This window comes from Meriones unguiculatus, chromosome 5 (assembly GCF_030254825.1).
Source record: "Meriones unguiculatus strain TT.TT164.6M chromosome 5, Bangor_MerUng_6.1, whole genome shotgun sequence".
NCBI classification, from domain to species: Eukaryota; Metazoa; Chordata; class Mammalia; order Rodentia; family Muridae; genus Meriones; species Meriones unguiculatus.
Window position 1 is genome coordinate 44043067 of NC_083353.1, and position 144179 is coordinate 44187245.

General features: G+C 41.9%; 1 protein-coding gene and 1 pseudogene across 1 annotated transcript; both read left to right on the forward strand.

The window, feature by feature from the left end:
- The first annotated feature begins 11789 nt into the window (after window positions 1–11789).
- LOC110566559 (vomeronasal type-1 receptor A11-like) lies at window positions 11790–57072 on the forward strand. Its single transcript, XM_060383391.1, has 5 exons — window positions 11790–11892; window positions 15576–15814; window positions 45547–45654; window positions 46396–47267; window positions 57024–57072. Exons 1-5 carry the CDS (start codon window positions 11790–11792, stop codon window positions 57070–57072), a joined length of 1371 nt encoding a protein of 456 aa, XP_060239374.1.
- A 17508-nt stretch (window positions 57073–74580) lies between these two features.
- On the forward strand, window positions 74581–108217 carry LOC132654123 (vomeronasal type-1 receptor 45-like; annotated as a pseudogene).
- Window positions 108218–144179: the final 35962 nt, after the last annotated feature.

The following is a 144179-nucleotide window of genomic DNA, read 5'->3' on the forward strand; positions in this document are numbered from 1 at the left end:
GGTATGGTATCCTTTTTAGAAATGAAGTCACAAAATATAACCATAATTTTAAAATTAAAAACCAGATTTTATCAATGCAAACTATTCAGTACTTTTAAAATCAATACCAACTACATTATTTTGATGTTGGCTGCCAGTAAGAAAAGTTCTTGTAATCAAACACACGGAGATGCAGTTTTAATATTTTATATAAATGTAGTTTTAAACATTATTATTTTTATAAACCTGGTTTTTAATACAGGACCAAAATTATGTAAAGTCTTAGTACATTTAATAATCAATAATCAAACATCAAAATATACATAGAATATAGTAAACTTACATATTTAAAACAAACACACAAAGTTATAAAACTAATTTTTTACCCCCTTTAGCTGTAATTTCAAGGGAGGAACGTCTTGCTCCCGGTTGAATACTATTTTATGACCATAGAGGCTTGCAGCTTTCTTCCCTGAGAAGCTGCTGTTGACACTTTAAGAGCTGTCTGCTTGCACAGAAGCCTTAAATATTTCTCAAAACCTGTTTTTTATCATTTTTAAAATTTTATTTTATTAATTACACTTTATTCACTTTGTATCCCCCCATAAGTCCCGCCCACCTCCCCTCCCAGTCCAACCCTCCCTCCCCTTTCTTCACGAATGCTCCTCTCCAAGTCCACTGATAGGGGAGGTCCTCCTCTCCTTCCTTCTGATCTTAGTCTATCAGATCTCAACAGGAGTGGCTGCATTATCATCTTTTGTGGCCTGGAAAGACTACTCCCCCCTCAGGGAGATGTGTTCAAAGAGGAGGCCAATCAGATTATGTCAGAGTCAATGCCTCTTCCCATTACTATGGAACCCTCTGGACACTAAATTGTCATGGGGTACATCTGTGCAGGGGTTCTAGGTTATCTCCTAGAAGAAGAAAACAGTAAACAACCTAGGAACCTGCCACAGAGGGCCTCTGAAAGGCTCTGCCCTGCAGACTATCAAAGGAGACACTGACACTTATGGCCAACTGTTGGGCAGAGTGCATGGAATCTTGTGTAAGAAGTGAGAATTAGTAAGATCTGGAGAGGACAGGAACCCCACAAGGAGAGCAACAGAACCAGAAAATTTGAACACAGGGGTCTTTCCAGAGACTCATATTCCAACCACGTACCAGGCATGGCGATAATCAATATCTGTTTTAATCTACTTCAGAAGTAGCATCATTCTTAAGACTGGGCACTATAGGGGCTGGCATCTTATATATAATCTCAAAGGGAGTTAAACTTAGCTGGTAAGGGGAATTCCCAACCCTATAAAGGGCAAAGGGGAGGAACATCACCCAGTCAGTGCCAGTCTCCAAGGTCATTTTCATCAAGGTCTCTTTAGATGTTTTGTTCATCCTCTCTACCTGTCCTGAACTTTGGTGGCTATATGCACAATGCAATTTCCAATCTGCCCCAATAAACTTAGCTACATTCTGACTTACCTTCAACACAAATGCTGATCCTCCAGAGCCAGGAACTTAGTCTGAGTCCTTGGTCCCTTTTTGTGGCAATATCTGACCCAATGACCTTCCTCCTTGCATTATGTACACTGGTTTTTACCTAGTGATGGTTTGCATTGTCCTTCACGTCCTTTGCCTTGGGCTATCCGCTGAAGTTGGTGCTTTCTTTCTCTGGGGTACAAAACATTTTTGGCCAATAGGACACTTGTAGATGCCAGTTCAAAGTCTTTCCTGACTTCAACTGCTTTTTCTCAGAACTGTCCCTGTTATTGTACACTCTCTCAGCTACCTGGACTAAATCTTGCAATGTCATCTGTCCTATTCTTTCCTGTTTCTGTAGTTTCTTTTTTTATGTCTGGAGTGGACTGGTTAATGAAATCCAAAGCAACTGTGCCTGTATGTTCAGATTTTTCTGGATCTCCATGTGTATATCTGCAAAAGATTTCATTAATTCTTTCCAAGAATGGACTTTCATCCATTCCCTGTCTGACATCATATACCTTGGCCAAATTATCGGGCTGCCTTGTGGCAGCCTTGAGACCTGCCAACAGGGACTGACAATAGACTAGGAGATGTTCCTTATCTGCAGCAGTGTTATAATCCCAATTGCAACTCTTGTAGGAAACTAATCATCAATATGGCCTTCATGTGTGGTTTCAACTCCTGTAGTGTCTGGGACAATTTTTGGATTTCTGAAATAATATGTCCGCACTCCTCTATGGCAGACAAAACTTTTAAAAGCTGCTGAAATCATCCCAGGTTGGCTGGTGGGTGAAAGGAACAGTTTCAAAGAGATCAATCAAATCCTTAGAATTGTCAGAGAACTTGGCATTCTGAGTTCTCCAGTTATCTGGTTCCCCAGAGGGAGAGGCTGCCAAGAGGCTGCCAAGAGGCTCTGGGTTTTTGGTGCTGGGACAGATGGTGGTTCCAACCTAGATAAAGGGCTGGAGCTGTCTGAGGAATGTGAGGAGGAGGGGTTGGAAAAATTATTTCCATGGGAGTCTCATCCTGAAAAATAGAGTAAAGGGGATATGAGGGAGCCAGGGCAGTGGCCTCTGGTTTTGGAGAGGCTGCGGAAGGAGGATTGTTAGTGGGGGTCAGAAAGGGCTTAATCCATGGAGGTGGATGAATCATTAGGTCTTTCCAGACTACAATAAATGGAAATTGGTCTGGGTGCCCACATGTTTTCTGAAAAACCCCATTTACCACTGCAAGGATGGTGGTAAGGTGGAAAGTTCCTTCAGCTGGCCAGCCCACATTAAATGTGGGCCATATTGAGCTACAAAAAGTCATCATTTTTCCTCTCCTCACATCAACTGTAAGACCATGAGCTCTAGTCTTAACTTCTCTAAAAATGTGTCAGAACCAAGTCAAGGGGTTTGGAAATATTCTGTCCCATATCATCAGCCAGTCTTTTCATCAAAAGAATTCAGGATAACACAAAAGAAGTAAGGAGAGCAATTTCAACAAATAGTAAATCACACATACACAAAAAAGAACCAGCCATCCCAGACAAAAACCAAACTAAAGGCAACAACTCACAACCTATACCTGGGCTAATATCTAAAATCACTAAAGCAAGAAGAGCTATGGCTTCAAAGGCAAATGCAAGACCACAAGCAATTAATCACAAAAATACAAAGGTAACTCCTGGCACACCACCAAGAAAAAGACAATTAATCCTACACAGAAACAAAGTAAAACCAAAAACCTGTCATTTCCTGTACTTCTCTGCCACAGAAGTGCCAGAAAGTCTATGAAAACCAATCCTTACTCTCATTTCCCTATCCCAAGACTTCCAGGGAGGCAGAAACTTACAAGGCCCAAAATGTCTTTTTGACCCCTGAGGCCCTGGACCTCAACAGGTCTCTCTTGTCCACTTTTGGGTGCCTCTACAGCACATCGAGGCTTTTCAGATCAATGAACAGAAACAAACACTTTAAGCAGACAGACAACACAAAAGACATTTACCCATGGGATTAAGTTCTCTGGGTCGGGAGTCCTAGAGGTCCTGAGGCACCCTGGACCAGACCCCAAATGTAATGCCAGGTTCAGGGGATCCTCAGAGCCCCCAGGAGACAACTCGGTACAATAGCAAGAGAGCTTTATTATGAGAGCAATCAAACTTGGGACTGAGTCTCACTGATGCAGCAGCAGAGAAGTGGGACCTGGAGCCCTGAGTGAGCAAGGGTTTTTAGGGAAAGTCTTTGATCAGGGAGTTTTCATGACAGCAAACAGGGAAGCACATGTTTCTATGACAGCAAACAGGGCATATGCCTTGATGTTACAGGATTAGGTAAAAGTTAGATGGGTGAGGTGACCTTTTCTGAATCACAATTACCTAAGGTATATGCCTCTCTGAGGAACAATTGCCTAAGACATATGATCACAATGGCTATTCATTTAATCTATATCTGAAACACTGGGGAGAATTTTCCCACCAGATTCTCAACCGATTCCCATTGATTATTGCAAGGGAGATTGTCTCTATTTTCTATGAAGTGTTTGTTCTGTGATATTTCCTAGAGATGGTGCTGGGAGAGTTAACTTTGTTTTCTGCCAGGTGCACATTTTGTGATATTTCCTGGTACCTGAATTCAGCTCCCAGTCAAGATGGCTCTTTATTTTATAATGGAGTTATACTCAGGCTAACAATACCCAGGCTAACTTAAACTCTTCACCAAGACTTTCTAGATGGTGTTTCTTATGAAGTTAAACTGTGAAACTCAGTATAAATCACACATAAAAGTCACCCAGCTGAAGGGAAATTTTAATCTAGCAACATGGCTACTCTGGCAGGAGATCACATGGGAAGACCTAGGTCTGTGCAATCTGGCTGAAATACAGACACACTCTTAGTACACACTCTTTTTTTTAAGTTTTATTAATTACACTTTATTCACTTTGTATCCCCCCATGAACTTCACCCTACTCCCCTCCTAATCCCACCTTCCCTCCCCCTTCTTCATGGATGCACCTCCTCAAATCCACTGATAGGCGAGGTCCCCCTCTCCTTCCTTCTGATCTTAGTCTATCAGATCTCATCAGGAGTGGCTGCATTGTCATCTTCTGTGGCCTGGTAAGGCTGCTCCCTCCTCAGGAGAAGGTGATCAAAGAGCATGTCAATCAGTTCATGTCAGAGACAGTCCTTCTTCTGATTACTATGGAACCCATTTGGACACTGAACTGCCATGGGCTATATCTGTGCAGTTGTTCTAGGTTATCTCCATGCATGGTACTTGGTTGGAGTAGGAGTATCTGGAAAGACACCTCTGTTCAAAGTTTCTGGTTCTGTTGCTCTCCTTGTGGAGCTCCTGTCCTCTCCAGATCTTACTATTTCCCACTTCTTTCATAAGATTCCATGCTCTCTGCCCAACAGTCAGCCATAAGTCTTAGCACCTGCTTTGCTAGTCTGCAGGGCAGAGCCTTTCATAGGCCCTCTGTAGCAGGCTCCTAACTTGTTTCCTGTTTTCTTTTTCTTCTGATGTCCATCCTCTTTGCCTTTTAGGATGGGGATTGAGCATTTTAGTCAGAGTCCTCGCTTTTGATTTGCTTCTTTATATGTACAGATTTTAGTAGGATTGTCCTATATTATATGTCTATATGAGTGAGTATATACCCTGTGTGTCTTTCCGCTTCTGGGACAGATCACTCAGGATGATCCTTTCCAGTTCCCACCATTTACCTGCAAATTTCAGGATTTCCTTATTTTTCATTGCTGAGTAATATTCCATTGTATAGACGTACCACAATTTCTGTATCCATTCTTCAGTTGAGGGACATCTGGATTGTTTCCAGGTTCTGGCTATTACAAATAAAGCTGCTACAAACATGGTTGAGCAAATGTCCTTATTTTGTACTTGAGCCTCTTTTGCAAATATGTCTAGGAGTGCTATGGCTGGATCTGAGGAATGCTATTCCTATTTGTCTGAGAAAGCGCCAGATTGATTTCCAGAGTGGTTGTACAAATTTACATTCCCATGAGCAGTGGAGGAGGGTTCCCCTTGCTCCTCAACCTCTCCAGAATGTGATGTCACTTGAGTTTTTTATCTTGGCCATTCTGATGTGTGTAAGGTGAAATCTCAGCATCGTTTTGATTTGCATTTTCTTTATGGGTAATGAGGTTGAGCATTTCTTTGTTTTTCTGCCATTCAATATTCCTCTACAGAGAATTCTGTTTAGCTCTGTTCCCCAGTTTTTAATTGGATTACTTAGTTTGTTGCTTTTCAGCTTTTTTAGTTCTTTATATATATTGGATATTAGTCCTCTGTCAGAAAAAAAAAAGGTTGGTGAAGATTCTTTCCCAATCTGTAGGAATTAATTTTGTTTTGGTGACAGTGTCCTTTGCTTTACAGAAGCTTTTCAGTTTCATGAGGTCCCATTTATTGATTGTTGCTCTTAGAGCCCGTGTTGTTGTTGTTCTGTTCAGGAAATTGTGTCCTCTATTAATGACTTCTAGGGTCTTCCCCACTTTTTCTTCTAACCGATTTAATGTGTCTGGTTTTATGTTGAGGTTTTTGATCCACTTGGAATTTAATTTTGTGCTTGGTGATGAGTATAGATCTATGTGCATTTTTCTACATGTAAACATCCAGTTAGACCAGCACCATTTGTTGAAGATGCTACCTTTTTTCCATTGTATGGTTTTGGCATTTTTTTCAAAGATGAGTTGTCCATAAGTGTCTGGGTTTTCTTCTGGGTCTTCAGTTTGTATCCATTGATCCACCATTCTGTTTCTATGCCAGTACCATGCAGTTTTTATTACTGTTGCTCTATAGTACAGCTTAATATCAGGGATGGAGATACCTCCAGAAGATCTTTTATTGTAGAGGGTTGCTTTAGCAATTCTGGGTTTCTTGTTATTCCATATGAAGTTGAGAATTTTTCTTTCCAGGTCTGTAAAGAATTGTGTTGGTAATTTGATGGGAATTGCATTGAATCTGTAGATTGCTTTTGGTAAGATGGCCATTTTTACTATGTTATTCCTGCCAAGCCATGAGCATGGGAGATATTTCCATCTTCTGATATCTTCTTCTAATTCTTTCATCAGAGACTTATTTTTTTTTTTCATAGAAGATATGACTTGCTTGTTTAGGGTTACACCAAGGTACTTTATGTAATTTGTGGCTATTATGAAGGGTGTTGTTTCCCTAATTTTTTTTTCTCAGCCCTTTTGTCTTTTGTATACAGAAGGGCTACTCTTTTTTTTTTTTTTTTTTTTTGAGTTAATTTTGTATCTGGCCACATTGATGAAGGTGTTTATCAGCTGTAAGAGTTCCCTGGTAGAATTTTAGGGGCCACTCAAGTATACTATCATATCATCTGCAAATAGTGATAATTCTACTTCTTCCTTTCCAAATTGTTTCCCCTTTATCTCCTTCAACTGTCTTATTGCTCTAGCAAGGACTTCCAGAACTATGTTGAAGAGATATGGAGAGAGTAGGCAGCCTTGCCTTGTCCCTGATTTCAGTGGAATGGCTTTAAGTTTCTCTCCATTTAGCTTGTTGTTGGCTCTAAGCTTGCTGTTTATTGCCTTTACCATGTTTAGATATGTGCCTTTTATCTCTGATCTCTCCAATACTTTAAACATGAATGGATGCTGGATTTTGTCAAATGACTTTTAAACATGTAAGGAGGTTTTATGTGGTTTTTTCTTTCAGTTTGTTATTTTGGTGGACCACATTGAAGGATTTCCATGTATTGGACCACCCCTGCATACCTGTGATGAAGCCCACTTTGTCATAGTGGATGATATCTTTGATATATTCTTGTATTCAGTTTGCAAGTATTTTGTTGAGTATTTTTGCATCAGTGTCCATAAGGGAGATTGGCCTGAAAATTCTCTTTTTTTTGGGGGGGGTCTTTGTAAGGTTTAGGTACCAAGGTGACTGTCGCTTCATAGACAGTAGTGTTGGTAGTGTTTTTCTGTTTCTATTTTGTGGAATAGTTTGAAGAGAATTGGAGTTAACTCTTCTTTGAAGGTCTGGTAGAATTCTGCCCTGAAAGCATCTGGTCCTGGGCTTTTTTTGGATGAGATAATCTTGATGACAACTTCTATTTCCTTGGGAGATATAGGACTATTTAGTTGATTTACCTACTCTTGATTCAGCTTTGTTAAGTGGAATTGATCAAGAAAATTTTCCATTTCATTTTGATTTTCAAATTTTGTGGCATATCCACTTTTGAAGTCTATTAAGTCCTAATGGCTGTTTGGATTTCCACAGTGTCTATAGCTTTTCATTTCTGATTTTGTTGATTTGGATGGTGTCTCTCTGCCTTTTAGTTAGCTTGGCTAAGGGTTTGTCTATCTTGTTGATTTTCTCAAAGAACCAGCTCTTGGTTCCATCGATTTTTTGAATAGTTTTATTTGTTTCTAATTGATTTATTTCTGCCCTGACTTTGATTATTTCCAGCCATCTAGTCCTTCTTGATGTGTCTGCTTCTTTTTCTAGGATTTGTAGGTGAGACATTAAGTTGCTTGAATGAGTTGTCTCAAATTTCTTCTTGAAGGCTCTTAGTTCTATGAACTTTCCTCTTAGCACTGCTTTCATTGTGTCCCATAAGTTTGGATATGTTGTGCTTTCATTTTCATTGAAGTCTAGGAAGACATTAATTTGTTTCTTTATTTCTTCCCTTACCCAGCTATCATTGAGTAGCAAGTTGCTCAGTTTCCATGTGTGTGTAGGATTTTTGCTATTTCTGTTGTTGTTGAGGTCCAGGTTTATTCCATGGTTATCAGATAAGATACAAAAATTATTTCCATCTTCTTGTATCTGTTGAGGCTTGCTTTGTGACCAACCATATGGTCTATTTTAGAGAAGGTTCCATGAAGTGCTGAGAAGAAGGTAAATTCTTTTGTGTTTGGGTGTAAGGTTCTGTAAGTGTCTGTTAGGTCCATTTGATTCATGTCCTCTGTTAGAGACATTGTTTCTTTGTTTAATTTCTGTTTTGTTGATCTGTCCTTTGTTGAGAGTGTGGTGTTGAAGTCTCCCAATATTAATGTGTGGGGATCTTTGTGTGGTTTAAGTTTTATCAATGTATCTTTTGCAAATGTGGATGCCCTTGTATTAGGGGCATAGAAGTTCAGGATTGTGACGTCTTCCTGGTGGAATTTTCCATTGATGAGTATGAAGTGTTCTTCCCCATCTCTTTTTATTAATGTTGGTTGAAAGCCTATTTTATCAGACATTTGAATGGCTACTCCTGCTTGCTTCTTGTGTCCATTTGCTTGGAAAGCATTCTTCCAGCACTTTACCCTCAGGTCTATCATTGTGACTTAGGTTTGTTTCTTGTATGCAACAGCTTCCTGGGTTTTGTTTACGTATCCATTTTGTTAGTCTGTGTCTTTTTATTGGAGAATTGAGTCCATTGATGTTGAGAGAGATTAATGACCAGTGGCTGTTAGATCTTTTTATTTTGATGGTGGCTGTGGTCATAGGTTTGTGTACTTGGTTGCTTTCTGTTTTACTGTAGTGAGGTTAATGATTTCCTGTGTTTTCTTGAAAATAGGTAGGTTTCTTGAGTTGTATTTTTTCTTGTAGTGTCTTCTGTAATGCTGGATTTGTGTGTAGGTATTGTTGAAATTTGTTTTTGTCATTGAATATCTTGTTTTCTCCATCTATGAGGACTGAGAGTTTTGCTGGGTATAGTAGTCTGGGCTGACATCTATGTTCTCTTAGGGTGTGCATGATATCAGTCCAGGCCCTTCTGCCTTCCATAGTTTCTGTTGAGAAGTCAGGTGTGATTCTAATGGGTTTGCCATTATATGTTACTTGGCCTTTTTCCCTTGCAGCTTTTAGTATTTTTTCTTAGTTCTGTATCCTTATTGTTTTGATTATTATGTGGTGGGAATATTTTCTTTTCTGGTCTAATTTATTGGGTGTTCTGTAGGGCTCTTGTATTCTTATTGGCCTCTCCTTTAAGTTGGGAAAACTTTCTTCAATGATTTTGTTGAAAATATTTTCTGGGCCTTGGAGCAGGAAATCTTCTTTTTCCTCTACAGCTATTATTCTTAGGCTTTGTCTTTTTATGCTGTCTTGAATTTCTTGGACTGTGTGTGTAAGGAATTTTTTAGATTTAACATTTTCTTTGACAGATATATTGATTTCTTCCATTGTATCTTCCCCACCTGAGATTCTTTCTTCCATCTCTTGTATTCTATTGTTTATGCTAACCTCTGTGGTTCCTGTTTTCTTCCCTAAGTTCTTTCTTTCCACAATTTCCTCCATTTGTGTTTTCTTTAATTTTTCCAATTCTATCTTCAAATCTTGAGCCATTTTTTTGATTTCCTTCACCTATCTGACTGTGTATTTTCCTGTTTTTCCTTCAATTCCTTCAGTTGTTTGTTTGAACATTCCTCTGTTTCTTTTATTTCTTTCAGTGATTTAATTATTTCCTCTCTAAAGTCCACAAACTGTTTGGCTGCAAATTCCTGTATTTCTTACTCCTGGCCATGATCTGTTTCAGTTTATCTTCCTCCAGGTCTTTACACATTTTATTTATTTTTTCTTCTATTATCCTCTTCATGAGCATAGATGTTAGGTCATCTTCTTGAATTTCAATAAAACTGGGGTGTCCAGGGCTACTTGCTCCTGGATAACTGGGTTCTGGAGATGCTATATTGCTCTGTCTTAAGTTGGTTGAGCTTTTATGCTGGCCTCTACCCATTGGGCTATCTTAGCTGTTGGGTGTGAGAATCTGGTGGTTCCTGTAATCCTGTGGTTTACAGAATCCCCTTGGCAGGAAGATGGATATTCCTGAAGGAAGCCTCCTCAGCATTTTGGGTATGGTCACTGTATGGCTAGTGTTTTTCGGGAGTTGCCATAGCTCACCTCAGATGTAGAGACCTGTGTATTAACTGTGGTTTTGTTAGCTGAGGGGGCTCTCCTCTCACCCTGAGAAGAGACAGCTGCCCTGCTTCTGCATTTCCTGCTGTAAATTTAGTGAGCTGCTGCTGTAACCTGGGTGTCCTGTGGTTTGGTCAGTTATGTGAGGGATAACTGGTTGCCCCTTGGAGCAGTATCTGGGGGTTGATCTCAGAGATCCCAGGCTTCTATAGATCTGAGGTTGAGGCTGTTTGTCCCAGTATGCAAGTGGTAATCTGTGGCAGGTGAGTACAGCTCTCCTGGTAGCAGCAGGCTAACTGGTGCACAGCAGGTCTGGGGGTTGGGCTGGTCTGTGGGACCTTTTCCAGGGATATACTGCGTGGCCCAAGTCTGACCCCATTTGCTTCGTTCCCTGTGAGGATTTTTCCCGACAGGGACTGCCAGTCCCTGTTGCCCTGTGTCACACAGCTCTGTCTGTGACACAGAGCTGGATGGGCAGCCAGTCTCTGTGCTGGTGGCTGTGGCCCAGTTCAGTGCTGGGGGCACACCCGCCATTCTGCAAGAACTTTTCCAGGGAGAGAGTGGGTGGCCCGCGGCCATCCCTGTTTCCTCCTTCCCCATGGGTTTTTCTCTAGACTGGGACTCTCAGTCTCTGATGTTATTGTACACCCATTCAGGCTGGGAAGGTGATCAGGACACGCTGGCATGTGGCTCTGGTCCGGCGACCTAGTGCTTGCGTGACCTGGGATCTCTGTAGGGTTCTGGCTGGGTGACCTGAGAGTGGACCCGAATGATTCACATATTATGGGGGTTTCCTCTTACCTGGGAAACACAATCACTGTTGTTTTAGGGCCCAGAGTTCAGTCTCTTGGTTGCTGTACAGAAAATATTGTCCTACTCCTCAGATGTAGTGTTCTCCTGGCACCGCCATCTTGTTCTTCCCAGTACACACTCTTAATCCGTCTGGCTGGAATACAGACACACTCTTGGTATACACCTTTAATCCTAAGCAATGAAGCCTGTCAGGTCCTTGTGCCGATTCCTACTCATACCACACAGTGACACCAGAGAGCAGCATACAAGTGAGATCACCTGAGCACCTGAAAGGGAAGTGCAGAAGGCAACTTCCAGAAAAGACTTAATCACCTCCTGTGATTTCCCTGACACTGCCCCGTGGGGTAGTGTATCTCTTCTTCACCCATTCATTTACCCAACTCAGGGCTCCCAGCAGCTCTAGGTATTTCAGGAATATCCCCCCCCCAATATGTGTTTTCCTACAATCACACCCACCACCAAATACAAGTGGGAAACGACAGCCTATCAAGGGGACCTGACAACAAGAAGAGCCTTGAACAGGATTTTGTACATAAGGATTGCCCCATGAGGCAGCAGTGGATCTCACAACCTCACTTTGCAGAGGCACAGGCAGCCTTAATGTGGCAGCAGGAGACAGCACCTCAGCCTTCACAGCCAACTAAGGAAGTTAGAGCCATGTCCTTCAGGTTTGAGCAGGAGAATAGAGCGAATAACTTTGCTAAGACCATAGAGATAATCGATGTTGGAGCCCAGATTGAGACCCAGGGGGCGGGGTCCAGTGAGCCCAGGGGAGTTTGGGGGCATGGCTATTGCTGCCCTGGGATTGTGCCCTGGGACTGAGGTGGCCTTCTCTTCTGCTTCCTGCAGGTGGCGACAAAGCACCAAGCCAAGCATAGTCCTGAGGTGTTGATAGCTTGGTTTGCTTGAAGATGTAACACTCACTTGGTCATAGTGGGGGAGCAGGGAGGGAGGTGGGAAATGCCTCCCCCTGGACCCATACAGAAGTTGCAAATGGGAGACTAGCCTGGACTAGCACCAATCTGCCAGCCTTAAGTCTGCAGTCAGTCTGATCTCAGGAGGGTCTGGATCTTAGGGTGGATCAGATTCATTTTCCCTCTCAGAACTCTCAGCCTGGAAGTTAGTAGCTGTACAGGACACCCAGTAAGTTCATACACGCATGCGCACAATGTACACAGACATGTTATAGCTGGTGTCTGCATAGGTTGTTTGACTGAGTTACCTTCTGCTCAGAACATCCAGGCAGAGTCCAGTAAGTACTATGAAGGAATGCTCTCCCCCCTTTCCCAGCCTCCTTCAAGAATTCACAAGACCTGAGAACTGTAAAACTTGTCAAAAGCAGTGATTTTTAATAGCTCAAAGCCCAGTGCCACAGTGAAAGGGGGCCAGGCCTTCACTCTCCCCAGTTCTCTTGATCAGCCCAAGCTGATGAATTTTCTCCTTATTCCAGCATCCCACTGCAGGGAACCTGAGAGCCTGAGCTGAGGTGTGTTTTGGTGTGGGCAGAAGGGAGGAAGGGGGAACTGTGGCTACAGTGACCTTGCACACTCATTTGGGCTCCTGCTATGCTGACTCCAGTGCACAGACCACCTGTGGGATGCACAGAGGAAGTCTTTCCACCCCACCCCAAGGGGTCTAAGGAGAGAATATGTGAGGGCCACATGCCATCTTTGTGGTCATCCCTTGGTCAAGGTTGCCTTGCCTGGTTCATCCTCCATGGTTGCACATTCTACCTCTTCCTCTTTTGTTCTTTGGAAGCCAGTCACAATGCCTGCCCAACACCATAAATGGAAGGCCCAAGCTTTCAAGCTTCATGCCCCTGAGAGGAATCACCTATGCACAATAATTAAATTCTTCCTAGGAAGATTTCCTCTTCTCCCTCACTTACTGTGTGCGGTCATTCTGTCTGTCCCTGTGGAGTGACATGTTCATTCTGTACTGCCAGTTCTGCCTGCTGTTGATGCTCACTCTCCAGCACTGGCTCTTCAGGGGTCTCTCATCCTCCCTCTCCAGTCCTTGGTTGCCCCTGTGTTATCTGGGGCACTTCCTTCCTGGTAAAAGACAGCCAGGTTCCTATATATCTATCTTTTCAGTTCCCTGAATCAGAGAGTTCTGCAAAGAGTTAGGCTCCTTATACTGGCATTTAAATTTTCTTTGAGTGTGGTGAGTGTGGCATACTTACATATTTGTGTGGGTTAGTACATATGTATGTATGTACATGTGCAAGTCTGTGTATGTAGAGGCCAGAAATGAATGTTAACTGTCTTCCTCTGTCATCACCCACCTTATTTATACATTTCATCCTCTGTGTGTGTGTGTGTGAGTGTGTGTAAGAACATATATGTGGAGGTAAGAGGTTAAGCTCAGATCGTACATTTCACTCTCTGTGGGACAGGATCTTTGCAGGGAACCATTTAGTTGGCCTGGCCTGGCTGCCTTGAGCGGCATAGGGGTTCTTAAGTTAGGGTTCGTGGCTCTTGGGACACTAAGCATCTTCAGTTCCTGAGAGACTGACACACTCCTGCAGGCACCTGAAGTGTTGGGCAGTTTTGTGTTTCTCTGATGCAGGATATTTGATCCTATTGTAAGAGTGCAAAATGTTTCTTGTTTGGTGTGGCTCAGCCCTCACACACCTTTAATCTAAGAGCTTTCTGTACACAGGATTAAGTAAAGTTAACCCCAGGTAAAGAGGTGGAGAAAAAAACCAGCTGACAGGAAGTTAACAGGAAAGAGGGGCTTGAGGTGAAGGGAATTTAAGACAGTGTGGAGAAGAAGGTGCTTCCTTCTGGGACGTGAGCTGAGTAGGAAGATCAGCTGAGCAGGAAGGTCTTTCTCTGCCTCTCTGAGCTAGCAAGCTTTCACCCCAGCATCTGGATCCTAATAGGTAATAATTGAACGCTTGGGATTTTGTTTTTAATAACAACAACATTTCTCTGTATGTTTCTTTAGTAGTCAAGGAAACATGGAAACTCGACAGGACAATTACTCTTAGACATAACCTTGTGTACCCTCCAGTGCTTGCAAACATCAATGTATCCTGGCAACGACCACTGTGTTGATCCTGGCAATGGCCATTATATCTGTTTTTGACAAAGGTATAAAAGGTCTGATTGTTCTCCATAAAATTGTCACAGCCTCAACCTTGCTGCGATCCCTCCTACGAGCCTGGTTTAATTCCTTGAAGCCATAGTAAGCAATCTTGATCTAATAAGCAATGAAAGTTTCTTTTGTTGTTCTCTGCTGTGTACTTCAGGTTAGTTGACCTGCAAGCTTCTAGGAATTCTCCTATCTCTGCTTCCATCTCAGCATAGGAGCACTGAGTACAGAAAGGTACCATCATGTCTGGCTGTATGTGGGTTCTCTGCACTCTAGCCAAGGTCCTCATGATTGCATGGCAAATGAACCTAATCAATCTGAATCTTATCAGGCTGGCTTGGGTATCTGGTCAATGAGCTCTAGGGACTTACTTGTCTCTGCCCCCTCAGTGCTGGGGGCTACAAGAACTCACACACAGCATGGCTTTTATATAGCTGTTGAAGATTCAAATTCAGTCTTCATGCTTGTGCAGAAAGCACTGTTACCTCACCTCTACCCAGCCCAGACCCCCTCCACCCCTCCAGCCTTTCATTTGGTTTCAGAAGATTACTGTTTTTTCTTCTTGTTCTGAATGGTCATTCTACACCAATTAAGAATTCTCCACTGTGCCATTCCTCAACCCCTGGCAAACACCATTGCATTTTTCTTTCTTGAAAAATTACAGTACAGTACTCTCAGTTCCACCCCTAGATGTACAGAAGCTTGTCATTCTGTGACTGACATGTCACGGGAAGTATGTATTCCTCTGTGGTGGACCTACACCTGCATGTGGCTTTCCTTCCTGTTCAAGCTGAGTAATAGTCCATGATATATAAAGGCCACATGTGGTTGGTACATTCATCTGCTTATGGACAGAGAGTTATTTCCATCGTGGCTGTGGTTAAGTGTTGTTAATATAAACAAGCAAGCATCTGAGACTTTGAATCAATTACTTTTCCTTAACTATGAAAGAACTGTTGATAAATGATACCCGATTTTGTGATAATGCATCCATATTTAATTAGGTAAAATACAAAATGTTGAGATGATTGGCTTATTAAAAAGTGCTATACAGTTTAGGTTATTGATAGGTGCACAGAGCACCCTAATCTGTGATGTGTAACAGGTCCCCTGCTGAAACCAAGCAGAAATGCGCATGAAGACATTTGGCTCAAATATCTACAGGTGCTGTAACCCACATTTCAATGGAAGCAGTTTAACAAAGCAGGAGTCATTTATTCACTAATCTGGAGGAGCATGAGCACTAGGCTGGGATTCACCATCTGTCAGCGAGCATCTGTCAGTTGGCTCCTTAAGTGAACTTATCTTTTTCTCACTAGTTAAGCATGTGCTGTCCTCCCCACCAAGGATTGGAAGAAGCCAGCAATGTGTTTCTCAGTGCCAATGAACAGCAAGGGGCTGACGGTGGCAAAGCCATTGGAGACCATCATGTGGATAATGTGGTGGACTGGGTCACTATCCTGCATCAGTCTGGAGGCAAATATGATGCAGTCCATACAGTACATCAGCACAAAGAAGTTCATGAGCAGCAGGATCATACCGGTGGCCCTTTGCACTGGGGACGCTTTTGCAGAAAGGCTGGTGCTGTGAAGGCGCTGAGCCTGCTTCTTGTGTCTGCACAAGAGAGCCACCATGTACCCACTGGAGAGGGCCATGAGACTTAGAAAGAACACATCTCGAAATATCCTCAGTATGGAAAATAAGGGTCTGCTGCTATACCCCATAGGTAAAATAATGCAAGATTCTGTGACAAATATGAGACCATGTGAGGTGACATTGTACTCAGCAACATAGGAGAAGGAGAACTGAGCACCACAGGACATGTAGAAGGCCCACAGCACAGGAAGGGAGCACAGGCTCTGCTGTGGGGATTTAGGTTTGAACTTTGCCAGACAGGAAGTTCTGGGGCTGAGGATGATGGCCTGAAGGATGCTCAGCAGGCAGGTGACACAAAGAGAGAGGCCCCTCAAAAGCCTGTGCAAGTGGACAAGGGAGTTACACTTGATGTCATTCCACATATTCTGAGATGCAAGAATGTCAGCAGCTGTGAACCCCATGACTGTTAGCATCCCAAGGTGGATGAGGGCCAAGACACTGATGAGTGGGTCAATGATCCGGAGCCTGCGTTCAAGAAGGAACTCAAAAAGGTGGAAGAGGAAGAGGATAATGTTGAAGGAGATCCCAAAGCCTACCTCAGAGAAAAATGTATAATGTGTCAACAACTCCATAAAGGGTCTTGATTCTTATCATTGTATGAAACAAGGAACTAGAGTAAACATCTGAGAAGAAAGGCAAGAGAAATTATTCACCACAAACAGTAACAGCAACATTGGTACCAAACACTATTGCCTTTAGGAATATTGGTGGACCCAGCCCAATACACCCCACAGTACTCAAGTTTTCCTGAGGTCCAAACCCCCTCATTGTCAGTCATGGCTGGATTATGTACCTATAGGTGGGCTTCAAGTTTCCTGTAAATTAAAATGATCATGTATTATAGAAATGATTCCCTACCACTGCCTCATTTTGAGTTTTTTGGGGGCATTGCCTGGTTTTTGTTTTGTCATCTTGTCAGATATAGGAAAAGCTTCAGAAGTTTTGATTATTTCCTCATTCTGTTTCTGTTGCTGCACTAAAACACCATAATCAAAACTGGCTTAGAGGAGGACAGGGTTTATTTGGATTAACTCCCAGGTCATAGTCCACAATTCATGAGAGGTGAAGTCAGGAGCACAAAGCAGATAGTCAGGTCACAGCCACAGCAAGAGCAGATAGAGGAGGCTGAAGCCAGGTCTTGGAGGTTAAGAGCTCTGGCTGGTCTTGCAGGGCCTTTGAGTTCAGTTCCAGCATCTAAGTCAACTGGCTTACAACCACCTGTCACTCCAGCAACAGGGCATGAATGACCTCATCTAGCCTCTATGGCACCTGTGCTCACTCTCATACAATGCAAACAAATAAGTAAAAATAAAAGTAAATAAATCACGAGTTAATTTATATTAGAAATGTTGATGAAGAGGTTAGATAGAGTATTTCCTGTAAAATACGTGCTTGCCCTGGAGAGACGGCTCAGTGTTAAGCACACATTTAGAATACATGTTTACATGCCGAATTCTGCCCTCTGTGAGCACCGCACATGCAAACAGCACACTGATATACACACAGACATAACACACACACACTTCAAATAAGTAAATACAACACAATTTAAGATTGCTGTTTATGTTTTCATTCACATTTCCTAAACAGGAATAAAATGTTGCTGTAATTTTTTTCCCATCATGTATGGGAAAGGAATTTCATCAGAAAGTTAAGGTGTGTAAGGTGCTTGCTTTCTGTAGCTTATTCTGTGTCCGTGTGCTTAAGGATCCATAATTTCCCAGAGAAGTGAGATGTGTTTGGCACCCATGAACATGTTATGCTATTTAAAGTTTCAGAACTGAGGTAGACAATTGTAAAAATCTCGACAAGTGGACTTCTCTTCCATTTTACTTGGCACAGATTTTTACTTAGATGAGAGGTACAGTATCTTAGTTCAGCACATCTGTGTGTCCTGCTCTGACCAAGTCAGGATAATTTCCACCTTTTCACATACTGTCATTTCTCTGTGTTTGACACCTTCAGTTCTTTGGATTCCTTTGGAACATGCAAGCACTTGGTGTAGACAACAGCTATGCTGCAGTGCTCTAAGGCATGAGCACCATGACCTCACACAGCCTCTGCTCTGTACCTACCTTTCAGTCCTGTTCCAGTGTCTCTTTCTTTCCTTGACTGACCATTCTTCTTGCTATTTTGTGTAATCAGCTTTGTCAGCTTCCATACTGACAGAGAACAGACAGTTTGCTCCCATCAAAAGCTCAGCAAAGATGTCAATCATAGACATTTATCTGTTCCAGTCTTTAATGGGTCACAGTTGATCACTAGGACCCAGCACAACCTTTGTGACATGCATGGATTTTAGTACATTTGTTTAATAAAAGGTAAAATAAATATTGATAATATATTGATTGCAATATTATACACTGGAAATATCATAAGATTAACTTCAGATCTGGCTCCCTGCTCCTTTACTTCATTTTAAACACACGAGATTTACAGACATAGCAATATAATCCTCATACCATCCCAAACTTTACTTACTTGTCAATCAAAGGTGCTGGGTGCTGTCATTTTCAGTGTGCTTTGGCTAACTGCCCTTACAGATATTAAGGGACAGGGTTGCCTGGGTGCTGTGGGCTTAGAATAATGATTATGATTTGTGAGTTTATTTTATAAGTACTCTAAAACCACTGCAAAGTTTTTTCTACATGTAAAATTCACAGATACAACAAAGGGAAAACTAGCCCTTTTCTCTGGAGTACAGTCCAGACACACTCTGTTGGCATCCTAGGCACCAATTCACCTTCCTCAATGCAGCCCCAGGAAATGCTGCAGAAAAATATTCCATTAGTCATCTATTACAGACAACTAAACCAGCAATCACGTTTCTCACCAAACATGGCTCACGTAAACATCATGGCTCATTAAAAGAAAGACATATAATGACTTCTGAGCCAATACACCACTGTTTTCTTAAAAAAAAGACTTTAAAATGTTTCATTTTTACTTCATGTGTAAGTGTAGCGTGCCTCCTGAATTGCTGAAGTGTCCCTTGCCTAGCCACTGTCCCCTGCACCAACAGTGCATTTTGCACATGGAAAAATCACACTCTTTCTGCCTCTGCTGCTCTGAAGAAAGGGAAGGAGATCACGGTCACAGAAAATGAATTTGTGAAATGTCACATCTGACTAACCTGCATCTGGGAATTTTGTGCACTGGGATGGAGGCATGGGGCTATGCAGGCAGATTAGAAAGCATGCCCAATATAGAGAAAGAAGCAGCAAGGAGAGATCTGCACTTTCATTGGTGAGAGCCAGCAGCGAAGTCTGGACCTCAGAGCGAAGTGGTGCTAAAAGTCCCATCACACAGGGATCAAAGAGCAGTCTCTTCAGTTTCACAGAGTGGCATCCCATGAGAAGCCCAGTCCTTCACCATCCTGTGAGACATAGAACCTCACATTGCCCCAAAGAAGGGAAACATTTCATAGACAGTGGACTTAATGCAGTTGTCAGGACAGAAGCAGAGAGCAGAAAGCCCTAACAGACTCTGCTCTAAGTTTGGTCACTTATGACCTTTCTGGTGGGCAGAATCCAGGGTAAAGTTTGAGGGCAGGATATCTGTCTTCTCCTCTGCAGCACGGGTTCAAACATATCTGTTTCTGAATGACAAGATGGTGTGTAGTGTGGTTGCCCCACACATACACCTCATGTCCAGACTCATGCCCACAAATACTTTGGTTTGCCATGATCCTGTTGCCTGACAGCAGCATGTCACACCATCACCACCTAAGGTGAAGCAAAACTAGGCAAAAGGCCTGAGGGGTGTGGCTGCACTGTATGTGGTTGGGGTTGGACTGCAGTTAAATGGAGAACCTGTCCTTCCTATGGTGCTGTTCTGCTTGGAAAATTAGGGACACTGGAGAGACATGGCTGGCAACATAGGGAAGGCAAGACAGCCACCAGCCAGGTGTAGATGCTGCCTGCAGAGATACCGTGGAAGGACTGCAGTCTGGGATGCTATGAGCCAACATGTGGGAGGGTTCAATTAAGGACCAGCAGCTAGCTCTGAAGACAGCTAAGAAATGTCCACTGCATTTGTCCATGGATAGGATTGTGAGGTTCAGCTTAGGGTCACACATGTAGTTACAATAGTCATAATAACCACTATTAAAAATCTCTCTGTAGAAGTCAGTAGAAAGAAAATACTCTTTAAACATAGAGAAATAAGAGGACTTAGGGGACTGCCCTATATACTCCAGCTGTTGACACTGGTTCCTGCACAGGGCCGCAGCCCAACCTGCCTCCCCCACCACCCAGTGACTCCTCCTGTGCAGCTGTGACCTCCCTCCCAGTGTTCTCATTCTCTCAAGGACAAGGGAAGTTGCACAGTTCCTTTCCATCTCTTCACATAGGTTCTTCAAAAGATGAGGTTTGGGAAAACCAAGTAGAGGCAACAGGACAGGGTGGGGCTCAGTTGTCCAAAAGTTTCCTGGAAGTAAGAGATAGTTGGGCATTTGTATTATGAAAAAGGAATGTGTATACAATGGCTGGAACACAGAAAAGATTAACGGACACACGTATCATCTCCATTAGGACCATCTTCACTGTGCAGTTGACAGTCATTGTCCTGGCTACCTCATCATCACAGCCACTCCGTTGACCATTCCAACAAGCAGAGCAAGGTGAAGGAATGACATAAAATTAAACATTGAATGCAAATGCTCCTAAGAAAATTCTAGTAGGTAAAAGTCAATGAGGAGCTGACTGTTAGATAAGGTTTGAACATACAGCCCATTTCCTTTCCTAAGGCTTTTAGTGCCTCTAAGTAGTCAGACTACAGAAGCCAGTGTATCAACAATGATCCTTTTATAGTACATAAACAACAGAAGTGAAATTAAGTGTATTTGTTTACATTCGAAATTAAAACCTCACCTCCTCAGAAGATGCACAGAAATGAGCAATTCTGAAAACCTTTAGAAATTATACCAAACAACTTACAGACGATAATGTGAAATTGGTAATTTACTTTAGAAAAGTAAATAGAAGTTAAAATTAACTGATATCCTATAACAGTGAAGTAAATTTAGGACCTTAAGCAATTGAACATCCTGGGAAGAAAATGTTTCAGAGCTCGGGTCTCCTCCACAGATGTGAAAACCTCCCTGCCTCCCAGTGCTCCTCCTCCCACAGCCTTCCTGTGTCCAGGCCACCTCCTGACTATGCCCTTGGGTGCAGAGCACTTACCAAGACGGACTCTGTGCAGGGGAGATCCTGCGCAGCTTCGGTGAGGGGTTTTTAATGCACCTCTGCAGCCTGTAGTTGTAGCTGCTGTCACTGACAAGTCCCTGCTGGAGAGCATGGAGATCTGGCCTCCCAGGGGACCATCTTCCCTGGGGAGAGCAGAGCACAAACTTTTCTCTGAGCTTCCTTGCCACATTTGTGTGATGGATCAGGTCACAATGTCGTCAAACTATGCTTGCTAATTTCCCCTCAGACCAAATGAGTCCAAACTAGTCTTCTACTCCCAATTCCTGTGTGGATATTGAGACTCATGGTTCCTTCCTTGAACTTTAGTCTTTCTGATTACACCTCTACAGCAAGTGATGGGTTACTTCTTTCTGTGTCCTTCTGCACACACACACCTGTTTCCAGCTTCATGTTTCTAGATTTCTAGCTTTCTGTTTCCTGTTCTTAGCAAATGTTAAAAATAAATTTAAAGAAAGACCAAAAGCAAATGTTAAAAATGAATTCAAAATGAATAAAGTGTAATTAATAAAAAATAAAAAAAATAGAAAAAATGAATTAAAAAAAAGAGAGAGACCACAAGTAAAGAAAGGCTTGGAGTTTGGAGCTGTGCAGTAATAGGCAGCTTGAACACAAACGTGCCTGAGGCTGAGGACATCCCTGAGCTGGATTCTTCTCTCTGAGGCACTTGAATGGCCAGCTTCCTCCTCACTGGTGGAGGCAGGAAGTCTTAGCATCTGCTGTGACAAAATGGCATGCATGTTTGCTTTCGTCCCCTAGGTTCTTTATACACAGTCTATAAAGCTCCTGACAAATGCAGCTCAGGATCCACAGTCAGAAGAGAGGTCTAGCAGCATCCAGTTTGGCCTACTTCTGTTTCTGGTTCTCAGACTTAGAAGATATTACAGACTCTATAATAATTGTTCTCAGTATGTCAAAGAAGGACCAAAAAATGGACAATTAGCTATTTCCAGAGAGTCCTGAACACTTAAGGAAGTAAACAGATATAAAAAAACCAAACCAAACAAAAAAACCCAGAAAAACAAAAAAACGAAGCCTGGGCTGGGGCTGTAGAACAGTGGAAAAATAACTGTGGGCCAAGTGCTAGGCTCTGGGGTATGCCCCAGTACCACATAATAATTAAGTAAGTAAGTAAGTAAGTAAGCACGTAAGCCATATAGGCTTTAAAAAATCCCAAAGACTATAACATCTACTGTTTAAGATTCCACTCAAGTTACCCAGTGGAAGTGGAACTCTCAGAGGAAAGGAACGGCACCCATTATCAGATACCCAACTCATGCCAAGGGGGTAAGTCCAAATGCTGCCACAGTGGCTCCATGAGCATGTTAATGTGCATGCAACAGAGCTCAGCTGGGTGGGAAAAGCCCACACCTCTTCCCCGATGGTGCTGGCTTCTGTCCTACTCTCTGGAACAGGCCATTTGCCATCCAGTTGCCATCTGGGTTCCTGAAAGACTTCTGGGGCTGGTGTGGCAGAAGTGGCTTTGTCTCCTTGCTTTATGAAGCCATTGTTCTCTGGAGGAGAGGGAGAGAGATACCAGCACACATTCCAGGCCAACCGCGAACCTGCTGTGTGACCCTGGGGAGCTGAGTCCACCTTCCTGAATGTTCATTTCTCTGAGATCTTAAAAATAGATGCTTATTTTTGAGTGTTTTGCAGGTGTGTATGTAAGTGCACTGCGTGCTTGATCCTTTTGAACTGGAGATACAGACTTTTTGAGAGCCTCAGGTGGATGCTGGGAACCAAACTGGGGTCTCCCCCAAAGAGCAACCAATGCTCTTAACTGCTGAGATTTACCTCCAACCCTTGTTATAAAAAATCCTTTATTGTTAAATATTCAATGTGCATTGTCTTTTGTGTTCATATAAATCCTAGAATGTATTTCCTACTTCTGTCAGTCCCCTTGTGTTTATTTGCACTGAAAAGTATATAATTAAAATTTTGAGGTCCGTGTGGGACAGGACAGTAAATATGTGATTATTCAGGAATGGGTATGATCCCTTAATACAGTCCAATATGTTGTTATCAGAGCTATGATCATGACATAGTAGGAACATTCCAAGGTTTAAACTGATATGTGAAAACATCCTTTTCCCATTACATCTGTTTACTCTGTTTGTGGATGGCAAGTATGTAAAAGAAGATTAAACTGCATTTCCACTCAGATATCACATGAGGTTTATCTTTCTCAATTGGTTTTCCACAAAGATCTGTGAGATGTCTTTCATCTGACCTTCATTAGCACATTACTTTTTATTATTTATTTATTTATTTATTTAGGAATTTGAGGCAGGGTTTCTCTGTGTGGCCCTGTCTCTTCTGGGCTTTCTTTGAAGATCAGGCTGACCTCAAACTCACAGAGATCCACCTGCCTCTGCCTCCCTGAGTGCTGGGAACAAAGGTGTGTGTCACCATGCATAGTTTATTTTTAATTTTTTGAACAATGATTTAAGTTTTAACTGTGTGTGTGTGTGTGTGTGCGCACTTGAGTGCAGATGCTCTTGGATCCCAAATATGTCAATTACTGTTAGAGCTAGACTTATAGGCAGTTGTGGGCCAGCCAAGTGTGAGTGTTGGTAATTGAACTTGAGTCTTCTAGAAAACAGTTTACTTATGTGCTGAGCCAACTCTCTGGCACAACCATTACTTTAAATATGTGGCAACTATGACATTTTCAATAAATGAATGCCTCGATTGTTTATATTTGGAAAAATACACAAGGAAACATTGTTTTGAGAATAAATTATCACAGAATGCAGAACACACACACACAAATACACAGAGCTAAAATGATATGCAGAGAACCATAATGTCATTTGCATAATGGTGCTTCTATGGCCAAATTTAAAATAGTCAAAGGTAGGAGCAGCCACTGTCTAGTCTAGGGGTATCGGGATGTGGGATCAGGTCATGGCCTCCCTGTGCCAAGAAGTGCTAGTCAGAACATGAAGAACACCTCGAATGTCTGCCATGCCAGTCAGACACACTGCACAAACTTGATGAGTTACTTATGAAAGATGAAGCTTAGGGGTGTGAAAGGAATAGAGACCATAAACAAAGTGCTTTATCTGTGCTCAAAATATCATAGCCAAATGTAAATAGTAAACTAGTCACAGATAGTTACTCATCTGTACTATTGATATACTCCAGGGAACTGAGGGCTTGCAGCATACCTGCTTATTGGAGACTAATCAGATACCTCCTCAGAGTACCCTTCATGTGAGGGAACACAGACTCAGTCACACAAGTCACACAGCTGAGCAGACTCACAAGAAGACTTCACACAACCAAACACAATCAGCAGCATAATTCACAATGATGAACACTCTCAGAGGCACAATGCACACTGCTAAACACAATCAGAGGCAAAATGCACACTGCTGAACACTCAGAAACTCTTCACACAACGGAACATACAGTGAAAAATTTACACAGCTGAACACACCCAGAGGCATACATTACAGAGCAGAACACAGACTTAGAGGCATACTTCACACAGGAAAACTGTTATCTGTCACTCAAAGCAAGGGAATGTCACAAACATGAACCCCACCCTCACCTGGAATCCAGTAATTTCAGTGTTGACACTTATATAAAATCTAAAAAAAAAAAATAAATAACTGGAACCTGGTTGTTGGAAAGAGAAATATCAAAGAAGATCTATTCCATGTTCTGTCTACACTTTGAGTAAGGCCTATAGCCTCAAACAGGCTGTATTGTAATGCAAGGATCATGGGATCCTCAGAGACCTCCAGGAGACAACTTGATGCAAGAGCATGAGAGCTTCATGAGGAGAGCAATCCAAATCAGGACCCAAGTCTCACTGACACAGCAGTAGAGAAGTGGGACTCTGAGCCCTGAGTGAGCAGGATTTTTAAAGGAAAAGACTGAAAGAAGGGGGTTTCCATGACAGCAAGCAGGGGTTCATGGTTCCATGATAGAAAGCAGGAGGGTTCATGCCTTGACGTTACAGAATTTGGTAAAAGCCACAGAGGAGAGGTGACTGTTTACATAATCACAAATGCCAGGGAATTTGTCTTTATTTTTTACTAAACATTTATTCTGTGATATTTCCTGGTTTCCATTGCTTAGAGAGATAACTTTGTTTTCTGCCAGGTGCATATTCTGTGATATTTCTTGGTACCTGAGATCAGCTCCCAGTCAAGATGGATTCTTATTTCAAAATGGAGTCACCCAGGCTAACTTAAACTCTTCAAAAGGGAAGGGAATTTAAGAAGCGAAATGAGAGAACATTTCACACATCAATGACTTGGAGGAGGAGAAAGAAACCACACAACTGTAAGTTGTATAAACCCATGAGCAGAGGTTTGCCTGATGGCTCAAGTCTATAACCCTGAAGTCGAAACAGGATAGTGAGTTCAAGGTCCACCTGAGCTACAGGAGTGAGTCCAGACTAGCACACAACAGTCACAAAGCAAAAAATAAGTATAAGAATAACATATATTTTTTTTAAAATCCAAAATAAGATGAGCGGTGGAGGTGTATGCATTTAATCCTAGCACTCAGATGGCAGAGGCAGGGGAATCTCTGAGTTCAAGGCCAGCCTAGTCTACAGATCAGGTTCCAGGCCAGCCAGGGCTATGCAGAGAAACTCTGACTCAGAAAAAAAATCCCAAAATAAACAGAAGGAAAATATACACAGGAAAGGATTAATCTTACTTCTTGATTCTGGGTTAAGAGCATAAATGTTCCAATGAAATGTGTAACTGCACATCAGAACAGCACCCTCACTGACTGTCTGAAGGAGTGGCAAACACTTTGAGCTTGGGGGAAAGATATGGACATTTCTCACCCATAGCACTGGACAGAGTACCCTCAGCCACAGGCACCTTGTGGGAACACACCCACAGCCCCTCATCTTCATGCCGAGAGATTTGAAAAAGGATGAAACAGGTAGAGACCAATTAAAGCTGACATTAAGAATAAGCAAAGTTGGGTCGCTTCTGTGATGTGACCCTTTCATTCTTCTGTCAGATGAGCCAATTAAACAAAAACTGCAGTTATTACAATGTATCATGTAAAAAAAAACCCTATAAAATATGTTGTTCTTCATTTAAAAAGGTTTTTTTTTTTTTTTTGAGATTCTTCAATACAAAATGTTTGCTTATGCTCTTTTACAGGGCAAAAAGGACTACAGTTCCATGTTAGCCCAGGGTTATATTCAGATCATTGTTAACCATTATATAAAACATATGCCTGGCTGCTAGTACCTAAATAAATTATATAATGCTGTTACTTTCTGGCCTATAGATTTGGTATGGCCAGAATAGTCCATTTTTGCTGAGGGCTACAGGCTAAGTTTAGTTCTCTGTTTAGTGCTAAATAAAACTTTTGTCCTTTAATATTATGCTGTTAAGTTTTAATACAATATGATAGGATTAATAAGATTTGCTAGCCCCTTTATAAATTATGTTTAATTAAAAGTTTTGCTTCCATTTTAGTTTAAAAAGAGCAGATTTAAAGTTATGCTAAAGATTATAGTTGAGTTCAAGATTAAGTTTTATCTATTCTCTTTGTTTAGGTTGCTTTTTCTTAAGGTTGAATTAAAAATGGGTAACTATCACAAAAACACCAGAGAGTGGGAGTCCCAGTCGGGAGAAAAACCTACAAGGAAGGAAGGAAGCTGGATTGGCCTTGGATCGCCCAGTATTTCCCTGGAAAATGTCTTGCAAAATAGCGGGTGCCAGCCAGCATCACTGCACTGGGCTCTAACAGAGAGCACAGAGATTGCTGCACACCAAGCTCTCTGCAACAGACAGAACTGTGTGCTTCAGGGCACCAGAGACTTGGTGTCCCTGTTGGGAGAAATGCCCCACAGGGAAGGAGGCAAATGGGGCAGATTTAGGCCACCCAGTATATCCTAGAAAAGGTTACACAGAACACCCCAACCCAGGGAACTGATGTGCACCCGCTAGCCTGCTGCTCCCAGGAGAGCAGTACTCACCTGCCACAGATTACTGCTTCAGTACTGGAGCACAGAGCCCCAACCTCAGAATTACAGAAGCCTTGGATTCCTGAGATCAACCTGCAGATGCTCCAAGTGGCAACCAGTTATCCCTAACAAAGCTGACCAAACGAAGGGATACCCAGGTTACAGCAGCAGCTCACTAAATTACAGCAAGAAACCCAGAAGCAGGGCATCTGTTTCCAGGACTTCTCTGGGTGAGAGGAGAGACTTCTTGACTAAAAAGGACCCCAGTTACCACTCAGGTCTGTATGCCTGAGGTGAGCTGTGGCAATTCCTGAAAAACACCAGCCATACAGTGACCATACCCAAAAAGCTGAGGAGGCTTGCTTCAGGAAAAACCATCTTCCTGCCAAGAGGATTCTCTCCGCTACTGGATTCCAGGAACCACCAGAAACTAACACCCAACACCTAAGATAGCCCAATCTGTAAAGGCCAGTGTAAAAGCTCAACCAACAAAGGAGAGGGCAATATGACATCTCGAGAACCCAGTTATCCAGAGGCAAGTAGCCCTGGACACCCCGCATAAAGGAAATTCAAGAGGATGACCTAACCTCTATGCTCATGAAGAGGACCACAGAGGAAACAAATGCTTAAAGACCTAGATAAAGATAAACTCAAACAGCTTATAGCCAACTGTAAAGAAATAGAGGAAGATAAAGAAAAACAGATTATGGCCATCCATAAAGAAATACAGGAAGTTGCAGCCAAACAGTTTGTGGCTTTTAGAGAATAAATGCTTAAATCACTAAAAGAAATAAAAGAAACAGTGGATTGTTCAAATAAACAGCTGAAGGATTTGAAGGTAAAACAGGAAAATACAGTCAGACAGGTGAAGGAAATCAACAAAACGACTCAAGATCTGAAGATAGAATTGGAAAAATTAAAGAAAACACAAATGGAGGATATTGTGGAGAGAAATAATTTAGGGAAGAAAACAGGAACTACAAAGGTAAGAATAACCAATAGACTCCAAGAGATGGAAGAAAGAATCTCAGGTGTGGACAATACAATGGAAGAAATCGATGTATCTGTCAAAGAAAAGGTTAAATCTAAAAAATGCCTGACACCGACCATCCAAGAAATTCAAGACAACATAAAAAGACAAAACCTAAGAATAATAGGAATAGAGGAAAAAGAAGATTCCATCCTCCAAAGAGAATATTTTCAACAAAATCATTGAAGAAAATTTACCCAACTTAAAGGAGAGGCCAATAAGAATACAATTGGCCTACAGAACCCCCAATATATTAGAGCAGAAAAGAAAATCCTCCTGCCACATAACAATCAAAATAGTAAGTGTAAGAACAAAGAAAAAAATACTAAAAGCTGCAAGAGAAAAAGGCCAAGTAACATAATGGCAAGCCCATCAGAATCACACCTGACTTCTCAACAGAGACTATAGAAGCCAGAAATGCCTGGTTGAATATCATATAGACCTTAAGAGAACACAGATATCAGCCTAGGCTACTATACCCAGCAAAACTGTCAGTCCTCATAGACGGAGAAAACAAGATATTCAATGGCAAAAACAAATTTCAATAATACCTACACACAAAATCAGTGTTACAGAAGACACTAGAAGGAAAAATACAACCCAAGGAAAGTAGCTACTTTCAAGAAAACACAGGAAATAATTAACCTCACTATAGTAAAAGAAAAAGCAACCAAGTGCAAAAACTTATAACCACAGCCGACATCAAAATCAAAGGATCTAAGAGCCACTGGTCATTAATCTCTCTTAACATCAGTAGACTCAATTCTCCAATAAAAAGACACAGACTAACAGAATGGATGTGTAAACAAGACCCAGCAATTTGTTGCTAACAAGAAAGACACCTAAGTGACAAAGATAGACATTACCTGAGGGAAAAGGGCTGGAAGACTGCTTTCCAAGCAAAAGGACCCAAGAAGCAAGCAGGAGTAGCCATTCTAATGACTGATAAAATAGGCTTTCAAACAAAATCAATCAAAAGCGATGGGAAGGACACTTCATACTCATCAATGGAAAATTCCACCAGGAAGACAGCACTATCCTGAACTTCTATGCCCCTAATACAAGGGCACCCACATTTGTAAAAGATACATTGATAAAACTTAAACCACACAAAGATCCCCACACATTAATAGTGGGAGACTTCAACACCCCACTCTCAACAAAGGACTGATCAACAAAACAGAAATTAAACAAAGAAACAATGTCTCTAACAGAGGTTATGAATCAAATGGACCCAACAGACATTTATAGAACTTTACACCCAAACACAAAAGAATTTACCTTCTTCTCAGCACCTCATGGAACATTCTCTAAAATAGACCATATGGTTAGTCACAAAGCAAGCCTCAACAGATACAAGAAGATTGAAATAATTCCTTGTATCCTATCTGATCACTATGGAATAAAGCTGGACCTCAATAACAACAGTAATAGTAAAAGGCCTCCACAATCATTGAAACTGAATAATTTGCTACTAAATGACAGCTGGGTCAGGGAAGAAATGAAGAAAGAAATTGAAGTCCAGCATACTTTCATTGACAGCCAGGTTGAGCGATTTGCCATAGGGTATCAATTTGCTCCTGCAAGAGGGCAATCCTCTGATTGAACACCATCAAGCTTCCTTTTAGTTGAGCATTAATTCCTTTATGTACAACTAAGGCATGAGCTACATTGGCTAAATGATTATTCAGGGTCTGAGCAGTCTGCCCAGTATGACTCATGGCTAATGCCCTGGTGGTAGCTCCAACAGCCGTCAATGAGATGGTAGTAACAATGGTGGCTGTAGTTCCAAGATCCCTTTTCTGTCTGAAGAGAGTCATAGCGTGAGGGGCATCAATGGGCATAGGCACCCAGTGAGGCATGCGAGTAACCAGGGCATACCTAACTTTACTAGCATTCCAGCATTGGGCAAAAAAGCAAGTATCATTACCACAATTACTTGGCTCTATCTGGCTAATAATGAATAAAAATGGGGGATATAGACAAACAGGTGTGGGCTTATAGGAAATATTATGAGAAGCCTTAACCCCTCGTTGGAACATCCTGCGTCAGTTCTAGAACTAGCAGTGGTGGTGTCCGAGGTCTGAGTAGGTTCAGGAGACCATTGCCCCCAGGGGCAAGACACGCTCCATGCCAATTGACTAACTCCATGTTTTCCTCCAATTTTGAAAGTCATTTAAGGTTCTTAAATTATTTTTTTCCCTTTTTTCTTAAATTTTTCATCAATTACACTTTATTCATTCTGCATCCCCCCATAAGCCCCTCACTCCTCCCATCCCAATTCCACCCTCCCTCCTCCCTCTGCTTGCATGCCACTCCCCAGGTCCACTAATAGGGGAGGTTCTCCTCTCCTTTCTGATCTTAGCCTATCAGTTCACATCAAAAGTGGCTGTATTGTCCTCTACTGTGGCCTGGTAAGGCTGCTCCCCCCCCAGAGGGAGGTGATCAAAGAGCAGGCCAATCAGATTATGTCAGAGGCAGTCCCTCTTCACATTACTATGTAACCCAATTGGACTCTGAACTGCCCTGGGCTACATCTGTGCAGGGGTTCTAGGTTATCTCCATGAATAGTCCTTGGTTGGAATATGAGTCTCTGGGAAGTTCCCTATGTTCAAATTTTCTTGTTCACTTGCTCTCCTTGTGGAGACCCTGTCCTCTCCAGCTCTTACTATTTCCCAGTTCTTACCTAAAATTCTGTTCACTCTGCCCAACAGTTGCCCATCAGGCTCAGCATCTGCTTTGATAGTCCGAAGGGCAGAGGCTTTCAGAGGCCCTCTGTGGTAGGTTCCTAGGTTGTTTCCTGTTTTCTTCTTCTTCTGATATCCATTGCTGGACTTTGTGTCACTAGCATACAACATGAGAATTTTTCCTGTGCTGCAAATCTGTCTAAACAATTATCGAGCTATATTTTAGGTAATTGGACTGGAGAATTCGATACTACGATGGAGCAGCTGAGAGTGGCCATTGTCACAGTAAATTCTACCGGAGTGGACGCAGGACTAGCCACAGGATTATCAACATGGATTGCTGCAGCCATGAATCATCTGAAGGAATGGGCGGGCATGGGAGTGTTAGCAGGCCTTCTGGTGTTGGTCTCCTTGGTTTGCCTGTGGTATATATGCAAGATTAGAGTCTCACAACAGTGTGATGCAGCCACGATCATTCAGGCCTTTACAGCCATTGAAGCAGGACATTCTCCCCAAGCATGGTTGGATACCATAAAAAGCTAAAATGATACACTCAGGATGCGAGGCTAAGCACTGCACTCAGGGTCAGCCGCTTTGGACCCAGAGAAGAGCATGTCTGATTGCATGCGGGTTGATGCCCCAGGTCCCGCCTCTGAGAAAAAGGTATCGGACGGTCTGATGCTCTTTGGGTGGATGACACCTAAATGAACATCTGTACAAAGTCCCAATTTATTTCTAATATCAGAGATCAGACCTCTACTCTTGCCTGATGCGTCTAAAACAAAAAGGGGGAACTGTAGAGAGCTGCGGAATGCTATGCCTTAAAGATGGAGCTGGTTTCCGCCTTCCACCTTCCCGATGGTGAGTGCTCTCTGTCACGAACAACTCCACATTTGGCTAAGGCCGAGGATCTGGCTTGCTTCCATGTATGTGGACCTATCTGCATTGCCCCCGTGGCACGCCTGGGTTGGCTACCCAGAGGCTATTTAAGCTGTGGGCTGGCTTTCCCCGGGGTCCGAGGATTGTACAATGTTCCTGAATAAACTGCATTGAAAAAAAAAAAAAAAAAAGAAATTGAAGTCTTCCTAGAAATCAAAGAAAATGAAGGCACAACATACCCAAACTTGTGGGACACAAGGAAAGCAGTGCTAGGAGGAAAGTTCATAGCACTAAGTACCTTCAAGAAGAAATTTGAGATAGCTCATTCAAGCAACTTAATGGCTCAGCTAAAAACCCTGGAAAAAGAAGAAGCAGACACACAAAAAAATGAGTAGACGGCTGAAAATAAACTCAGGGCTGAAATCAATCAATTAAAAACAAATAAAAAAATTCAAAGAATCAATGAAACCAAGAGCTAGTTCTTTGAGAAAATCAACAAGATAGACCAACTCTTAGCCAAGCTATCTAAAAGGCAGAGAGACACCATCCAAATCAACAAAATCAGAAATGAAAAGGAGGATATAACTACAGACACCGAGGATATCCAAACAATTATTAGGTCTAATTTTAAAAGTCCGCATGGCACAAAATTTGAAAATCAAAATGCAATGGACAATTTTCTTGATCGATTCCACTTAAAAAGCTGAATCAAGACCAGGTAAATCAATTAAATGGTCCTATATCTCCTAAGGAAATAGAAGCAGTCATTGAAAGTGTCCCATCCACAAAAAGACCAGGACCAGATGGTTTCAGCATAGAATTCTACCAGACCTTCAAAGAAGAGTTACTTCCAGTTCTCTTAAAACTATTCCACAAAATAGAAACAGAAGGAACATTACCAAACTCATTCTATGAAGCCACAGTCACTTTGGTACCTAAACCTCACAAAGATGCAACAAAGAAAATTTCAGGCCAATCTCCCTTATGAACATTGATGCAAAAATACTCAACAAGATACTTGCAAACCCAATACAAGAACACATCAAAGATATCATCCAAGTAGGCTTCATCCCAGGTATACAAGTGTGGTTCAATATATGGAAATCCATCAATGTGACCCATCATATTAACAAACTGAAAGAAAAAGACCACATGCTAATCTCCTTAGATGCTGAAAAAGCATTTGACAAAATCCAACATCCATTCATGTTTAAAGTATTGGAGAGATCAGGGATGCAAGGCAAATACCTAAACATAGTAAAGGCAATATACAGGAAGCCTATAGCCAACATCAAACTAAACAGAGAGAAACTTAAAGCAATCCCATTGAATAGGGACAAGGCAAGGCTGCCCACTCTCTCCATATCTCTTCAACATAGTTCTGGAAGTCCTTGCTAGAGCAATAAGACAGTTGAAGGAGATCAAGGGGATACAAATTCGAAAGGACAAAGTCAAATTATCACTATTTGCAGATGATATGATAGTATACCTGATTGACCTCAAAAACTCTACCATGGAACTCCTACAGTTGATAAACACCTTCAGCAAAGTGGCTGGATACAAAATTAACTAAAAAAAAAAAATCAGTAGCCCTCCTGTATACAAAACACAAAGGGCTGAAAAATATATTAGGGAAACACCTTCACAATAGCCACAAATAACATAAGGGAACTTGTACCTAACCAAGCCAGTCAAGGACATGTATGAAAAAAGTTTCCAGTCTCTGAAGAAAAAATTAAAAGTAGATGTCAGAAGATGGAAAGATCTCCCATACTCATGGCTTGGCAGGATTAACATAGTAAAAATGGCCATCTTACCAAAAGCAATCTACAGATTCAATGCAATTCCCGTCAAATTACCAATACAATTCTTTACAGACTATCAAAGCAGATGCTGAGACTTTTGGCTAACTGTTACGCAAAGATCATGGAATCTTATGAAAGAAGTGGGAAATAGTAAGATCAGGAGAGGACAGGAACTCCACAAGGAGAGCAACAGAACCAGAAAATTTGTACACAGGGGAATTTCTAGAGACTCATACTCCAACCAAGTACCATGCATGGAGATAACCTAGAACCCCTGCATAGATGTAGCCCATGGCTGTTCATTATCAAAGTGGGTTCCATAGTAATGGGAAGAGGGACTGTCTCTGACATAAACTGATTGGCCTGCTCTTTAATCACCTTCCTTTGAGGGAGGAGCAGTGTGACCAGGCCACAGAAGATGACAATGCAGCCACTCCTAATGAGATCTGATAGACTAAGATCAGAAGGAAGGAGAGGGGGAACTCCCCTATCAGTGGACTTGGAGTGGTGCATGCGTGAAGTAGGGGGAGAGAAGTTGGGATTAGGAGGGGAGGAGAGAGGGATTTATGAGAGGATACAAAGTGAATAAAGTGTAATTAATAAAAGTTAAAAAATGACATTAAATTAAAAAAAAAAAAAACAGTCATGTACTCGACAATGCTCCTGACAATTTTTCAGCATTCCAACAACCTAAGATCTAGAACACTCTGAACACAGGAACACAACTGTAGCCTGTGCATGAGTGAACTGTTATTTAGCATTCAGAAAGGAGGAGACACCTGCACATGAATCAATGCCCATGAGCCCCAAAGCTACTTAGCAAAGTGAAATTTCAGTCACAGAGGAGCAGACATTGTATGAATACATTTATAGATGACAGGACTCAGAGTAACCAACAGGAACAAAATCAGAATGTTATTCTAGAGTTTCAATAGCATACGCATTGTGGAAGTTTTGCTGGTGGGGTCTTTAGAGGCATTCGCTCTGGCTGGCCAGTAATGTGACTGTTCTCACCAATGTATGTCCACAATATTCAGAGGGGAACTGTGTATCTTCAGTCCATTTTCTCATTATGGAAATGTGTACAGTTAGTTTAAACATGCTGCAAAAGCATTGCCGCTGCAATTAAAAATAAAAGTATTCTAAAAGTATCAAGCTGTCATTTCTCAACAGTTTACAGTCCTTAAGGTAAATTTGCCTCAAGCAATGTATTGTCTGTTATTTCCTAATGCTCTGACTCTTAGTCTCAGGTTTCCCATGAAAGCAGAGAAGTCCTTCAGTTAAGCAGTGCTCTTAGGAAGCTACTCCTCCACCCTGGAAGGGTTTGCCACCTTGTGCTGGCATCCAGTTATTACCTTCTGGATGAGATATTTTAAATTCAGTCAGAGCCATAAAAAATGTAGATTAAACGTGGAAAATTACCTAGCTTGAAAACAAGTGATGGTGTGTAAATTGTGGGCTTTTTCTTTTGTTATGTGGAAAAATCAACCAAACATAAAACATACCCAGCCCTGTATTTTTACATCAGTGATTGAAAAATCATATGTCCCTTAATGTTTCAAAAGAGCAACTCTGTAAGAGATTATGAACTAATAAGACTTATGTCCTATTACGTAGACATGCTCTTTATATGTCAATATGGTCATTTAGCTTTCAGGATTGTCACTTCTTTCTTAAACGAAAACTTTAATTATTTCTGAAGTTTCCATCATGGGCCCCATTCCAATTCATGTCTCTGTTCCTTGGTTTCCACCCTGTACCCTTGCAACCTCTCCTCCAAATGAAATGAAATGAAATGAAATGAAATGAAAAGTTTTGCTGTGGAACCATAGTGTGGCATCTTTTCTTTACGTGCTTATGTTCACTGCAATGAGTCATGGGTCTGGATTGAAGCCTCTGGCTTCTGCTACACCATCAAGACTGCATCCACATGGGGACTTCTCTCAGATGCCCTCTTGTTGCCCTGTGTCTTCGGAGCTCCAGCAGCTTTGGATCTACAGGACCTGCCCTTTCATCCTCTCCAGCAGGTCACAGAAGGGCAGGTGTTGGGGTGGACCAACTCAAAGCTCTGGATCTGCCTGGGTGGTAGCTGAGTTGTTGAGCCACCAGCTCTCCTGCACCCACACCCCAGGGTGAGCCCACCAGCTCTCCTGGACCCACACCCCAGGGTGAGCTCAGCACGGCCCTGGATATCTCACATAGTGCTGCAGCCAGCAAGGAGCAAGGTCATCTTTCCTGCTCTCCTGCTCTTGGGGCCAAATCACCCGTGCCTTCACTACCAGGGCCAGCTGTGCTGTGCTGCCCAGGGGAGGTGCTCTTCTGAGTGCTGCAAATGGGGAGAGGCAGAGACAACTCTCCTGCTCTCATGACCTTGGAGCCATGTCTCCAACCTGCTATAGGTGGTGAGGGACAAAATGTGAGGAGCGGGGAGGGGATCTCTTCCTTGCCCAAGCCATCCCACAGCAGAGCAGGGAGAGGCCCAGCTCTCCCAAGGTCGTGGCCATTGAGGGGTGGAGCCAGCTCAGAACAGTGCTTCAGTTAGCATTCCTAACCAGGGACACCTGCATGGCCTCTGGTGGAAACATGGGCCTGGGTCATTGAACAGACCCTGGCTGCCATAGGACCAGGGACCCAGACTTGGCTCCTGGCAGTAGCATGGTTCCACATGTCCCCATGGCCTAGGTGGCAGTGGAGGCCATTCTGATCATTATATCTTCCTCAGCAGCACATCCTTCAGACAATCACACGGTCTTCAGTGGCATCCCTAACCCTGACATTCACTTGGCCTTTGTTGGTAACTTAGGCTACAGACATAGCCAAAGACCCAAGCTGCAGCAGGACCTCACCTTGGCCTCCTCATGGATGTCTGTTCCTCACTGCCATTAAGTCTCCAATTCCGCCATTTTCTACAGTGAATAAACCCCTCCACTTCACTTTCTCTTTCATCTTTCTGCCATGTAATCCATCTTCCAAATTTTTCCTTCACACATTTTTTCCATTGAAGGGTCACCTGTTGCAGCGCTGGGAGGCCACATATGGATACAAGGCCTGGGTTGTCGTTTCTTAAAGTAACTTTACAATTGGGTGCTGGCCTCTTTATTTTGGATATCATGAATACACACACACACACACAGACACAGACACACAGACACAGACACACACACACACACACACACACACACACACACACACATACACCAGAGAGAGACGGACACAGAGTAGACGGACAGCAAACAGAGATACAGACAGAGACACAGAGACAGAGATAGAGAAAACCTCCTAAGTTTAAATGCAGAATAAGACATGGAACATAACACAGCTTTGACCTCAACTAATGCCATGAAAAGTGGGAGCTTGCTCTATCCTGATTACTTATAAAGGGAAATCAATTGCAAGCCTCTAACTCAGGTGGGCTTTTCTATACTAATTACAGTTTCATTTGTTATTCAGTAACTGAAAAGAGCAATTTGGGGAGATATTACAAATCAAAGCACACTCATATCCATGAGCAGTGATGTCACTGTTCATGTGTAGATCTCATAAGTTAGCCTTTAGGATCACTTAAAGAAATGACTTAAGAACTAGATAATGTAGGCAGGGCAGCTGGAGGAAAAGATCACATGTCCTTTATACATACTGGGTTGGTCAGAAATGCTGATGACAGGCTATATGCTCGCAAAATTGAATGTTGTGAATGACTTAAAGGGAGAGAATAATTACAGATACATAAAGATGGAGAAAATGAGGAGAAATTAATAAACTGTTAAAACAAACATGTGAACTCATGAACAGGTCCAAATGTGTGGGCACATGCTTTTAGTGCCAGCACTTAGTTTGCCGGCAGGGGCAGAAGTTGGCAGAGCTCTGTGAGTTCAATGCAAGCCTGGTGTATAGAGTGAGTTCCAAGCCAGCCAGGGCTACATGGGGAGACCCTGACTAAAAATAAAAGAACATTCAGTATCTCTGAATTTCCAGTTCTCTCTAGAATCATGTTTTCATCTATCCTGTATATTTAATGTTGACATAAGACAGGAGGTTTATATTTTTAAAGGCTTCTCTTCTAATTCTAGTGTCCTTAATATAAATAATCCACCTGAAAACATTATGTTTGTTTAACTTTTGTAAGTGAGAATGTCATTGTAGCCAGGATAGCCTTGAATCATCCTGGCTCCACCTCTGGAGTCATCCCTTTATTCAGACTTTAGAGCTCGGCTTGTCCTCAGCCTCAGCTGGGTCCCATCTGCCTGTGGTCACCCTGGCTCTCCAGCTCTGCCTTGAGCTCTCAGCATTCCATCTGCTTTCTTTCACAATTCACCTTCAGATTTCACTCACAGCTAACATCCTGCAACTAGGAGTTTGGATAGACTGGAAAATACATCAACAAAATGGGTGCTCCATGGGAAGACTGACCTGGGGAGAGGCTGTCTCTCACACACTGTAGAAGGAGGACCCTCAAGTGGGCATGTAAATCATTGGAGGACTAAAAGTTCTGCATCTCAGAAGAGAGGCAGTACAGTGGAGAAACTGCTCAAAATTAAGCCTAAGGTGTAAAGTGAGAAAAGATACTGTTGTCTATTTGGTGCAAACTTTCTGAACACTTCCCCAGGTGTGGCAAGGGAGCTCAGATAAAGTTTGTTCTCAGCCCTCCCCAGATGGCTGTTATCAGGACACAGGGAGTAAGATCAACAGGCAGAGAAGATGCTCCACTGGGAGGCCAGGTCTCCATGACCCCAGCAGGAATGTGTCATCTTCTACAGACACAGAAATAACATGTCACAGAGAGGCCTTAAATTCTCCCTTCACCTAAGCTGTGCAGGATCTCCTCTGGCACACACTCCTTCACTGCCACGTCCATCTGGGTAAGTGCTCTGCACCCAAGAGCAAATTGAGAAGGTGGTAGGAACCCAGGCAGGCTGTGGGAGGAGGAGGCTAAAGAGGGGTTTTCAGCAGCTACAGAGGAGTTGCAGAGCTCTGACAGACCATCAGCACAAGGGACTGAGTTCTGCATGGGCAACAAGAACATTTTCTTCTTAACATACTCATTTCCTTAATTTTTAGACTTTCAAATTGCTTTAGAATTCATGTTCATTCCTGTGAACTAAGTAACTCCCACTGTATACCTGGATAAGCTGTTAAGTTACATTTCTTTTACTAATTTACCTATTCCTAGGACAAATTATCAGGGAAGTGAAAGGTCTGGAGAGCTCACTTTCCTCGGTTGTGCATTTGTAACTTTGGTGTGCATAGAACTGTTTTGATGTAACATCTTCTGTGCTGTGAAGTATAAAAACTTCCAAAGTCTGTGTAAGTAATAGAGGCTGTAGATTCAAAATCTCATTCCAAAGAGGGAGGCCCCACAGGACTGCAAATGTTCCTTCTAGTGTTTGCTCATGGCCTCTATTCTTCTCAGCTCAATTTCAGAGATCACAATTTAGTGGTGTCGACCCTTAGCCACTACTGGCTTGGTAGGAGGTGTCAGTAAATGGCTATGATGGTGAGGTTTCCAGGACACTAACTATTAATGCACAGTGACGGTGGCAGATTCCCTTCCCTGACTCACTGAGATCAGGAATTCTGGGAAGAGCTGGTTGCATGTTTTGTCTTTTCTTTATGTTCTCCACATGCATCTGTGCAATTTTTTATGATAGAAAAACTTGAATCTCATTTTATTTGAGGAAATTTGGAGAAGTGAACCCCCTCACCCTGTCCTGCTGTCTTTATTTCATTTCCAGACTTATCCCAAAGCTCAAATTTTCATGAACCTATGTGAAGAGATGGACAGGAACTGACTCCCCTCTCCTTTCTCTTAGGCAATGAATGCACTGGGAGGGAGGTCAGAGCTCTTAGCAGCAAAGCCAAGCCTCTCCTGAGGTCCCCTGGGTGCTGGGGGAGCAGGTTGTGCTGCAGCACCATGCAGGGTCCAGTGTTTGTGTCTGGAGTCTGTGCCATCCTGCTCCTCAGGGTCATCGAATCTTTCTGTTTCTGGAGGCTGATTTGGAAACCTTGAGGTACAGCCTCACTGACACTCTGAGCTCAGAGATGCTGTACAAACACTTCAAAGTTCAAAAACACAATTCTCAGTCAGGCTTTCAGACAGAGCTGTGATTCCTTAACCAAAAGGCTCTTCATGATTTGCCTATAACGTTACCACAGTTCATTTATTTCTTGCATCTCTGAAACAGCACTGACCTATGCTTGGTGAAGGTTTTGCCTTCCCTGGAGTACTGGCCATTTATCCCTAGAGTCTTCCTATTTTTAAAGTTAGGATTGTGCCAAAGGTAGACATCCTGACTGAGTAACCTCCAGCCATTTTCACTGAGCAGGGACAGTGTCTCCACCAACCCCCTCTATGTGCTGATGCTATGGACTGTGAGTTGTCCATGATTTGGGTAACTGTGGGCTAACACAGGCTAAAGTCGCGGCTTCTTGAATTCCTGCAGTACAGGGAGTTCAATTCCTCCCCCCACCTCCTGAGCAGCTGTAGTCTTCACAACTGGTTTTAACTGAGGAGATCTCAGGTTCCCCATTGGTCATTTCTTGCTCTGTGCAAGTTTTATTTTCCTAATCTTTCCAAATGCTTTCCCTTTCTCTTCTCCAATACAGCCTCTTCTAGTGGGACCTATTTCACAGATTGGTGAGTTTTCCTGGTGCCATGTACAGAGTTTCTTGCCTCTGGGAAGCAGCCTATTTTGTTGTGTTGTGTAAAGTGCAATCATAGTACATGTTACAACAGGTCATCCCAGGCTGGGCACAGCTTTCTTCACTCCAGTCCTCTAGGTTGGATGAGGTGGCCCTTGACCCATTCTGCAGATCTGAAAGTGTGTGTCCTATCTCCTGGTTTCTTACAGCATACACAGGCTGGCAGGTGGGCTGATGAGGCTCAGCTGGGAGGAGCCAGGCTAGAGGATTCTCTGTGGCTTGTTCCTGAGGAGAGGAACACTCACCAGAAGGTTTTCTCTAGAAATTATAATCTGCCTGCCTTACTGGTCCTGATTGTATAAGACTTAGATGTAGCTGTCAGTGCATGCTATGTGTAGATATTTGGATGACTAGAGACATGTCTATCCCTCCTGGCAAGCCTGTATGTTTTCTCTTTTGCTACTATTGAATTCCATTTCCAGGACAGAAGTGGTTTCAAAGCAGGAATCCCTGAAGCCATGATGTTAATATTAAGACTCATAACCTAACCTTTGGCAGAGTGCAGGGAATCATATGAAAGAAGGGGGAGTTAGTAAGACCTGGAGAAGACAGGAGTTCCACAAGGCCCAAATATATCAGGGCACAGGGGTCTTTCATGAGACTGTTTCTCCAACCAAGGACCATGTATGTAAATAACTTAGAATCTCTGCTCCTATATAGTCCATGGTAGCTCAGTTTCCAAGTGGGTTCTCTAGTAAGGGGAACAGGGAGTGTCTCTGACATGAACTCAATGGCTAGCTCTTTGACTCCTCTCACCCCCCGCTGAAGGAGGAGCAGCCTTGCTAGGCCACAGAGGAGGACATTGCAGCCAGTCCTGAAGAGACCTGATAAGTTAGGGTCAGATGGAATGGGAGGAGGTTCTCCCCTATCAGTGGACTTTGAAAGGTTCAGGGAGAAGATGAGGAAGGGATTGTGGGACTGGGAATGAATAAAGGAGGTTGTTACAGCTGAGATACAAAGTAAATAACCTGTGATTGATATAAAAATAAAAATTATAAGAAAAAATGAAATTAAAAAAGAAAAGAAAAGAGTATCAGGGAGGATTCACAGTCTCTGTGGCTGCCTTTCTCTCCTAAGAGCTTTTGGTTTGTAGGGCTGTGGTTTCTGAAGAGATGCTGAAAACAGCACAGCCTGTGCCCTGCTCTGCAGAGCTGACAGCTCACTGCCTGGGCAGTCTGATAGTGTGATGTGCTCATAAAGACCAAGTTCCTTTTTCTTATTTCTTTTCTTGTTAACTCAGTGGAATTAAAGAAAAAATATATGCATTTCCAGAAACGACACGAGAAAAAGCATGTTAGAATTCTTTTGCTTCTTAGTTAGCCAGTGCTAATACACATGCAATGCAAACTATTAGTTAAAATCTACAAGTGTGTTTTCCTTCCATGAAATAAGTATAGAACATGCACCTGACACTCAGTGCAGAAACCATAAAATGACATTCAGAGCGTGTGCTTCCGATGACATTTGTAAATGTAGTTTCTAATTTTAAAAAGTTGTAAATAAAGCTTGGAAACAATGGAGCCCCATCAGTCTCTCCATTGTTTTCCTGGTCTATCACATCACAACTCTAATGTCTGAGTTGCTCAAAGTAGAGACAACTGCCATTTTACCTGATCATTGGAAAACAGAGCTGCCCCCAACCTACTGTGTTCTGCTTCTTGTGACTGGGATTTGGAAAACAAACACATGAGCTTTATAAAGAATAATTGAGCACCACTCATTTAATCAACACTCTACTGCTATCTGGAGTACATGGTCCATAATCTAATAAAGGATTAACCATTTCTATGATGCTACAGAACATTTATTTCAGAAAATCTGCTTTATTCAATGTTTTCACCAACCATCTGCTTCAGGTATAACTCCTGTCATGGTACCCCATACTTGTGAAATTTTAAACCCTTTGCCTATCCTTAGTATCTTCCATGACAATGTCCCATGGTTGTCACACGCGGTAGGATTTGCCAGTTGTGGTGACAATGTGACATAGTTTAAATAAGTGTAAAACAATTTCACTGTACACACTTGACTTTCAGTGATAAGTTTTTACTATGTCACTGGAATTTATTTACAAAATTACATCTCCTGCATGCATGGTGTCTATGCTGGAAAGTTTTATGTTAGCTTGAAACAAGCTAGAATTATTTCAGACAAGAGAACCTCAGTTGGGGAAACATCCCTACCAGACCGGCCTGTGGGCAAGCACCTGTACATAGTAGGGCTGTGGTTTCTGAAGAGATGCTGAAAACAGCACAGCCTGTGCCCTGCTCTGCAGAGCTGACAGCTCACTGCCTGGGCAGTCTGATAGTGTGATGTGCTCATAAAGACCAAGTTCCTTTTTCTTATTTCTTTTCTTGTTAGCTCATTATCTTGATTGATGATTGATTTCATATGGCTGGGCCATGCTCACTGTGAACAGTGCCGTCCCTGTCTGTTGGTCCCAGGTGCTACAAAAAGTAGGTTGAGCAAGTTCTAAGAAGCAAGCTGCTGAGCAACACTACTCCATGGCCTCTCCATCAGTTCCTGCCTCCAGGTCCCTGTCTTGAGTTCTCTCCTAGCTTCCCTGGCTGGAGAACTACAGGCTGTGTGGTGAAATAATCCCTCATCTCCCCACAGTAACAGAAACTCGAGAAGACAGAAAGTGGTACTAGGTCGTGAGATATGACTATGATAGACCTGACCTTGGGAGAAGTGTGGAAAGGTTTTGAAACTTTGGAGTGTAAAGTACATAGAGTGCTGATACTCCAGTGGATTATTTGGTGTGATATTAGAATGTAATGCTGAGAGCAGAGCAGATGATGGAGGCTTCTCTTATGCAGTTCCATGGGGAAGCTTGAGAGTCCCTTAAAGATTCTATGAGGGTCACTCATATTTTGAGTTAAAAACCATTAAAATGATTTGTCCTGTGCAGCTCCTGTCCTCTCCAAGTCATACTAACTCCCCCTTCTTTCATATGATTCCCTGCACTCTGCCCAAGTTTTGGTTATGAGTCTCAGCATCTGCTTTGATACACTGCTAGGCAGAGTCTTTCAAAGACACTCTGTCCTGGGCATAGAGGGCTATTCTGAGACTGTTTCTCCAACCAAGGACCATGCATGGATATAACCTAAAACCCGTGCTTGGATGGAGCCCATGGCAACTCATTATCTGAGTGAGTCTCCTAGTAAGGGGAACAGGGACTGTCTCTAACATGAAGTCAATGGCTGGCTCTTTGACCTTCCCACCACCCCTGAGGGAGGAGCAGCCTTGCTAGGCCACAGCGGAGGACATTTCAGACAATCCTGAAGAAATCTGATAAGCTAGGGTCAGATGGAAGTGGAGGAGGACCTCCCCTGTGAGTGTATTTAGAGAGGAGATGAGGGAGGGAAGGTGAGATTGGGAGGAAATGAGGGAGGGGCTACAGCTGGGATACAAAGTAAATAAACTCTAACTAATATAAAAATAAAAATTTAATTAAAAAAAGGAACCACTAAAATGAAACCTTTGCCTTGCAGGAACAATTAAAATCCTCTGAAGTATTTTCTCAGCTTCAGCCTACAGACATTGTGGCCTAAATACTGCTGAGGCTGCATCTCATGCTGGTAGCCAAACTTGGTAGCTCAGGAGTCTCTCAGGTGTTCAAGACCAGCCTGTTCTAGGGAGGGAGTTCAGCACAGCCAAGGCTACATAGAAAAACCTTGTGTCAAAAAAAAAAAAAAAACAAAAACAAAACAAAACAAAAAAACAAAACAAAATAAAAACAAAACAAAACAAAAAAAACAACAAATAAACAGAGTTTCTCAGGTGGTACTGTTCTGAAACATGGAGGGATCATGGAGTGAAGCTGTGACTTGGCACCATATGACTGTATAGAGTCCCTGAAGAGAGCCAAGAAGCCACTGAAGAAGGCTAGGCCCCTTTGCAGTGCAGAGCCAAGCCATTTGGAGATGTCAGTATCACATGCCAGCAGCAGCTGCTGTGGGACGAGGCCAGTTTAAACCTAGGAGACAAGCTGTGTGGAAGGCTTTGCCAGCAGTGTGGAGGAGCCCAGAAGATCACTGGTGAGTCCCGGAAGCCTGGCACTGAGAGTTACACTGTTGGACTTTGTTGAACTTGATTGTGACTGTGCCCTGGTTCTTCCCTTTTACATAAGAAAATATTTATTTTTATTTTACAGGAGCCCACAAAGTCTCTTGACTCTGAACACTTAAAGGGATTTTGGAGATTTACAGAGAGTTTGGAGTTCTAGAGAGACTGTGGGTATTTTAGAGAGACTTTGAAAATGTTAGTGAAACTAAATGTTTTAGAGGCTTGAATATTTTGTAGAGGCTTTGAATGTTGAAAGAGACTTGAGAGATAGAACTTTTAAAAAAATGGAACTTTTCTATTGCAATGTTGACATTAGTTTAATATCTTGGGAACAACAAAATTGAGAGACAAAGTTATAGTGTAACAGAGATGTGTTTAGTGTCAGGTAGATAGGGGGTCAACTGTGGCAGCTGTTTTTGTCTTTTGTTTGTTGAGTCAACACACTAGACTCATTTGGGAAGGGAACCTTAGTTGAGAAAATGCCCCCACTAGATTGGCCTATGGGCAAGTGTGTGATGCATTTTCTGGATAGATGATCAGTGTGAGAGTGCCCACATCACTGTGGGTGCAGGCTCTGGGCTCAGGGTTCAGGATACTTAAGAACACAGACTGAGAAAACCATGAGACACAAGCTTGTAAGCAGCGTCCTTCAGTTCTTGCCTCAAGACACGTGCCTCAGTTCTTGCCCCAGGTTCCTGCCTCAAGTCCCTCCTCAGCTTCCCTGCACAATGGATTATCAGCTGTAAGATGAAATAAAGGCTTCCCAAGCCAATTTGGTTTTGGTCATGGTGGTTTATTTAGTCTGTGTCTAAATCAAAAAACTACAATAATTCAACAGCATGTACACCACATTTATTAATATAAACCTGGAGCCAGCATATCAGGTACCTGGTCAGTATAAACTATAATAATTCAACAGCATCTACACCACACTTACTAATATAAACTTGGACCAGCAAGTTTATATCAGGTATGTGGAGAAGTATCGCAGCTCCATTATGGAGAGAGGGAATGTTGACTCCTATGGAGTCTGCCTTTCAAGACTGAGTTGGACCATTTTTCTTTAATTAATTCTGTAATATGGACAGCTCCAAGTCTGTTAGAACTGTAGTTCTATTTACTCCCTGACTTCACACGCTGAAGGACACGGTATATGCTCCTGCTGACATTTGCCCACCTTGCCCTTCTCTTGTAGCAGCTCTGGACTGAGATCAGAACCAAGCAAGATGGAGGTACAGAGCAGTGATCAAAGACTGAATCATCCACCAGAGTTTTCTGAAAGGACTCCGTGCCAATGTGCTATTGTTTTCTGATTTGTCTTTTATCTTCTGTTTCAGGCAGTGACAGAGCTGAACAGTCTTTATGAGCTGCCTGAACTCTCCCAGACCACAAACATAAGCCACCAACACATCCACAGAGACCATCATGTGCTGGAATTCTCCCATGTTTGGTGTGTAAACAGTGTGTTCTTGCTCACCCAGTGTCTCTCTGACACAAGCACTCTGTTCTTCACATGTTCAAGAGGAGGTGACTGGGACCCGGCCTCAGAGTATTGAAGGACACAATTGGAGGAAACAGCAGATCATGAATAAAATCAGAAACATCTGGATTCATAGATTACAACCCCCAACATTTGCTATAGAAATTTTCTAAGAAATTAGGATTTTCAATAGAGTACAGATAGCCCTGAATAGAATAAGTGCATACCCAATCCATGGGACCGCTTTAGTTGGCAAGGTCTACTTTTTTTTCTTTTATACAATCCTTCTCATTCAGACTCTACCCAAAATAGGAAAACTGTCTATAATGTGTCTGGCCATCAAGATGTTGTGGGTAAAAACCAAGTAAGATGCTGCTCCTGCTCCAGGAAAACCCAAACCTGCAAACATGAGAACACATAATTGCTGCTGTTTTTAATGTTGAGGGAGCTCACACACTGCAGCCACCATGGGACACAGGGTCCAGCCATGGCTCAGCTTAGGACAAGTGAGAGCAGGAGGATGGTCTGTGGGGTAGGAGTTAGAATGGAGGTCTTCAGCAGAATAAGCATTCAGGAGCATCTGCATGTTTTCCTGAGGCCAGAAGACTGGTCTGGAGTGGTATGTGAGGTCTTGATCATGGTGAATCATTGTTTTACTTTTCTCCTCAGCCACTCTTTGTTTCCACATAAGATGACTTCACACTCTTCTGACATAAGGAACACCTTCTTCTCTGAAATTGGCATTGGGATCTCAGCCAACAGCTTCCTTCTTCTCTTTTACATCCTCAAGTTCATTCCTGGGCACAGGCCTAGACCCACTGACGTGCTCATTGGTCTGCTGGCACTAATCCACCTACTGATGCTAATGTTCATAGCATTCATAGCCACGGACATTTTTATTTCTTTGAGGGGATGGGATGACACCATATGTAAACTCATTGTCTACCTGTACAGAATTTTTAGGGGCCTCTCGCTTTGTACCACCAGCCTGCTGAGTGTCCTCCAGGCCATCATCCTCAGTCCCAGAAGCTCCTGTTTAGCCAAGTTCAAGCACAAATCTGCCCATTACATCTCATGTGCCTTTCTTTTTCTGAGTGTCCTTTATGTGCTCATTAGCAGTCACCTCTTAGTATCAATTATTGCCACTCCCAATTTGACTTCAAATAACTTCATGTATGTTACTAGGTCCTGTTCTCTCCTACCCATGAGTTACCTCATGAAAAGCACATTTTGTACACTGATGGCCGTCAGGGAAGTCTTTCTTATTAGTGTTATGGTCATCTCTACTTGGTACATGGTGGCTCTCTTGTGCAGGCACAGGAAGCAGGCCCAGCATCTTCACAGCACCAGGCTTTCTCCAAAAGCATCCCCAGAGCAAAGAGCTAACAGGGCCTTCCTTCTGCTCATGAGCTTCTTTGTGTTGATGTCCATCTTGGATGGCTTTATCTCCTGCTCAAGAACTATGTTCCTGAATGATCCAACATCTTACTATATCCGACTCTTTGTTGTCCACAGCTATGCCACAGTCAGCCCTTTTGTGTTTATGAACACTGAAAAACATGTCGTTAACTTTTTCAGGTCTATGTGTGGAAGGACATAAATGTTTGAATATTCATTGATCATTGATGGGCCTATTTCTTTATAAGAGGACCCAATACACTGACATCAGAACTGTCAGTCATGGCATGGTGTTCATGTGCTTTGGTGTACATGAAAATCTAAAGCAGTGTTTTTGTTTTTGTTTTTCTGTTAAAATTATTTACTTTAACCTGTGTGGTAACAAACATGTAGCAGAAAATTAAACCTCATCCCTTTTCTGATATGACCAGGGCATTTTTGTTTCATTTTATTTTATTTTATTTTATCTTTTTCCTCAATGCGTCATTATGGGAATCCTATGAGGTGGCTCTCATGCATCATGGCCGTGGACAGCTCACACTGTTTTGAAGGATGTAACCATGTCTAACACATTTCAATATTTTAATTTCCTGTGGTATAGCTATTTTGACAAATTAAATGAGGAGGCATTTCTTGCCATAGTTACACACTCCAGAAAGAAAGGAATCATACACAGAACTTTCAGAAGAGAATTCTTTGCAAGAAGCACATGTGATGTATACAGCAATGCGAACAACAGCTGGATTTAAAATTCTCAGAGTTATCAAAACTTTTGACCCAAACACAGCCTCTGCACAGCATAGGACCATGTTCAGTTTTACGGTGCAAGGCAGTTAGTTCCAGCACTGGTCACCAAGGTATGGTGCCCTGGAAAACAGGAAAGACCCACACCACTGGCCAGCTCCCTTGAGGTTCAACACTCTACACAACATTTCTTCTAAAACCAAATTCCTCCTCCTTTCACCTCTGCTATAAATAGATTGGGATAAAGTCTGTTGCTTGGGGAAACATTTATATCCATGAGGCAGTTTATCAGACTGTAATAAGGAAGTTTAATAAGCCAATCAAACATATGTCATCTAGATTACTATGCAAGGGGACATGGCAACACAGGGGGCATGAAAAGCCTTGTTTAAGTTAATTTGGGATTCAACTTTTGGACTGATGTCCCCTGGGCCTATTGTTCCCATACACTGAACTTCTTCCTGGCTTCAGCCTGGTTTTCCCATCTCTTGGTTGTTTTCTGTGTCAGTTGAGCATAGACAAACCACCCATTGTTACCCATTGTTAAAGGGTAGGAAAACTTTTTTTCCAAGCAAATGGACCCAAGAAGCAAGCTGAGGTTGCCATTCTAATATCTTCAAAACAAAAAGACTTCTAATTAAAATTAATCAAAAGAGATGGGAAAGGACTCTTCATACTCATCAAAAGGAAAATCCAACCGCAAAAAAATGTTAATTCTGAACATCTATGCCTCAAAATGAAGGGCACCCCCATTTGTAAAAGGAACATTAGTAAAGTTTTAACCACACATTGAACCTTATACATTAAAAGCAGGGGACTTCAATACACTACTCTCATCAATAGACAGGTCATCCAGACAAAAACTAAGCAGAGAAATAATGGAACTAACAGCCATTGTGAGTCAAGTGGACCAAACAGAAGTCTAGAGAATATTTCACCCAAACAGAAAAGAATATACACTCTTCTCAGGATCTCACAGATCTTTCTCCAAAATTGGCTACATACTCAGTCACAAAGTGAGTCTCAACAGGTACAAGAAAATTGAAATAACCACCTGTAGCCTATCATACTCTCACAGATTAAAGCTATATTTTAACAATAAAAGAAATAACAAAAAGCCCACAAAATCATGGAAACTGAATAACTATCCTCTAAGTGACCACTGGGTCAAGGCAGGAATAAAGAGGTTAAAGACTTCCTAGAATTCAAGGAAAATGAATGCACAGCATACCTGAACTTATGAAACACAATAAAAATGGTAGTCAGAGGAAAGTTCAGACTCCATACTAGCAACTTAGTAGCACCCCTGTAAGCTCTAGAACAAAAAGGAAGCAAATTCATCCAAGAGGAGTAGAGGAAAGTAAATAATCCAACTAAGGACTGAAATCAATAAAATAGAAACAAAAAGACCAATACAAAAAAAAATCAGTGAAACAAAGAATTTGTTATTAGAGAATATAAACAAGATAGACAATCCCCTGTCCAAACTAACTAAAAGGCAGAGACAAACTATCCAAATTAACCAAACAAAAAATAAAAAGGATGACATAACAGATACCAAGGAAATCCAAAGAATCATTAGGTCATACTTCAAAAACATCTACTGTACAAATATGGAAAATCTAAAAGAAATGGACAGATATCTTGATAGATACCACTTACCAAAGATGAATCAGATAAACAACTTAAATAGAAGTCTAGCTTCTAGGGAAATAGATGTCATTAAACGTCTCCCAACTAAAGGAAGTAAAAAAAGCCCAAGGTTGTTCTGTTGCTCTCCTTGTGGAGACCCTGTCCTCTCCAGCTCTTACTATTTCCCAGTTCTTACCTAAAATTCCATTCACTCTGCCCAACAGTTGCCCATTAGGCTCAGCATCTGCTCTGATAGTCTGAACGGCAGAGGCTTTCAGAGGCCCTCTGTGGTAGGTTCCTAGGTTTTTTCCTGTTTTCTTCTTCTTCTGATGTCCATCCTCTTTGCCTTTTTGGATGGGGATTGGACATTTTGGTTAGGGTCCTCTCTCTTGCTTAGTTTCTTTAGATACACTGGTTTTAGTGGGTTTGTCCTATGTTGTATGTCTATATGAGTGAGTATATACCATGTGTGTCTTTTTGCTTCTGGGACACCTCACTCAGGATGATCCTTTCCAGGTCCCACAATTTACCTGCAAATTTGAACACAGGGAACTTCCCAGAGACTCATACTCCAACCAAAGACTATTCATGGAGATAACCCAGAACCCCTGCACAGATGTAGGCCAGGGCAGTTCAGAGTCCAATTGGGTTACATAGTAATGTGAAGAGGGACTGCCTCTGACATAATCTGATTGACCTGCTCTTTGATCACCTCCCCCTGGGGGGGAGCAGCCTTACCAGGCCATAGTAGAGGACAATGCAGCCACTTTTGATGTGAACTGATGGACTAAGATCAGAAAGGAGAGGAGAACCTCCCCTATCAGTGGACTTGGGGAATGGCATGCAAGCAGGGGGAGGAGGGAGGGTGGGGTTGGGAGGGGAGGAGGGAGGGGCTTATGGGGGGATGCAGAATGAATAAAGTGTAATTGATGAAAAATTTAAAAAAAAAAGGGAAAAATAATTTAAGAACCTTAAATGACTTTCAAAAGTGGAGGAAAACATGGAGTTAGTCAATTGGCATGGAGCGCGTCTCGCCCCTGGGGGCAATGGTCTCCTGAACCTACTCAGACCTTGGACACCACCACTGCTAGTTCTAGAACTGATGCAGGATGTTCCAATGAGGGGGTTAAGGCTTCTTGTAATATTTCCTATAAGTACACACCTGTTTGTTTATATCCCCCATTTTTATTTATTGTTACCCAGATAGAGCCAAGTAATTGTGGTAATGATACTTGCTTTTTTGCCCAATGCTGGAATGCTAGTTAATTTAGGTGTGCCCTGGTTACTCGCATGCCTCACTGCGTGCCTGTGCCCATTGATGCCCCTCACGCTATGACTCTCTTCAGACAGAAAAGGGATCTTGGAACTATAGCCACCATTGTTACTACCATCTCATTGGCGGCTGTTGGAGCTACCACCGGGGCATTAGCCATGAGTCATCCTGGGCAGACTGCTCAGACCCTGAATAATCATGTAGCCAATGTAGCTCATGCCTTAGTTGTACAAAAAGGAATTAATGCTCAACTAAAAGGAAGCTTGATGGTGTTCAATCAGAGGATTGACCTCATGCAGGAGCAAATTGATACCCTATGGCAAATCGCTCAACTTGGCTGTCAATGAAAATATGCTGGACTTTGTGTCACTAGCATATAACATGAGAATTTTTCCTGTGCTGCAAATCTGTCTAAACAATTGTCGAACTATATTTTAGGTAATTGGACTGGAGAATTCGATACTACGATGGAGCAGCTGAGAGTGGCCATTGTCACGGTAAATTCTACCAGAGTGGACGCAGGACTAGCCACAGGATTATCATCATGGATTGCTGCAGCCATGAATCATCTGAAGGAATGGGCGGGCATGGGAGTGTTAGCAGGCCTTCTGGTGTTTGTCTCCTTGGTTTGACTGTGGTGTATATGCAAGATTAGAGTCTCACAACAGCGTAATGCAGCCATGATCATTCAGGCCTTTACAGCCATTGAAGCAGGAGAGTCTCCCCAGCATGTTTGGCTACCATCAAAAGCTAAAATGTTATGCTCAGGATGCGAGGCTAAGCACTGCACTCAGGGTCAGCCGCTTTGGAACCAGAGAAGAGCATGACTGATTGAATGCGGGTTGATGCCCCAGGTCCCGCCTCTGAGAAAAAGGTATCGGTCCGGTCTGATGCTCTTTGGGTGGATGACACCTAAATGAACATCAGTACAAAGTCCCAATTTATTTCTAATATCAGAGATCAGACATCTACTCTTGCCTGATGCGTCTAAAACAAAAAGGGGGAACTGTAGAGAGCTGTGGAATGCTATGCCTTAAAGATGGAGCTGGTTTCCGCCTTCCACCTTCCTGATGGTGAGTGCTCTCTGTCACGAACAATTCCACATTTGGCTAAGGCTGAGGATCTGGCTTGCTTCCATGTATGTGGACCTATCTGCATTGCCCACGTGGCACGCTGGGGTTGGCTACCCAGAGGCTATTTAAGCTGTGGGCTGGCTTTCCCCAGGGTCAGATGATTGTTCAAGGTTCCTGAATAAACTGCATTGAAAAAAAAAAAAAAAAGCCCACGGTTCTATGATTTTAGCACAGAATTTTCTGGATTTTCAAAGAAGAGATAATAACAATACTCCTCAAATTATTCCACAAATTAGAAACGGGAGAAACATTGTCAGATTTATTTTGTGAGGCCATAATCACCCTGACATCCAAACCAGGCCAACTCAACAACAGAAAAAGAAAATTACAGACCAATTTTTCTTATGATCATTGATTCAAAAATACTCAATAAAATATTTGAAAACCAAATCCAATAACACGTTAAAAATATCATCTATCATGACTATCGTCCCGGGATCATCCCAGGGATGCATAAATGGTTTAAAATACAAAAATCAGTCAATGTAACCCAACACATAAATGAACGGAAAGAAGAAAAAACATACGATCATTTTATTGGATGCTGAAAAAGCCTTTGAGGAAACTCAACACCCCCTCATGATAAAAATCTTGACGAGATCAGGAATACAGTTACATACTTCAACATAAAAACAGCAATATATAGCAAGGTGATAGCCAACATCAAATTAAATAAAAATTCACAGCAGTTCCACGAAAATCTGGAACAACAGAAGGCTGTCCACTTTCTTCATATCCATTCAATATAGTACTTGAAGTTCTAGCTAGAGCAATAAGACAACTAAAAGAGATCAAGGGGATACAACCAGGAATGGAAGAAGTCAAAATATCATTATTTGCAGATGATATGATACTATACATAAGCTACCCCAAAAATTCTACAGGGGAACTCCTACAGCTGATAAACACCTTCGGTAAAGTGGCTGGATACAAAAGTAACTCAAGAAAAAAAAATCAGTAGCCCTTCTTTATACAAATGACATGTAAGCTGAGAAAGAAATCAGGGAAACATCATCCTTCACAATAGCCACAAATAATATGCAATATCTTGGGGTAACTCTAACTAAGCAAGTGAAGAGCTGAATGACAATAACTTAATGTCTTTAAAAAAATTGAAGAAGATATCAGAAGTTGGAAAGATCTTCCATGTTAATTGGTCAGTAGGATCAACATAGTAAAACTGGCCATCTTACCAAAGCAATCTACAGATTCAATTCAATTCCTCACCAAAATTCCAACACAATATTTTACATACCTGGAAAGAAAAAATACTCAACTTAAAATTGAAAAAGAAAAAGCCAGGATACCTAAAACAATCCTGTACAAAACAAAAACAAAAAACAAAGAACAACAACAACAAAAAAAAACTACTGGCAGTATCACCATTCCTGATTTCAAACTCTACTACAGAGCTATAGTAATAAAACAAACAAACAAACAAAAAAAAACCAACAAAAAAACATAGTATTGGCATTAAAAAACAAAACAAAACAGGTGGGTCTAAGGAATTAAATCAAAGACCCAGATGTAAAGCCACAAACCTATGGACACCGGATTTGTTACAAAGAAGTCGAAGATGTACAATGAGGGAAAAGGCATGTTCAATCAATTGTGCTGGCCTTACTGGCAAATATACCCATTCAATCAACCTGCATAAAATTCACATCCAAGTGGATCAAGACCTCAACATAAAACCAGATACTCTGAACCTGACAGAGAGAAAGTGGTCAGTAGTTTTGAGTACACTGGTATTGTTTTCTAGTACCTGGCTATATGAGAGTCTCCATAAAATGACTGCCCTTCTTGACAAGGGCTCTGTGAGTTGCCCAGGCTGCTCTTGGACTAAGTATGTTCCTTCCTCCTCTCCTCAGTCCTGGGTGCAGGTGTGTGCACCATGTCTGTTGGGGAGACTGAGACACAGAGCATAAAGTTCCACTAAAGCAAAGCACAGCCTCTTCCTGAAGTCTTCAATGAAAATGAGGTCTCCATTCCTGCTCCTCAGAGACTGGGGTCCATTCAGACATGGCCTCAGCCTCAGCTATATTCCACCTGCCTGTGACCACCTCAGCTCTGAGCTTTGCCTCTACTTCTCTGTTTTTCAATCTGTTTTGTTTCTGACATCTGCTGAAATTGACATTGGGTAACCAAACGGATCTATTATATAAAGAGCATGGTAATGCAATGGGAATCACTCAGTAAAATGTATTTACAGCTCTGCTGGTACATAGAACTCAGCATATTAATCTTGTAGAAGTTTTACCTTTCCTAATGATGCTTTACCATTCTATTTTAGAAAATCTCAATTTAAATTTTTTAGGTTATTTTGTTATGTGTGTTACACTTTTTGGGTGTTTTATTTTGTTTGCTTTTGCTGTGTCTATATATTTGTATTGCATGCATGCCTGTTGCCCGAGGACCTCAGCAGTTTTGGGAACCCCTGGACCTAGAGTTACAGATGGTTTTGAGCTGCCATGTGAGAGGTGAGAACTGTACCCGGGGCCTCTGTCAAAGCAGCAGGTTCTCACCACACCAAGCACCCCATGTTTACAGTCTTTAACTGGCCATCAACCTTAGCTCTGATTTTTTAAAGTTACTTTTCATCTTATGTATTTTGTGGGATGGGGTAGGGTGTGTATGTCACAGCACACATCTCGGGGTCAGAGGACCACTCTTTGCAATTGGTTCTTCCCTTCTAGAATGTAACTCATCATGACTGGAGGCCAGCACTTCTGAACACTGAGGCTCCCTCATTTCTTCTGCTCTGAGCACTTACTTAGCTGGTGCATCAGGTTTGGTAACTCAGGCCCTTTTGCTTTCCCTCATATCTCACATTAAAGATAAAATAAAACCATCTTACACCCATGATATTAAAATGATAATTATTTCATTACTATATGACTTCATTTTTTATTATTGCATAATTTAGGATTATGATACTTGAATTAAAGTAAATACTTGCATTGCATGAGAAATAATTTTCGAGAAGACCCGTCATCAAATCTTCTGCTGTACCTCTGAGGCTTTGGCCACCTGAGTCTGAGTAGCATCACTGCTTCCTCAAGGAGGTATGAAATCCTACACACCTGTGCAGCCCCTCATTCAGGATGAGTTAGATAATTCTTCTTTCATTAAAACCTTACAATGGGAATGGCCCTCAATCTATTGAAACTATAATTCTTATTAATTGTTTTGCTTTCAAATGTGGAAAGAGACAAAACGTAGACCACATTCCTGGCAGCCTCTGATAACTGAACACTTCTCATGGAGGCTTTTGTTTGTTGTGACATCAGCACATACCTCAGATGAAGTTACAATGTGAGATTCACAGAGAAGGACTAAAATGCTACCAGGATGCTCTGGAAAGGATTGCTTGGGAAGTCTATTGTGTTCATGCTTACCCTTCTCTGATTTGGGCTGGGAGAAACCAAACAGTTTTTTTTTTTTTAAAACTATATTAACTATTCCAAGTCACAAACATAAGGAACCTTCATGAGAATAAAGCCAGCAGCCTACACTTCCAAGAGTTCGCCCTGTAAAGGGAACACCGCTATTCTTGGTATGTAGACTTCATCTTCTTACACATCTCCCTGACACAGTCACACAGATGTCATATGTTCTAACGCTGTAGCTTAGTCCCAGACTGCTCAGGGTCACACACAGGATATGGCAGGAGTGAGTATGATGTGAAGGAGTCTGGATTCAGAATTTCCACTCCTAATGCTCCCTACACATCCACATGAAGAGCAAAAGGTCTGAAGTAAATGAGCAGAAGAAAGAGATTGGAATAAAATGACTCTGGGCCTGTTTAAGACAAGGGCACAGCTTCATCTGAGGATCTTATTTCTACTTTCTTGCAATCCTCATTGAACTTCACCAAAACCTGCAGAGTTGCTCTGTGTCTGGCAATCAACATGATGCAGATGAAAGAAAAGTAAGACATTGCTTTTGCCTAAGGAAACCTCAAAAAGGAAACAGTAGGAAAAGAAATATTTTCTTGACACATGACAATTGTAATGTGGGAGAAAGCTTCTATCTGGATGGGGCAATAAGTGTCAGAACAATGGAGAGAGTGGGCATCCCTTCTGGGCACTTTGAGATGAAGGCAATCTTAAGCGGAATAAGGCAGAGCTGTGAAATAAACATCTTTCTAAGGAGAGTGGAGCTGCCATTGTCTGCAGCTGATGAGCAAGGCTAGATTGGTGATAGAAATCTTCTTGCTGTTCTCCCCTCACAGTTGCTACCTGCTTCTTTCAGCCTTAAAATGAACAAAATCAACAAACTGTCAGGTAACTCCAAGGTAAGAAACACCATTTATGCTGGAGCTGGGATTGGGCTCTTAGGCAACAGCTTCCTTCTTCTCTTCCACATCCTCATGTTTATTCGTGGGCAGAGGCCTAGACTCACTGATCTGCCCATCAGTCTCTTGGCCCTAATCCACTGATGCTGCTAGTCGTGAGTTTAGTAGCTTCAGACATTTTTATGCCAGGGAAGAGATGGAGTGACTCCACATGCAAATTTGTCATGTTCTTGTACAGGTCTTTTAGGAGCCTCTCTCTTTGTGCCACTAGCCTGCTCAGCATCCTCCAGGCCATCACCCTCAGTCCCAGAAGTTCCCATCTAGCAAAATTCAAATGTAAATCTCCACACCACATGCTAGGTTGCCTTCTTTTCCTGAGTATCTTTTATTCATCCATTAGCAGTCCCCTTATAACATACATAACTGCAACGCTAATCTGACCTCACCTGGCTTTATATACGTCAGTCAATCTTGGTGTGTTGTGCCCATGAGCTACTCTGTCCATCACACATTTTTTATATTGTTGATCTCCAGGGATGTCATCTTTGTAGGTCTTATGACCCTCTCCAGTGGGTACATGGTGACTTTCCTATAAGACATAAGAACCAGTCCCAGCTTCTCCACAGTGCCAGCCTTTTCCTCAGACTATCTGCCGAACAAAGAGCCACACGGACCATCCTTTGCATCATGAGTTTCTTTATGGTGATGTACACCTTGGACAGCGTCATCTCCTACCTAAGAAGTATAGATGATGATCTGAATTTGTTTTGTGTCCATATTCTCACAGTCCATGGCTATGCCACAGTCAGCCCTGTTTTGGTTCTCAGTACTGAAAAGCACATAATTAACATTTTTAGATCCATGTATGGAAGGATGGTAAACATCATATTACTTGGGTGTAGGTAAGATTCCTTAAGATAAGCCGGTACACTGGCATTAGAGCTATGAATTGTAATGTAGTTTACATGAGCTTCAGGTTAAATGAAATTACAGAGTTGTCTTTTTGCTGTTGTTAAACCTATTTCTTATGAGATGTGTGGATGCTACACATAAAAGACAAACCACATGCCAGATACATGAGTCTTTTGTACTTCCCAGTGTGTCTTTTGGGGAGACATAAAGTGACTATCTTGTTAGAGTCTGGATTATCCACAGCAAATTATAATACGTGACAGCTTATGATAGTCTTCGTTTATTCAAATCCCTCAGCTATCTCTGTTTTGCCAAATGAGGTTTGTAAATAGTTATTATTATAATTATCAAGTATCCAGAAATGTTCAAATCATTTAGCATACACACACACACACACACACACACACACACACACACACACACACACTCAGAGTGAGAGACAGAGACACAGAGAGACAGAGACAAAGACAGACATAGAATCTATGTATAAAATGCAGTCCTGATGACGGATAAACAGAGTTCAGCTTCTCTGCACTGGAGTGTTACTCCAGCTTTAAAAGAGAAGGAGATTGTGCACATGGTCCCACACAGATTGGCATGAAGCCACTGTACTGACTGCAATGAGAGTCTAGGCAGAACAAATTCTGTGTGGACTACTGGGAGCAGGAAGAGCTTGGAAACTTTCAGGAGTGGAAACAAAAGCAGACTCTCATCCTCAGCTCAGGAGGGAAGGCCATGGGCGACTTGCTGGGTGGAGGCAGACTGTAAAAATGTAATCAACGCCAAGCAGTATGCTGAAGATGGGAAATTCTTGTTTTGTTTGTGCTTTACCAAAATAACAATGTGTTCAGTTACCTTAACCAAGCAGTGAAGTATATTTTCCCTGAAATAATAAAGTGAACAATGGGGATGGAGAGATGGTTCAGGAGTTAAGAACACTGGCTGTCCTTGCAGAGGACCAAAGTTCAATTCCCAGCCTCCATATGAAGGCTCACAACTCTTAGTAACTCCAGTTCAAGAGGATCTCATGGTTTCTGGTCCTGCAGGCACCAGGCATGCATTCATGCACACAAAATAAAAAATAAATAAAACTACTAAAGTAAAATACAATTTTAAAAATCAGAATAAAATTGTCAAAATATGATTTTTCAAGTTTTAACACATGACAGATTTTCTTGAACAATGAGGGTTTTCTCATAGTCCTCATCTTTTTAAAAATTCTTTCTTCATTATACTTTATTTAATTTGTATCCCCCCATGTGGGTCCCTCCCTCCTCCTTTCTCAATCCCCATAGTCCTCATCTTAATCTCAGGTCCTCAGAGCAAGCAGAGAAGTCCACTTGTAAGACCTGGAGTCTCACTGCTCAGGAGTTCAGGATCACACACTTCCCAGGAATTCTCACAGAGCACAGCTTGACGCCAAAGCAAGAGGTTTTATTGCTATTGAGGTAGGGTCACCCCTCCAAAGACAGGAGACGACTCTGAACATGCAAAGCACAGGGTTTTTATACCTGAAAATCAGATCAGTCTGCTCTATAGTTTACAGCTGGTTGTAGATAGTTTATAGCTGGTTGTTTCTCAGGACAGTTCACCCCACCCTTCAAGAGCTTGCTGCACCTGGCTTCAATTCAAATAATCACAGTTGTTTCTCATTCCCAGGTGGTCCCTCACACCTTTGAGATCCTGGTTGCATCACAGCCTGTGTTCAGCCTTTGAGCAATCTTCAGGCCTGCCAGCTTTGGCTACAGTGAAGTAAGGCCAGCCTGGGCTATATTAGAACCTTCCTCAAAAGCAACAGAATTTAATTTTAAAAAGCTCTCAGCCTCCTCTCAGCTCCAGTGCTATTGTTATGCCAAGTTTATGAGAACCTCAGAGATCCCCAATAACAAGACAGAGAGCTTTATTAAGAGAACATTCAAACTCTGGACTCAAGTCTCACTGATGCAGCAGCAGAGAAATGGGACCGTGAGCCCTGAGTGAGCAGCATTTTTAAAGGGAAAGTCTGTGATCAGGGGGTTTCCATGACAACAAACAGGGGTCACATGTTTCTATGACAGCAATGGGGGGGCATATGCCTTTACATTACAGGATTAGGTAAAAGAGGGTTGAGGTGATCTTCTCTGAATCATAATTGCCTAAGGTATATGCTTCTCTTAGGCACAATTGCCTAACACATATGATCACAATGGCTATTCTTTTAATCTATTAATTCTTTTATTCTGAAACATTGGGGAGAATTTTCCCACCAGATTCTCAACTGATTCACAGTGATTATTACCAGGAAGTTTGACTCTTTTCTATATTTTCTATACTCTTTTCTATATTTTCTATGAAATATTTATTCTGTGATATTCCTGGAGGCTATTGCTAGGAGAGTTAACTTTGTTTTCTTCCAGGTGGACATATTGTGATGTTTCCTGGTTCCTGAATTCAGCTCCCAGTCAAGATGGCTCTTTATTGCAAAAAATGGAGTTAACCTCAGGCTAACTATACCCAGGCTAACTTAAACAATTTATTTTTCCTTTTCCATGAACTTGAATAGGCCACTCTTGGGCACTTATAGTTCAAGGGCATGTCCAAGCTGGCATTACTGGGTTCTCATTATCATCAACTGTATAGTCCTAGTCTTTGCCTAATATATCCTAACAACTTATTAAGTAAGCATAATCCAAAAATGACCAAAAGCAAAAGATTCTGCTTTTGAGATGTTATAATTCTGGCTTTCTACATCTAGTATGGCAACACTAATTTCTGCTCCAGCTAAACTGGTCCCCAAGATAATAGGTAATGTCAAGGAGCTCCCTTTGACCTAGCATTTCAGCCTTTTGTTGGGATTTTGGGCTGATGGTCTCTTCTTCTGAAACTGCTTTAATTATGATAATAGCACCGTTGGCATCAGGGGCTAGGAAGACTGAAATGCCAGCGAAAGGCTGCACAGTGGGGCAGTCCTCAGAAACGTCTGGTTAGGTGATCCATCCAAGGAGGCTGTGAGCAATCATGTCAGCTTCCAGCAAGTTCAGATCTCAGCTTGCAGTCTCAACCAGGTGAAAATCTGCTGAGACAAATTCAAACTAGAAACAGAAGTTAAAATTGTGTAATAAATGGGAAAAATGAGGAATCCCAAGACCAGGGAAAAGCTCACCTGGGGTCTGTTTGAGCTATGTCAGATTCAGGTCTCATGACCTTTTGATTTCCTGAAACATTTTGTGAGTAACAGGTAAAACTACATCCAATGGAATGAGTATCAATTTTTCTTAGCTGTTTGTTTTGTGACCTTTATAAACAAGTTAAGTTGTCCATGGCCTGAAACTCTTAACATTTTAATTAATGTGGGCCCTGTTGTTGGTACTCAGCCATCAAAGAGCTTGGCTATTTTTTGTCATATTTTCTTAGCATTTACTTTTAGTCCCCATCTCCATGTTACATTGGAAAGTTAGGCAGAAATACATTAATGGCTTTAGTATTAAACTCTGAATGGTTGGACTTTCCTTAACAAAGCAACTAGAAGAAACATATTTAAAATATTCTTAAATCCTATATCAAAGTCTACCTCAGAAATGGCAGATATTAAAAATATCATTGTAAAAGCTCAGATATACACATTGTATAGACGTGTTTAGCATGATGAAATACACTTCTAAATCTACCTCCAAAAGACAACCAAAAGGTAATTAAAATCTCAAGCTTGAGACTGGGTAATAAGCAATCAGTGTTTCATCAACATATCAGAACTCTATTGGTCAATGTCAAAACTCTAGACTTCTGAAACCTTATAACATCATAGGCACAACAATAGCAGAGAGAGGCGAGAAATCTGACATATCTCCCGTTTTTAATATGCCTCAAATCATTACACTCCACATTCATATACCTTAAAACACCTCCTTACACCCTCCAATGTTTCTTGCATTTATCAACCCTGAAACATTTTTCCACACCAAACAACATTCTCTAGATTCTCAAAACCTAAACTCCTATATCCTCAAACCCTACATAAACTCTATTATCTTTCTATCCAGCCATTCATCATAAGACATAAATAATGAAGATGGAGCCTGTAGACATGGCAACCCTTTTTTAAATAGAAAACCTAGTACCTGGTAATTTTAACTAAGTAATAAATTAACCAATAAACTAACACTGGATCTAACTATCTGGTCTTTAGCTGCAAAGACTACCATTAGCTTAGCTTAGCCATCAATGTAATCAGAGACCTGAGAAGGATAAATATGTATCAATCCAAATGACAGTGACAGCTAGTCAGTGAATCACTCCAGTCAGCTGTCCCTGGGTCCTGTGGTCTTATGGCATCATGAGCAGGGAAGTCCAGCAACCAGGCCCAGATAATGAGAGGGAAGAGAATGGCCTCACCTCGCCCTTAGCAATGTGAAACATTGACTCTTCAGGTGTCCACAGTTTTGTCCATAGTTTAGGCTGGGCCCTAGCATTGGGCCAGTTGGGGCAGTCTGGCCCAGTGGTTAGCACACCATAATACAGAGTTGCAGTGTGTCCAAATCTTCTTGGAGACCTTGGGGGAGCTACTGTCAGGATTTTAGAAATCTGTGTCAAAATAATCTTACAAATGTTAAAATGCCATATTCATCAGATCTCTGACAAGCTTGTGGGCCAGGATATCTGAATTATTCTTCATCTCTCTTTTAATTATCAATTTTAAATTGCATCCTATGAAATAGAATGTCATAATCTCTAATTATGGCATATTCTTTAAATAAATGTTTTAGAGCCATATTCATCTCAAGTAAATCTCTATAGGCAAACTTTATAATTACCCATCCTAAGCTTAACTTCAAAAACATAAACAGAAGACTAGATAAAACTGATTCTTATAGCATAACTTCAAATACCTTTCTGAACTAGAATCAAAGCAAAACTTTTGATCAGATACAATATATAGAAGGGGCAGCAAATCTTGCTCATCCCAACATACTGCATTAAGACTGAGCAGCAAAAAAGCACAAAGGACACAAGTTTCATTTAGCCCTAAATCGAGAACTAAACACAACTGGCAATCTTAGCAGAGATGGACAGTTCTGGCCATATCAAACCTATCAGCCAGGAAGAAACAGCATTAAATCATTTATACAGGAACTGGTAACCAGGCATACATTTTTATACTAATTAACAATGACTTGAACATTACATTGTATAAACCTGGGTGAAAGAGCATAAGAAAACAATTTCATTGAAGAATCACCAGCCTTTGAAATGAAGAGCAACATATCTTACAGTTCTTTCTCAAATCATGCTTGCAGGTGTAAAAACAAAAACAAAACAACAACAAAAAAATACACAAAGCAAATACAGTTTATATCTTCTCTAACATTCTGTGTATCTTCAAGTTAGACTTTTCTCAGCTTTGTTTTTTGATTCAACCGACATATTTCTTGATTTTCATATAAAATTTTCATCAGAACTTTTTTATTATTTTATCATTTTGACATAATACATTATTAAAACTGCAATTTTCTTAATTGGCTCAAATCATATGGCTTGGTTTCATTTGGTAAAACTAACAAAATAAATACCAAAGTCTTTTGTCTTCCCCCAAAGGACTGAGTAATTGTTTCAAGTTCTCTGTTAGAATGCCCACAGCCATTGTCTAAAATACCTGATAAACTTTAAAATATTTCATAACCTTGAACATATTTTTTAACATCAGTTTTTGCAATATCAAAATAAGGTATCCTTTTTAGAAATGAAGTCACAAAATATAACCATAATTTTAAAATTAAAAACCAGATTTTATCAATGCAAACTATTCAGTACTTTTAAAATCAATACCAACTACATTATTTTGATGTTGGCTGCCAGTAAGAAAAGTTCTTGTAATCAAACACACGGAGATGCAGTTTTAATATTTTATATAAATGTAGTTTTAAACATTATTATTTTTATAAACCTGGTTTTTAATACAGGACCAAAATTATGTAAAGTCTTAGTACATTTAATAATCAATAATCAAACATCAAAATATACATAGAATATAGTAAACTTACATATTTAAAACAAACACACAAAGTTATAAAACTAATTTTTTACCCCCTTTAGCTGTAATTTCAAGGGAGGAACGTCTTGCTCCCGGTTGAATACTATTTTATGACCATAGAGGCTTGCAGCTTTCTTCCGTGAGAAGCTGCTGTTGACACTTTAAGAGCTGTCTGCTTGCACAGAAGCCTTAAATATTTCTCAAAACCTGTTTTTTATCATTTTTAAAATTTTATTTTATTAATTACACTTTATTCACTTTGTATCCCCCCATAAGTCCCGCCCACCTCACCTCCCAGTCCAACCCTCCCTCCCCTTTCTTCACGAATGCTCCTCTCCAAGCCCACTGATAGGGGAGGTCCTCCTCTCCTTCCTTCTGATCTTAGTCTATCAGATCTCAACAGGAGTGGCTGCATTATCATCTTTTGTGGCCTGGAAAGACTACTCCCCCCTCAGGGAGATGTGTTCAAAGAGGAGGCCAATCAGATTATGTCAGAGTCAATGCCTCTTCCCATTACTATGGAACCCTCTGGACACTAAATGTCATGGGGTACATCTGTGCAGGGGTTCTAGGTTATCTCCTAGAAGAAGAAAACAGTAAACAACCTAGGAACCTGCCACAGAGGGCCTCTGAAAGGCTCTGCCCTGCAGACTATCAAAGGAGACACTGACACTTATGGCCAACTGTTGGGCAGAGTGCATGGAATCTTGTGTAAGAAGTGAGAATTAGTAAGATCTGGAGAGGACAGGAACCCCACAAGGAGAGCAACAGAACCAGAAAATTTGAACACAGGGGTCTTTCCAGAGACTCATATTCCAACCACATACCAGGCATGGCGATAATCAATATCTGTTTTAATCTACTTCAGAAGTAGCATCATTCTTAAGACTGGGCACTATAGGGGCTGGCATCTTATATATAATCTCAAAGGGAGTTAAACTTAGCAGGTAAGGGGAATTCCCAACCCTATAAAGGGCAAAGGGGAGGAACATCACCCAGTCAGTGCCAGTCTCCAAGGTCAATTTCATCAAGGTCTCTTTAGATGTTTTGTTCATCCTCTCTACCTGTCCTGAACTTTGGTGGCTATATGCACAATGCAATGTCCAATCTGCCTCAATAAACTTAGCTACATTCTGACTTACCTTCAACACAAATGCTGATCCTCCAGAGCCAGGAACTTAGTCTGAGTCCTTGGTCCCTTTTTGTGGCAATATCTGACCCAATGACCTTCCTCCTTGCATTATGTGCACTGGTTTTTACCTAGTGATGGTTTGCATTGTCCTTCACGTCCTTTGCCTTGGGCTATCCGCTGAAGTTGGTGCTTTCTTTCTCTGGGGTACAAAACATTTTTGGCCAATAGGACACTTGCAGATCCCAGTTCAAAGTCTTTCCTGACTTCAACTGCTTTTTCTCAGAACTGTCCCTGTTATTGTACACTCTCTCAGCTACCTGGACTAAATCTTGCAATGTCATCTGTCCTATTCTTTCCTGTTTCTGTAGTTTCTTTTTTATGTCTGGAGCGGACTGGTTAATGAAATCCAAAGCAACTGTGCCTGTATGTTCAGATTTTTCTGGATCTCCATGTGTATATCTGCAAAAGATTTCATTAATTCTTTCCAAGAATGGACTTTCATCCATTCCCTGTCTGACATCATATACCTTGGCCAAATTATCGGGCTGCCTTGTGGCAGCCTTGAGACCTGCCAACAGGGCCTGACAATAGACTAGGAGATGTTCCTTATCTGCAGCAGTGTTATAATCCCAATTGCACCTCATGTAGGAAACTAATCATCAATATAGCCTTCATGTGTGGTTTCAACTCCTGTAGTTGAAACTCCTGGGACATTTTTTGGATTTCTGAAATAATATGTCCGCACTCCTCTATGGCAGACAAAACTTTTAAAAGCTGCTGAAATCATCCCAGGTTGGCTGGTGGGTGAAAAGAACAGTTTCAAAGAGATCAATCAAATCCTTAGAATTGTCAGAGAACTTGGCATTCTGAGTTCTCCAGTTATCTGGTTCCCCAGAGGGAGAGGCTGCCAAGAGGCTGCCAAGAGCCTCTGGGTTTTTGGTGCTGGGACAGATGGTGGTTCCAACCTAGATAAAGGGCTGGAGCTGTCTGAGGAATGTGAGGAGGAGGGGGTGAAAAAATTATTTCCATGGGAGTCTCATCCTGAAAAATAGAGTAAAGGGGATATGAGGGAGCCAGGGCAGTGGCCTCTGGTTTTGGAGAGGCTGCGGAAGGAGGATTGTTAGTGGGGGTCAGAAAGGGCTTAATCCATGGAGGTGGATGAATCATTAGGTCTTTCCAGACTACAATAAATGGAAATTGGTCTGGGTGCCCACATGTTTTCTGAAAAACCCCATTTACCACTGCAAGGATGGTGGTAAGGTGGAAAGTTCCTTCAGCTGGCCAGCCCACATTAAATGTGGGCCATATTGAGCTACAAAAAGTCATCATTTTTCCTCTCCTCACATCAACTGTAAGACCATGAGCTCTAGTCTTAACTTCTCTAAAAATGTGTCAGAACCAAGTCAAGGGGTTTGGAAATATTCTGTCCCATATCATCAGCCAGTCTTTTCATCAAAAGAATTCAGGATAACACAAAAGAAGTAAGGAGAGCAATTTCAACAAATAGTAAATCACACATACACAAAAAAGAACCAGCCATCCCAGACAAAAACCAAACTAAAGGCAACAACTCACAACCTATACCTGGGCTAATATCTAAGATCACTAAAGCAAGAAGAGCTATGGCTTCAAAGGCAAATGCAAGACCACAAGCAATTAATCACAAAAATACAAAAGTAACTCCTGGCACACCACCAAGAAAAAGACAATTAATCCTACACAGAAACAAAGTAAAACCAAAAACCTGTCATTTCCTGTACTTCTCTGCCACAGAAGTGCCAGAAAGTCTATGAAAACCAGTCCTTACTCTCATTTCCCTATCCCAAGACTTCCAGGGAGGCAGAAACTTACAAGGCCCAAAATGTCTTTTTGACCCCTGAGGCCCTGGACCTCAACAGGTCTCTCTTGTCCACTTTTGGCTGCCTCTACAGCACATCGAGGCTTTTCAGATCAATGAACAGAAACAAACACTTTAAGCAGACAGACAACACAAAAGACATTTACCCATGGGATTAAGTTCTCTGGGTCGGGAGTCCTAGAGGTCCTGAGGCACCCTGGACCAGACCCCAAATGTAATGCCAGGTTCAGGGGATCCTCAGAGCCCCCAGGAGACAACTCGGTACAATAGCAAGAGAGCTTTATTATGAGAGCAATCAAACTTGGGGCTGAGTCTCACTGATGCAGCAGCAGAGAAGTGTGACCTGGAACCCTGAGTGAGCAAGGGTTTTTAGGGAAAGTCTGTGATCAGGGAGTTTTCATGACAGTAAACAGGGAAGCACATGTTTCTATGACAGCAAACAGGGCATATGCCTTGATGTTACAGGATTAGGTAAAAGTTAGATGGGTGAGGTGACCTTTTCTGAATCACAATTACCTAAGGTATATGCCTCTCTGAGGAACAATTGCCTAAGACATATGATCACAATGGCTATTCATTTAATCTATATCTGAAACATTGGGGAGAATTTCCCACCAGATTCTCAACCGATTCCCATTGATTATTGCAAGGGAGATTGTCTCTATTTTCTATGAAGTGTTTGTTCTGTGATATTTCCTAGAGATGGTGCTGGGAGAGTTAACTTTGTTTTCTGCCAGGCTCACATTTTGTGATATTTCCTGGTACCTGAATTCAGCTCCCAGTCAAGATGGCTCTTTATTTTATAATGGAGTTATACTCAGGCTAACAATACCCAGGCTAACTTAAACTCTTCACCAAGACTTTCTAGATGGTGTTTCTTATGAAGTTAGACTGTGAAACTCAGTATAAATCACACATAAAAGTCACCCAGCTGAAGGGGAATTTTAATCTAGCAAAATAGCTACTCTGGGAAGAGATCACATCCGAAGACCTAGGTCTGTGTGATCTGGCTGAAATTCAGACACACTCTTAGTACACACTCTTTTTTTTTAAGTTTTATTAATTACACTTTATTCACTTTGTATCCCCCCATGAACTCCACCCTCCTCCCCTCCTAATCCCACCTTCCCTCCCCCTTCTTCATGGATGCACCTCCTCAAATCCACTGATAGGCGAGGTCCCCCTCTCCTTCCTTCTGATCTTAGTCTATCAGATCTCATCAGGAGTGGCTGCATTGTCATCTTCTGTGGCCTGGTAAGGCTGCTCCCTCCTCAGGAGAAGGTGATCAAAGAGCAGGTCAATCAGTTCATGTCAGAGACAGTCCTTCTTCTGATTACTATGGAACCCACTTGGACACTGAACTGCCATGGGCTATATCTGTGCAGTTGTTCTAGGTTATCTCCATGCATGGTACTTGGTTGGAGTAGGAGTATATGGAAAGACACCTCTGTTCAAATTTTCTGGTTCAGTTGCTCTCCTTGTGGAGCTCCTGTCCTCTCCAGATCTTACTATTTCCCACTTCTTTCATAAGATTCCATGCTCTCTGCCCAACAGTTAGCCATAAGTCTTAGCACCTGCTTTGCTAGTCTGCAGGGCAGAGCCTTTCATAGGCCCTCTGTGGCAGGCTCCTAACTTGTTTCCTGTTTTCTTTTTCTTCTGATGTCCATCCTCTTTGCCTTTTAGGATGGGGATTGAGCATTTTAGTCAGAGTCCTCGCTTTTGATTTGCTTCTTTATATGTACAGATTTTAGTAGGATTGTCCTATATTATATGTCTATATGAGTGAGTATATACCCTGTGTGTCTTTCCGCTTCTGGGACAGATCACTCAGGATAATCCTTTCCAGTTCCCACCATTTACCTGCAAATTTCAGGATTTCCTTATTTTTCATTGCTGAGTAATATTCCATTGTATAGACGTACCACAATTTCTGTATCCATTCTTCAGTTGAGGGACATCTGGATTGTTTCCAGGTTCTGGCTATTACAAATAAAGCTGCTACAAACATGGTTGAGCAAATGTCCTTATTGTGTACTTGAGCCTCTTTTGCAAATATGTCTAGGAGTGCTATGGCTGGATCTGAGGAATGCTATTCCTATTTGTCTGAGAAAGCACCAGATTGATTTCCAGAGTGGTTGTACAAATTTACATTCCCATGAGCAGTGGAGGAGGGTTCCCCTTGCTCCTCAACCTCTCCAGAATGTGATGTCACTTGAGTTTTTGATCTTGGCCATTCTGATGTGTGTAAGGTGAAATCTCAGCATCGTTTTGATTTGCATTTCCTTTATGGGTAATGAGGTTGAGCATTTCTTTGTTTTTCTGCCATTCAATATTCCTCTACAGAGAATTCTGTTTAGCTCTGTTCCCCAGTTTTTAATTGGATTACTTAGTTTGTTGCTTTTCAGCTTTTTTAGTTCTTTATATATATTGGATATTAGTCCTCTGTCAGAAAAAAAAAAAAAAGGTTGGTGAAGATTCTTTCCCAATCTGTAGGAATTAATTTTGTTTTGGTGACAGTGTCCTTTGCTTTACAGAAGCTTTTCAGTTTCATGAGGTCCCATTTATTGATTGTTGCTCTTAGAGCCCGTGTTGTTGTTGTTCTGTTCAGGAAATTGTGTCCTCTATTAATGACTTCTAGGGTCTTCCCCACTTTTTCTTCTAACCGATTTAATGTGTCTGGTTTTATGTTGAGGTTTTTGATCCACTTGGAATTTAATTTTGTGCTTGGTGATGAGTATAGATCTATGTGCATTTTTCTACATGTAAACATCCAGTTAGACCAGCACCATTTGTTGAAGATGCTATCTTTTTTCCATTGTATGGTTTTGGCATTTTTTTCAAAGATGAGTTGTTCATAAGTGTCTGGGTTTTCTTCTGGGTCTTCAGTTTGTATCCATTGATCCACCATTCTGTTTCTATGCCAGTACCATGCAGTTTTTCTTACTGTTGCTCTATAGTACAGCTTAATATCAGGGATGGAGATACCTCCAGAAGATCTTTTATTGTAGAGGGTTGCTTTAGCAATTCTGGGTTTCTTATTATTCCATATGAAGTTGAGAATTTTTCTTTCCAGGTCTGTAAAGAATTGTGTTGGTAATTTGATGGGAATTGCATTGAATCTGTAGATTGCTTTTGGTAAGATGGCCATTTTTACTATGTTATTCCTGCCAAGCCATGAGCATGGGAGATATTTCCATCTTCTGATATCTTCTTCTAATTCTTTCATCAGAGACTTATTTTTTTTTTTTCATACAAGATATGACTTGCTTGTTTAGGGTTACACCAAGGTACTTTATGTAATTTGTGGCTATTGTGAAGGGTGTTGTTTCCCTAATTTTTTTTTCTCAGCCCTTTTGTCTTTTGTATACAGAAGGGCTACTCTTTTTTTTTTTTTTTTTTTTTTGAGTTAATTTTGTATCTGGCCACATTGATGAAGGTGTTTATCAGCTGTAAGAGTTCCCTGGTAGAATTTTAGGGGTCACTCAAGTATACTATCATATCATCTGCAAATAGTGATAATTCTCCTTCTTCCTTTCCAAATTGTTTCCCCTTTATCTCCTTCAACTGTCTTATTGCTCTAGCAAGGACATCCAGAACTATGTTGAAGAGATATGGAGAGAGTAGGCAGCCTTGCCTTGTCCCTGATTTCAGTGGAATGGCCTTAAGTTTCTCTCCATTTAGCTTGTTGTTCGCTCTAAGCTTGCTGTTTATTGCCTTTACCATGTTTAGGTATGTGTGCCTTTTATCTCTGATCTCTCCAATACTTTAAACATGAATGGATGCTGGATTTTGTCGAATGACTTTTAAACATGTAAGGAGGTTTTATGTGTTTTTTTTTTTCTTTCAGTTTGTTATTTTGGTGGACCACATTGAAGGATTTCCATGTATTGGACCACCCCTGCATACCTGTGATGAAGCCCACTTTGTCATAGTGGATGATATCTTTGATATGTTCTTGTATTCAGTTTGCAAGTATTTTGTTGAGTATTTTTGCATCAGTGTCCATAAGGGAGATTGGCCTGAAAATTCTCTTTTTTTTGGGGGGGGGGGGTCTTTGTAAGGTTTAGGTACCAAGGTGACTGTCGCTTCATAGACAGTAGTGTTGGTAGTGTTTTTCTGTTTCTATTTTGTGGAATAGTTTGAAGAGAATTGGAGTTAACTCTTCTTTGAAGGTCTGGTAGAATTCTGCCCTGAAACCATCTGGTCCTGCGCTTTTTTTGGATGAGATAATCTTGATGACAACTTCTATTTCCTTGGGAGATATAGGACTATTTAGTTGATTTACCTACTCTTGATTCAGCTTTGTTAAGTGGAATCGATCAAGAAAATTTTCCATTTCATTTTGATTTTCAAATTTTGTGGCATATCCACTTTTGAAGTCTATTAAGTCCTAATGGCTGTTTGGATTTCCACTGTGTCTATAGCTTTTCATTTCTGATTTTGTTGATTTGGATGGTGTCTCTCTGCCTTTTAGTTAGCTTGGCTAAGGGTTTGTCTATCTTGTTGATTTTCTCAAAGAACCAGCTCTTGGTTCCATCGATTTTTTGAATTGTTTTATTTGTTTCTAATTGATTTATTTCTGCCCTGACTTTGATTATTTCCAGCCATCTAGTCCTTCTTGATGTGTCTGCTTCTTTTTCTAGGATTTGTAGGTGAGACATTAAGTTGCTTGAATGAGTTGTCTCAAATTTCATCTTGAAGGCTCTTAGTTCTATGAACTTTCCTCTTAGCACTGCTTTCATTGTGTCCCATAAGTTTGGATATGTTGTGCCTTCATTTTCATTGAAGTCTAGGAAGACATTAATTTCTTTCTTTATTTCTTCCCTTACCCAGCTCTCATTGAGTAGCAAGTTGCTCAGTTTCCATGTGTGTGTAGGATTTTTGCTATTTCTGTTGTTGTTGAGGTCCAGGTTTATTCCATGGTGATCAGATAAGATACAAAAATTATTTCCATCTTCTTGTATCTGTTGAGGCTTGCTTTGTGACCAACCATATGGTCTATTTTAGAGAAGGTTCTATGAAGTGCTGAGAAGAAGATAAATTCTTTTGTGTTTGGGTGTAAGGTTCTGTAAGTGTCTGTTTGGTCCATTTGATTCATGTCCTCTGTTAGAGACATTGTTTCTTTGTTTAATTTCTGTTTTGTTGATCTGTCCTTTGTTGAGAGTGTGGTGTTGAAGTCTCCCAATATTAATGTGTGGGGATCTTTGTGTGGTTTAAGTTTTATCAATGTATCTTTTGCAAATGTGGGTGCCCTTGTGTTAGGGGCATAGACGTTCAGGATTGTGATGTCTTCCTGGTGGAATTTTCCATTGATGAGTATGAAGTGTTCTTCCCCATCTCTTTTTATTAATGTTGGTTGAAAGCCTATTTTATCAGACATTTGAATGGCTACTCCTGCTTGCTTCTTGTGTCCATTTGCTTGGAAAGCATTCTTCCAGCACTTTACCCTCAGGTCTATCATTGTGACTTAGGTTTGTTTCTTGTATGCATCAGCTTCCTGGGTTTTGTTTACGTATCCATTTTGTTAGTCTGTGTCTTTTTATTGGAGAATTGAGTCCATTGATGTTGAGAGAGATTAATGACCAGTGGCTGTTAGATCTTTTTATTTTGATGGTGGCTGTGGTCATAGGTTTGTGTACTTGGTTGCTTTCTGTTTTACTGTAGTGAGGTTAATTATTTCCTGTGTTTTCTTGAAAATAGGTAGGTTTCTTGAGTTGTATTTTTTCTTGTAGTGTCTTCTGTAATGCTGGATTTGTGTGTAGGTATTGTTGAAATTTGTTTTTGTCATTGAATATCTTGTTTTCTCCATCTATGAGGACTGAGAGTTTTGCTGGGTATAGTAGCCTGGGCTGACATCTATGTTCTCTTAGGGTGTGCATGATATCTGTCCAGGCCCTTCTGCCTTCCATAGTTTCTGTTGAGAAGTCAGGTGTGATTCTAATGGGTTTGCCATTATATGTTACTTGGCCTTTTTCCCTTGCAGCTTTTAGTATTTTTTCTTAGTTCTGTATCCTTATTGTTTTGACTATTATGTGGTGGGAATATTTTCTTTTCTGGTCTAATTTATTGGGTGTTCTGTAGGGCTCTTGTATTCTTATTGGCCTCTCTTTTAAGTTGGGAAAACTTTCTTCAATGATTTTGTTGAAAATATTTTCTGGGCCTTGGAGCAGGAAATCTTCTTTTTCCTCTACAGCTATTATTCTTAGGCTTTGTCTTTTTATGCTGTCTTAAATTTCTTGGACTGTGTGTGTAAGGAATTTTTTAGATTTAACATTTTCTTTGACAGATATATTGATTTCTTCCATTGTATCTTCCCCACCTGAGATTCTTTCTTCCATCTCTTGTATTCTATTGTTTATGCTAACCTCTGTGGTTCCTGTTTTCTTCCCTAAGTTCTTTCTTTCCACAATTTCCTCCATTTGTGTTTTCTTTAATTTTTCCAATTCTATCTTCAAATCTTGAGCCATTTTGTTGATTTCCTTCACCTATCTGACTGTGTATTTTCCTGTTTTTCCTTCAATTCCTTCAGTTGTTTGTTTGAACGTTCCTCTGTTTCTTTTATTTCTTTCAGTGATTTAATTATTTCCTCTCTAAAGTCCACAAACTGTTTGGCTGCAAATTCCTGTATTTCTTACTCCTGGCCATAATCTGTTTCAGTTTATCTTCCTCCAGGTCTTTACACATTTTATTTATTTTTTCTTCTATTATCCTCTTCATGAGCATAGATGTTAGGTCATCTTCTTGAATTTCAATAAAACTGGGGTGTCCAGGGCTACTTGCTCCTGGATAACTGGGTTCTGGAGATGCTATATTGCTCTGTCTTAAGTTGGTTGAGCTTTTATGCTGGCCTCTACCCATTGGGCTATCTTAGCTGTTGGGTGTGAGAATCTGGTGGTTCCTGTAATCCTGTGGTTTACAGAATCCCCTTGGCAGGAAGATGGATTTTCCTGAAGGAAGCCTCCTCAGCATTTTGGGTATGGTCACTGTATGGCTAGTGTTTTTCGGGAGTTGCCATAGCTCACCTCAGATGTAGAGACCTGTGTATTAACTGTGGTTTTGTTAGCCGAGGGGGCTCTCCTCTCACCCTGAGAGGAGACAGCTGCCCTGCTTCTGCGTTTCCTGCTGTAAATTTAGTGAGCTGCTGCTGTAACCTGGGTGTCCTGTGGTTTGGTCAGTTATGTGAGGGATAACTGGTTGCCCCTTGGAGCAGTATCTGGGGGTTGATCTCGGAGATCCCAGGCTTCTATAGATCTGAGGTTGAGGCTGTTTGTCCCAGTATGCAAGTGGTAATCTGTGGCAGGTGAGTACAGCTCTCCTGGTAGCAGCAGGCTAGCTGGTGCACAGCAGGTCTGGGGGTTGGGCTGGTCTGTGGGACCTTTTCCAGGGATATACTGCGTGGCCTAAGTCTGACCCCATTTGCTTCGTTCCCTGTGAGGATTTTTCCCGACAGGGACTGCCAGTCCCTGTTGCCCTGTGTCACACAGCTCTGTCTGTGACACAGAGCTGGGTGGGCAGCCAGTCTCTGTGCTGGTGGCTGGGGCCCAGTTCAGTACTGGGGGCACACCCGCCATTCTGCAAGAACTTTTCCAGGGAGAGAGTGGGTGGCCCGCGGCCATCCCTGTTTCCTCCTTCCCCATGGGTTTTTCTCTAGACTGGGACTCTCAGTCTCTGATGTTATTGTACACCCATTCAGGCTGGGAAGGTGATCAGGACACGCTGGCATGTGGCTCTGGTCCGGCGACCTAGTGCTTGCGTGACCTGGGATCTCTGTAGGGTTCTGGCTGGGTGACCTGAGAGTGGACCCGAATGATTCACATATTATGGGGGTTTCCTCTTACCTGGGAAACACAATCACTGTTGTTTTAGGGCCCAGAGTTCAGTCTCTTGGTTGCTGTACAGAAAATATTGTCCTACTCCTCAGATGTAGTGTTCTTCTGGCACCGCCATCTTGTTCTTCCCAGTACACACTCTTAATCCATCTGGCTGGAATACAGACACACTCTTGGTATATACCTTTAATCCTAAGCAATGAAGCCTGTCAGGTCCTTGTGCTGATTCCTACTCATACCACACAGTGACACTAGAGAGCAGCATACAAGTGAGATCACCTGAGCACCTGAAAGGGAAGTGCAGATGGCAACTTCCAGAAAAGACTTAATCACCTCCTGTGATTTCCCTGACACTGCACTGTGGGGTAGTGTATCTCTTCTTCACCCATTCATTTACCCAACTCAGGGCTCCCAGCAGCTCTAGGTATTTCAGGAATATCCCCCCCAATATGTGTTTTCCTACAATCACACCCACCACCAAATACAAGTGGGAAACGACAGCCTATCAAGGGGATCTGACAACAAGAAGAGCCTTGAACAGGATTTTGTACATAAGGATTGCCCCATGAGGCAGCAGTGGATCTCACAACCTCACTTTGCAGAGGCACAGGCAGCCTTAATGTGGCAGCAGGAGACAGCACCTCAGCCTTCACAGCCAACTAAGGAAGTTAGAGCCATGTCCTTCAGGTTTGAGCAGGAGAATAGAGCGAATAACTTTGCTAAGACCATAGAGATAATCGATGTTGGAGCCCAGATTGAGACCCAGGGGGCGGGGTCCAGTGAGCCCAGGGGAGTTTGGGGGCATGGCTATTGCTGCCCTGGGATTGTGCCCTGGGACTGAGGTGGCCTTCTCTTCTGCTTCCTGCAGGTGGCGACAAAGCACCAAGCCAAGCATAGTCCTGAGGTGTTGATAGCTTGGTTTGCTTGAAGATGTAACACTCACTTGGTCATAGTGGGGGAGCAGGGAGGGAGGTGGGAAATGCCTCCCCCTGGACCCATACAGAAGTTGCAAATGGGAGACTAGCCTGGACTAGCACCAATCTACCAGCCTTAAGTCTGCAGTCAGTCTGATCTCAGGAGGGTCTGGATCTTAGGGTGGATCAGATTCTGTTTCCCTCTCAGAACTCTCAGCCTGGAAGTTAGTAGCTGTACAGGACACCCAGTAAGTTCATACACGCATGCGCACAATGTACACAGACATGTTATAGCTGGTGTCTGCTTAGGTTGTTTGACTGAGTTACCTTCTGCTCAGAACATCCAGGCAGAGTCCAGTAAGTACTATGAAGGAATGCTCTCCCCCATTTCCCAGCCTCCTTCAAGAATTCACAAGACCTGAGAACTGTAAAACTTGTCAAAAGCAGTGATTTTTAATAGCTCAAAGCCCAGTGCCACAGTGAAAGGGGGCCAGGCCTCCACTCTCCCCAGTTCTCTTGATCAGCCTAAGCTGATGAATTTTCTCCTTATTCCAGCATCCCACTGCAGGGAACCTGAGAGCCTGAGCTGAGGTGTGTTTTGGTGTGGGCAGAAGGGAGGAAGGGGGAACTGTGGCTACAGTGACCTTGCACACTCATTTGGGCTCCTGCTATGCTGACTCCAGTGCACAGACCACCTGTGGGATGCACAGAGGAAGTCTTTCCACCCCACCTCAAGGGGTCTAAGGAGAGAATATGTGAGGGCCACATGCCATCTTTGTGGTCATCCCTTGGTCAAGGTTGCCTTGCCTGGTTCATCCTCCATGGTTGCACATTCTACCTCTTCCTGCTTTGTTCTTTGGAAGCCAGTCACAATGCCTGCCCAACACCATAAATGGAAGGCCCAAGCTTTCAAGCTTCATGCCCCTGAGAGGAATCACCTATGCACAATAATTAAATTCTTCCTCAGGAAGATTTCCTCTTCTCCCTCACTTACTGTGTGCGGTCATTCTGTCTGTCCCTGTGGAGTGACATGTTCATTCTGTACTGCCAGTTCAGCCTGCTGTTGATGCTCACTCTCCAGCACTGGCTCTTCAGGGGTCTCTCATCCTCACTCTCCAGTCCTTGGTTGCCCCTGTGTTATCTGGGGCACTTCCTTCCTGGTAAAAGACAGCCAGGTTCCTATATATCTATCTTTTCAGTTCCCTGAATCAGAGAGTTCTGCAAAGAGTTAGGCTCCTTATACTGGCATTTAAATTTTCTTTGAGTGTGGTTAGTGTGGCATACTTACATATTTGTGTGGGTTAGTACATATGTATGTATGTACATGTGCAAGTCTGTGTATGTAGAGGCCAGAAATGAATGTTAACTGTCTTCCTCTGTCATCACCCACCTTATTTTTACATTTCATCCTCTGTGTGTGTGTGTGAGTGTGTGTAAGGACATATATGTGGAGGTAAGAGGTTAAGCTCAGATCTTACATTTCACTCTCTGTGGGACAGGATCTTTGCAGGGAACCATTTAGTTGGCCTGGCCTGGCTGCCTTGAGCGGCATAGGGGTTCTTAAGTTAGGGTTCGTGGCTCCTGGGACACTAAGCATCTTCAGTTCCTGAGAGACTGACACACTCCTGCAGGCACCTGAAGTGTTGGGCAGTTTTGTGTTTCTCTGATGCAGGATATTTGATCCTATTGTAAGAGTGCAAAATGTTTCTTGTTTGGTGTGGCTCAGCCCTCACACACCTTTAATCTAAGAGCTTTCTGTACACAGGATTAAGTAAAGTTAACCCCAGGTAAAGAGGTGGAGAAAAAAACCAGCTGACAGGAAGTTAACAGGAAAGAGGGGCTTGAGGTGAAGGGAATTTAAGACAGTGTGGAGAAGAAGGTGCTTCCTTCTGGGACGTGAGCTGAGTAGGAAGATCAGCTGAGCAGGAAGGTCTTTCTCTGCCTCTCTGAGCTAGCAAGCTTTCACCCCAGCATCTGGATCCTAATAGGTAATAATTGAACGCTTGGGATTTTGTTTTTAATAACAACATTTCTCTGTATGTTTCTTTAGTAGTCAAGGAAACATGGAAACTCGACAGGACAATTACTCTTAGACATAACCTTGTGTACCCTCCAGTGCTTGCAAACATCAATGTATCCTGGCAACGACCACTGTGTTGATCCTGGCAATGGCCATTATATCTGTTTTTGACAAAGGTATAAAAGGTCTGATTGTTCTCCATAAAATTGTCACAGCCTCAACCTTGCTGCGATCCCTCCTACGAGCCTGGTTTAATTCCTTGAAGCCATAGTAAGCAATCTTGATCTAATAAGCAATGAAAGTTTCTTTTGTTGTTCTCTGCTGTGTACTTCAGGTTAGTTGACCTGCAAGCTTCTAGGAATTCTCCTATCTCTGCTTCCATCTCAGCATAGGAGCACTGAGTACAGAAAGGTACCATCATGTCTGGCTGTATGTGGGTTCTCTGCACTCTAGCCAAGGTCCTCATGATTGCATGGCAAATGAACCTAATCAATCTGAATCTTATCAGTCTGGCTTGGGTATCTGGTCAATGAGCTCTAGGGTCTTACTTGTCTCTGCCCCCTCAGTGCTGGGGGCTACAAGAACTCACACACAGCATGGCTTTTATATAGCTGTTGAAGATTCAAATTCAGTCTTCATGCTTGTGCAGAAAGCACTGTTACCTCACCTCTACCCAGCCCAGACCCCCTCCACCCCTCCAGCCTTTCATTTGGTTTCAGAAGATTACTGTTTTTTCTTCTTGTTCTGAATGGTCATTCTACACCAATTAAGAATTATCCACTGTGCCATTCCTCAACCCCTGGCAAACACCATTGCATTTTTCTTTCTTGAAAAATTACAGTACAGTACTCTCAGTTCCACCCCTAGATGTACAGAAGCTTGTCATTCTGTGACTGACATGTCACGGGAAGTATGTATTCCTCTGTGGTGGACCTACACCTGCATGTGGCTTTCCTTCCTGTTCAAGCTGAATAATAGTCCATGATATATAAAGGCCACATGTGGTTGGTACATTCATCTGCTTATGGACAGAGAGTTATTTCCATCGTGGCTGTGGTTAAGTGCTGTTAATATAAACAAGCAAGCATCTGAGACTTTGAATCAATTACTTTTCCTTAACTATGAAAGAACTGTTGATAAATGATATCCGATTTTGTGATAATGCATCCATATTTAATTAGGTAAAATACAAAGTGTTGAGATGATTGGCTTATTAAAAAGTGCTATACAGTTTAGGTTATTGATAGGTGCACAGAGCACCCTAATCTGTGATGTGTAACAGGTCCCCTGCTGACACCAAGCAGAAATGCGCATGAAGACATTTGGCTCAAATATCTACAGGTGCTGTAACCCACATTTCAATGGAAGCAGTTTAACAAAGCAGGAGTCATTTACTCACTTATCTGGAGAAGCATGAGCACTAGGCTGGGATTCACCATCTGTCAGTGAGCATCTGTCAGTTGGCTCCTTAAGTGAACTTATCTTTTTCTCACTAGTTAAGCATGTGCTGTCCTCCCCACCAAGGATTGGAAGAAGCCAGCAATGCGTTTCTCAGTGCCAATGAACAGCAAGGGGCTGACGGTGGCAAAGCCATTGGAGACCATCATGTGGATAATGTGGTGGACTGGGTCACTATCCTGCATCAGTCTGGAGGCAAATATGATGCAGTCCATACAGTACATCAGCACAAAGAAGTTCATGAGCAGCAGGATCATACCGGTGGCCCTTTGCACTGGGGACGCTTTTGCAGAAAGGCTGGTGCTGTGAAGGCGCTGAGCCTGCTTCTTGTGTCTGCACAAGAGAGCCACCATGTACCCACTGGAGAGGGCCATGAGACCTAGAAAGAACACATCTCGAAATATCCTCAGTATGGAAAATAAGGGTCTGCTGCTATACCCAATAGGTAAAATAATGCAAGATTCTGTGACAAATATGAGACCATGTGAGGTGACATTGTACTCAGCAACATAGGAGAAGGAGAACTGAGCACCACAGGACATGTAGAAGGCCCACAGCACAGGAAGGGGGCACAGGCTCTGCTGTGGGGATTTAGGTTTGAACTTTGCCAGACAGGAGCTTCTGGGGCTGAGGATGATGGCCTGAAGGATGCTCAGCAGGCAGGTGACACAAAGAGAGAGGCCCCTCAAAAGCCTGTGCAAGTGGACAAGGGAGTTACACTTGATGTCATTCCACATATTCTGAGATGCAAGAATGTCAGCAGCTGTGAACCCCATGACTGTTAGCATCCCAAGGTGGATGAGGGCCAAGACACTGATGAGTGGGTCAATGATCCGGAGCCTGCGTTCAAGAAGGAACTCAAAAAGGTGGAAGAGGAAGAGGATAATGTTGAAGGAGATCCCAATGCCTAGCTCAGAGAAAAATGTATAATGTGTCAACAACTCCATAAAGGGTCTTGATTCTTATCATTGTATGAAACAAGGAACTAGAGTAAACATCTGAGAAGAAAGGCAAGAGAAATTATTCACCACAAACAGTAACAGCAACATTGGTACCAAACACTATTGCCTTTAGGAATATTGGTGGACCCAGCCCAATACACCCCACAGTACTCAAGTTTTCCTGAGGTCCAAACCCCCTCATCGTCAGTCATGGCTAAATTATGTACCTATAGGTGGGCTTCAAGTTTCCTGTAAATTAAAATGATCATGTATTATAGAAATGATTCCCTACCACTGCCTCATTTTGAGTTTTTTGGGGGCATTGCCTGGTTTTTGTTTTGTCATCTTGTCAGATATAGGAAAAGCTTCAGAAGTTTTGATTATTTCCTTATTCTGTTTCTGTTGCTGCACTAAAACACCATAATCAAAACTGGCTTAGAGGAGGACAGGGTTTATTTGGATTAACTCCCAGGTCATAGTCCACAACTCATGAGAGGTGAAGTCAGGAGCACAAAGCAGATAGTCAGGTCACAGCCACAGCAAGAGCAGAGAGAGGAGGCTGAAGCCAGGGCTTGGAGGTTAAGAGCTCTGGCTGGTCTTGCAGGGCCTTTGACTTCAGTTCCAGCATCTAAGTCAACTGGCTTACAACCACCTGTCACTCCAGCAACAGGGCATGGATGACCTCATCTGGCCTCTATGGCACCTGTGCTCACTCTCATACAATGCAAACAAATAAGTAAAAATAAAAGTAAATAAATCACGAGTTAATTTATATTAGAAATGTTGATGAAGAGGTTAGATAGAGTATTTCCTGTAAAATACGTGCTTGGCCTGGAGAGACGGCTCAGTGTTAAGCACACATTTAGAATACATGTTTACATGCCGAATTCTGCCCTCTGTGAGCACTGCACATGCAAACAGCACACTGATATACACACAGACATAACACACACACACTTCAAATAAGTAAATACAACACAATTTAAGATTCCTGTTTATGTTTTCATTCACATTTCCTAAACAGGAATAAAATGTTACTATAAATTTTTCCCATCATGTATGGGAAAGGAATTTCATCAGAAAGTTAAGGTGTGTAAGGTGCTTGCTTTCTGTAGCTTATTCTGTGTCCGTGTGCTTAAGGATCCATAATTTCCCAGAGAAATGAGATGTGTTTGGCACCCATGAACAAGTTATGCTATTTAAAGTTTCAGAACTGAGGTAGACAATTGTAAAAATCTCGACAAGTGGACTCCTCTTCCATTTTACTTGGCATAGATTTGTACTTAGATGAGGGGTACAGTATCTTAGTTCAGCACATCTGTGTGTCCTGCTCTGACCAAGTCAGGATAATTTCCACCTTTTCACATACTGTCATTTCTCTATGTTTGACACCTTCAGTTCTTTGGATTCCTTTGGATCATGCAAGCACTTGGTGTAGACAACAGCTATGCTGCAGTGCTCTAAGGCATGAGCACCATGACCTCACACAGCCTCTGCTCTGTACCTACCTTTCAGTCCTGTTCCACCGTCTCTTTCTGGCCTTGACTGACCATTCTTCTTGCTATTTTGTGTAATCAGCTTTGTCAGCTTCCATACTGACTGAGAACAGACAGTTTGCTCCCATCAAAAGCTCAGCAAAGATGTCAATCATAGACATTTATCTGTTCCAGTCTTTAATGGGTCACAGTTGATCACTAGGACCCAGCACAACCTTTGTGACATGCATGGATTTTAGTACATTTGTTTAATAAAAGGTAAAATAAATATTGATAATATATTGATTGCAATATTATACACTGGAAATATCATAAGATTAACTTCAGATCTGGCTCCCTGCTCCTTTACCTCATTTTAAACACACAAGATTTACAGACATAGCAATATAATCCTCATACCATCCCAAACTTTACTTACTTGTCAATCAAAGGTGCTGGGTGCTGTCATTTTCAGTGTGCTTTGGCTAACTGCCCTTACAGATATTAAGGGACAGGGTTGCCTGGGTGCTGTGGGCTTAGAATAATGATTATGATTTGTGAGTTTATTTTATAATTACTCTAAAACCACTGCAAAGTTTTTTCTACATGTAAAATTCACAGATACAACAAAGGGAAAACTAGCCCTTTTCTCTGGAGTACAGTCCAGACACACTCTGTTGGCATCCTAGGCACCAATTCACCTTCCTCAATGCAGCCCCAGGAAATGCTGCAGAAAAATATTCCATTAGTCATCTATTACAGACAACTAAACCAGCAATCACGTTTCTCAGGCAAACATGGCTCATGTAAACATCATGGCTCATTAAAAGAAAGACATATAATGACTTCTGAGCCAATACACCACTGTTTTCTTAAAAAAAAAAAGACTTTAAAATGTTTCATTTTTACTTCATGTGTAAGTGTAGCGTGCCTCCTGAATTGCTGAAGTGTCCCTTGCCTAGCCACTGTCCCCTGCACCAACAGTGCATTTTGCACATGGAAAAATCACACTCTTTCTGCCTCTGCTGCTCTGAAGAAAGGGAAGGAGATCACGGTCACAGAAAATGAATTTGTGAAATGTCACATCTGACTAACCTGCATCTGGGAATTTTGTGCACTGGGATGGAGGCATGGGGCTATGCAGGCAGATTAGAAAGCATGCCCAATATAGAGAAAGAAGCAGCAAGGAGAGATCTGCACTTTCATTGGTGAGAGCCAGCAGCGAAGTCTGGACCTCAGAGCGAAGTGGTGCTAAAAGTCCCATCACACAGGGATCAAAGAGCAGTCTCTTCAGTTTCACAGAGTGGCATCCCATGAGAAGCCCAGTCCTTCACCATCCTGTGAGACATAGAACCTCACATTGCCCCAAAGAAGGGAAACATTTCATAGACAGTGGACTTAATGCAGTTGTCAGGACAGAAGCAGAGAGCAGAAAGCCCTAACAGACTCTGCTCTAAGTTTGGTCACTTATGACCTTTCTGGTGGGCAGAATCCAGGGTAAAGTTTGAGGGCAGGATATCTGTCTTCTCCTCTGCAGCACGGGTTCAAACATATCTGTTTCTGAATGACAAGATGGTGCGTAGTGTGGTTGCCCCACACATACACCTCATGTCCAGACTCATGCCCACAAATACTTTGGTTTGCCATGATCCTGTTGCCTGACAGCAGCATGTCACACCATCACCACCTAACGTGAAGCAAAACTAGGCAAAAGGCCTGAGGGGTGTGGCTGCACTGTATGTGGTTGGGGTTGGACTGCAGTTAAATGGAGAACCTGTCCTTCCTATGGTGCTGTTCTGCTTGGAAAATTAGGGACACTGGGGAGACATGGCTGGCAACATAGGGAAGGCAAGACAGCCACCAGCCAGGTGTAGATGCTGCCTGCAGAGATACCGTGGAAGGACTGCAGTCTGGGATGCTATGAGCCAACATGTGGGAGGGTTCAATTAAGGACCGGCAGCTAGCTCCGAAGACAGCTAAGAAATGTCCACTGCATTTGTCCATGGATAGGATTGTGAGGTTCAGCTTAGGGTCACACATGTAGTTACAATAGTCATAATAACCACTATTAAAAATCTCTTTGTAGAAGTCAGTAGAAAGAAAATACTCTTTAAACATAGAGAAATAAGAGGACTTAGGGGACTGCCCTATATACTCCAGCTGTTGACACTGGTTCCTGCACAGGGCCGCAGCCCAACCTGCCTCCCCCACCACCCAGTGACTCCTCCTGAGCAGCTGTGACCTCCCTCCCAGTGTTCTCATTCTCTCAAGGACAAGGGAAGTTGCACAGTTCCTTTCCATCTCTTCACATAGGTTCTTCAAAAGATGAGGTTTGGGAAAACCAAGTAGAGGCAACAGGACAGGGTGGGGCTCAGTTGTCCAAAAGTTTCCTGGAAGTAAGAGATAGTTGGGCATTTCTATTATGAAAAAGGAATGTGTATACAATGGCTGGAACACAGAAAAGATTAACGGACACAGGTATCATCTCCATTAGGACCATCTTCACTGTGCAGTTGACAGTCATTGTCCTGGCTATCTCATCATCACAGCCACTCCATTGACCATTCCAACAAGCAGAGCAAGGTGAAGGAATGACATAAAATTAAACATTGAATGCAAATGCTCCTAAGAAAATTCTAGTAGGTAAAAGTCAATGAGGAGCTGACTGTTAGATAAGGTTTGAACATACAGCCCATTTCCTTTCCTAAGGCTTTTAGTGCCTCTAAGTAGTCAGACTACAGAAGCCAGTGTATCAACAATGATCCTTTTATAGTACATAAACAACAGAAGTATAATTAAGTGTATTTGTTTACATTCGAAATTAAAACCTCACCTCCTCAGAAGATGCACAGAAATGAGCAATTCTGAAAACCTTTAGAATTATACCAAACAACTTACAGACGATAATGTGAAATTGGTAATTTACTTTAGAAAAGTAAATAGAAGTTAAAATTAACTGATATCCTATAACAGTGAAATAATTTTAGGACCTTAAGCAATTGAACATCCTGGGAAGAAAATGTTTCAGAGCTCAGGTCTCCTCCACAGATGTGAAAACCTCCCTGCCTCCCAGTACTCCTCCTCCCACAGCCTTCCTGGGTCCAGGCCACCTCCTGACTATGCCCTTGGGTGCAGAGCACTTACCCAGACGGACTCTATGCAGGGGAGATCCTGCGCAGCTTCGGTGAGGGGTTTTTAATGCACCTCTGCAGCCTGTAGTTGTAGCTGCTGTCACTGACAAGTTCCTGCTGGAGAGCATGGAGATCTGGCCTCCCAGGGGACCATCTTCTCTGGGGAGAGCAGAGCACAAACTTTTCTCTGAGCTTCCTTGCCACATCTGTGTGATGGATCAGGTCACAATGTCGTCAAACTACGCTTGCTAATTTCCCCTCAGACCAAATGAGTCCAAACTAGTCTTCTACTCGCAATTCCTGTGTGGATATTGAGACTCATGGTTCCTTCCTTGAACTTTAGTCTTTCTGATTACACCTCTACAGCAAGTGATGGGTTACTTCTTCCTGTGTCCTTCTGCACACACACACCTATTTCCAGCTTCATGTTTCTAGATTTCTAGCTTTCTGTTTCCTGTTCTTAGCAAATGTTAAAAATAAATTTAAAGAAAGACCAAAAGCAAATGTTAAAAATGAATTCAAAATGAATAAAGTATAATTAATAAAAAATAAAAAAATAGAAAAAAATGAATTAAAGAAAAGAGAGAGAGACCACAAGTAAAGAAAGGCTTGGAGTTTGGAGCTGTGCAGTAATAGGCAGCTTGAACACAAACGTGCCTGAGGCTGAGGCCATCCCTGAGCTGGATTCTTCTCTCTGAGGCGCTTGAATGGCCAGCTTCCTCCTCACTGGTGGAGGCAGGAAGTCTTAGCATCTGCTGTGACAAAATGGCATGCAAGTTTGCTTTCATCCCCTAGGTTCTTTATACACAGTCTATAAAGCTCCTGAAAAATGCCACTCAGGATCCACAGTCAGAAGAGAGGTCTAGCAGCATCCAGTTTGGCCTACTTCTGTTTCTGGGTCTCAGACTTAGAAGATATTATAGACTCTATAATAATAGTTCTCAGTATGTCAAAGAAGTACCAAAAAATGGACAATTAGCTATTTCCAGAGAGTCCTGAACACTTAAGGAAGTAAGCAGATATAAAAAAAACCAAACCAAACAAAAAAAAAAAAACCAGAAAAACAGGAAAATGAAGCCTGGGCTGAGGCTGTAGAACAGTGGAAAAATAACTGTGGGCCAAGTGCTAGGCTCTGGGCTATGCCCCAGTACCACATAATAAGTAAGTAAGTAAGTAAGTAAATAAGCACGTAAGCCATATAGGCTCTAAAAAATCCCAAAGACTATAACATCTATTGTCTAAGATTCCACACAAGGCACCCAGTGGGAGTGGAACCCTCAGAGGAAAGGAACGGCACCCATTATCAGATACCCAGCTCATGCCAAGGGGGAAGTCCAAATGCTGCCACAGTGGCTCCATGAACATGTTAATGTGCATACAACAGAGCTCAGCTGGGTGGGAAAAGCCCACACCTCTTCCCCGAGTGTGCTGGCTTATGTCCTACTCTCTGGAACAGGCCATTTGCCATCCAGTTGCAAGTGGTTCCTGAAAGACTTTTGGGGCTGGTGTGGCAGAGGAGGTGGCCTTATCTTCCTTCTTTATGAAGACATAGTTCTCTGGAGGAGAGGGAGAGAGATACCAGCACACATTCCAGGCCAACCTCGAACCTGCTGTGTGACCCTGGGGAGCTGAGTCCACCTTCCTGAATGTTCATTTCTCTGAGATCTTAAAAATAGATGCTTATTTTTGAGTGTTTTGCAGGTGTGTATGTAAGTGCACTGCGTGCTTGATCCTTTTGAACTGGAGATACAGACTTTTTGAGAGCCTCAGGTGGGTGCTGGGAACCAAACTGGGGTCTCCCCCAAAGAACAACCAATACTCTTAACTGCTGAGATTCACCTCCAACCCTTGTTATAAAAAATCTTTTATTGTTAAATATTCAATGTGCATTGTCTTTTGTGTTCATATAAATCCTAGAATGTATTTCCTACTTCTGTGAAGAGTGACTTTGTAATTTTGATGGAAATTGCATTCAACTGTGGACTGCTTTTGATGGTACAGTCATTTACACAATATTAACCCTATCTGTTCAGGAGCATGAAGGAGGGTACTTGCTTTATTCTAGCCTTTTCTTTATTCAGTGTTTAAACATTTTTTCATTGAGTAAGTTTCAACTCCTTGTTAGGGTTTACTCTGAAGATGGTTACTATTTAATTTTTTTCATTTACTTGAGGTTCCTTTGAATGGGACTGTTTCTTTCTCAACAGGTTTGTTATCACTACACAGAAAATGTACACACACACACACACACACACACACACACACACACACTTGTGTATCCTGCTACTTTGTGGAGCTTTGTGTCACCAAAAAGGTCCTTTAGGGTCTTATGGACATTGGACATGTTAGCTGCAAATAGCTTGACTTCCCCATTTGTATTTCCGTTATCTCATTGTTATGTCTTATGCCTATAGCAGAGACTTGAAAAAATTGTATTAGGTAAGAGTGGAGAAGGTGGCACCCTTTTCTTGCTCTTGATTTTTAGTGGAAATGCTTGAGTTTCCCCAGTTTGAGATAACATTGATTATAAAGTTGTCAAATAGTGACATTATTAAATGGAAGTATGCTCATCTTTCTCTGTCTCTAACAAAAAGTTGTTAGACTTTCACCAAGGCCTTTTCTGCACCTATTGACATGATCCCATGGCTTCTCTTTTCGAGATCTCTTTCTTTTGGGGGCCTCTATCTCTGTCCATTAACTAAAATGTCCTGGAAAGTAGGTCTCAGACATTGTCATCTCATAGAACTAGGATATAGCCACTAGTCCAGGGCGCTTGTTAATGGCCAGAGTTCCAGAGTAAGTCAGGATGGATGTTAAGCCTCGAACTGATCCCCACTGATGGAACTGAGAAGATTGCTGGCCTCACAGAGCCTTTGTTACTGGTTTGTCAAACTGGGAGGGAAGTGCTTACTTCTCAGGGTGTTGGGGAATTGAGCAAGTAGTAGACGGTAGGTGTTTAATACTTCCTAAGTGCTTCCTAAGAAAGCCAGAGTAGACTTCTTGTATTCTCACCAGAGGACAGCCTGCAGGAAAGCTCTTTTGCCTGGCCCATGGTGGACACCTCAGACAGATGTCTGTCAGTGAGTGTGGATGTTGTCACCGTAGACAAAGGTGGAAGGAGCCAACACCAGCTGTTCCTGCTCTCTGCTTTTGACTCAGGATAAAACTTACACGTTCCATCATTCTCTACAAGAAAAAGATAGCTCTTGTCCTTGAGAGCTCTGTGGAAGCCAACATTTGGTTTACACAACTCCCCTTGCCCTTCTCTTGCAGAGCTGAATCAAGTAAGATTTTGAAATGGGGACAGGATTCTGGCCCATGGTGACCTGGTGAGTACCATAGCAGACCACACTGCCCAACTGAGGGATTATTCCTCCAGGGCCAAGAAAATCTCTCAGTTTTAGTTCCTCCCCCTAACCTTCTTCCAGACCCCAACTAAAGATCACCAGGATTTGACTTTCCTCACTGCCCTCTTTTCTTGTTTTTTTTTGTGCTTAAGCTGTGGAAAAGAATCTAAACCCAGAAGACCAGCTACTTGTTTCACTAATTCCTTCCTTAGAGCTCGAAGCCTTGTTGGATAAAGGCAACACAGACTGCTGAGCCCTCTTCTGAGCCCAGTCTAGGCTCTGGCCTCCTCAGAAGGCTCCTTGGCAGAAAGTTTGTTCCACAATTATCAGTGTTGAAGTTCAAGATCCCTGGACATCCCTGCCTCTCCTGTGCTTTGTCTCTAGATCCACAAATGCTGTTCAAAATGACAACAGTAAGAGAAGGGACAAGACAGAGCTTGGCATTGTTGACACAGCCTAGGAGCCCTGAATTTGTCATGGTGCAGAAATCAGCATTTGAATTACACAATGAACTTATACATACAGGACGTCAGTCCAGAAACCCAGGGCAGAAATCTTGAGGCAAGGACTGAAGCATAGGCTATAAAAGAACACTATCTGCTCACTTCCCTTGCTCCTGCTTGCTTGCTCTCCATACCACCTGCCCAAGGATGGCACCATCCACACTGAGTGGAACCTACCACATCAATCATGAATTAAGAAAATATCCTGCAGATTTGCCCACAAGACAGTCTGATGGAGGATTGAGGAGGTTCTTTCTTCCCAGATGACCCTAGCTTGTGTCACCTTGATAAAAATTCAGTAGCAGAACAGTGCAGCCCACTTCCATATACTATGTGAGAGGACCTTGCAGCATGCTTTGAAGGGACCAAAGAATATCTCCTAGTTAGCTTCAGTAGTCAACTTGATACAGTGACCTGAGGGAGTCTAAATAAGAGAAGTTGTTGTTTTAAAAACAAAACAAAATCCCGATTGTTTGAGTTTGCCAATAAAGACTCAGTAGCCAGATGCTGGGGTTAAAACCTGCTAGCTCAGAGAAGCAGCTCACATTACTTCAACAATGTCCCAGAAGGATAAAGCCCTTTGTTCTCAGTTCACATTCCAGAGGAAAAAGCTCTTCCTATTCAGCCTATGTCCTAGATGGAAAAAGCCCTTCTTACTCAAATCATGTCCTAAAAGAAAAAACATCCTCCTTCTCCATATTGTCTTAAATACCTTCCTTCTCAATGTCCCTCCTATCAGTTTAATCCCTGTCAGCTGGTTGCTAACTTTGCTACTTGACTTAGGGTTAACTTGATTTAATCCTGTTTACAGAAAGCTCTTGGATTAAAGCTGTGTTCTAGTGTTGAGCCACACCACAAGAACTTGTTTATAATACACGGAAAGCTCTAGGCTCAAAGACTGAGCCACAGCACAATTAGAAACAGGTGTTTACAGTTCACAGCCTCCGGACTCACAATGGAATAAAATACCCTCCAACAAAAGGTAGCTAAGAAAGCCAGGGGTAGAAAGCTGGTAGGCAGCTTTCCTCTGTGGATTCTGCTTCAGTTCCTGCTTGAGCTCCTGCCTTGGCTTCCCTCACTAATGGCCTATAGCTTGTAAATTGAAGCAAACTCTTATCTCTCCAAGTTGGTTTTGCTCACAGTATTTCATCAACAGAAAAGCAAACCAGTGCATGGAGCAACTTGAATGATGATGGTGGGTTTAGTTTGCTCTCCACAGACAATAATGCAGTCAGAAAAGACTTTTGAAACATTGACCATTTAAAGAAGTATTTCCATAAAAAATGCTTTGTAGTAAAAAACACTGTAAATATAAAGATGCAGCTCCTTTAAGTGCACAGTGTCAAAACTGAAAGCCAGGTGGAACTCTGCATGTGGTCTTGGGAGAACATCATTGTTTAGTTTTGCTCCCTTTTCTCAGGGTCCAGTGATAGGATATTGTGGAGCGAGGGTCTCAAGGTGCTTTTCTTAGTGCTTCCCTGAACTTGATGATTTTATTTGAATGACTTCCCACAGAGCATAGTAGAGAAGACATCAAGAATTTATTAAAGAATAACATGAGGCATTCTCAGTGGCAAAACTGAGCAATGGCTGTAGTTTACCATGGAGGAAATCACTGTCCAGGAATGAGCACCAAAGAGCCCATTGTTTGCCTGTATATGTGGAGGTAGGCTTCATACTTTCCCAAAGCCCGTGAACAGAAGGCTCCTTTTGGTTCATGGTGCTGACATGCCCATCTACATTTATCCTTAAGAAAGGGGATCATAGTATGTCCCTGTGGATAACTCCCTTCTGGGTATATTATAATCTATTGAGATGACAGGTTACTAGCAGGTTAAGAAATGCAAGTCCCTTGGTAGAGTCAGATGCACCTCTCATCTCCCACTATTTTGACTCAAACTCATGTAATAGCAACTTTAACAGAATCACAGAAAGAAAACAATAATACACATATAAAAAGAGACATCTTTTTATCAATAAGGACATTTGCTCAACCATGTTTGTAGCAGCCTTATTTGTAATAGCCAAAAGCTAGAAACAGCCCAGATACCCCTCAGTGGAGGAATGGATGCACAAATTCTAGTACATCTACACAATGGAATATTACTCAGGAACAAAAATCAAGGAAATCATGAAATTTGCAAATAAAATGGTGGGATCTGGAAAAGAACATCCTGAGTGAGCTCTCCCAGAAGCAGAAAGATACACATGGTATATACTTATTCATATAGACAGAGAATACAGGATAAATCTACTAAAAATAGACATCTTTAGCATCTGGAAATACCCCCCCCTTTATTGAGCCTGAAACCCTGCTACCGCTGTTGTCCTCCATTTTGTCTAGTCTGCATTTATCCTTTCAAGAGGTTTTTTCATATTCTATGGAGAAGGAGTTGTGGTACTTACTCTCCCCATCCTTAGAGTCAGTGTGCTAACAAGGACACATGATGGGAGATTCAAAGCTGATTTTGAAGGAAAGGATGAGACCAGGCATGATGGCATGTGCTGAAATAGTCTGTCTATTACTCCATAAACCTGCTGAAACCTTCTCCTTAGGGAAAGTTTTTTGAGACAGACATTCTTTATCCTGTTTCCTAAAGCTTGGGTATGAACTAAACTCTTCCTGCTATGATCTCTGTCTCCTGGTTGGGGGTTGGTGGTAGAAATTACATGGGTTGGTAACTTAGCATCAGGTTCAGTTCTGTATTTTACAAACAGTTGATTAGGTTGGCGGCTCTATCCTTACTGACCTTTGGACCTGTGATCTCTGACTACTGCTTATTAGTAGTAGTCAGCCTCCACATTTCTAACCTGCCAGAGAGTGATCAGATTCTTCCTTCACTCCTGTCCTTGCTTTCATCCCTCAACTTGCTGGTATATGCTTTAATGTTGTCATATAGTGAAGCCTCATCTGATAATGTTGAGCCTTGGCTTCAGCCACATCCTTGCACAGCTTGGTTCCCAGCACACTAAGGATGGTGAGGAAATGAAGGACAGGCGTATACACACACACACACATACAAGCTGGCTTGTGATCTCTGTGCTGTGGATACAGCACCCCAGAAGCTCAGTGTGTATAAGGTATTCACTTGTAATGGGAAGTGGTCTGCAATAGCAAACAGATACACAGGCTATTGCAGAAGCTGGGAAATAAGGCAGGTTTAGTTAATCTCAGGCAGATTGCCTCTGTAGGGAAGCAGTCTTCAGGTTGTAAGCTTCAGGGAAGGGGGAAGCTGTGGTGGATATTTTCTACACACACTGAGAACATTCCTGTTTGGACCAGAGGAAGGCTTTGCCATCCTACTGAGCCTCCTCCAGGGAAGGTTTTGCCCTTGATATTGGGTTTGAGCCATTGGTCATTGACACAGCCCCGCCAGTGTGAAATAACACACATTCATTCAGGACTTCACTGGCTTCCTACGAAACCATTCATTAGGCAGGTCTTTCTTGACCTCTTGGAAATGTTCCAGTTCATTTGGCTAACGGTACCATTGTGGTGGGAAAACATGGCAGCAAGCAGCAGGCATGGCAGCTGGAATAAGACACAGGGTTCACATCGTAAAACCAAACATAAATCAGAGAGTGGACGGGAAGATACAGTAGGATTTTAGGATAAATCCACCCTCGGCCACTTTCATCTGCCCATGGCTGCTTCACCAAAGGCCAAGCTGTGTGTCTGTCCCTCGACATTTCCATATTATTTCTCTTTACATTTGCTTGTAAATGCCAGACAGTTCAAATCCTGAGGCTGAGCATCTGAAAATTGAGGCACACAGAACCAATATTACACGGAAACCGTATTCTCTGTGTGAGTACTGACCCAGGGAAAGGCTGCCTGTTAACACTTTAGGGAGAACCTCAGAGCCATGGGAAGTCATGGGAGGACCAGAAGTTTCTCATCTCAGAGCAGACACAGTGAAAATTATATAATGGTCTGGGACTGATTAGATCAGAGGTTCAAAGTGAGCAAAGCTAGAGTTGCCTGTCTGGTGCAAACTTTCTGATCCCTCCCACAGGTATTGCAAGATAACTCAGCTAAAGTCCATGTTCAGCCCTCCCCAGATGGCTGTTATCAGGACACAGGGAGTAAGATCAACAGGCAGACAGGACACCGCCCTGGGATGCCACTTCTTCATGCTCCCCAGTGCAAAATTGTCACCTTCTATAGACACAGCAATAACAAACTTCTGACATGCATTAAAGACCCCTTCACCTTAGCTGTGCAGGATCTCCTCAGGAGCAGAGTCTGCCCCTGCCATGTCCATCTGTGTAAGTGCTCTACACCCAAGGGCAGAATCCGAAGGTGTTCAGGTCCCAGGCAGACTGTGGAAGAAGAAGAACTGGGCTACAGGAGGTTTTCAGCATCTGCAGATAAGATGCTGAACTCTGACAGCCTCAGCACTGGGGACTGTTTTTGCACTGGTAATGAGCATGATTTTTCCTTAGGATATTCATTTTCTGTAATTCCTAAAATTCTGTAAATCCTAAAATTTTTCTTGCTTCCAGAATAGTAATACATTTTGGTTTGCATGCATGTTGTTCTAAAGTAAATGACTTTCTGTGTTAGCACTTCCATCACACAATCAATTTCCTGATTTATTCTTTCCTGTAGCTCTCCTCATGTTATCCAGGAAAGCTTAAACCCACAGCTTAATGTAATGTCCTCAACACTGTATCTGACTTCTGTGGTCTGAATAATTAAGAGGTTTGAATCTTTACAAGGAATTGAAGGTGTAAGTTCAAAGCCCCACAGAAGACAGCCCCACACTGTGCTGTGGTTCACTCCCAGTTCATCTATAGATCCTAGAACTCAGAGGCTGCCTTTAGCCTGGGCTCTGCCCACTGGGATGTCTCAGGTAAGGGACAAGGTTGCCAGTTATCAGATGTCAAGGCCATGTTAAGCCTGGTGGTGGTTTCCCCTTTCTGGATTCTAAGAACAGGAATTTATGACTCCTAGAGCCTGAGAGAGACAATTGCAAAGTGCTCAGATAATGGAAATACCGAGGTTTTGTTTCTCTCTCTAGGCCTTGTCTCTGCTCTTAGCTCTCACAGTTTCACAAGCTGAGTTTTTGCATGGGGTTAGGAACAGATGAACAGAAACCTATCTCCCTTTTTGTTATAAAGAGAGCATCAAAGCTGCTAGGTAAGAAGGATGTTATCCCTTGTTCCATCATGGACACCACCATATCAAGGTTATGTCAGGAAAAGTTTCTCTTGTACAACAATTGGTTCCCTGTAGTAACAGCAGTCATCTGTGACAAAACTGTCAGGTCTGTGAGGAGGCTTCTCTGGGATCTCATTCCTTTGTTGTGCAATACTGCAACAGTCTCACTGCAAGGGTGAGATCTGAGGACAATAAAAAGAGTTTTAGCCATTCCTTAGGCCAAGTGTTTTTCACAGTTTTCTGCATCACATCCCCACAGCTCCTTTACTTCATGGTCTCTCTGGACACATCTCTTATACCTTCTTGTGATGGTTTGCCTCTTCTGAGGCTCTGGTGGCTTCTCCCCCACTGTTTCCTGAGCTTTCCAAGTAGAATTGTTAGAGAGTACTGCCCAGTGTAACTCCATGCTAAACACAACCTACTTTGATGAAGCAGGGCCAGTTCTACCTTCCAAACCCCTCTGTGCACTATGCACGGGGAGGCCGGGGGGGGGGCAGTGATGTGACACTGTACAGGTGAGCCATTTGAGGGTGAGGAACACGAGGACAGCTTTGTAAGTATGATGGAGGACAGGTTCTGCTCAGCCCAGACATAAACATGCTCTTTATACAGCCTCTCAGCTTCCGGGAATGGGCAGGTGTACCCAAGTTGTAGAGAAGGACAGAGACATCACTCCCTGCCTTTCTCCTCCCTGGCTGCAGTGCACCCACAGGGCCACAAGCACCCAGCATGCAGTGGCCTCTGCAGAGGGGGTTCCTGTCCCCTTTCCACTCTCTATTTCCCTCCAGGTCACAAGCTCAGGCCACTGCTGTGCTGAACACTGGTCACTTGTTTGAGGCCTCTTTGTGATGTCATGGATCTTAGGCTGTCCATGATTCAGGTAACTGAGGGATGACACAGTGTCTACAGTCCTGGCTTCCTGACTCCATGCAGAACAGGGGGCTTTAACCTTGTTGCCCTGAGCAGATGAAGCCTTCATAGTTGCTTTAACAGAGAATGTTCAAGAATCTTATGGATATTTCTTGCTCCAGGTGTATTTTGTTCTCCTGTTCTACCTTCTAAGCCTTTCCTTCCTTGTCCCCAATGTGGCCTCTTCACAGGGAACCTATTACACAAATCCAGGTCCTTTTTCTGTGTACAGAACACCAACTTTTTCTGCAGGAAACCTGATAGACCAGGCTATAAAAACTAATTTTAGGGCACAGTGCAATTGAATCCCAAGGACACACGTGGCTGTGGCAGCCTGAACTGTTGTGCAAAAGGCTTTTCTTACGTAATTTTTCTGATGGTAGGAAGTCTCTGTCATGTTCTCTGATCTCCTTTGCTGGGCTAGTAGGCATTCATGTGAGCACTACCATCTGGGAAGAGGGACAAGGTAACCCCTTTCAGCGGTTTTTCTACGAAGGGTTTTTAGTCACCGCAATGCTTTGTATACGAATGATGCATTAGCCCAGAATTTTCTATAGACCTTCACATAGGCACAGTTGAGGTAGCTGCAAAGCCTGGAGCTGGCAGGTGGCTCAAGGCTGTTGTTTGTCTCACTCCAGACAAGCTGGTGCTCACAGTTCATGACATGGTGTCACTCTCCTCAGCTTTTTCTGCAGAGAGAAAGCAATTGTGAACTTTCTCCTCCACACTAACAAGGTTCTGCAGTGCCTTCAAAGCAATGATCTCCTGAAGCCATGATGCCATGAATATGGCTGAGGATTCCAGGCTCCTGAGATGTCCTGGCTACCCTAAGTGATCTACATTTTACAGGGCTGTATTTACTGAAATCACCCTAAAAATAGCACAACCTGCACCCAACTCTACAGATGTTGACAACCCTCTCCCTGGGTTGACAATGTCATGTCTTTGTAAAAATCAGTTCCTCAACCTCTCCTTCTCCCTCTCCTTTTCCCTCTTCCTGTTTCTCTTCTCCCCTAGCTCTCATGTTTGTGTGTGTATGTATTTATGTGTGTGTTTGTATTCGCTTGAACAAAAAAACCTGCATCATAAAAATGATAGGAGAGAAATATGTATTAGGATTGTTTTGTTAGTATTTGCTAATGAATGCATATATTTTGAGGTTTTTAAACTTTTAAAACTTTGCCAGTGTGTACTTTATCCTCCATGAAAGGTGTGTCTATCAAACCCACGGCTACGATTATGGGTGCACACAGGTCACAAGCTGATGTTCAGGTTGAGTGCTAGTGTGCACTGCTACTCTTTGTCCTGAAGGCTTGATTACTGTTTATTTTTCTGGGGTTATCATGGCACAGACTCAACCATATTGGCTGTGTGCCTTAAACTGTTATTCTATGTCACCTGAAGATGGAACTGAATTTCCCCCTCTTCTTCCTTTTCTTTCCTGGTCCTTCCTTCTCCATCACCCCTGACTTCTCTTCATTGAGACTGAGGTCAGGGAGGAGCAAGGGCATTATGAGGAACTCCACAGATTCACAGAAAGAAAAATCTGAAGAGCTTAATCATGACTCTCTGTGCCTGGTGGCCACCAATCTTTTGAAGAACTAGCTTTTTTGTGTTGCTATTATAGAGCTTTTAGGTGAGGAAGCCCAAATTATCAACTGTTATTATCACATATTTATTTTCAGCTCTGAATTATTCATTCTTTTCAAGTGTTTATGAATTTTAACATCTTCCCTCTTCCCTCATTTTATAAATACTTCTTTGAATTTTAAGCTTATAATATAATGATGTAATATGTCCTTTCCCATTCCTCCCTCAAAACCCATCCAAATATCCTTCCCATGCTGTCCTCCAGCCTCATGGGCCATTTTTCCTCTAATTTTCATTACAAACATATATAGTCTCAGATGCATAACTGTGACCTGCTCAGTCTGTATAATGTGACATGTTTGCCTGTTTTCAGGGCTGATAATTTGGTTTTGGACTACCAGTTGGTGTACTCTTCCCTGGACTGTTGATCCTGCTCTTAGCATTCCTTAGTCTCCTGTAGTTCTTTGAGAAGGGCTGAGCAGTGGTTTTCCTGTACCTTGGCATGTCTAAGTGTTGTTGTCCTTGTTTAGCTCCTGTTCAGGCAGTCATGTGGGTAAGGTTATTGCTGTAGCTCCTTAACTCTACCGGGAGACACTATCTCACGGGGAATTCCCTAATCCCCTGCTTTCAATCTCTCCATGCCATCTTCAGAAGCAATGTTCTCTGAGCCTTGCTTGCCAGAGTTCTTTGGTAGATGGGTCCACCGAGACTGGGATCCACAACTCTCCATATTGATCAGTTGTGGTTTTCTGTACTGATCTCTGTCCCCTGAAAAAGAGAAGTTTTCTTGTTGAGAGGTGAGGGTTACACTCATCTGTGGATATAAGAACAAATACTTAGATCATTTAAAACATTTTTGCTTCTTGTCAGTATACTGTATTACAGTGCAATATGGTCAGAAAAATTATGAAGTTATTTCATCTCACACCCTTGATTTTCAGTTGATAATTCTTTACTGTGTATCTGGAAAACTTTTTACAATATTATATATTTTGTGTGTATTTAATCGTCATTAAAAGAAATGATGAGCTCTACATAAAATGCCCACTGAATTTCCTACATCCATGAAGTCTGGCAAAGTCCCCTACAACTTGAAGGTGATGGAGACCTAAGACTCTTGTGGAGCCCATCCCTCAACACTGGGTGGACACTTTTCATTTAATTGTGACCTTAGAATGAGATGGCCCTAAGTCTATTGTAATTGTAGTTTTGTTTACTACCCTGATTTTACCTGTCAAAAGAGGGAAAAAAAAAGGAGAATGCTCACCCTGAACTCACACCATACTGGATCTCTTGGCTGGAGATTAAATTCATAGGTTGGAGGCAGAGTCACTTAGAAGAGTTCAGAGAAAGGCCAGAATTTCAAACTCTCTGGAAAGAAAACTTGGCTCCATCATTCTAGCCTTTTGGTCATCTTTGTCTTTTCTGTTTCATGCAGGGAAGGAGCTGATCAGTCATTAACAGAGCTGCATTCTGTCTCCCAGGCCACTGCATGAGAAAACCAGCAGGTGACCTGTACAGAGATCACTCTGTGCCAGAAACAGTTCCATGCTTGGTGTGTATGTAGCATCCTCACATCTAGGGGCTCCTTGACTGTGCATATGCTCCAGAGTTGCTGAATGGAGCTCATCTTCTGAGTGCTTATGGTCACACCTCGAAGAAATGGCAGAGAATCAGTAGGATTCAATTCAGAGTCCAAATTGGTAATTATTTGTTCTGGAGGTTTATTAAGAACATTTGCCTGAGCAGTGGTGGTGCATGCTTTGAATCCCAGCACTCAGGAGGCAAAAGCAGGTGGATCTCCAAGTACTAGGACATCTTTGTTTACAGAGTGAGTTCCAGGACAGCCAGGACTACATAGAGAAACCCTGACTTGAAAAACTGAGAGAGAGAGAGAGAGAGAGAGGGAATAGGAGGAGGAGGCAGAGGTAAGGGGGACAAAGGGGAGAGAGAAGAAGAGAAAGAGACAAAGAGAATGAATGAATAATGAATGAATGAAAAAGAAGGTGAATGAATACTTGGCCAGCAGTGAAGAGGGCAGTGAGAGAAATGACCCTGTGCACGTGTGTCTGACAATCAAGTGAGATGCCGCTATTACCCCTGAATAAACCAAACATGTGCGCCAGGAGTGGAAAATTTTTTATATCTTGTGGAAATGTTTAATGTACAAGAAAGTTTGTATTCTGAGAAGCCCCACAATGATCTGCACAGTTCAGTTTTGCTTGAGAAGCATCAGGACAGTGGGGACAGTGGGGACTGTGGGGATGGCCTCAAGGGGGTGTGAGCTGGAGCTGAGTTCCAATTAGACAAGTTATAATTGGGATGAATTGACATCTTGTTGCCAGCTCAGTGTTGGTGGGTAATGCTTCATTCCCTGTATTTGTAATGAAGAGTTTTCTCTTTTCTCCTCAGACTTTTTTTTTTTTTTTTTTTTTTCAATGCAGTTTATTCAGGAACATTGAACAATCCTCGGACCCCGGGGAAAGCCAGCCCACAGCTTAAATAGCCTCTGGGTAGCCAACACAGGCATGCCACGGGGGCAATGCAGATAGGTCCACATACATGGAAGCAAGCCAGATCCTCGGCCTTAGCCAAATGTGGAGTTGTTCCTGACAGAGAGCACTCACCATCGGGAAGGTGGAAGGCAGAAACCAGCTCCATCTTTAAGGCATAGCATTCTGCAGCTCTCTACAGTTCCCCCTTTTTGTTTTAGACGCATCAGGCAAGAGTAGAGGTCTGATCTCTGATATTAGAAATAAATTGGGACTTTGTACAGATGTTCATTTAGGTGTCATCCACCCAAAGAGCATCGGACCCGTCCGATACCTTTTTCTCAGAGGCGGGACCTGGGGCATCAACCCGCATGCAATCAGACATGCTCTCCTCTGGGTCCAAAGCGGCTGACCCTGAGTGCAGTGCTTAGCCTCGCATCCTGAGCGTATCATTTTAGCTTTTTATGGTATCCAACCATGCTTGGGGAGAATGTCTTGCTTCAATGGCTGTAAAGGCCTGAATGATCATGGCTGCATCACACTGTTGTGAGACTCTAATCTTGCATATATACCACAGGCAAACCAAGGAGACCAACACCAGAAGGCCTGCTAACACTCCCATGCCCGCCCATTCCTTCAGATGATTCATGGCTGCAGCAATCCATGTTGATAATCCTGTGGCTAGTCCTGCGTCCACTCCGGTAGAATTTACTGTGACAATGGCCACTCTCAGCTGCTCCATCGTAGTATCGAATTCTCCAGTCCAATTACCTAAAATATAGCTCGACAATTGTTTAGACAGATTTGCAGCGCAGGAAAAATTCTCATGTTGTATGCTAGTGACACAAAGTCCAGCATACTTTCATTGACAGCCAGGTTGAGCGATTTGCCATAGGGTATCAATTTGCTCCTGCAAGAGGTCAATCCTCTGATTGAACACCATCAAGCTTCCTTTTAGTTGAGCATTAATTCCTTTATGTACAACTAAGGCATGAGCTACATTGGCTAAATGATTATTCAGGGTCTGAGCAGTCTGCCCAGTATGACTCATGGCTAATGCCCTGGTGGTAGCTCCAACAGCCGTCAATGAGATGGTAGTAACAATGGTGGCTGTAGTTCCAAGATCCCTTTTCTGTCTGAAGAGAGTCATAGCGTGAGGGGCATCAATGGGCATAGGCATCCAGTGAGGCATGCGAGTAACCAGGGCATACCTAACTTTACTAGCATTGGGGTTTAAAAAAAATGGAGCACGTCTCCTCAGACTTTTGATACTTGCAAATGCACACACAATGAATAAAGCCAGCATACTCCACACTAACACAAACATTAAAATTACCTTGTTCTCTGAAATGAGTATTGGGATCTCAGCCAACAGCATCCTTTTTTCTCTTCCACCTCTGCAGGCTCATTGGTGCACACAGGCCTAAGCCCATTGATCTCGCCATTGGTTTCTTGGCCCTGACCCAACTACTGATGCTGCTAACTATGGGACTCATAGCTGCAGACATGTTTCTGTCTCGGGGGAGGTGGGACCCCACCACATGCAAATCCCTTTGCTATCTACAGAGGTTCTTGAGGGGCCTCTACCTTTGTGCTGCCTGTCTGCTGAATGTCCTCTGGACCATCATCCTCAGCCCTAGAAGCTGCTGTTTAAACAAGTTTAAACATAAATCTCCCCATCACATCTCCTGGATCCTTTTTCTTTGTGTTCTCTACATGTCTTTTAGCAGTTACCTCCTGGTATCAAATAGTGCCATCCCCAATTCGACCTCAGATAATTTTATGTTTGTTACTCAGTCTTGCTCACTTCTACTTCCGAGTCACTCTAGACAAAGCACATTTTCCACATTGTTTTTCTTCAGGGAAGCCTTTTTTATTAGTCTCATGGTCCTCTCCAGTGGGTACATGGTGGCTCTCTTGTACAGACACATGAAGCAGGCCTGGCATCTTCACAACACCAGCCTTTCTCCAAAGGCATCTCCAGAGCAAAGGGCCACCCGGACCATCCTGCTGCTCATGAGCTTCTTTGTGTTTCTCTGCATTTTGGAGACTGTTATCTTGCAAACAAGAATGAAGTTCAAAGATGGCTTACTATTCTACTTTATTCATATTCTTGTGTCCCATAGCTATGCCACAGTCAGTCCCCTTGTGTTTATTTGCACTGAAAAGCATATAATTAAATTTTTGAGGTCAGTGTGGGACAGGAAAGTAAATATGTGATTATTCAGGAATGGGTATCATCCCTTAGTACAATCCAATATGTTGTCATCAGAGCTATGGATCTACTATGACATAGTAGGAGCGTTTCAAGGTTTAAACTGATATGTGAAAACATCCTTTTCCCATTACGTCTTTTTACTCTGTTTGTGGATGGCAAGTGTGTAAAAGAAGATTAAACTGCATTCCCACTCAGATATCACATGAGGTTTATCTTTCTCAATGGGTTTTCCACAGAGATCTGTGAGATGTCTTTCATCTGACCTGCATTAGCACCTTATTTTTTATTATTTATTTATTTATTTATTTAGGAATTTGAGGCATGGTTTCTCTGTGTGGCCCTGGCTCTTCTGGGCTTGCTTTGTAGATCAGGCTGACCTCAAACTCACAGAGATCCACCTGCCTCTGCCTCCCTGAGTACTGGGAACAAAGGTGTTTGTCACCATGCATAGTTTGTTTTTAATTTTTTGAACAATGATTTAAGTTTTAACTGTGTGTGTGTGCGTGTGTGTGTGTGTGTATGTGTGTGTGTGTACTTGAGCACAGATGCTCTTGGAGCCCAGATGTGTCAATTACTGTTAGAGCTAGACTTATAGGCAGTTGTGGGCCAGCCAAGTGTGAGTGTTGGTAATTGAACTTGAGTCTTCTAGAAAACAGTTTACTTATGTGCTGAGCCAACTCTCTGGCACAACCATTACTTTAAATATGTGGCAACTATGACATTTTCAATAAATGAATGCCTCAATTGTTTATATTTGAAAAAATACACAAGGAAACATTGTTTTGAGAATAAATTATCACAGGATGCAGAACACACACACAAATATACAGAGCTAAAATGATATGCAGAGAACCATAATGTCATTTGCATAATGGTGTTCCTATGGCCAAATTTAAAATAGTCAAAGGTAGGAGCAGCCACTGTCTAGTCTAGAGGTATCAGGATATGGGATCAGGTCATGGCCTCCCTGTGCCAAGGAGTGCTAGTCAGAACATGAAGAATACCTTGAATGTCTGCCATGCCAGTCAGACACACTGCACAAACTTGATGAGTTACTTATGAAAGATGAAGCTTAGGGGTGTCAAAGGAATAGAGACCATAAACAAAGTGCTTTATCTGTGCTCAAAATATCATAGCCAAATGCAAATAGTAAACTAGTCACAGATAGTTACTCAGCTGTACTATTGATATACTCCAGGGAACTGAGGGCTTGCAGCGTGCCTGCTTATTGGAGACTAATCAGATACCTCCTCAGAGCACCCTTCATGTGAGGGAACACAGACTCAGTCACACAAGTCACACAGCTGAGCAGACTCACAAGAAGACTTCACACAACCAAACACAATCAGTGGCATAATTCACAATGATGAACACTCTCAGAGGCACAATGCACACTGCTGAACACAATCAGAGGCAAAATGCACACTGCTGAACACTCTCAGAAAGAAACGATTCCCACAACGGAACATATAGTGAAAAATTTACACAGCTGAACACACCCAGAGGCATACATTACAGAGCAGAACACACACTTAGAGGCGTACTTCACACAGGAAAACTGTTATCTGTCACTCAAAGCAAGGGAATGTCACAAACATGAACCCCACCCACACCTGGAATACAGTAATTTCAGTGTTGACACTTATATAAAATCTAAAAAAAAAAAAAATAACTGGAACCTGGTTGTTGGAAAGAGAAATATCAAAGAAGATCTATTCCATGTTCTGTCTACACTTTGAGTAAGGCCTAGAACCTCAAACAGGCTGTAGTGTAATGCAAGGATCACGGGATCCTCAGAGACCTCCAGGAGACAACTTGATGCAAGAGCATGAGAGCTTCATGACGAGAGCAATCCAACTCAGGACCCAAGTCTCATTGACACAGCAGTAGAGAAGTGGGACCCTGAGCCCTGAGTGAGCAGGGTTTTTAAAGGAAAAGACTGAAAGAAGGGGGTTTCCATGACAGCAAGCAGGGGGTTCATGTTTCCATGATAGAAAGCAGGAGGATTCATGCCTTGACTTTACAGAATTTGGTAAAAGCCACAGAGGAGAGGTGACTGTTTACATAATCACAAATGCCAGGAAATTTGTCTTTATTTTTTACTAACCATTTATTCTGTGATATTTCCTGGTTGCCATTGCTTAGAGAGATAACCTTGTTTCTGCCAGGTGCATATTCTGTGATATTTCTTGGTACCTGAGATCAGGTCCCAGTCAAGATGGATCCTTATTTCAAAATGGAGTCACCCAGGCTAACTTAAACTCTTCAGTATGTTAACAAAAAGGAAGGGCATTTAACAAGTGAAATGAGAGAACATTTCACACATCAATGACTTGGAGGAGGAGAAATAAACCACACAACTGTAAGTTGTATAAACCCACGAGCAGAGGTTTGCCTGGTGGCTCAAGTCTGTAACCCTGAAGTCGAAACAGGATAGTGAGTTCAAGGTCCACCTGAGCTACAGGAGTGAGTCCAGACTAGCACACAACAGTCACAAAGCAAAAAATAATTATAAGAATAAAATATTATTTTAAAATCCAACATAAGATGGGTGCTGGAGGCACATGCATTTAATCCTAGCACTCAGATGGCAGAGGCAGGGGAATCTCTGAGTTCAAGGCCAGCCTAGTCTACAGATCAGGTTCCAGGCCAGCCAGTGCTATGCAGAGAAACCCTGACTCAGAAAAAAAATCCCAAAATAAACAGAAGGAAAATATACACAGGAAAGAATTAATCTTACTTCTTGATTCTGGGTTAAGAGCATAAATGTTCCAATGAAATGTGTAACTTCTCATCAGAACAGCACCCTCACTGACTGTCTGAGGGAGTGGCAAACACTTTGAGCTTGGGGGAAAGATATGGACATTTCTCACCCACAGCACTGGACAGAGTACCCTCAGCCACAGGCACCTTGTGGGACCACACCCACAGCCCCTCATGTTCATGCCGAGAGATTTGAAAAAGGATGAAACAGGTAGAGACCAATTAAAGCTGACATTAAGAATAAGTAAAGATGGGTTGCTTCTGTGATGTGACCCTTTCATTCTTCTGGCAGATGAGCCAATTAAACAAAAACTGCAGTTATTACAATGTATCATGTCAAAAAAAACCTATAAAATATGTTGTTCTTCATTTAAAAAGGTTTTTTTTTTTTTTTTTTTGGAGATTCTTCAATACAAAATGTTTGCTTATGCTCTTTTACAGGACAAAAAGGACTATAGTTCCATGTTAGCCCAGGGTTATATTCAGATCATTGTTAACCATTATATAAAACATATGCCTGGCTGCTAATACCTAAATAAAGTATTTAATGCTGTTACTTTCTGGCCTATAGATTTGGTATGTCCAGAATAGTCCATTTTTGCTGAGGGCTACAGGCTAAGTTTAGTTCTCTGTTTAGTGCTAAATAAAACTTTTGTCCTTTAATATTATACTGTTAAGCTCTTTTTTGTGTATTTAATTAAGTTTTTATTTTTTTTTGTTTTTTTAACATATAAAACATTATTTTTTTTTACAATTTGCCACTTTTATTAAAACAAAAACAAAAAAACAAATAAAAACAACAACTACAACAAAACAATCAGATGTGAGAATGCTCCTCTTGTATCTTCTTTTTTAAGCAACTGTTCCAGCATTCTTGGTTCAAAACTATATTTGTAGATAATGGCATGTTCTATTATAACACATTTTATGATCATTTAGCAGCTAACCATTATTAAAATGCAAACACATATTGTCCCCTGTAACCAAAGCATAATACAATGTCTAAGAAATGCTCTAACCAGGTATAAATCTGTTTTTAGCTCCCAAATCACATCTCTATATCCATAATCTATGGATTAAATAAAATTTCACCATAACTCACCATACATGAAATAGAACATGGAAAAACAAAATCATAAAATATAAAAAGACAAACTCTCTTGTATCAATAGAACAGCCAAAATGGTTTTTTGGAATACAGGCTAATTTCCATTTATATAACTGAACATGGGGCCATACGTAGGTTATGTATCTTCACTAACCATTCATTGTTCCTTCTGCCCATACTCTTTTATTTTTTTCAATGCAGTTTATTCAGGAACCTTGAACAATCCTCGGACCCTGGGGAAAGCCAGCCCACAGCTTAAATAGCCTCTGGGTAGCCAACCCAGGCATGCCATGTGGGCAATGCAGATAGGTCCACATACATGGAAGCAAGCCAGATCCTCAGCCTTAGCCAAATGTGGAATTGTTCGTGACAGAGAGCACTCACCATCGGAAAGGTGGAAGGCAGAAACCAGCTCCATCTTTAAGGCATAGCATTCCGCAGCTCTCTACAGTTCCCCCTTTTTGTTTTAGACGCATCAGGCAAGAGTAGAGGTCTGATCTCTAATATTAGAAATAAATTGGGACTTTGTACTGATGTTCATTTAGGTGTCATCCACCCAAAGAGCATCAGACTCGTCCGATAACTTTTTCTCAGGCCATAGTAGAGGACAATGCAGCTACATTTGATGTGAACTGAAAGACTAAAAATAAAAATTTAATTAAAAAATAACCACTAAAATGAAACCTTTGCCTTGCAGGAACAATTAAAATCCTCTGAAGTATTTTCTCAGCTTCAGCACACTGACACTGTGGTCTAAATACTGTTGTGGCTGCATCTCATGCTGGTAGCCAAACTTGATAGCTCAGGAGTCTCTCAGGTGTTGAAGACCAGCCTGGTCTATAGAGGGAGTTCAGGACAGCCAAGGCTACATAGACAAAACCTTGTCTCAAAAAACAAACAAACAAATAAACAAAGGGTTTTTCAGGTGGTACTGGTTCTGAAACATGGAGGGATCATGGAGTGAAGCTGTGACTTGGCACCATACGACTGTATAGAGTCCCTGAAGAGAGCCAAGAGGCCACGTTGCAGTGCAGATCCAGCCATTTGGAGATGTCAGTATCACATGCCAGCAGCAGCTGCTGTGGGCGAGGCCAGTTTGAACCTAGGAGACAGCTGTGTGGAAGGCTTTGCCAGCACTGTGGAGGAGCCCAGAAGATCACTGGTGAGTCCCAGAAGCCTGGCACTGAGAGTTATGCTGTTGGACTTTGTTGAACTTGATTGTGACTGTGCCCTGGTTCTTACCTTTCACATAAGAAAATATTTATTTTTATTTTACAGGAGCCCACAAAGTCTCTTGACTCTGAACACTTAAAGGGATTTTGGAGATTTATCTTGAGTTTGGAGTTCTAGAGAGACTGGGTATTTTAGAGAGACTTTGAAAATGTTAGAGAAACTAGATGTTTTAGAGAGTTGAATATTTTGTAGAGGTTTTGAATGTGGAAAGAGACTTGAGAGATTGAACTTTTAAAAAATGGAACTTTTCTATTGCAATGTTGACATTAGTTTAATATCTTGGGAACAACAAAATTGAGAGACAAAGTTATAGTGTAACAGAGATGTGTTTAGTGTCAGGTAGACAGGGGGTCAGCTGTGGCAGCTGTTTTTGTCTCTTGTTTGTTAAATGAACCACTAGACTCAATTGGAAAGGGAACCTCAGCTGAGAAAATGCCCCACTAGGTTGGCCTATGGGCAAGTGTGTGATGAATTTTCTTGATTGGTGATCTATGTGAGAGGGCCCACATCACTGTGGGTGCAGGCTCTGGGCTCAGGGTTCTGGATACTAGAGAACACAGACTGAGAAATCCATGAGACCCAAGCTAGTAAGCAGTGTCCTTCAGTGACAGGTGCCTTAGTTCTTGCCCCAGGTTCCTGCCTCAAGTCCTTACCCTGCTTCCCTGCACAATGGATTATAAGCTGTAAAATGAAATGAAGGCTTCCCAACCCAATTTGGTTTTGGTCATGGTGGTTTATTTAGTCTGTGTCTAAATCAAAGAAACTACAATAATTCAACAGCATGTACACCACATTTATTAATATAAACCTGGAGCCAGCATATCAGGTACCTGGTAAGTATAAACTGTAATAATTCAACAGCATCTACACCACACTTACTAATATAAACTTGGACCAGCATATCAGGTATGTGGAGAAGTATCGCAGCTCCATTATGGAGAGAGAGAATGTTGACTCCTATGGAGTCTGCCTTTCAAGACTGAGTTGGACCATTTTTCTTTAATTAATTCTGTAATATGGGACAGCTCCAAGTCTGTTATAACTGTAGTTCTATTTACTCCCTGACTTCACACGCTGAAGGAGAAAGACACGGTATATGCTCCTGCTGACATTTGCCCACCCTGTCCTTCTCTTGGAACAGTTTTGGACTGGGATCAGAACCATGCAAGATGAAGATACAGAGCAACGATCAAAGACTGAATCGTCCACCAGAGTTCTCTGAAAGGACTCCGTGCCAATGTGCTACTGTTTTCTGATTTGTCTTTTATCTTTTGTTTCAGGCAGTGACAGAGCTGAACAGTCTTTATGAGCTGCCTGAACTCTCCCAGAGCACAAACATAAGCCGCCAACACATCCACAGAGACCATCATGTGCTGGAATTTTCCCATGTTTGGTGTGTAAACAGTGTGTTCTTGCTCACCCAGTGTCTCTCTGACACAAGCACTCTGTTCTTCACATGTTCAAGAGGAGGTGGCTGGGACCCGGCCTCAGAGTATTCAAGGACATACTTGGAGGAAACAGCAGATCATGAATAAAATCAGAAACATCTGGATTCATAGATTACAACCCCCAACATTTGCTATAGAAATTTTCTAAGAAATTAGGATTTTCAATAGAGTACAGATAGCCCTGAATAGAACAAGTGCATACCCAATCCATGGGACCGTTTTTATTGGCAAGTTCTGCTTCTTCTTTTTTTTTTTTTTTTCTTTTACACAATCCTTCTCATTCAGACTCTACCCAAAATAGTAAAACTGTCTATAATGTGCCTGGCCATCAAGATGTTGTGGGTAAAAACCAAGTAAGATGCTGCTCCTGCTTTAGGAAAACCCAAACCTACAAAACATGATAGCACATAATTGCTGCAGCTCTTAATGTTGAGGGAGATCAGCCACCATGGGACACAGGGTCCAGCCATGGCTCAGCTTAGGACAAGTGAGAGCAGGAGGATGGTCTGTGGGGTGTGAGGTAGAATGGAGGTCTTCAGTGGAATAAGCATTCAGGAGCATCTGCATGTTTTCTTGAGGCCAGAAGACTGGTCTGGAGTGGTGTGTGAGGTCTTGCTCATGATGAGTCATTGTTTTATTTTCTCCTCATCCACTCTTTGTTTCCACACAAGATGACTTCACACTCTTCTGACATAAGGAACACCTTCTTCTCTGAAATTGGCATTGGGATCTCAGCCAACAGCTTCCTTCTTCTCTTCTACATCTTCAAGTTCATTCGTGGGCACAGGCCCAGGCCCACTGAGGTGCACATTGTTCTGCTGTCCCTAATCCACCTACTGATGCTAATGTTCATAGCATTCATAGCCATGGACATTTTTATTTCTTTGAGGGGATGGGATGACACCATATGTAAACTCATTGTCTACTTGTACAGAATTTTTAGGGGCCTCTCCCTTTGTACCACCAGCCTGCTGAGTGTCCTCCAGGCCATCATCCTCAGTCCCAGAAGCTCCTGTCTAGCCAAGTTCAAGCACAAATCTGCTCATTACATCTCATGTGCCCTTCTTTTTCTGAGTGTCCTCTATATGCTCATTAGCAGTCATCTCTTAGTATCAATTTTTGCCACTCCCAATTTGACTTCAAATAACTTCATGTATGTTACTAGGTCCTGTTCTGTCCTACCCATGAGTTACCTCATGAAAAGCACATTTTGTACACTGATGGCCATCAGGGAAGCCTTTCTTATTAGTGTTATGGTCATCTCGACTTGGTACATGGTGGCTCTCTTGTGCAGGCACAGGAAGCAGGCCCAGCATCTTCACAGCACCAGGCTTTCTCCAAAAGCATGCCCAGAGCAAAGAGCTAACAGGGCCTTCCTTCTGCTCATGAGCTTCTTCGTGTTGATGTCCATCTTGGATGGCTTTATCTCCTGCTCAAGAACTATGTTCCTGAATGATCCAACATCTTACTATATCCGACTCTTTGTGGTCCACAGCTATGCCACAGTCAGCCCTTTTGTGTTTATAAGAACTGAAAAACATGTCGTTAACTTTTTCAGGTCTATGTGTGGAAGGACATAAATGTTTGAATATTCATTGATCATTGATGGGCCTATTTCTTTATAAGAGGACCCAATACACTGGCATCAGAACTGTCAGTCATGGCATGGTGTTCACGTGCTTTGACGTACATGAAAATCTGAAGCAGTGTTTTTGTTTTTGTTTTTGTTTTTCTGTTAAAATTATTTACTTTAACCTGTGTGGTAACAAACATGTAGCAGAAAATTAAACCTCATCCCTTTTGTGATATGACCAGGGCATTTTTGTTTCATTTTATTTTATTTTATTTTATTTTATTTTATTTTATTTTATTTTATTTTATTTTATTTTATCTTTTTCCTCAATGCATCATTATGGGAATCCTATGAGGTGGCTCTTATGCATCATGGCCGTGGACAGCTCACACTGTTTTGAAGGATGTAACCATGTCTAACACATTTCAATATTTTAATTTCCTGTGGTATAGCTATTTTGACAAATTAAATGAGGAGGCATTTCTTGCCATAAATAGTTCTATACTCCAGAAAGAAAGGAATTGTACACAGAACTTTCAGAACAGAATTCTGTGCAAGAAGCACATGTGATGTATACAGCAATGCGAACAACAACTAGATTTAAAATTCTCAGAGTTATCAGAACTTTTGACCCAAACACAGCCTCTGTACAGCACAGGACCTCGTTCAGTCTTACGGTGCAAGGCAGTTAATTCCAGCACTGGTCACTGAGGTATGGTGCCCTGGAAAACAGGAAAGACCAGCACCACTGGCCAGCTCCCTGAAGGTTCAACACTCTACACTACATTTCTTCTAAAACCAAATTTTTCCTCCTTTCACCTCTGCTATAAATAGATTGGGATAAAGTCTGTTGCTTGGGGAAACATTTATACTCATTATACTCATTACTTATACTTATTACAATCAGTTTATCAGACTGTAATAAGGAAGTTTAATAAGCCAATCAAACATATGTCATCTAGATTACTATGCAAGGGGACATGGCAACACAGGGGGGCATGAAAAGCCTTGTTTAAGTTAATTTGGGATTCAACTTTTGGACTGATGTCCCCTGGGCCTATAGTTCCCATACAATGAACTGCTTCTTGGCTTCAGCCTGGTTGTCCCATCTCTGGTTGTTTTCTGTGTCAGTTGAGCATAGACAAACCACCCATTGTTACCCATTGTTAAAGGGTAGGAAAACTTTTTTTTCAAGCAAATGGACCCAAGAAGCACTCTGAGGTTGCCATTCTAATATCTTAAAAACAAAAAGACTTCTAATTAAAATTAATCAAAAGAGATGGGAAAGGACTGTTCATATTCATCAAAAGGAAAATCCAACCCCCCAAAATGTTAATTCTGAACATCTATGCCTCAAAATGAAGGGCACCCCCATTTGTAAAAGGAACATTACTAAAGTTTTAACCACACATTGAACCTCATACAGTAAAAGCAGGGGACTTCAATACACTACTCTCATCAATAGACAGGTCATCCGGACAAAAACTAAGCAGAGAAATAATGGAGCTAACAGCCATTGTGAGTCAAGTCGACCAAACAGAAGTCTAGAGAATGTTTCACCCAACCAGAAAAGAATATACCCTCTTCTCAGGATCTCACAGATCTTTCTCCAAAATACTCAGTCACAAAGTGAGTCTCAACAGGTACAAGAAAATTAAAATAACCACCTGTAGCCTATCATACTCTCACAGATTAAAGCTATATTTTAACAACAAAAGCCCACAAAATCATGGAAACTGAATAACTATCCTCTAAGTGACCACTGGGTCAAGGCAGAAATAAAGAGGTTAAAGACTTCCTAGAATTCAAGGAAAATGAATGCACAGCATACCTGAACTTATGAAACACAATAAAAATGGTAGTAAGAGGAATGTTCAGTCTCCATACTAGCAACTTAGTAGCATCCCTGTAAGCTCTAGAACAAAAAGGAAGTAAATTCATCCAAGAGGAGTAGAGCAAAGAAAATAATGCAACTCAGGACTGAAATCAATAAAATAGAAACAAAAAGACCAATACAAAAAAAAAAAAATCAGTGAAACAAAGAATTTGTTATTAGAGAATATAAACAAGATAGACAACCCCTTGTCCAAACTAACTAAAAGGCAGAGACAAACTATCCAAATTAACCAAACAAAAAATAAAAAGGATGATATAACAACTGATACCAAGGAAATCCAAAGAATCATTAGGTCATACTTCAAAAACCGCTACTCTACAAATATGGAAAATCTGAAAGAAATGGACAGATATCTTAATAGATACCACTTACCAAAGATGAATCAGATAAAAAACTTAAATAGAATTCTAGCTTCTAGGGAAATAGAAGATGTCATTAAACGTCTCCCAACCAAAGGGGGGGGAAAAAAGCCCAGGGTCCGATGGTTTTTAGCACAGAATTTTCTGGATTTTCAAAGAAGAGCTAATAGCAATAGTCCTCAAATTATTCCATAAAATAGAAATGGAAGGAACATGTCAGATTTATTTTGTGAGGCCATAATCACCCTGACATCCGAACCAGGCCAACTCAACAACAACAAAAAAGAAAATTACAGACCAATTTCCCTTATGATCATTGATTCAAAAATACTCAGTAAAATATTTGCAAACCAAATCCAGTAACACATTAAAAAGGTCATCTACCATGACCATCATACCAGGGATCATCCAAGGGATGCATAAATGGTTTAAAATACAAAAATCAGTCAATGTAACCCAACACATAAACGAACTAAAAGAAGAAAAACAATATGATCATTTTATTGGATGCTGAAAAAGCCTTTGAGGAAATTCAACACCCCCTCATGATAAAAATCTTGACGAGATCAGGAATACAGTTACATACTTCAACATAAAAACAGCAATATATAGCAAGCTGATAGCCAACATCAAATTAAATAAAAACTCACAGCAGTTCCTCAAAAATCTGGAACAATACAAGGCTGTCCACTTTCTTCATATCCATTCAATATAGTACTTGATGTTCTAGCTAGAGCAGTAAGACAACTAAAAGAGATCAAGGGGATACAAATAGGAAAGGAAGCAGTCAAAATATCATTATTTGCAGATGATATGATACTATACATAAGCTACCCCAAATATTCTACAAGGGAACTTCTACAGCTGATAAACACCTTCAGTAAGGTGGCTGGATACAAAATTAACTCAAGAAAAAAAAATCAGTAGCCCTTCTTTATACAAATGACAAGTGAGCTGAGAAAGAAATCAGGGAAACATCATTCTTCACAATAGCCACAAATAATATGCAATATTTTAGAGTAAATCTAACTAAGCAAGTAAGAGCTGAATGACAATAACTTAAAGTCTTTGAAAAAAATTAAAGAAGATATCAGAAGATGGAAAGATCTTCCATATTAATTGGTCAGTAGAATCAACATAGTAAAATTGGCCATCTTACCAAAGGCAATCTACAGATTCAATGCAATTCTCCACCAAAATTCCAACACAATACTTTACAGACCTGGAAAGAAAATATACTCAACTTAAAATTGAAAAACAAAAAAAGCTTACATTCCCACCAGCAGTAGGTTCCCCTTTCTCCACAACCTCTCCAGCATGTGTTGTCATTTGAGTTTTTGATCATTTTGGCCATTCAGGGTTGTTTTGATTTTCTTTTCCCTAATGGCTAATGAGGTTGAACATTTCTTTAAGTGCTTCTCTGCCATTCGGTATTCCTCTACAGAGAATTCTCTGTTTAGCTCTGTTCCCCATTTCTTAAGTGGATTACTTGGTTTGCTGCTTTTCAGCTTCTTTAGTTCTTTATGTATACTGGATATGAGTCCTCTGTCAGATAAAGGGTTGGTGATGATTCTTTCCCAATCTGTAAGCAGTCGCTTTGTTTTGATGACTTTGTCCTTTGCTTTACAGAAGCTTTTCAGTTTCATGAGGTCCCATTTATTGATTGTTGCTCTTAGAGCCTGTGCTATTGGTGTTCTGTTCAGGAAGTTTTCTCCTGTACCAATGAGTTCTAGAATCTTCCCCACTTTTTTCTAGCCGATTTAATGTGTCTGGTTTTATGTTGAGGTCTTTGATCCACTTGGACTTCAGTTTTGTGCAGGGTGATAAGTATGGATGTATTTGCATTTTTCTACATGTAGACATCCAGTTGGACCAGCACCAATTGTTGAAGATGCTATCTTTTTTCCATTGTATGGTTTTGGAATCCTTGTTAAAAATCAGGTGTTCATAAGTGTGTGGGTTTATTTCTGGGTCTTCTATTCAGTTCCATTGATCCACCATTCTGTTTCTATGCAAGTACCATGCAGTTTTTATAACTGTTGCTCTATAGTACAGCTTGAGATCAGGGATGGAGATACCTCCAGAAGATACTAGGAACAGCGCTTCGAAAGATCCAGCCATACCACTCCTAGGTATATACCCAAAAGAGGCTCAAGTACACAAAAAGGACTTTTGCTCAACCATGTTTGTAGCAGCTTTATTTGTAATAGCCAGAAGCTGGAAACAGCCCAGATGCCCCTCAACTGAAGAATGGATGCAGAAACTGTGGTACATCTATGCAATGGACTATTACTCAGCAAAAAAAAAAAAAAAAAAAAAAAAAAAGGAAATCATGAAATTTGCAGGTAAATGGTGGGACCTGGAAAGGATCATCCTGAGTGAGTTGTCCCAGAACCAAAAAGACACACACGGTATATACTTACTCATATACACATACAACATAGAATAAACCCACTAAAATCAGTACATCTAAACATACTAAGCAAAAGAGAGGACCCTAACTAAAATGTTCAATCCCCATCCTGAAAGGCAAAGAGGATGGACATCAGAAGAAAAAGAAAAGAGGGAACAACTTAGGAACCTGTGACAGAGGACCTCTGAAAACCAGAAGAAGAAAACAGGAAACAACCTCGGAACCTGCCACAGAGGGCCTCTGAAAGCCTCTGCCATCCAGAGTGTGAAAGCAGATGCTGAGCCTGATGGCCAACTGACAGGCAGAGTGAATGGAATTTTATGTAAGAAGTGGGAAATAGCAAGAGCTTGAGAGGACAGGAACTCCACAAGGAGAGCAACAGAACAAGAAAATTTGAAAACAGGGAACTTCCCAGAGACTCATACTCCAACCAAGGACTACTCATGGAGATAACCTAGAACACTGACAATGCTGCCACTTCTGATGAGAAATGATATACTAAGATCAGAAAGAAGGAGAGGAGGACCTCCCCTATCAGTGGACTTGGGGAGGGGCATGCATGCAGAAAGGGGAGTGAGGATGGGACTGGGAGGGGAGGAGGGAGGGGCTTATGGGGGGATTCGAAATGAATAAAGTATAATTAATAAAAGTCAAATAAAAAATTTAAAAAAAGCAAGGATACCTAAAACAATATTTTAGAAAACAAATAAACAAAAACCTTCTGGCATCATCACTATCCCTGATTTCCTGATTTCAAGCTCTATTACAGAGCTATAGTAATAAAAACCACATAGTATTGACATTAAAAAAAATAAAGACAGGATGATCAAAGGAATTGAATCAAAGACCCAGATGTAAATCCACACACCTATGGACATCTGATTTTTACAAAGAAGCCGAACATGTACAATGAGGGAAAAGGCTTCTTCAACAAATTGTGCTGCTCTTACTGGCAAATAGACCCATTTAATCAGCCTACATAAAATTCATATCCAAGTGGATCAAGACCTCAACATAAAACTAGATACATTGAACCTGACAGGGAAAGTGGGGAGTTGTTTTGGGTGCATTGGTTTTTTTTTCTAGTACCTGGCTATATGAGAGTCTCCATAAAATGTCTGCCCTTCTTGACAAGGGCTCTGAGTTACCCAGGCTGCTCTTGAACTCAGTATGCTCCTTCCTCCTCTTCTCAGTCCTGGGTGCAGGTGTGTGCACCATGTCTGCTGGGGAGACTGAAACACAGAGCATATAGTTGCACTCCGGGAAAGCACAGCCTCTTCCTGAAGTCTTCAATGAAAATGAGGTCTCCATTCCTCAGAGACTGGGGTCCAGTCAGACATGGCCTCAGCCTCAGCTATGTTCCACCTGTCTGTGACCACCTCAGCTTTGAGTTTTGCCTCTACTTCTCTGGTTTTCATTTAATTTCTTTTTTATTTACTTTTAAAATTTACTAACATCTTGAATTCAGATTTTGGAAATCAGGAAACAGAATCAACACTAAATGGAAATAACATGCTCCACGGGAGAGGGGTGTCTCAGGAAAATGGCTGGTTGCATGTCACAGCGTGTAGGGAAAGCACACTCAGAACCATGGGAAGTCATGGGAGGCCCAGGAGTCCTCAACCCAGAATAGAAGCATCACAGTGAATAAAAACTGTTTGAAATATTGAAATAAGTCTAAGAAGCAATGTGAGAAAAGTTAGTGTTGGGGGTTGGTCTGGAGCTGTGTACTGTGATGCTAATTGTTGACTCTCAAGATCTGGTTACTGCACAGATGAGAGCACATTCTCATCTACAACAGTCCTTGTGTAAAATTGCCTAAGGAATTATTCTTGTTTAAACAATAAAAAGCTGACACACATGGGCAGGGTGTATGGCTAAGGTTCTAGGGTTGTGAGGACAGGAAGACCATGGGAAGGAGAGGAGAGAGAGGAAGAGTAAGAGAAGTAAGGAAGCAGAGAGTGACCATGGGTGAGTGTGGAAAGAAGCACATGGTGGGCATGGATGGAGGAAGCTGCCTGATGAAGAATGAGCAAGTCATTATGGATTGTGGATGGGAGGCAGCCTGGGCTGGGGCTGGGAGGTAAAGGTAGTTTAGAGGGTTAATATCTGCCCTGTCCCGAGTAAAATAGGACTGTTATGAAATCTATCAGGTGTCTGTGTCTTTTATTGATTGTAATAGCAGGTTAGGTGTACTGCCGTGATAATTATAGGGCCAATAATAAACATTGTTAGACGGTACAATTAAAATAACAGCAACAACTTAGGGTTGTCATAAACTTTCTGATTCCTTTCTCAGGTCTGGCAAGGGGACTCAAAGTGTGTGCTCAGCCCTCCCCAGATGGCTGTTATCCAGGACAGAGTGAGTGAGATCAACAGGCAGGGAAGATCCCTCCCTGGGAAGCCACATTTCCATGCTCCCCAGCAGGAACCTGTCACCTTCCACAAGCAGCAAAATTGCAGGCTGTAGAGATGCATTAAATTCTCCCTCAGCCTAAGCTGTGCAGGATCTCCTCAGGCGCACAGTCCTCCCCTGCTATGTCCATCTGGGTAAGTGCTCTGCACCCAAGGGCAGAATCAGAAGGTGGTAGGGACCCAGGCAGTCTGTGGGAGGAGGAGCACTGGGCTACTGGGCTGTGGGAAGTTTTCAGCATGTGCAGAGGAGACACTGAGCTCTGACAGCCCTCAGCACAGGGGACTGTGCTCTGCACGGACAACAAGAATACTTTTCCTCTTAGGATATTTCCTGCAACTCCTAAAATTAGTTAATTTTTTCTTTGGAAACATCATTGTTTCATATTTACATTTTGTTTTAATTAAGCAACTCACAGTTAAGAACTACATGAATTATCCTTATATGTAGAATATTTGAGTGATTTAATTTGTGTACCTATTATAAAAATTGATGGAAGGAAATCTCCTTGAATATCACTATCTAGTAGAGAACTTCGCCTGACTCAGTTTCAGGAATTTCACGCAAATGCTCTTGGCTCGTGGTGCACTATACAGTAAAACACGTGCTCTGAGAGGACATCCTTGAGGAGGCACTGGAATGCTAGATATTTTATACACAGTGGATACATGGCAGTTTCTCCTGCTGTTGCCTAAAGAGCCAGGATCCAAATCCCAAGAGCTTGAGAGGTAGAAAAGTGAAAAGCCTGAGAGCACAGGGGACTGTGTTCTGCATGGGCAACAAGAAGAGTTTTCCTCTTAGGATGTTTCCTAAAACTCCTGAAAGTTGGCTTCTCCTTTTTCTCCTCCTCTTCCTGCCTATTCTGTTTTGTTTCTGACATCTGCTGAAATTGACATTAGGTAATCAAACGGATCTATTATATAAAGAGCATGGTAATGCAATGGAAATCACTCAGTAAAATGTATTTACAGCTCTGCTGGTACATAGAACTCAGCATATTAATCTTGTAGAAGTTTCACCTTTCCTAATGGCTCTTTGCCATTCTATTTTAGAAAATCTCAATTTAAATTTTTTAGGTTATTTTGTTTTGTGTGTTACACTTTTTGGGTGTTTGTTTTGTTTGATTTTGCTGTGTCTATATATTTATATTGCATGCATGCCTGCTGCCTGAGGACCTCAGGAGTTTTTGGAACCCCTGGACCTAGAGTTGCAGATGGTTTTGAGCTGCCATGGGAGAGGTGAGAACTGTACCTGGGTCCTCTGTCAAAGCAGCAGGTTCTCTCCACACCAAGCACCCTGTGTTTACAGTCTTTAACTGGCCATTCACCTTAGCTCTGATTTTTTAAATTTACTTTTCATCTTATGTATTTTGTGGGATGGGGTAGGGTGTGTATGTCACAGCACACATCTCGGGGTCAGAGGACCACTCTTTGGAATTGGTTCTTCCCTTCTAGAATGTAACTCATCATGACTGGAGGCCAGCACTTCTCAACACTGAGGCTCCCTCATTTCTCCTGCTCTGAGCACTTACTTACCTGGTGCATCAGGTTTGGTAACTCAGGCACTTTTGCTTTCCCCTCATATCTCACATTACATATAAAATTAAACCATCTTACACCCTGGATATTCAAATGATAATTATTTCTTTACTATTTGACTTCATTTTTATACTATTGCATAACTTAGGATTATGATCCTTGCATTAAATTAAATACTTGCATTGCATGAGAAAGAACTTTCAAGAAGAACCTTCATCAAATCTTCTGACGTATATCTGAGGCTTTGGTCACCTGAGTCTGAGAAGCATCACTGCTTCCTCAAGGAGGTATGAAATCCTACACACCTGTGCAGCCCATCATTTAGGATGAGTTGGATAATTCTTCCTTCATTAAAACCTTATAATGGGAAGGACCCTCAATCTATTGTAATTATAATTCTTAAAAATTGTTTGCTTTCAAATGTGGAAAGAGACAAAACTTAGACCACATTCCTGGCAGCTTCTGGTAACTGAACACTTCTCACGGAGGCTTTTGTTCTGCTGTGACATCAGCACATATTTCAGATACAGTTACAATGTGAGATTCACAGAGAAGGTCTAAAATGCTACCAGGATGCTCTGGAAAGGATTGCTTGAGTAGTCTATTGTGTTCATACTTACTCTTCTCTGTTTGGGGCTGGGAGAAACCAAACAGTTGTTTTTAAAACTGTATTAACTATCCCAAGGCACAAACATAAGGAACCTTCATGAAAATAAATCCAGCAGCCTACACTTCCAAAGAGTTCGCCCTATGCAGGGAACACCATGCTTGGTATGTAGACTTCATCTCCTTACACATCTCCCTGACACAGTCACACAGATGTTATATGTTCTAACCCTGTAACTCAGCCCCAGACTGCTCAGGGTCACACACAGAATATGGCAGGAGTGAGTATGATGTAAAGAAGTCTGGATTCAGAGTTTCCACTCCTAATGCTCCCTGCAGATCCACATGAAGAGCACAAGGTCTGAAGTAATTGAGCATACAAAGAGACTGGAATAAAATGACTCTGGGCCTGTTTAAGACAAGGACACAGCTTCATCTGAGGATCTTATTTCTACTTTCTTACAATCCTCATGGAACTTCACCAAAACCTGCAGAGCTGCTCTGTGTCTGGCAATCAACATGATGCAGAAGAAAGACAAGTAAGACATCACTTTTGCCTCAGGAAACCTCAAATAGGAAACAGTTGGAAAAGAAATATTTTCTTGACACATGACAATTGTAATGTGGGAGAAAGCTTCTATCTGGATGGGGCACATAAGTGTCGGAACAATGGAGAGAGTGGGCATCGCTTCTGGGCACTTTGAGATGAGGGCAATTTTAAGCGGTGTAAGGCAGAGCTGTGAAATAAACATCTTTCTAAGGAGAGTGGAGCTGCCATTGTCTGCAGCTGATGAGCAAGGCTATATTGGTGTTAAGGAATCTTCTTGCTGTTCTCTCCTCACAGTTGTTACCTGCTTCTTTCAGCCTTAAAATGAACAAAATCAACAAACAGTCAGGTAACACCAAGGTAAGAAACACCATTTATGGTAGAGCTGGGATTGGGCTCTCAGGCAACAGCTTCCTTCTTCTCTTCCACATCCTCATGTTTATTCCTGGGCAGAGGCCCAGACTCACTGATCTGCCCATCAGTCTCTTGGCCCTAATCCACATACTGATGCTGGTAGTCGTCGTGAGTTTAGTAGCTTCAGACATTTTTATGCCAGGGAAGAGATGGAGTGACTCCACATGCAAATTTGTTATGTTCTTGTACAGGTCTTTTAGGAGCCTCTCTCTTTGTGCCACTAGCCTGCTCAGCATCCTACAGGCCATCACCCTCAGTTCCACAAGTTCCCGTCTAGCAAAATTCAAATGTAAATCTCCACACCACATGCTAGGTTGCCTTCTTTTCCTGAGTATCTTTTATTCATCCATTAGCAGTCTCCTTATAACATATATAACTTCGACGCCTAATCTGACCTCACCTGGCTTTATGTACCTCAGTCAGTCTTGCTGTATTGTGCCCATGAGCTACTCTGTCCATCACACATTTTTTATATTGTTGACCTCCAGGGATGTCATCTTTGTAGGTTTTATGAGCCTCTCCAGTGGGTACATGGTAACTTTCCTATAAGACATAAGAACCAGTCCCAGCTTCTCCACAGTGCCAGCCTTTCCCTCAGACCATCTGCAGAACAAAGAGCCACACAGACCATCCTTTGCCTCATGAGTTTCTTTATGGTGATGTACACCTTGGACAGCGTCATCTCCTACCTAAGAAGTATAGATGATGATCTGATTTTATTTTGTGTCCATATTCTCACAGTCCATGACTATGCCACATTCAGCCATTTTTTGGTTCTCAGTACTGAAAAACACATAATTAACATTTTTAGATCCATGTATGGAAGGATGGTAAACATCATATCACTTGGGTATAGGTAAGATTCCTTAAGATGAGCCGGTACAGTGGCATTAGAGCAATGAATTGTAATGTAGTTTACATGAGCTTCAGGTTAAATGAAATTATAGAGTTGTCTTTTTGTTGTTGTTAAACCTATTTCTTATGAGATGTGTGGATGCTACACATAAAAGACAAACCACATGCCAGATACATAAGTCTTTTGTACTTCCAAGTGTGTCTTTTGGGGAGACATAAAGTGACTGTCTTGTTAGGGTCTGGATTATCCACATCAATTTATAATACGTGACAGCTTATGATAGTCTTCATTTATTCAAATCCCTCAGCTATCTCTGTTTTGCCAAGTGAGGTTTGTAAATAGTTATTATTATAATTATCAAGTATCCAGAAATATTCAAATCACTTAGCATACACACACACACACACACACACACACACACACACACACACACACTCCGAGTGAGAGACAGAGACACAGAGAGACAGAGACAAAGACAGACATAAAATCTATGTATAAAACACAGCCCTGATGATGGATAAACAGAGTTCAGCTTCTCTGCACTGGAGTGTTACTCCAGCTTTAAAAGAGAAGGAGATTCTGCACATGGTCCCACACAGATTGGCATGAAGCCACTGTACTGGCTGCAATGAGAGTCTAGGCAGAACGAATTCTGTGTGGACTACTGGGAGCAGGAAGAGCTTGGAAACTTTCTAGGAGTGGAAACAAAAGCAGAGTCCCATCCTCAGCTCAGGAGGGAAGGCCATGGGCATCTTGCTGGGTGGAGGCAAATTGCAAAAATGTAATCAACGCCAAGCAGTATGCTGAGGATGGGAAATTCTTGTGTTGTGTGTGCTTTACCAAAATAACAATGTGTTCAGTTACCTTAACCAAGCAGTGAAGTATATTTTCCCTGAAATAATAAAGTGAACAATGGGGATGGAGAGATGGTTCAGGAGTTAAGACCACTGGCTGCCCTTGCAGAGGACCAAAGTTCAATTCCCAGCCTCTATATGAAAGCTCACAACTGTTAGTAACTCCAGTTCAAGAGGATCTCATGGTTTCTGGTCCTGCAGGCACCAGGCTTGCATTCATGCACACAAAATAAAAATAAATAAAACTACTAAAGTAAAATACAATTTTAAAAATGAAAACAAAATTGTCAAAATATGATTTTTCAAGTTTTAATAAATGACAGATTTTCTTGAACAATGAGGGTTTTCTCAGAGTCCTCATCTTTTTAAAAATTCTTTATTCATTATACTTTATTTAATTTGTATCCTCCATGTGGGTCCCTCCCTCCACCTTTCCCAATCCCCATAGTCCTCATCTTAATCTCAGGTCCTCAGAGAAAGCAGAGGAGTTCATCTGTAAGACCTGGAGTCTCACTGTTAAGGAGCTCAGTATTTCGCCCTTCCCAGGAACTCTCACAGACCACAGCTCAATGCCAAAGCAAGAGGTTTTATTGCTGTCGAGATAGGGTTGCCTTTCCAAAGACAGGAGATGACCCTGAACATGCAAAGCACTGGGTTTTTATACCTGAAAATCAGATCACTCTGCTCTATAGTTTACAGATGGTTGTAGATAGTTTACAGCTGGTTGCTTCTCAGAACAGTTCACCCCGCCCTTCAAGAGCTCTCTGCACCTGGCTTCAATTCAAATAATCACAGTTGTTTCTCATTCCCAGGTGGCCCCTCACACCTTTGAGATCCAGGTTGCATCCCAGCCTGTGTTCAGCCTTTGAGCAATCTTCAGGCCTGCCAGCCTTGGCTACAGTGAAGTAAGGCCAGCCTGGGCTATATTATAACCTTCCCCAAAAGCAACAGAATTTAATTTTAAAAAGCTCTCAGCCTCCTCTCAGCTCCAGTGCTATTGTAATTCCAAGTTCATGGGAACCTCAGAGACAAAACAATGCAATAGCAAGAGAGCTTTATTAAGAGAATACTCAAACTCGGGAAGCAAGTCTCACTGATGCAGCAGTAGAGAAGTGGAACCTTGAGCCCTGAGTGAGCAGGGTTTTTAAAGGGAAAGTCTGTGATCAGGGTGTTTCCATGACAACAAACAGGGGGGCACATGTTTCTATGACAGCAAATGGGGTCCTATGCCTTGACATTACAGGATTAGGTAAAAGTTAGAGGGCTGAGGAGACCTCTGAATCACAATTGCCTAAGGCATATGCTTGGCTTAGGCACAATTGCCTAAGACTTATGATCACAATGGCTATTCTTTTAATCTATATCTGAAACATGGGGAGAATTTTCCCACATGATTCTCAACCAATTTTCATTGATTATTGCCAGGGAGATTGTCTCTATTTTCTATGAAGTATTTATTCTGTGATATTTCCTGAAAGCTGTTGCTAGGAGAGTTAACTTTGTTTTCTGCCAGGTGCACATTTTGTGATATTACCTGGTACCTGAATTCAGCTCCCAGTCAAGATGGCTCTTTATTTTAAAAATGGAGTTATACTCAGGCTACCTATGCCCAGGCTAACTTAAACTCTTTATTTTTCCTTTTCCATGTACCTGAAGAGGCCAATAAGGGCTCTTAGAGTTCAAGGTCATCTCCAAGCTGGCAGTACTGGGTTCCAATTATCATCAACTGTATAGTCTCCAGTCTTTGCCTAATATATCCTAACAACTTATTAAGTAAGCATAATCCAAAAATGACCAATAGCAAAAGATTCTGCTTTTGAGCTGTTATAATTCTCGCTTTGTACATCAAGTATTGGAACACTAATTTATGCTCCAGCAAAACCTGTCCCCAAGATAATAGCTAATGTCAAGGAGTCCCCTTTGACCTAGCATTTCAGCCTGTTGGTGGGATTTGGGGCCGGTGGTCTCTTCTTCTGAAACTGCTTTAATGATGACAATAGCACTGTTGGCATCAGGGGCTAGGAAGACTCAAATGCCAGCCAAAGGCTGCGCAGTGGGGCAGTCCTCAGAAACGTCTGGGTAGGTGATCCATCCAAGAAGGCAGTGAGCAATCATGTCAGCTTCCAGCAAGTGCAGATCTCAGCTTGCAGTCTCAACCAGGTGAAAATCTGCTGAGACAAATTCAAACTAGAAACAGAAGTTAAAATTTGTGTAAAAAATGGGAAAAATGAGGAATCCCAAGACCAGGGAAAAGCTCACCTGGGGTCTGTTTGAGCTATGTCAGATTCAGGTCTCATGACCTTTTGATTTCCTGAAACATTTTGTGAGTAACAGGTAAAACTGCATCCAATGGAATGAGTGTCAATTTTTCTTAGCTGTTTGTTTTGTGACCTTTATAAACAAGTTAAGTGTGTCCATGGTCTGAAACTCTAACATTTTAACTGTGGGCCCTGTTGTTGGTAATCAGCCATCAGAGAGCTTGGCTATTTTTTGTCAGAGTTTCTTAGCATTTACTTTTAGTCCCCATCTCCATGTTACATTGGAAAGTTAGGCAGAAATACATTAATGGCTTTAGTATTAAACTCTGAATGCTTGGACTTTCCTTAACAAAGCAACTAGAAGAACCATATTTAAAGTATTCTTAAATCCTATATTAAAGTCTACCTCAGAAATGGCAGATATTAAAAATATCATTGTAAAAGCTCAGATATACACATTGTATAGACGTGTTCAGCATGATGAAATACACTTCTAAATCTACCTCCAGAAGACAACCAAAAGGTAATTAAAATCTCAAGCTTGTGACTGGTTAATAAGCAATCAGTGTTTCATCAACTTATCAGAACTCTATTGGTCAATGCCAAAACTCTGGACTTCTGAAACCTTATAACAACATAGGCACAGCAATAGCAGAGAGAGGCGAGAAATCTGAAATACCTCCCATTTTTAATATGCCACATATCATTACACTCCACATTCATATACATTAAAACACTTACTTACACCTTCCAATCTTTCTTGAATTTATGAACACTGAAACATTTTTCCAGAACAAACAACATTCTCTAGATTCTCAAAATCTAAACTCCTATATCCTCAAACCCTACATAAACTCCATTATCTTTCTATCCAGCCATTCATCAGAAGACATAAATAATGAAGATGGAGCCTGTAGGCAAGGCAACCCTGCTTGCCTTTTTTAAATAGAAAGCCTAGTACCTGGTAATTTTAACTAAGTAATAAATTAACCAAGAAATTAATACTGGATGTAACTATCTGGTCTTTAGCTGCAAAGACTACCATTAGCTTAGCTTAGCCATCAATGTAATCAGAGACATGAGAAGGATAAATATGTACCAATCCATGTACTAATCCAAATGACAGTGACAGCTAGTCAGTCCATCACTCTAGGCAGTTGTCCCTGGGTCCTGTGGTCTCATGGCATTGTGAGCAGGGCAGTCCAGGAACCAGGCCCAGAAAATGAGAGATGATAGAATGGCCTCACCTCACTCTTAGCAATATGAAACATTGATTTTTCAGGTGTCCACAATTTTGTCCACAGTTTAGGCTGGGCTCTAGCAGTGGGCCAGTTGGGGCAGTCTGGTCCTTTGGTTAGCATACCATAATACAGAGTCGCATTGTGCCCAAATCTTTTTGGAGACCTTGGGGGAGGTCAGGATACTGCCAGGATTTTAGAACTCTTTGTCATAATAAGCTTACAAATGTTAAAATGCCATATTCATCAGATCCTTGTCAAGCTTGCGGGCTGGGATATCTGAATTCTTCTTCTCTTCTCTTTTAATTATCAATTTTAAATTGCATGCTATGAAATAGAATGTCATAATCTCTAATTCTGGCATATTCTTCAAATAAATGTTTTAGAACCATATTCATCTCAAGTAATTCTATATAGGCAAACTTTATAATTACCCATCCTAAGCTTAACTTCAAAAACATAAACAGAAGACTAGATAAAACTGATTCTTATAGCATAACTTCAAAAATCTTTCTGAACTAGAATCAAAGCAAAACTTTTGATCAGATACAATATATAGAAGGGGCAGCAAATCTTGCTCATGCCATCATACTGCATTAAGACTGAGCAGCAAAAAAGCAAAAAGGACACAAGTTTCATTTAGCACTAAGTCGAGAACTAAACACAACTGGCAACCTTAGCAGGGATGGACAATCTCTCCATATCAAACCTATCAGCCAGGAAGAAACAGCATTAAATCATTTATACAGGAACTGGCAACCAGGCATACATTTTTATACTAATTAACAATGATTTGAATATTACATTGTATAAACCTGGGTGAAAGAGCATAAGAAAACAATTTCATTGAAGAATCACCAGCCTTTGAAATGAAGAGCAACATATCTTACAGTTCTTTCTCAAATCATGCTTGCAGGTGTAAAAACAAAAACAAACACCAACAAAAAAACACAAAGCAAATACAGTTTATATCTTCTCTAACATTCTGTGTATCTTCAAGTTAGACTTTTCTCAGCTTTGTTTTTTGATTCAACCGACATATTTCTTGATTTTCAGACCATATAAAATTTTCATCAGAACTTTTTTATTATTTTATCATTTTGACATAATACATTATTAAAACTGCAATTTTCTTAATTGGCTCAAATAATATGGCTTGGTTTCATTTGGTAAAACTAACAAAATAAATACCAAAGTCTTTTGTCTTCCCCCAAATGACTGAGTAATTGTTTCAAGTTCTCTGTTAGAATGCCCACGACCATTGTCTAAAATACCTGATAAACTTTAAAATATTTCATAACCTTGAACATATTTTTTTAACATCCTTTTTTGCAATATCAAAATAAGGTATCCTTTTTAGAAATGAAGTCACAAAATACAACCATAATTTTAAAAGTCAAAACCAGATTTTATCAATGCAAACTATTCAGTACTTTTAAAATCAATACCAAGTATATTATTTTGATGTTGGCTGCCAGTAAGAAAAGTTCTTGTATACAAACACACGGAGATGCAGTTTTAATATTTTATATAAATGTAGTTTTAAACACTATTATTTGTATAAACCTGGTTTTTAATACAGGACCAAAATTATGTAAAGTCTTAGTACATTTAATAATCAATAATCAGACATCAAAATATACATAGAATATAGTAAACTTACATATTTAAAACAAACACACAAAGTTATAAAACTAATTTTTTACCCCCTTTAGCTGTAATTTCAAGGGAGGAACATCTTGCTCCCGGTTGAATACTATTTTATGACCATAGAGGCTTGCAGGTTTCTTCCCTGAGAAGCTGCTGTTGACACTTTAAGAGCTGTCTGCTTGCACAGAAGCCTTAAATATTTCTCAAAACCTGGTTTTTAGTATTTTTAAAATTTTATTTTATTAATTACACTTTATTCACTTTGTATCCCCCATAAGTCCCTCCCACCTCCCCTCCCAGTCCAACCCTCCCTCCCCTTTCTTCACGAATGCTCCTCTCCAAGTCCACTGATAGGGGAGGTCCTCCTCTCCTTCCTTCTGATCTTATTCTATCAGATCTCAACAGGAGTGGCTGCATTATCATCTTTTGTGGCCTGGAAAGACTACTCCCCCCTCAGGGAGATGTGTTCAAAGAGGAGGCCAAACAGATTATGTCAGAGTCAATGCCTCTTCCCATTACTATGGAACCCTCTTGGACACTAAACTGTCATGGGGTACATCTGTGCAGGGGTTCTAGGTTATCTCCTAGAAGAAGAAAACAGTAAACAACCTAGGAACCTGCCACAGAGGGCCTCTGAAAGGCTCTGCCCTGCAGACTATCAAAAGAAACACTGACACTTATGGCCAACTGTTGGACAGAGTGCATGGAATCTTATGTAAGAAGTGAGAATTAGTAAGATCTGGAGAGGACAGAAACCCCACAAGGAGAGCAACAGAACCAGAAAATTTGAACACAGGGGTCTTTCCAGAGACTCATACTCCAACCAGGTACCAGGCATGGAGATAATCAATATCTGTTTTAATCTACTTTAGCAGTATCATCAGTCTTAAGGCTGGGCACTATAGGGGCTGGCATCCATATATAATCTCAAAGGGAGTTAAACTTAGCTGGTAAGGGGAATTCCTAACCCTGTAAAGGGCAAAGGGGAGGAACATCACCCAGTCAGTGCCAGTCTCCAAGGTCAATTTCATTAAGGTCTCTTTTAATGTTCTGTTCATCCTCTCTACCTGTCCTGAACTTTGGGGCCTATATGCACAATGCAATTTCCAATCTGCCCCAATAAACTTAGCTACATTCTGACTTACCTTCAACACAAATGCTGATCCTCCAGAGCCAGGAACTTATTCTGATTCCTGGGTCCCTTTTTGTGGCAATATCTGACCCAATGACCTTCCTCCTTGCATTATGTGCACTGGTTTTTACAGTGGTGGTTTGCATTGTCCTTCAGGTCCTTTGCCTTGGGCTAGCCACTGAAGTTGGTGCTTTCTTTCTCTGCGGTATGAAACATTGTAGGCCAATAGGACACTTGCCAGATCCCAGTTCAAAGTCTTTCCTGACTTCAACTGCTTTTTCTCAGAACTGTCCCTGTTATTGTACACTCTCTCAGCTACCTGGACTAAATCTTGCAATGTCGTCTGTCCTATTCTTTCCTGTTTCTGCAATTTCTTTTTATGTCTGGAGCAGACTGGTTAATGAAAGCCAAAGCAACCGTGCCTGTATGTTCAGATTTTTCTGGATCTCCATGTGTATATCTGCGAAAGATGTCATTACTTCTTTCCAGGAAGGAAGCTGGATTTTCATCCATTCCCTGTCTGACATCATATACCTTGGCCAAATTATCGGGCTGCCTTGTGGCAGCCTTGAGACCTGCCAACAGGGCCTGACAATAGACTAGGAGATGTTCCTTATCTGCAGCAGTGTTGTAATCCCAATTGAGCCTCTTGTAGGAAACTAATCATCAATATGGCCTTCATGTGTGGTTTCAACTCCTGTAGTATCTGGGACATTTTTTGGATTTCTGAAATAATATGTCCGCACTCCTCTATGGCAGACAAAACTTTTAAAAGCTGCTGAAATCATCCCAGGTTGGCTGGTGGGTGAAAAGAACAGTTTCAAAGAGATCAATCAAATCCTTAGAATTGTCAGAGAACTTGGCATTCTGAGTTCTCCAGTTATCTGGTTCCCCAGAGGGAGAGGCTGCCAAGAGGCTCTGGGTTTTTGGTGCTGGGACAGATGGTGGTTCCAACCTGGATAAAGGGCTGGAGCTGTCTGAGGAATGTGAGGAGGAGGGGTTGGAAAATCATTTCCATGGGAGTCTCATCCTGAAAAATAGAGTAAAGGGGATATGAGGGAGCCAGGGCAGTGGCCTCTGGTTTTGGAGAGGCTGTGGAAGGAGGATTGTTAGTGGGGGTCAGAAAGGGCTTAATTCATGGAGGTGGATGAATCATTAGGTCTTTCCAGACTACAATGTATGGCAATTGGTCTGGGTACCCTCATGTTTTCTGAAAAACCCCATTTTCCACTGCAAGGATGGTGGTAAGGGTGGAAAGTTCATTCTGCTGGCCAGCCCACATTAAAGGTGGGCCATATTGAGCTACAAAAAGTCATCATTTTTTCTCTCCTCACATCAACTGTAAGACCATGAGCTCTAGTCTTAACTTCTCTAAAAATGTGTCAGAACCAAGTCAAGGGGTTTGGAAATATTCTGTCCCATATCATCAGCCAGTCTTTACATAAAAAGAATTCAGGATAACACAAAAGAAGTAAGGAGAGCAATTTCAACAAATAGTAAATCACACATACACAAAAAAGAACCAGCCATCCCAGACAAAAACCAAACTAAAGGCAACAACTCACAATCTATACCTGGGCTAATATCTAAAATCACTAAAGCAAGAAGAGCTATGGCTTCAAAGGCAAATGCAAGACCACAAGCAATCAATCACAAAAATACAAAAGTAACTCCTGGCACAACAACAAGAAAAAGAAAATTAATCCTACACAGAAACAAATAAAACCGAAAACCTGTCATTTCCTGTACTTCTCTGCCACAGAAGTGCCAGAAAGTCTATGAAAACCAATCCTCACTCTCATTTCCCTATCCCAAGACTTCCAGGGAGGCAGAAACTTACAAGGCCCAAAATGTCTTTTTGACCCCTGCCGCCCTGGACCTCAACAGGTCTCTCTTCTCCACTTTTGGCTGCCTCTACAACACATTGAGGCTTTTCAGATCAATGAACAGAAACAAACACTTTAAGCAGACAGACAACACAAAAGACATTTACCCATGGGATTAAGTTCTCTGGGTCGGGAGTCCTAGAGGTCCTGAGGCACCCTGGACCAGACCCCAAATGTAATGCCAGGTTCGGGGGATCCCCAGAGCCCCCAGGAGACAACTCGGTACAATAGCAAGAGAGCTTTATTATGAGAGCAATCAAACTTGGAACTGAGCCTCACTGATGCAGCAGCAGAGAAGTGTGACCTGGAACCCTGAGTGAGCAAGGGTTTTTAGGGAAAGTCTTTGATCAGGGAGTTTTCATGACAGCAAACAGGGAAGCACATGTTTCTATGACAGCAAACAGGGCATATGCCTTGATGTTACAGGATTAGGTAAAAGTTAGATGGGTGAAGTGACCTTTTCTGAATCACAATTACCTAAGGTATATGCCTCTCTGAGGAACAATTGCCTAAGACATATGATCACAATGGCTATTCATTTAATCTATATCTGAAACATTGGGGAGAATTTTCCCACCAGATTCTCAACCGATTCCCATTGATTATTGCAAGGGAGATTGTCTCTATTTTCTGTGAAGTGTTTATTCTGTGATATTTCCTAGAGATGGTGCTGGGAGAGTTAACTTTGTTTTCTGCCAGGTGCACATTTTGTGATATTTCCTGGTACCTGAATTCAGCTCCCAGTCAAGATGGCTCTTTATTTTATAATGGAGTTATACTTAGGCTAACAATACCCAGGCTAATTTAAACTCTTCACCAAGACTTTCTAGATGGTGTTTCTTATGAAGTTAAACTGTGAAACTAAGTATAAATCACACATAAAAGTCACCCAGTTGAAGGTTAATTTTAATCTAGCAAAATGGCTACTCTGGCAAGAGATCACATCCGAAGACCTAGGTCTGTGTGATCTGGCTGAAATTCAGACACACTCTTAGTACACACTCTTTTTTTTTTTAAGTTTTATTAATTACACTTTATTCACTTTGTATCCCCCCATGAACTCCACCCTCCTCCCCTCCTAATCCCACCTTCCCTCCCCCTTCTTCATGGATGCACCTCCTCAAATCCACTGATAGGCGAGGTCCCCCTCTCCTTCCTTCTGATCTTAGTCTATCAGATCTCATCAGGAGTGGCTGCATTGTCATCTTCTGTGGCCTGGTAAGGCTGCTCCCTCCTCAGGAGAAGGTGATCAAAGAGCAGGTCAATCAGTTCATGTCAGAGACAGTCCTTCTTCTGATTACTATGGAACCCACTTGGACACTGAACTGCCATGGGCTATATCTGTGCAGTTGTTCTAGGTTATCTCCATGCATGGTACTTGGTTGGAGTAGGAGTATCTGGAAAGACACCTCTGTTCAAAGTTTCTGGTTTTGTTGCTCTCCTTGTGGAGCTCCTGTCCTCTCCAGATCTTACTATTTCCCACTTCTTTCATAAGATTCCATGCTCTCTGCCCAACAGTTAGCCATAAGTCTTAGCACCTGCTTTGCTAGTCTGCAGGGCAGAGCCTTTCATAGGCCCTCTGTGGCAGGCTCCTAACTTGTTTCCTGTTTTCTTTTTCTTCTGATGTCCATCCTCTTTGCCTTTTAGGATGGGGATTGAGCATTTTAGTCAGAGTCCACGCTTTTGTACGGACTTCTTTATATGTACAGATTTTAGTAGGATTGTCCTATATTATATGTCTATACGAGTGAGTATATACCCTGTGTGTCTTTCCGCTTCTGGGACAGATCACTCAGGATGATCTTTTCCAGTTCCCACCATTTACCTGCAAATTTCAGGATTTCCTTATTTTTCATTGCTGAGTAATATTCCATTGTATAGACGTACCACAATTTCTGTATCCATTCTTCAGTTGAGGGACATCTGGATTGTTTCCAGGTTCTGGCTATTACAAATAAAGCTGCTACAAACATGGTTGAGCAAATGTCCTTATTGTGTACTTGAGCCTCTTTTGCAAATATGTCTAGGAGTGCTATGGCTAGATCTGAGGAATGCTATTCCTATTTGTCTGAGAAAGCGCCAGATTGATTTCCAGAGTTGTTGTACAAATTTACATTCCCATGAGCAGTGGAGGAGGGTTCCCCTTGCTCCTCAAACTCTCCAGAATGTGATGTCACTTGAGTTTTTGATCTTGGCCATTCTGATGTGTGTAAGGTGAAATCTCAGCATCGTTTTGATTTGCATTTCCTTTATGGGTAATGAGGTTGAGCATTTCTTTGTTTTTCTGGCATTCAATATTCCTCTACAGAGAATTCTGTTTAGCTCTGTTCCCCAGTTTTTAATTGGATTACTTAGTTTGTTGCTTTTCAGCTTTTTTAGTTCTTTATATACTAATATTGGATATTAGTCCTCTGTCAGAAAAAAAAAAAAAAAAAAAAAAAAAAAAAAGGTTAGTGAAGATTCTCTCCCAATCTGTAGGAATTAATTTTGTTTTGGTGATGGTGTCCTTTGCTTTACAGAAGCTTTTCAGTTTCATGAGGTCCCATTTATTGATTGTTGCTCTTAGAGCCCGTGTTGTTGTTGTTCTGTTCAGGAAATTGTGTCCTCTATTAATGACTTCTAGGGTCTTCCCCACTTTTTCTTCTAACCGATTTAATGTGTCTGGTTTTATGTTGAGGTCTTTGATCCACTTGGAATTTAATTTTGTGCTTGGTGATGAGTATAGATCTATGTGCATTTTTCTACATGTAAACATCCAGTTAGACCAGCACCATTTGTTGAAGATGCTACCTTTTTTCCATTGTATGGTTTTGGCATCTTTTTCAAAGATGAGTTGTTCATAAGTGTTTGGGTTTTTTTCTGGGTCTTCAGTTTGTATCCATTGATCCACCATTCTGTTTCTATGCCAGTACCATGCAGTTTTTATTACTGTTGCTCTATAGTACAGCTTAATATCAGGGATGGAGATACCTCCAGAAGATCTTTTATTGTAGAGGATTGCTTTAGCAATTCTGGGTTTCTTGTTATTCCATATGAAGTTGAGAATTTTTCTTTCCAGGTCTGTAAAGAATTGTGTTGGTAATTTGATGGGAATTGCATTGAATCTGTAGATTGCTTTTGGTAAGATGGCCATTTTTACTATGTTATTCCTGCCAAGCCATGAGCATGGGAGATATTTCCATCTTCTGATATCTTCTTCTAATTCTTTCATCAGAGACTTTTTTTTTTTTTTCATACAAGATATGACTTGCTTGTTTAGGGTTACACCAAGGTACTTTATGTAATTTGTGGCTATTGTGAAGGGTGTTGTTTCCCTAATTTTTTTTTCTCAGCCCTTTTGTCTTTTGTATACAGAAGGGCTACTCTTTTTTTTTTTTTTTTTTTTTGAGTTAATTTTGTATCTGGCCACGTTGATGAAGGTGTTTATCAGCTGTAAGAGTTCCCTGGTAGAATTTTAGGGGTCACTCAAGTATACTATCATATCATCTGCAAATAGTGATAATTCTCCTTCTTCCTTTCCAAATTGTTTCCCCTTTATCTCCTTTAACTGTCTTATTGCTCTAGCAAGGACATCCAGAACTATGTTGAAGAGATATGGGGAGAGTGGGCAGCCTTGCCTTGTCCCTGATTTCAGTGGAATGGCTTTAAGTTTCTCTCCATTTAGCTTGTTGTTGGCTCTAAGCTTGCTGTATATTGCCTTTACCATGTTTAGGTATGTGCCTTTTATCTCTGATCTCTCCAATACTTTAAACATGAATGGATGCTGGATTTTGTCAAATGACTTTTAAACATGTAAGGAGGTTATATGTGGTTTTTTTCTTTCAGTTTGTTATTTTGGTGGATCACATTGAAGGATTTCCATGTATTGGACCACCCCTGCATACCTGTGATGAAGCCCACTTTGTCATAGTAGATGATATCTTTGATATTTTCTTGTATTCAGTTTGCAAGTATCTTGTTGAGTATTTTTGCATCAGTGTTCATAAGGGAGATTGGCCTGAAAATTCTCTTTTTTTTTGGGGGGGGTGTCTTTGTAAGGTTTAGGTACCAAGGTGACTGTGGCTTCATAGAATGAGTTTGGTAGTGTTTTTCTGTTTCTATTTTGTGGAATAGTTTGAAGAGAATTGGAGTTAACTCTTCTTTGAAGGTCTGGTAGAATTCTGCCCTGAAACCATCTGGTCCTGGGCTTTTTTTGGATGAGATACTCTTGATGACAACTTCTATTTCCTTGGGAGATATAGGACTATTTAGTTGATTTACCTACTCTTGATTCAGCTTTGTTAAGTGGAATTGATCAAGAAAATTTTCCATTTCATTTTGATTTTCAAATTTTGTGGCATATCCACTTTTGAAGTTTATTAAGTCCTAATGGCTGTTTGGATTTCCACAGTGTCTATAGCTTTTCATTTCTGATTTTGTTGATTTGGATGGTGTCTCTCTGCCTTTTAGTTAGGTTGGCTAAGGGTTTGTCTATCTTGTTGATTTTCTCAAAGAACCAGCTCTTGGTTCCATCGATTTTTTGAATAGTTTTATTTGTTTCTAATTGATTTATTTCTGCCCTGACTTTGATTATTTCCAGCCATCTAGTCCTTTTTGATGTGTCTGCTTTTTTTTCTAGGATTTGTAGGTGAGACATTAAGTTGCTTGAATGAGTTGTCTCAAATTTCTTCTTGAAGGCTCTTAGTTCTATGAACTTTCCTCTTAGCACTGCTTTCATTGTGTCCCATAAGTTTGGATATGTTGTGGCTTCATTTTCATTGAAGTCTAGGAAGACATTAATTTCTTTCTTTATTTCTTCCCTTACCCAGCTCTCATTGAGTAGCAAGTTGCTCAGTTTCCATGTGTGTGTAGGATTTTTGCTATTTCTGTTGTTGTTGAGGTCCAGGTTTATTCCATGGTGATCAGATAAGATACAAAGAATTATTTCCATCTTCTTGTATCTGTTGAGGCTTGCTTTGTGACCAACCATATGGTCTATTTTTGAGAAGGTTCCATGAGGTGCTGAGAAGGAGGTAAATTCTTTTGTGTTTGGGTGTAAGGCTCTGTAAGTGTCTGTTAGGTCCATTTGATTCATGTCCTCTGTTAGAGACATTGTTTCTTTGTTTAATTTCTGTTTTGTTGATCTGTCCTTTGTTGAGAGTGTGATGTTGAAGTCTCCCAATAATAACGTGTGGGGATCTTTATGTCGTTTAAGTTTTATCAATGTATCTTTTGCAAATGTGGGTGCCCTTGTATTAGGGGCATAGAAGTTCAGGATTGTGATGTCTTCCTGGTGGAATTTTCCCTTGATGAGTATGAAGTGTCCTTCCCCATCTCTTTTTATTGATGTTGGTTGAAAGCCTAGTTTATCAGACATTTGAATGGCTACTCCAGCTTGCTTCTTGTGTCCATTTGCTTGGAAAGCATTCTTCCAGCACTTTACCCTCAGGTCTATCATTGTGACTTAGGTTTGTTTCTTGTATGCATCAGCTTCCTGGGTTTTGTTTACGTATCCATTTTGTTAGTCTGTGTCTTTTTATTGGAGAATTGAGTCCATTGATGTTGAGAGAGATTAATGACCAGTGGCTGTTAGATCTTTTTATTTTGATGGTGGCTGTGGTCATAGGTTTGTGTACTTGGTTGCTTTCTGTTTTACTGTAGTGAGGTTAATTATTTCCTGTGTTTTCTTGAAAATAGGTAGGTTTCTTGAGTTGTATTTTTTCTTGTAGTGTCTTCTTTAATGCTGCATTTGTGTGTAGGTATTGTTGAAATTTGTTTTTGTCATTGAATATCTTGTTTTCTTCATCTATGAGGACTGAGAGTTTTGCTGGGTATAGTAGCCTGGGCTGACATCTATGTTCTCTTAGGGTGTGCATGATATCAGTCCAGGCCCTTCTGCCTTCCATAGTTTCTGTTGAGAAGTCAGGTGTGATTCTAATGGGTTTGCCATTATATGTTACTTGGCCTTTTTCCCTTGCAGCTTTTAGTATTTTTTCTTAGTTCTGTATCCTTATTGTTTTGATTATTATGTGGTGGGAATATTTTCTTTTCTGGTCTAATTTATTGGGTGTTCTGTAGGGCTCTTGTATTCTTATTGGCCTCTCCTTTAAGTTGGGAAAACTTTCTTCAATGATTTTTTTGAAAATATTTTCTGGGCCTTGGAGCAGAAAATCTTCTTTTTCCTCTACAGCTATTATTCTTAGGCTTTGTCTTTTTATGCTGTCTTGAATTTCTTGGACTGTGTATGTAAGGAATTTTTTAGATTTAACATTTTCTTTGACAGATATATTGATTTCTTCCATTGTATCATCCCCACCTGAGATTCTTTCTTCCATCTCTTGTATTCTATTGTTTATGCTAACCTCTCTGGTTCCTGTTTTCTTCCCTAAGTTCTTTCTTTCCACAATTTCCTCCATTTGTGTTTTCTTTAATTTTTCCAATTCTATCTTCAAATTTTGAGCCATTTTGTTGATTTCCTTCACCTATCTGACTGTGTATTTTCCTGTTTTTCCTTCAATTCCTTCAGTTGTTTGAACATTCCTCTGTTTCTTTTATTTCTTTCAGTGATTTAAGTCTTTCCTCTATAAAGTCCACAAACTGTTTGGCTGCAAATTCCTGTATTTCTTACTCCTGGCCATAATCTGTTTCAGTTTATCTTCCTCCAGGTCTTTACACATTTTATTTATTTTTTCTTCTATTATCCTCTTCATGAGCATAGATGTTAGGTCATCTTCTTGAATTTCAATAAAACTGGGGTGTCCAGGGCTACTTGCTCCTGGATAACTGGGTTCTGGAGATGCCATATGGCTCTGTCTTAAGTTGGTTGAGCTTTAATGCTGGCCTCTACCCATTGGGCTATCTTAGCTGTTGGGTGTGAGAATCTGGTGGTTCCTGTAATCCTGTGGTTTACAGAATCCCCTTGGCAGGAAGATGGATTTTCCTGAAGGAAGCCTCCTCAGCACTTTGGGTATGGTCACTGTATGGCTAGTGTTTTTCGGGAGTTGCCATAGCTCACCTCAGATGTAGAGACCTGAGTATTAACTGTGGTTTTTGTTAGTCGAGGGGGCTCTCCTCTCACCCTGAGAGGAGATAGCTGCCCTGCTTCTGCGTTTCCTGCTGTAAATTTAGTGAGCTGCTGCTGTAACCTGGGTGTCCTGTGGTTTGGTCAGTTATGTGAGGGATAACTGGTTGCCCCTTGGAGCAGTATCTGGGGGTTGATCTCGGAGATCCCAGGCTTCTATAGATCTGAGGTTGAGGCTGTTTGTCCCAGTATGCAAGTGGTAATCTGTGGCAGGTGAGTACAGCTCTCCTGGTAGCAGCAGGCTAGCTGGTGCACAGCAGGTCTGGGGGTTGGGCTGGTCTGTGGGACCTTTTCCAGGGATATACTGCGTGGCCTAAGTCTGACCCCATTTGCTTCGTTCCCTGTGAGGATTTTTCCTGACAGGGACTGCCAGTCCCTGTTGCCCTGTGTCACACAGCTCTGTCTGTGACACAGAGCTGGGTGGGCAGCCAGTCTCTGTGCTGGTGGCTTGGGCCCAGTTCAGTGCTGGGGGCACACCCGCCATTCTGCAAGAACTTTTCCAGGGAGAGAGTGGGTGGCCCGCGGCCATCCCTGTTTCCTCCTTCCCCATGGGTTTTTCTCTAGACTGGGACTCTCAGTCTCTGATGTTATTGTACACCCATTCAGCCTGGGAAGGTGATCAGGACAGGCTGGCATGTGGCTCTGGTCCGGCGACCTAGTGCTTGCATGACCTGGGATCTCTGTAGGGTTCTGGCTGGGTGACCTGAGAGTGGACCCGAATGATTCACATATTTTGGGGGTTTCCTCTTACCTGGGAAACACAATCACTGTTGTTTTAGGGCCCAGAGTTCAGTCTCTTGGTTGCTGTACAGAAAATATTGTCCTACTCCTCAGATGTAGTGTTCTCCTGGCACCGCCATCTTGTTCTTCCCAGTACACACTCTTAATCCATCTGGCTGGAATACAGACACACTCTTGGTATACACCTTTAATCCTAAGCAATGAAGCCTGTCAGGTCCTTGTGCCGATTCCTACTCATACCACACAGTGACACCAGAGAGCAGCATACAAGTGAGATCACCTGAGCACCTGAAAGGGAAGTGCAGAAGGCAACTTCCAGAAAAGACTTAATCACCTCCTGTGATTTCCCTGACACTGCACTGTGGGGTAGTGTATCTCTTCTTCACCCATTCATTTATCCAACTCAGGGCTCCCAGCAGCTCTAGGTATTTCAGGAAAATCCCCCCCAATATGTGTTTTCCTACAATCACACCCACCACCAAATACAAGTGGGAAACGACAGCCTATCCAGGGGACCTGACAACAAGAAGAGCCTTGAACAGGATTTTGTACATAAGGATTGCCCCATGAGGCAGCAGTGGATCTCACAACCTCACTTTGCAGAGGCACAGGCGGCCTTAATGTGGCAGCACAAGACAGCACCTCAGCCTTCACAGCCACCTAAGGAAGTTAGAGCCATGTCCTTCAGGTTTGAGCAGGAGAATAGAGCGAATAACTTTGCTAAGACCACAGAGATAATCGATGTTGGAGCCCAGATTGAGACCCAGGGGGCGGGGTCCAGTGAGCCCAGGGGAGTTTGGGGGCGTGGCTATTGCTGCCCTGGGACTGTTAATGCTGCCCTGGGACTGAGGTGGCCTTCTCTTCTGCTTCCTGCAGGTGGCGACAAAGCACCAAGCCAAGCATAGTCCTGAGGTGTTGATAGCTTGGTTTGCTTGAAGATGTAACACTCACTTGGTCATAGTGGGGGAGCAGGGAGGGAGGTGGGAAATGCCTCCCCCTGGACCCATACAGAAGTTGCAAATGGGAGACTAGCCTGGCCTAGCACCAATCTGCCAGCCTTAAGTCTGCAGTCAGTGTGATCTCAGGAGGGTCTGGATCTTAGGGTGGATCAGATTCTGTTTCCCTCTCAGAACTCTCAGCCTGGAAGTTAGTAGCTGTACAGGACACCCAGTAAGTTCATACACGCACGTGCACAATGTACACAGACATGTTATAGCTGGTGTCTGCACAGGTTGTTTGACTGAGTTACCTTCTGCTCAGAACATCCAGGCAGAGTCCAGTAAGTACTATGAAGGAATGCTCTCCCCCATTTCCCAGCCTCCTTCAAGAATTCACAAGAGCTGAGAACTGTAAAACTTGTCAAAAGCAGTGATTTTTAATAGCTCAAAGCCCAGTGCCACAGTGAAAGGGGGCCAGGCCTTCACTCTCCCCAGTTCTCTTGATCAGCCCAAGCTGATGAATTTTCTCCCTATTCCAGCATCCCACTGCAGGGAACCTGAGAGCCTGAGCTGAGGTGTGTTTTGGTGTGGGCAGAAGGGAGGAAGGAGGAACTGTGGCTACAGTGACCTTGCACACTCATTTGGGCTCCTGCTATGCTGACTCCAGTGCACAGACCACCTGTGGGATGCACAGAGGAAGTCTTTCCACCCCACCCCAAGTGGTCTAAGGAGAGAATATGTGAGGGCCACATGCCATCTTTGTGGTCATCCCTTGGTCAAGGTTGCCTTGCCTGGTTCATCCTCCATGGTTGCACATTCTACCTCTTCCTGCTTTGTTCTTTGGAAGCCAGTCACCATGCCTGCCCAACACCATAAACGGAAGGCCCAAGCTTTCAAGCTTCATGCCCCTGAGAGGAATCACCTATGCACAATAATTAAATTCTTCCTAGGAAGATTTCCTCTTCTCCCTCACTTACTGTGTTCGGTCATTCTGTCTGTCCCTGTGGAGTGACATGTTCATTCTTTACTGCCAGTTCAGCCTGCTGTTGATGCTCACTCTCCAGCACTGGCTCTTTAGGGGTCCCTCATCCTCACTCTCCAGTCCTTGGTTGCCCCTGTGTTATCTGGGGTACTTCCTTCCTGGTAAAAGACAGCCAGGTTCCTATATATCTATCTTTTCAGTTCCCTGAATCAGAGAGTTCTGCAAAGAGTTAGGCTCCTTATACTGGCATTTAAATTTTCTTTGAGTGTGATGAGTGTGGCATACTTACACATTTGTGTGGGTTAGTACATATGTATGTATGTACACGTGCAAGTGTGTATATGTGGAGGCCAGAAATGATTGTTTACTGTCTTCCTCTGTCATCACCCACCTTATTTATACATTTTATCATCTCTCTGTGTGTGTGTGAGTGTGTGTAAAGACATATATGTGGAGGTAAGAGGTTAAGCTCAGATCGTACATTTCACTCTCTGTGGGACAGGATCTTTGCAGGGAACCATTTAGTTGGCCTGGCCTGGCTGCCTTGAGCGGCATAGGTTTTCTTAAGTTAGGGTTCATGGCTCCTGGGACACTAAGCACCTTCAGTTCCTGAGAGACTGACACACTCCTGCAGGCAGTTGAAGTGTTAGGCAGTTTTGTGTTTCTCTGATGCAGGATATTTGATCCTATTGTGAGAGTGCAAAAAGTTTCTTGTTTGGTGTGGCTCAGCCCTCAAACACACCTTTAATCTAAGAGCTTTCTGTACACAGGATTAAGTAAAGTTAACCCCAGGTCAAGAGGTGGAGTAAAAAACCAGCTGACAGGAAGTTAACAGGAAAGAGGGGCTTGAGGTGAAGGGAATTTAAGACAGTGTGGAGAAGAAGGTACTTCCTTCTGGGACGTGAGCTGAGTAGGAAGATCAGCTGAGCAGGAAGGTCTTTCTCTGCCTCTCTGAGCTAGCAAGCTTTTACCCCAGCATCTGGATCCTAATAGGTAATAATTGAACGCTTGGGATTTTGTTTTTAATAACAACAACATTTCTCTGTATGTTTCTTTAGTAGTCAAGGAAACATGGAAACTCGACAGGACAATTACTCTTAGACATAACCTTGTGTAGCCTCCAGTGCTTGCAAACATCAATGTATCCTGGCAACGACCACTGTGTTGATCCTGGCAATGGCCATTATATCTGTTTTTGACAAAGGTATAAAAGGTCTGATTGTTCTCCATAAAATTGTCACAGCCTCAACCTTGCTGCGATCCCTCCTACGAGTCTGGTTTAATTCCTTGAAGCCATAGTAAGCAATCTTGATCTAATAAGCAATGAAAGTTTTTTTTGTTGTTCTCTGCTGTGTACTTCAGGTTAGTTGACCTGCAAGCTTCTAGGAATTCTCCTATCTCTGCTTCCATCTCAACATAGGAGCACTGAGTACAGACAGGTACTACCCTGTCTGGCTTTATGTGGCTTCTCTGCACTCTAGCTAAGGTCCTCATGATTGCATGGCAAATGAACCTAATCAATCTGAATCTTATCAGTCTGGCTTGGGTATCTGGTCAATGAGCTCTAGGGTATTACTTGTCTCTGCCCCCTCAGTGCTGGGGGCTACAGGAACTCACACACAGCATGGCTTTTATATAGCTGTTGAAGATTCAAATTCAGTCTTTATGCTTGTGCAGAAAGCACTGTTACCTCACCCCTACCCAACCCAGTCCCCCTCCACCCCTCCAGCCTTTCATTTGGTTTCAGAAGATTACTGTTTTTTCTTCTTGTTCTGAATGGTCATTCTATACCAATTAAGAATTCTCCACTGTGCCATTCCTCAATCCCTGGCAAACACCATTGCATTTTCCTTTCTTTAAAAATTACAGTACAGTACTCTCAGTTCCACCCCTAGATATACAGAAGCTTGTCATTCTGTGACTGACAGGTCACTGGAAGTATGTATTCATCTGTGGTGGACCTATACCTACATGTGGCTTTCCTTCCTGTTTAAGCTGAGTAATAGTCCATGATATATAAAGGCCAGATGTGGTTGGTACATTCATCTGCTTATGGACAGAGAGTTATTTCCATCGTGGCTGTGGTTAAGTGCTGTTACTATAAACAAGCAAGCATCTGAGACTTTGAATCAATTATTTTTCCATAACTATGAAAGAACTGTTGATGAATGATATGCGATTTTGTGATAATGCATCTATGGAGAGCTGAGACTCAGACGCCATCTACTGGCGCTGACATCTGTCCTCGAAACTGTAAGGAACCTCCAGAACGCATGTGCATGTTGCGTAAGCACACCAAGCCACTGCCCAGGGGTAAAGAGTGAGCAGCCAATCAGGGTATGACACGCCACTTAGGTGCGACCAGGGCTTATATAAACAGCATCACTTTGGGGCCCTGGCACTCTCCTCCCTCTCTCCCCGCCGGGGGGTTGCCCGCCCCCACCGCGGCCCGCTGGATGCCGCGGCGCTGTAGGCCAATGCGAGCGCTGCCCACGGCCGCGGTAGCCGGGCCTGTGCCGTGGTGCGCTGCCGCCCCGAGCGTCGTGGGGCTGGTCCCGCGGCTCTCCTCCTCCTTTCAAGGCTTGACTGTAATAAAAAGCCTGTTGCAGAAGGATTCTTGTGTCCGCGTGCATTCTTGCTGGCGAGACCATCACGCGGCTTTCAACATCTGGTGCTGAAACCGGGGACCAAACCACCCGGGAAGCAGGGAGGCTCCCACTGCCGGTGCTGCCAAGGAGAGCCCTCGTTTGCGGGGAGGATTCAGAACTGCAACATCGAGGTTTGTCCTGAGAGGCATGTTCAATCTTGATTCATCTCATTTTTCATTTCAGCTAGCAGAAGCCCTTATCGCCTTCCCTGTTGTGATCGCTGCCATAGCCCTCTTTCTTTTGGTTTTGTGCAAACTTGAGGGCGGCCTCAGAAGGAAAGAGATTAACCAAAGGGTAAGAGTAGACACTAAGGGAGTGTTAAGGGAGATGCGAGACCGCATGTCAGAAACAGGACGTGACAAAAGATTGGGGCCCCAATGGATAGAAATAGAGACGTCTCTAAGAAGAAAGGCCCTTCTGTGGATGTTAAAGCCACAGAAGTGAGAGATAAGGGAAAAAACGCCCTGGGAGAGAAAGGTAAAAGAAGAAGAAAAAAACCAATAAAAAAGGCTCTTTATCCAATAAGATTAAAATTCCCGCTAAATGCCTGGGCGCAGCCATCTTGGCTTTCATCAGAGGCTTCCACGTGGCTGGTAACTGGGCACAGCCATCTTGGCTTTGGGAAAAATGGGCGGGACCTTGGGTATATCAGCGGTTTCCATGTGGCCAGCGCCATCTTTAGTTCGGGCAAGGACGCCCTGCCCCACGTGGCCGGTGCCATCTTTAATTCGGGCAAAGAGGCCCTGCCTCCCGTGTGCCTCCCTCTCCCCCACAATAACCCAGCCCCTTTCCCAAGCCGCTTCTATTTAAATGCCCTCATAATTTTTTCACTGGGTTTATGCTCTTGGGTATCTTATCAATTTACTAAATAAAACCCTGCCGTATTGTTTGTGCTAACTAAAAAATTACAGTTTTTAAAATGTATCTTGTGGAGAGCTGTTTGTTTGATAAGCTGTTTTGTTTATAAAAAACATGTTTATGCCCTGCTCTTTACCTTGAGACAAAAAAAAGGGGGGGGGGAAGTTTCACCAAGTTCCTTAGAGTATGTTTGTTACCTGCTACAGGCAGGTTATTTTAAAAAGTTAGGCAGTTTCAAAACTCCTCTTTATAGTAATGTAACTTGCTTTTACAGTTAATATAATTCTAAAAAAAAAAAAAAAAAAAAAAACAACTGTATTTTAAATATGTTATAATTCATTTAAAGGGCTGGTGATTGTTCATTACAAAATGTTTTTTATGCTCTTTTAAGGAAAAAATTCTAGCTGATAAGTTTGGTATGGCTAAAATAATTCTTACAGTTTAAAATTGTTCCGTTAAGCAGTTAATTATAAAGCTTGTTTAATCACTAAAAACTTTTGGTTGTGGGGGATTATAGATGCTCCACAGTGTTTACTGTATCAGCAACACCTAGTGGCTGTACTTGGTGTTGTCAGTCACCGCCTGCTAATGCTAGCACATGGCCTGCCGCCATGATGGTTCAACAATAAAAAGCATGTAAGCTGTAGTTTGGCTGCCATGTTTGTTTAGGGTTTCCAGCTGAGTTCAGTTGCACGTGGCCAGCCGCCATACTGGGCCGGAGATAAAGAGGGTGGAGCTATGAGTTTGCCACCATTTTGTTCAGGTACTGTTCAATTTTAATGCCGTATCCTTTGTTGCAAAAAACCCTGCAGCAATGGGGATTGCATATTGCCACTAAAAAGGTCCAAATTTCAGAAGTAGGTTCCTTTCTCGTCCCAGGAACCACTTTGGGATGGACTGGTGGTTTATACAGATGGGTCAAAAACAGGAGTGGAAACTTATGTGGTTAATAATAAAGTTGTTTCTAAGCAATATCATGAGACTTCGCCTCAAATTGTGGAATGTTTAGTAGTGCTAAAAGTTTTGAAAAAATTTCCAGGTCCTTTAAATATTTTTTCTGATTCTAGTTATGTGGTAAATGCAACCAAAATCTTAGAGGCTGCTGGATTGATTAAAGCATCTAGCAAGCTTGCAAATTTTTTTCAAAGGATTCAGTTTGCCTTAATTACCAAAAAATTCCCTGTTTTTATTACACATATTAGGGCTCATTCCGGTCTACCGGGGCCCACGTCCCATGAAAATGACCTGGCAGATCGAGCCACAAAGATGATTGCATTTGCCCTCCTTTCAAATTTAGAATTGGCTAAGGAGTTTCATAAAAAGTTTCATGTTACAGCTGAGACATTGCATCATCGATTTTACATAACTAGAAAAGAAGCTAGAGATATTGTTACCCAATGTCAAAATTGTTGTCAGTTCTTACCTATGCCTCATGTTGGGATTAATCCCAGAGGAATCCGTCCACTACAAGTGTGGCAGATGGATGTTACCCACATTTCATTTTTTGGTAAAATTCAATATTTGCATGTTTCCGTTGATACTTGCTCTGGAGTTATGTTTGCTTCTCCCCTGACTGGAGAAAAGGCAGCCCATGTTATTCAACATTGCCTGGAGGCATGGAGTGCCTGGGGAAAGCCCAAAATTCTAAAAACTGACAATGGGCCAGCCTATACTTCTCAAAAATTTGGACAGTTTTGTCATCAAATGGAAGTGACTCACCTAATGGGTCTGCCATATAACCCTCAAGGGCAGGGTATTATTGAACGTGCTCATAGCACTCTAAAATCCTACTTAATAAAACAAAAAGGGGGAGTCGAGGAGGCTCTGCCCTCAGTGCCACAAGTGACTGTTTCCTTGGCACTCTTTCCTCTCAATTTTTAAAATTTGGACAGTCAGGGCCATTCGGCGGCTGATCGTCACTGCTTAGGGCCTGATAGGCCTAAGGAAATGAACAAATGGAAGGATGTCTTGACTGGTCAATGGAAAGGCCTGGATCCTATCTTAATAAGATCCAGGGGAGCTGTCTGTGTTTTCCCACAGGAAGAAAACAATCCATTCTGGGTACTGGAGCAACTCACGCGAAAGCTCCTGACAGCTGAAGATGATCTTTCAACAAATACACCTGCTACTACTTGAAGAATTAAGGGCGGCCATGGTGACCACTAATTCTACTCGAGTGGAATCATTGCTCATGGATGGCTTACTATCCTGGGTTTCTTCCACCTTTTCTTACTCTAAGATTGGGTGGGGGTTGGAATGTTTGGTGCAGCACTATGTTGTGGCTTAGTGTTTTTACTCTGGTTGTTCTGCAAACTCAATACGCAACACAAACGTGACAAGGTTGTGATACTTGTGGCCTTGGAACAAAGATCATCTCCCAAAATTTGGTTATCCATGTTAAAAAATTAAAACAGACTGTGACACTCAGTCGATGCACCTCAGGGGTTTTACCCATTGCACTGAGTCGATGAGTGATCCAAGTCACAATCTTGCCTTTGCCTAAGTGGCTATGGTACCTAGATAGGAGGATGACAGCCCTTGCACTCCCTGGAATTTTATTCCATTGCACGGGAATGGGTGTCACCTCCATTTTTAATCTTCTCCCTTAGCCCCTGCACCCAGAGGACTTGTCTCCATTGCACCTGGTCGGGAAAGGGAGTAATCTAAAGCTCTTGATTGCTTACTCCCCAAAGAAGGAGT

What these genes read in the sequence shown, in the direction of transcription:
- LOC110566559 (XM_060383391.1), top strand. Translation starts at nt 11,790, where the DNA reads ATGTCCTTCAGGTTTGAGCAGGAGAATAGAGCGAATAACTTTGCTAAG. An exon ending in TTTGCAGAAAGGCTGGTGCT is followed by an intron (nt 15,815 to 45,546) that starts GTGAAGGCGCTG and finishes CTTCTGTTTCAG; the next exon opens with GCAGTGACAGAGCTGAACAG. An exon ending in CATGTCGTTAACTTTTTCAG is followed by an intron (nt 47,268 to 57,023) that starts GTCTATGTGTGG and finishes TAACATTTTTAG; the next exon opens with ATCCATGTATGGAAGGATGG.